General features: G+C 38.9%; 5 protein-coding genes across 16 annotated transcripts in view; 1 reads left to right on the plus strand and 4 right to left on the minus strand.

The window, feature by feature from the left end:
- Positions 1–5,149, minus strand: part of LOC103473848 (inactive phospholipid phosphatase 7) — an 8,408-nt gene extending 3,259 nt beyond the window's left edge. Inside the window, exons 1-2 of the mRNA XM_008424418.3 lie at positions 4,937–5,149; positions 4,083–4,815 (exon numbers count right to left, since the gene is read on the minus strand). Coding sequence (XP_008422640.1) covers positions 4,083–4,563 — 481 coding nt within the window. The 5' untranslated portion in view covers positions 4,564–4,815; positions 4,937–5,149. The remainder of the gene's footprint in view (positions 1–4,082; positions 4,816–4,936) is intronic.
- A 3,141-nt stretch (positions 5,150–8,290) lies between these two features.
- On the plus strand, positions 8,291–19,126 carry fam78ab (family with sequence similarity 78 member Ab). Of its 4 annotated transcripts, none has more exons than XM_008424416.3 (3): positions 8,291–8,515; positions 9,642–9,945; positions 18,367–19,126. In XM_008424416.3, the coding sequence occupies exons 2-3, from the start codon at positions 9,683–9,685 to the stop codon at positions 18,890–18,892; spliced, it is 789 nt and encodes a 262-aa protein (XP_008422638.1). In that variant the 5' UTR covers positions 8,291–8,515; positions 9,642–9,682; the 3' UTR covers positions 18,893–19,126. The 4 variants fall into 4 exon arrangements, with proteins under 4 accessions (XP_008422638.1, XP_008422639.1, XP_008422637.1 ...); XM_008424417.3 differs by lacking the exon at positions 8,291–8,515 and adding an exon at positions 8,536–8,861; XM_008424415.3 differs by lacking the exon at positions 8,291–8,515 and having other exon boundaries at positions 8,875–9,945.
- A 12,967-nt stretch (positions 19,127–32,093) lies between these two features.
- Positions 32,094–66,844, minus strand: nup214 (nucleoporin 214). 5 transcript variants are annotated; one of them, XM_008424410.3, is made up of 37 exons: positions 66,652–66,844; positions 64,825–65,020; positions 64,558–64,712; positions 64,073–64,271; positions 63,903–63,973; positions 63,735–63,798; positions 63,214–63,317; positions 57,894–58,000; positions 57,693–57,759; positions 57,283–57,406; positions 51,597–51,755; positions 50,384–50,816; positions 50,149–50,276; positions 49,932–50,020; positions 48,767–48,850; positions 47,698–47,847; positions 47,129–47,287; positions 46,894–46,997; positions 46,623–46,805; positions 45,697–45,785; positions 45,533–45,619; positions 45,076–45,366; positions 44,757–44,924; positions 43,268–43,379; positions 42,845–42,896; positions 42,149–42,218; positions 41,876–41,960; positions 41,729–41,781; positions 40,116–41,633; positions 39,483–39,550; positions 39,220–39,388; positions 38,694–38,852; positions 37,481–37,652; positions 36,260–36,405; positions 35,521–35,554; positions 32,730–32,798; positions 32,094–32,298 (listed from the first exon to the last, which is right to left on the minus strand). In XM_008424410.3, exons 1-37 carry the CDS (start codon positions 66,691–66,693, stop codon positions 32,262–32,264), a joined length of 5,997 nt encoding a protein of 1,998 aa, XP_008422632.2. In that variant the 5' UTR covers positions 66,694–66,844; the 3' UTR covers positions 32,094–32,261. The 5 variants fall into 5 exon arrangements, with proteins under 5 accessions (XP_008422632.2, XP_008422630.2, XP_008422631.2 ...); XM_008424408.3 differs by having other exon boundaries at positions 40,116–41,636; XM_008424409.3 differs by having other exon boundaries at positions 40,116–41,636; positions 45,533–45,616; positions 66,652–66,843.
- Positions 66,845–68,130: 1,286 nt separating this feature from the next.
- nacc2 (NACC family member 2) lies at positions 68,131–105,527 on the minus strand. 4 transcript variants are annotated; one of them, XM_008424407.3, is made up of 7 exons: positions 105,064–105,527; positions 80,468–80,584; positions 79,544–80,314; positions 76,292–76,468; positions 74,711–74,816; positions 74,375–74,472; positions 68,131–74,281 (listed from the first exon to the last, which is right to left on the minus strand). In XM_008424407.3, exons 2-7 carry the CDS (start codon positions 80,577–80,579, stop codon positions 73,764–73,766), a joined length of 1,782 nt encoding a protein of 593 aa, XP_008422629.1. In that variant the 5' UTR covers positions 80,580–80,584; positions 105,064–105,527; the 3' UTR covers positions 68,131–73,763. The 4 variants fall into 4 exon arrangements, with proteins under 4 accessions (XP_008422629.1, XP_008422625.1, XP_008422624.1 ...); XM_008424403.3 differs by having other exon boundaries at positions 80,468–80,642; XM_008424402.3 differs by lacking the exon at positions 105,064–105,527 and adding an exon at positions 81,734–82,882.
- Positions 105,528–108,518: 2,991 nt separating this feature from the next.
- On the minus strand, positions 108,519–112,534 carry tmem250 (transmembrane protein 250). Of its 2 annotated transcripts, none has more exons than XM_008424400.3 (2): positions 112,316–112,534; positions 108,519–112,056 (listed from the first exon to the last, which is right to left on the minus strand). In XM_008424400.3, the coding sequence occupies exon 2, from the start codon at positions 111,890–111,892 to the stop codon at positions 111,473–111,475; it is 420 nt and encodes a 139-aa protein (XP_008422622.1). In that variant the 5' UTR covers positions 111,893–112,056; positions 112,316–112,534; the 3' UTR covers positions 108,519–111,472. The 2 variants fall into 2 exon arrangements, with proteins under 2 accessions (XP_008422622.1, XP_008422623.1); XM_008424401.3 differs by having other exon boundaries at positions 112,305–112,534.
- Positions 112,535–144,179: the final 31,645 nt, after the last annotated feature.

Below are 144,179 nucleotides of genomic sequence, written 5' to 3' on the forward strand. Positions count from 1 at the left end.
ACTAATCGCTAACCTATTAGCGATTAGGTTATGTATATTCAGCAAGTACTTTTACTTTTAATACTTAAGTATTTTTAAAAGCCAGTACTTTTTTACTTTTACTTAAGTAAAATGTTAATGTGGTACTTTGACTTTTACTTGAGTACATTTTTGACTGTGTATTTGTACTTTTACTTGAGTAAATTTTTTGAGTACTTTCTCCACCACTGGGCAGATCTGACTTTTCCTTTTAGCTTTTCTTGCAAAAGATTTGTGATATGGAATATGCAATGTTAATTACAAAACAAGTGGAAATATATACTGTATTAGAAATATCAAAAACACAGATTTGCTGAAAATAACAGGCAACAAAACAGTCTAATAAATAAATAATAAATGGTTAAAACCGATGACATGCAGTAAGTTGTAACACTTCCCTCTGTGTATCTTATTAGCGTTTCTATTTTTTAATTCCCTTGTTTTTCAGTTGAGGTTAATGTCACTTAGCACTTCTCTCATTTCTTGGAATATTTCAAGTTATCGATCAATGTATTTGTTCAAGCATGCAAGCAGTAATCTGACTGTCAAATGGGCTATGATAAGCTGTACAATGTCCTGCTTTACACCTCCTGATAATAACAGCAAGTGAAATACAGATTTTTCTTTCGTGTGCTTGTTTCACTATTGTAAGGTCTCGCAATCCTGCTGAGTCTGAAAACAACTGGAATAAATGTGAAAACAGATATCTTGGCGACTAAGAATAACCAGTGTGGCATACAATAACACCAAGCAACATTTGCTCCAAGTTCGCATGCCGGAAATTTGTAGAGTCTTTTTATAACTCAGCGACAGTCCCAGAAATATCCATGTTCCCTTTGCTATCTCCAACTTCAAGTCCGCCGTCGTCACACACTTAAAATCAACTGTCTGACAAACTGGGTTTGGTAGCCTGATTCAGCGTTCTCGTAATGCTATTTATTCCAGCTGCAAGACACCGAACATATGCAGCCAGATTTAAACCAAGGGAATGGTATAAATCAAAACATATTAATTTGTTGGAATGGCCCAGTCAAAGTACAAACCTTAATCCAAAACAGAATAGGGCTGAAAAATGTGCCACAATATAAGTGTGTCATATCAGTATATATTGATAATAATTAATTCGTTTTTTTGTTGTTGTTGTTGTTTGTTTGTTTGTTTTAGATATCTGAAATAGTGCCAAACTGGCAGCATGACCTTTCCTGTTTCATCCACAATTTTCACTCCACTCCGCTGTTTTTAATCAGTAATGAGGCACAGTGGGGGAAGCTTAAACTGTTGCTACACATGTTACTCAACAGGTTATTGCTAGGTAACCAAAGAGTGAGTGAGTGAGTTAGCCAATGCCACAAATCTTGCTAAACTGGCCGTGAGAGTTTGAACAACTAAAGTCTTCCCTCTGCTTACATCCCCCAGAATGCCGCGTGGCTTTGGATTGGAGTTAAGTTAAGTATATATATGTATATAATTTATATATATAGATGTTTCTGCAAGGCATTCAAAATGTGGTTTCAGGAGGTTTATATAACTAAATATTCAATTTCATTATAAAAATTCAGATATTAAAATGTTATTTTAAAAAAAATACCAAAACATGAGGAGTAAAAATGCATTGGCTTTCCAACAAACAGATTTTCACTAAAACCTGATTATAATTAGTGCAAACATGTTGTGTTCATTCAGAATTATAAAAAGCTTTTTTTTTTCTAACTCGGAAAATTTAATGCCTTTGCAAATTTAGAGAAATTTTAATAAAACTGAATAAAATATTTATTATGTTTTCCTCTAAGCCTACAGTGATTGATAATAATGCAAAAACCTCTGCATGAAAAGGGAAAGTGATTGTTTCAAAACTACAGAACTGCAAAAAAAAAAATAAAAATAGTGTATCATTTTTAACTGAACTCCGAAATGACAGCGTTATCAAGTAATATATAAAATCGAAAACACTTTCGGTCACCATTAAATATTCTCCGCTACTGTCGCTCCCTCTTTGGATTTCCTCCTGAACAATAATAATAATAATAATAATAATAATAATAATAATAATAATAATAATAATAATAATAATGAACAAGCACAGGAACTCAAATAATACCCCAAACACAATGCAACAGTGTCCCAAATCCAGAGATTTGTTGGCTTCCAATCAGTTCCAGCTTGGCCTCAGTGAGTAGATTTGTAATACTTTCAATGTGATTAATCTGTATTTTGTGCTGAGACCTGCAAACATGTGAATAGAAACACACAGATGTCTGAATGATTCTGAAGAGATCAAGCTTTGTTTGTGGTGCAGGCTAAAAAAACAAAAGACATTTATTAAAGCAAAATTATTTACGAGTCTGAATATGTCACAACCTAAAAATGAAATAATGCAAACAAGCTTTTCACTGCTCAGATCAAAATTAAGCAATTAAAGTTTTTGATTAAGGTTACGTATACAACCTAGCATCAAATAGGAAACATAAATATCTTATCGTAATTGGGAAATTACAATAAGATCTGATTTTTAGTTTGATGTTCATCTTATGTTTCCAAAATAAATGGAACACGGGAATGATGTTGAGAACTCTGAAGTGTAGGATTAGGATGTTTTTTTTTAGGAATGTCAAGATTATTGTTTCTGTCTGAGCTATGTGTTGAGTCCTTTGCAAAAAAATAAAAAATATTTTTGAAAGTCATCTAAGCAGCTTTTAATGTATAAAGTAAGCAACGCAAAAGTTTCAAAGAAAAAAATAGTTTGAGATAAAACTGAATTTTCTAAAAGATAGTAAGTTATCAAACTTCTTGACAATAAACATATTTTTTAAATTGCTAAATACAAGAGTTATTGTTCATCGTGCAAGTACATTTCTCTTGATTCACATTTTCCAAATATTGAATTGATAAACTTTATACAGATTGTTGAAGCCTTTACACATTGGGATCAAAACCGCACAAAAAGAAAGTATTATCCAAGATCTCACTCTGGTTGAATGTTTTTAAGATGTTCTTGCAATATGTCATTTAAGCATAAACTTTCTAAAATAATACTCACATCCCTAAAACATTTCCACATGTTACTTTTACAACAAATGTTAACCTATTTTAGTTGGATTTTTTATGTGACTGACTCACACAAGGAGTATGTCAGAAGCTTTGAAGCTCTCACAGAGCAGCGTTCCATCAATCATTCAGATAAAAAGAGTGAGGAACTGCAAACCTATTTTAACACGACCAACCTGACCAGGCAAGAAGAGCATCAATCACTTAGGCAGTGAAGAGGGCCGTGCAACTCTGGAGGAGCTGCCCTGTACCACAGTTCAGGTTGAATAATGACTTAATTAATTAATGCCTACTATTAAACATGCAATCCGCAAATCTGACCTTTGTCGAAGAAGGGCAAAAACAAACCCGTTGTTGAAAGAAATCCATTTCCAACTGCAGTTTGCCACAAGCCTAACAGAGCAAATGTGTTTCTTATAAGACTTAAAATTGAACTTACATCAGAAAAATCTATGGAACATAAAAGTTACACTGCACATCATCCTGGACACACCATTTCCATGATGTAGTATGGTGGCGACAGCATCATGCTGTGGAATGCTTTTCTTCAGCATAAGAAGCTTTGTGTGGCTATACACTGCGTCCTTTTCTCTCATAAAAATATAGAAAAATATAGAGCCTATAAATACTGTAAATATCCTATCCTGATCCTTGTTTTAACTATGACCTAGTGAAAGTAATGTTTTTTATTTTTTTTGGTGTTATTTAAAAATGCCATTTAATTTAGAATTGTCTGCTCACAGTGGGAGAATCAGTATCACTAATCGTCACTTTTACCCATGTTTCTGTTTTTGTGAAACAATGAAAAATTTCTGATTATAACACTTCACTTATAATAAACCCGTGTATTAAAGCAAAGGTTTTAACTTAAAACATTTTAGTTGATGTGTCAGATTTTATAAGAATTTATGGACGAGACAAAGAAATAAAGCAGCAAAAAGTGCATGTGAATCAGAATCGCCCCCAAATCATGATCTGGCGTGTTGCAACTTGGCGAATGTGATGTGGTATTTATTTACCCAGCAGCAGATTGACCAGGACCTCCTGACCAGCCAGAGTGTTGCTCCGTGTCAGACATACGATAGTGCCAATGATCCACGTGATGCCGTGCCCCGTGAGCGCCAGTAGGGCCACCATGGACCTGCAGCCTCCCCAGGAGGACGACGTGGAAGCGCACACCCCCATTCGTTTGGACAGGCAGATGTCAATGGCGAGGAGGGAGTTCATTGCTATCCCTTTGAAGGAAGGGTTGAGCTGCATGCAGTCCTCCTCTGGCATCTTGGTGGACTCTCTTCTGTCCTTGCTGCCGCCGTCGGTAGGTTCTTCGCTCTTCTGGATCGCTTGGTGCTTGGTTTGAGGCGCGCGTTTAGGACCGCAGCGGTTCTCCGGGGGCCCGGAGCCGCCACGGAGGGGCTGATGATTGAGAGACATGAACTCGGGTCTGCTCAGGACGCTGTTCCTCTCCCGCGCCCTGGATCTCACGTTGTTCGCCGAGGGCATGTTTGGTCAGAATCGAGTTTTCCTTCTGAGGGCCCAATAAAAGATAAATCCCCGGAAGATAGTTCAGGTGGCTTGAGTTCACCACGACGGCCCCCTGTCTCGGAATAACACCAGTTCTCCCCCTCCTGTGGCCTTAATAGCTATATTTAGTGTGTGGGGAATGCGCGATGTCCATGTTGTTTATATCATGCAGACGGGCAGAGCGCAGCTCCTGAATGACATCAGCTTCCAGCCAATCCCGTGAAACCCGACCTACAGCATGGGCACAAAAAAAAAAAAAGAAAAAAAAAAGGGATCAACATGAGCATTTTAGTTAGGCACAACAATACAGCACAGCTCAGCGTAAAATGTGCAAGAAATGTGCAAGTCTCACCTCCGCCATCAGATCCTCCCCGCAGCATCCATCACACCTGTCACATCCTGGGAGCGAGTCGCCATATTCTGGATGTAGCAAAAATCCGAGAGAGCATAAAGAAAAGAAGACAATGCAGCTGTGTTGCTGCTGGGTCTAGTGCTGCTGCGCAGATTTGACGTAGTTCACGCACAACCACGGATTAAGCGGTGCGCCTTGACGTAAAGCGGAGTTCTCCAAGGTGCTTAAAACCCCCCCAAAGCACACAACACAAAGCTCATAGGTTAATTTCTTATTGATCTCCAAATACCACAGTTTTTAGAAAAAAAAAAAAACCTTAAATAATAACAAGGGTACATTATTATTGGAATATGGAACAAATACATAATTTATGTCATGAATACAAATTTTAACACGCTTAAAACACATTTTTATCTTCCAAACCAAATATTCTTTAAATTATTTCACCATTTCTATAATAATTCTCTTAATCGTACGCATCGTAAACAATGGGCGTGACTATATTGTGGTCAACACGAGCATGCAGCTTAACCAATCAAATGTTAGGATCTGGTTGAAAAGGCAGTGACAGTTTTAATTATGTCCTGCTGATCTGCAGTAAAGTAATCAAGAACTAGTTGAATAACAGTTGAAATTATTATTATTATTATTATTATTATTATTATTATTATTATTATTATTATTATTATTATTATTATGCACGTTAAAAACTTTGAATTTTAATTTGTTTGTGATTTAGGTCCTTACTCAATAAATGTGTGGTATTTTAAAATACATAAATATGTCAGGTGACATATTTATGTATATTAAGGTAATAATATTTATATTAGGATATTTGTTACATCTCGGTTTTTTGACAGTAACTAGGTAAGTTAGGAATTTATAACAGCAGGGGTGAAAGTAGTTTAAAATTCTTGGGGGTACTATGACAAATGTGTGTGTGTATATATATATACACACACACACAATTGCTTCTTTGTGTGCTTTGGAGTTTCTGTGCTGATGAATTCTTTTGCAAAGCGAGAAAAGCTGGGCATCTTGCATTGTTACAAAATGGAGTTGTATTTCCCTCAACCCACTGGCTGCAATGTTGACACCTTGAGATGCCATGAGACCTAAATTCTGAACATCTTGGCATGGAGTGCATCCCAGTTCCATGTCTGGCATATAACCATTCATTTTAGCTTTTAAACTGGTTCTATTGATCCTGTGTCCAGACAGAGGGATAATCAGTAGCCTAGCATCATGACCTGTTCTGAAGATCCTGCTGCTTCCACTTCGTCTTCCTAACATGGCGCCTCCTCACCCTGACTCTCACACTGATAGGAGGAACCACAGAGCTCTGTTAAGTTAAAAGCACATTTTCTGGAGTTGGGTTATTTTCCCTCTAACAGGTTCCAGAGGAATCACCTCAAACCAGATGTTGGACTGGATTTTATTTCACTGTTACTTGTGAATGTTAGAGCCTCATTTTCAACAGTGGAGCTATAAAGGTTGAAAAAGGTTATTATTTTGGAGAAAATCTCATCAACATCAATATTTCCACTAAATAAGAAGCAAAAAATTTTTGATAGAGGAATAATGTCTCAGACTCTGAGCTCAAAGCGAGATTCCAGAGAGCAGTAAAACTATTATTTTTTAAATTCGACACTTTAATTTGACATAATTATCACGGTAGAAGTCATTTGTTTGTTAAATACTTAATGAAACATATTTACCGTGTTTGGTGTTTGTTGTGAATGACGTGTAGTCACAGACGAACGAGATAATTAGTCCAAGTTTATTGAACGTTCAGAAACTACAGCGGCTGTGATGCAAAGGTCCACAAAGGTAAAATAACTGAACAGGTGATCAACTCAAAACCACTCGCACCTTTTTACTCTCTCTTTGTCGTTTAAGCACACCCGTTGCCGTGGCAACCGCTCGCTCCTCAAGCTGAGCACAGATTACGTTTAAAACATTTAGTTCGCTATAAGGTTTTAATTTATTTTGCGATCATTAATAAGCCTCTCATGAACACAGCGGAGGTTGATTAGTTAATTTTAAACTCCTGCTCTGCCAGTTATTTTGATAATGGAACCGAAACGCACAGAATTGCGCAACACCTTGTTGAAACCGCCACTGAGATTACTGAGATTATTATTTTTGATGGGTCATTAATTTGAACACGTTTTGTTAACTTTTTTGTTGTTGTTGTTCTTTAATAAAGTTATTAACTTTTTGATAAGCCAGTCAGAGGAGGAAGTGCTGGTCTCATCGTCCTGGCGGCGTTCAGTTTGTCACCTAATTGTTCTTGAAAATCTAGTGAACTCATGGCTGCACAGTGAACCCAATGATTTTTTACAGCAGACAGTAGCTCCCTCTCTTGCAGGTACTGCGTACTCCCGCTAAATCTTTTAGGGGTACGCAGTACCCGACCGTACCCCCTTACTTTCACCCCTGTATAACAGTATTAAACAGAAAATGGAAATTTTAACAAATAGGCCCCACCTAAGTGTAAATAAAATTTAGAACTTATAGTATGCTTTTAGAAACTAAGGTTGAACAAAATAGGCCAGTTATGGTTTCAGCGATCACAGAACTGAAAACTTTTACAAAATATAAAGTTCACCACCATTTCACAATATCTGATATAGTGAAATATCAGATATTGATATCTGATATTATATCAAATATCAATATATCTGATATAATATCAATATATTGATATATTATATCAATATTATATCAATATAATATTGATATTATATATATATATAATATATATATTGATATATATTATATCAATATAATATTGATATAATATATATCAATATATATTATATATTATATATATAATATATATATTATATACATAATATATACATAATAAACAAACAAACCTTTGTTTTACAAAGGTAAAACAAAAAATAATTCGGCATTTCAGAATTGTTTAAAATAGGGCCACATTTTGCTAATAACACAGAACAACAGACAAAAGTATGTGTTAGGGTTAGCTGTTAGGGTTATACAATACCCCAAAAGACAATTCGAGCTGCAATTGTAGAGCAAGGTGACTTTACAAAGTATTGACTCGGGAGGGCTGAATACAAATGCCTGCAGCACTTTTTATATTCTTATTTTCAAAAGATTTAGAAAATCGTTTCCCTTCATGTTGTTCTGTTAACCTCAATCAAATACAATAAAGTTAGTGGGTTTGTAACGTGAAAAAAGGGGGGTGGGGGGGATTTACATTATGCGGTACGTCATGTGGTACTTTTTTTTTGAAAGCGAAAAAGAAAAAAAAATATAGAGAGAGAGCTGTCTATTATGCAGTAATAATGTTGAATCTCATGCTGCCTACGTTTCCCATCGTGCTCACTGCTCAAGGCGGAAGTGTCGTCATGGAGATGCTTATAAAGCTGCCTCTCCGGTGGCTCTGTGAGCAGCGGGGTGAACCTGCCGTTGTTACGATGGGACGGTGACCGAGATCTGACAGCTCGTTCAGGAATTTCACTCCAACAGCTGCACAACAACCCGAAATGCTAGCATACGACCCACTGGCTTCAACAATGTGACAAGACGCATTGTTTGGATTAGGTCTGTCATTTTTTAAATTTATTTATTTCGGACTTTAGTGGGGTTTTTTTATTATTATTATTTTTTAAACATAGTTCTATGTTACCGATGGAACTGGGGGCAAAACGTTGACCCCGCAGTGTCCTTTGGATGTCGCCGATGTAGTCTTAAACTCTGCCGGGGATGGCTCTCCTCTCTCGGCGGGACGGTTACCGCAGCCGCCGCTGTGGAGAAGAATAACGGGAGGGGGATAACGGATTTACCTCTCAGACCGAAGATCTGTGCGAGTCAACGCCTTGCTCCTGTATACTCCAGGAATTTTACACCACTGAAGACACTGGATATATTACACTCTATTGTTTTATAGGTACACCTCTTTTTTGCATGCTGTTTTTTTTTTTTAATCGGCTATAAATAGACAAAACTCCTGCATTCACACTGCACGAACCCTTAATCCGACATACAGCTGTCTTAACTCGTTAAGTCACATTTTCATGCGGAATTGGGACTCTAAATTAAGAATATGTGGACTGTAGCCTATCCACGCTTCAGACAGTCACTTCATTTAGAACTGATCCACGACAGCGGTCTTTGATCATGATTCATGTCACCGGATGGACGTCGTCGTCTTCCTGCGGATTATCTTCTGGTGAATTATACAAACGGAAATCTGACTCCAAGATGTAACATTAGTAGTTCTTTTAATAATTTAGGTCAGAATTACCACCAGCCTCTCAACGATCTTGTCAAAACTGTCTCTAGATCCCCCCCCCACCCCCCACTTTCCATGCAGTTGTTTTGTATTTTGACAGTGTGTGGCCATCAGTGCACTAATCAGAAAAGTTGTGATGCCCAACTTCTGCAAGTGAAGTTGCATTTTCGCACCGGAAAGCATGCGCTCTGCGGCTGTGAAGCCTTTCTATTGGCTTGCCTTCCTCTCCTGTGACAGTACCGGATCAACGCATGGCAACTCTTGATATATAAAGGCGTTTTGGTTTTGTAGACCTTCTTCTTCTTCTTCTTTTTTTTTTTTTTTTTTTTTGGGAGGGTTGGGGAGGGAGAAAGGAGCGTGTAGGTCCAAAACTTATGGTGATTCTTCCTGCTGTTTCCATGCGTCTTTCTTCTTCTCCTCCACCTCCTTCTCCAGAGCTTTGGGCGCTTTTGTGGATTGTGTTACAATACAGTGCAATGGGCTGCATCCAGAGCCTCAAGTGTAAGCCCAAGAGTTTCCGAGACAGCGTTATCGTCCTGGAGCTGAGCACGTCCATCGACTCCAACCCCACCAGCATCGACGAGGCGTCCAGCGTTGTCCTGCGCTACCGGACGCCGCACTTCCGAGCTCATGCGCGTCTCCTGGTGCCGCCTGTAGCGGCCAAAGAGACGTGGACCATCGGGTGGATCCAGGCGTGTAACCACATGATGTTCTACAATACATACGGGGACAAAGGGAAGTGAGTACGCCTGGCTCTTTTGGCACGTTTGAGAAGTGAGTGCTGGTGTTAAAATAAAGTTAAAAAAAAAATAATAATAATATAAAGTAAAATAAACTAAAGCAAAGTAAAATAAATAAAATTGAACTCAACGGAAGAGTTTTAATAAAATCATTCATCTATGTAAATTTACTTTTTAAAATTTTTTATATGACATACTTATACAATAGTAATAATAATAATAATAATAACAATGATAAAATATTATTCAATTTATTATTTAAATGGCAAAATGTAATAAGAAATTGAACTTATAGTTTAGACTTATTTTCTGTGCTTGGATTGACAGAAAGACCACTTGTTTTGCTTTAATATCATTATCCAGGTTTGATTAGAACAGAAAATCACCCAGTTGGAACAGTGTCTCATTCTGTATAAATAAATAAATACATTTTCTGGACATTTTAAACATGAGGATTAAATTATGTATAAGTAATTGAAATTACAGTGGTCTTTTCAGAAAAACAAAAAACAAAAAAACTTGAAGAGTATTTTGAATTTAAAAGATAATTGTTCAGTCTTAAAACACAGAGAGCAGTGAGAGCCCAGCTGCCAAGAGGGAGACTTTTTTTTTTTTCCTGTTTTCTATTTTTTGTTTCATTTCATTGGCTGAAGGTTTGAATTCCTGTTTTCGTGCAACAAGTATTGCTAAAATTACGTGGCAGAGGAAATGTTACTCAGAAGTGAAACTCTTGCAGCATCTGGGTTACACAAGAACACCTGTGGGGTTTTTTGCATTGTCTGAAAAAAAAAAATAAGACCAACACGTTCAAAGCTAAACGTGCAAAAGCTCTCGCCTATGGCTACATAGATGAGAGTATTTAGATGAGAAATAACTGCTGTGACCTTTCATATTCTTTAGTGACAGCTAGCACTACTGTTGTCCTTTCTTCTGTTTCCTATGTGTCAGCAGACATGCAGTCCTTGTCTTATTTACTGTGGGTAACCACACGCTGATCAGAATATACTTTATCTGTAGAGAAGAGGATGTCTGCGTGCTGCGGCACTAAGATTAGAGCCAGACACCCCCACCCATGTGTATGGCCCAACATGTTTCTTTCCCCCTTGAGCCCCCTGTTCCAGTGGCAGTAAAGGTGAATTCTCCCGAGTGTGTGATGGAGAGATGGATAAAGGGAAACATTAACCTTTCAAAGTTTGGCTTTGTTTGTTCACCCAGTCTGCAGGTGCATCTGTCAGAATGTGATCAAAAACTTTATTTCATTTAATTTATTTCAAAAAAGTGGAACTTGTGTGTTATATGGAGTCATTACACATACAAAAAATTTTTTTCAAGTGTTTATTTCTGTTAAATATAATTGCTATAGCTCGCAGTTGATGAAAAAAATCTAATTGTATTTATCAAATAAATAAATAAGAAGATTACATAAGATTATTAAAATAAGGGTTTTCTAAACAGGAGGTCACTAAAGCAGGTGTTGGCGCTTTTGGCAGTGTAGGCACGTCCCAAAAATAAAATCAGCTTCTCCGTAAAGTTTGCATGCAGAAGGAAGTGGGGGATTTCTCTAATATGTCCAGGTAGACAGCTGCTCTGACTTTGAACTTCATACAACATAATGGATCAACACCAGCAGATGGCATGGCTCTCCAGATACACTGGAGTCTCTGCTCCTCTAGTCTTCCCCTGGAAACTTGATTTCCAAATAAGATTCAAAATCGACTTTCTCCAGAAACAAGATGTTGGACCTTTGAGCAACATCTAGTATTCAGGGAAGACTTTGAGCATTTAGTGTTCAGGAACGGCTTAACATAAATATGTCTGTGTGGTGACTCTCAACACTCCGACTCCACAAGCCTTTGGCTTTTGAATCTTCTCCAAACTCTTGAATTGACTTTGCCACACAATCATTTAAAGGCTAAGGTCATTTCTCTTGCTTGTTCAACTTTTTCTTTTTACTCTTTTTTTTTTTCTTCTACTCGTCATTGATTTACTCTGTGAAAGCCTGCTTCCCCTTAACTGTGCAGACCACAACATAGAATGGTTGTATTAAAAGATTCCTTTTTTTCTTTATTGGTCTGATGTAATGTTCACATTTTCTAAGAAATTTGGGGTTTTGTAAGCTGGAAGCCATTTTCACCAAGGTTAGTAAAAATAAATGCTTAAAATACACTCCTGTCTGTGTAAAGAATCTGAATATTAATTATATTTCAGATTCAAATTAATTGAACCACTGAAACAAATTAAGTTATTGGTGGTGGTCTAGGCTACACTCCTGTCTTGCAGCAAGAATATCCCGAGTTTGAATCCCAGTCTGAGGACTGTCTGCTTGGAGTTTGCATGTTCTTACCTTGCATGCTATGCATAAGTCCTCTCTGGAATCTCCAACTTCCTCTCACAATCCAAAAACAGGACTGTTAAGTTAATTGGTTACTCTAAATTGCCCATATGCTTTTTCATGCGTTGGTTGTTTATCCTTTGTGTCTCTCCCTGTGATGGACACCCTGCATCACAGGGTGATGGACACCCATAACCCTGTGATGGACACCCTGCATCACAGGGTGATGGACACCCATCACCCTGTGATGGACACCCTGCATCACAGGGTGATGGACACCCATCACCCTGCATGTTAAGTACAAATACTTAACATGAACCTGTTAAGTATTTGTAGGACTATTTTTGTGGAGATTTAAAAAATTTATTTATTGCCTCATTTGTGCCACTAAGCTGCTTCTGTTCAAGATTTATTGTATGCAAGGGAGAAACAGCTTTTTAGGGATACAGTAGGTGTTGTTGGTAGAAAGAATCAAATACTTTGTCACCACTGTAATACAGGTACTTCTCCAAAAATTAGCATATTGTGATAAAGTTCATTATTTTCCATAATGTAATGATAAAAATTAAACTGTCATATTTTAGATTCATTGCACACCAACTGAAATATTTCAGGTCTTTTATTGTTTTAATATTGATGATTTTGGCATACAGCTCATGAAAACCAAAAATCCCTGTCTCAAAAAATTAGCATATCATGAAAAGGTTCTCTGAACGAGCAATGAACCTGATCATCTGAATCAACAAAGTAACTCTAAACACCTGCAAAAGATTCCTGAGGCTTTTAAAATCTCCCAGCCTGGTTCAATACTCAAAACCGCAATCATGGGTAAGACTGCTGACCTGACTGCTGTCCAGAAGGCCATCATTGACGCTCTCAAGCAAGAGGGTAAGACACAGAAAGACATTTCTGAATGAATAGGCTGTTCCCAGAGTGCTGTATCAAGGCACCTCAGTGGGAATGAAAAAGTGTGGCAGAAAACGCTGCACAACGAGAAGAGGTGACCAGACCTTGGGGGAAACCTGTGGAAGCAGTGGACTGAGTCTGGAGTAGAAACATCCAGAGCCACCATTCACAGGCGTGTACAGGAAATGGGCTACAGGTGCTGCATTCCCCAGGTCAAGCCAATTTTGAACTAGAAACAGCGGCAGAAGCGCCTGACCTGGGCTACAGAGAAGCAGCACTGGACTGTTGCTTAGTGGTCCAAAGTACTTTTTTTGGATGAAAGCAAATTTTGCATGTCATTCGGAAATCAAGGTGCCAGAGTCTGGAGGAAGACTGGAGAGAAGGAAAGGCCAAAATGCCAGAAGTCCAGTGTCAAGTAGCCACAGTCAGTGATGGTCTGGGGAGCCAGACAGAAAATCAATGTTGGTCAGAACAGAGGGACTTAAAATGTTCTTTGTCACCTGCTGTATGTGTCAAAATATTTCATTACTGTATTGTAGTTTTAAGTCAGGAAGAAAACCAGAACTATTAAGCTGTCAGGCTTAGAATGTCAGCTGCTGGTGTTGGTCCACTGTGTTTTATGAAGGGCAGGGTCAATGCAGCAGCTATCAGGAGGTTTTGGAGCACTTCATGCATCCATCTTCTCAAAAGCTTTATGGAGATGAAGATTTAATTTTTCAACACAACCTGGCACCTGCTCACAGTGCCAAAACCACTGGTATTACTGACCATGGTGTTACTGTTGGCCTGCCAACTCTCCTGACCTGAACCCCATAGAGAATCTGTGGGATATTGTGAAGAGAAAGTTGAGAGACCCAAGACCCAACACTCTGAATGAGCTTAAGGCCATCGAAGCATCCTGGGCTCCATAACACCTCAGCAGAGCCACAGGCTGATGGCCTCCATGCCACGCAGTCATTTCTGCAAAAGGATTCCTGACCAAGTATTGAGTGCATAACTGAACATAATTATTTGAAGGTTGACCTTTTTGGTATTAAAACACATTTTTTTCATTGGTCGGATGAAATATGCTAAATTTTTGAGACAGGGATTTTTGGTTTTCATGAGCTGTATGCCAAAATCATCAGTATTAAAACAATAAAAGACCTGAAATATTTCAGTTGGTGAGCAATGAATCTAAAATATGACAGTTTAATTTTTATCATTATATTATGGAAAATAATGAACTTTATCACAATATGCAAATTTTTTGAGAAGGACCTGTATGCCCAGCTTTCACAGCATTAGTAAAAAATGGTTTTGTCATGCCTACATCTAGCTATATGAAGGCGAAGACATTTAAAAAATATATACTAAATAAGTTATTTTAGTGAATGCAAATGCAACAGCTCAAAAGTACCCCACATGCCCTTTTTCTGCAGTTTAAAAGTCATCGTCAAGATGCAGTAGAAGATGAATTCTCGTTGCTTGAATCTCACACCGCATAGTTGCTTTTGGTGGTGATAACGGCCCAGCATGCTGTAATTGCACAGAACAGCTGAGGATGGTAATATTGATAATTTCTCGGCTGGCTTTGGACGGTGCACTCAGGATTCTGTGCACATTCATCATTCCCATGTGCACCGTTGGGATATTGCAAGGTACGGTTTGGTTGGTTTGGACATCCCGTGTGCGTTTGCTAGGAGGCAGGCATATACTTGCATGCACGTAGAAATGAAAAGAAAAAGAAACTGCTGCTTAAAGTTCAGACTTTACACAAAAAGGCTTCTCGGTTTTCTGAATGCAAACACTCTCGTCTGCTCTGTCTCTTGGACACATTTACTTTGTAGGCATCTGTGCTTATCTACAACATTCAAAGTAACAGGAAACGGCAATGAGGTTTCTAGTAGTGGTTGCAGATATGCGTTTTGTCTCCCATGAAGGAAACCTGTCAAGTCCTTAAAATCATGCACAACATTCCAAATTCATTCATTCAATCTGTCTAGTTTTGAAGTAATCACAATACATGCACCGCTTACAAATCTCCAAACTACAAGCTTGAGTTTCTGTCCGGAAAGGCAAACAACAGGAAGTGTACACTAGCGGTGGTTTCCACACTCGCATTGTCGGCTCCGGAGTGGGTAGAGGTATCCACGGTTTACCTGTGTTCACTGCTTGGTGCTTCCTGTCTCCATTAAGTATTTTGATGCTGGGTGCAGTAAATGCTCCATCTGAATGGAAGACGCGAAGACGGCGCTCTCCTGTTTTACTTTTTGTTCCGACTTATGCATGTGGAAATTTTTATATATATTTCTTGATGAATTAAAGTCAAGAGACTTTAAGTAAACAGCACAGTTTCTTGGCTTTTCCATTTTGAAGAGTAGCTAAGAGAAAATGGGCTTTGCGCCACAAGCTTTTGTAATAACTTGGATTAATAGTTTGTGTAATAGAAATTGTAGGAATGCCACTGATTTTGGCACCCACGCTTTTGTTTAAGTCAGCTTTATCTCCATTATTCAGTGTGAGTTCATGCCACAGCAATAAAAGGTGCATTTATTTCATAAAGCTTCTTCCACATAAATGCATGCATGTAAATTTTGGGTGGAGAGGCAGTAAGTTGTGTCATCGCACTGCTTCACCTCTATTCTGCTGATCCTCCAAATCAGGGAACGAAAGGTAATCTATTTTCACACTGCAGACAGAAAATCAATGTTGGTCAGAACAGAGGGACTTAAGATGTTCTTTGTCACCTGCTGTATGTGTCAAAATATTTCATTACTGTATTGTAGTTTTAAGTCAGGAAGAAAACCAGAACTATTAAGCTGTCAGGGTTAGAATCGGCTTAGTGCTTCTTTCTTGTGTGATTAGATAACAATGTTGAAATGAGTTACTATCAATGCCGAAAACAAAGAAAACACATAAAATGTGACTTGGTTTTCAGTTTGTGTCATTTAATCACAGATTTGGTCATTTGTTTAAGTCATGGCCATACGATTATTTATTTATTTTTTTTATGTTGCTATTAACATTTTTGAACTTGTCAGTAATTGAGAATAAAGAATGCAAGCAAGAAAGTAAAGCACACATCTTCCTACATTCACATAAAAGCTTCACAAAACCTTTTGGTATGTTAAAGTGCATCTCCACCATGTTTTTATTCCGTTCTCTCCCCAACAATTCAAGTTCAATAAACCAAAATAAAGTTTCCATTGTTGTCATTTCAATTGACAGCATAATAACCACAATGTTTAAATTATGTGCTCATTTGAATAAAGCCAAGTCTACAAAGAATTACCTTTATGTAGTTGATACATTTCTCCCTGTGATTTTGCCACAGTAGCCAAGCTTTGCCGATCCCTTTTAATTTTTTCAAACTTTTTGTTAAAGACGAGATATATTCTGTACCAAGGTGACCCAGCCAAAAGTTTTCGGATCAATACCTGCTGCAGGAGACGGCTCTTCAGCTCAATCCTCAAACAGCAGACCAGTCAGTGGACTGGATTGTGTGTCTACACACTGCATGTTTAGCAATCAGTTGTGCTGTATTTTCTTTGAGTAATAAATGACCTGAACTGTTGTTTTGCACATTTTGAAAATTCTGCCACCGCACACCAAAACTTTATCTGCTCAATTGTATGAATTCGTTCTGTATTTGTCTTCCTGCCACTTGGCAAAGATAATGTCAAATGAAGGGGCCGATCTTAAGAAGTTCTGATATGGGCAGAGATTTATCAATAAGAGATTGTAGGCTGATTTTTCTTAAAACTTTTGTCATGTCTGCTAAGATTGTGTCTGACCTAGTTTCTTGCTAAAAAAAAAGATACCTGCCTTGAAAGTAGTAGCCGTTAAACAGTGTTTATATGATTGAAAACTGTCAAAATGATTTGAGTTAACACGGGATAACTAATGACTAAGAGATTGGTCGTTTTTTTCAAAAGGTTTCTTGGTTTTGGTGTTTTTGGTGTTTTTCAGCTGTTTCAGATAAATGCTGATTTAATGAGCTAAATTAAAGAGTTAACAGTTTGGATTAGATAGAAAACAGTCATTGAAATGGAGTTTGTACAAATGGCAGCATCATTGCAACAGAGACCTGGAGAACACCTGCGTGCGTTTGCATATCGCTGTTGCAGACCAGGCCTAAAAACTGCAAAGCAGTGCAAAGTTTTCTGCTGTGTCTAATCTGATTTACAGTGAGGGAGGGAGATGTGACTCTGTCTTTTACCCGGAAAAAGTCAATCAGATTCATTTACTTTTCCTGTGCATGACTGAACAATTATCTGTCTGGACAGCTCACGCTAAGATGAAGCAACTTCAAAAAAATGAAGAAATAAAAATAGACTTTGCTGCACCATGTGAGTTGAACTTAACCAATACAGAACAAAACGTAGCAATTACTAGTAGTTACTTTTAGCTTGCCATTGTTTAACTGAGGCTTTATAAACTTGTCAGACTTCAAGGGATGATCAAATTTTTTAGTAAAAAAATAAATGATGAAGCATAAAATATAAGCTTGTTCCCGCCTCTTTTAAAAATGGTGAACTAACTGTATTCATTTGTCTCAATTTGTATTCTGCAGAGATTTGTGAAAGGCTGCCAATAGTTATAAATCCAGTATGATCTATGAAAGACAGCTGTTACAAAATTAAAAGGTTGAAACTTTGCCATTATACATTCTCCCACCATGGACTGAAGTTGGCTGGATTAGTTCTCCTTCATCAATTTGAGAAAATATCTATTGATGTTCTTGGGCTGATGGCTTCTTTTCATACCAGACTTTTTCCATGCATGATATTAATCACAACTACAAAAGTACAAAATAGTGAAGGTCAAATCGAGGTGACCAGTACCAGTTGAAGCAGCCTAAATGAACAACCGACATCTCTTTGAAGGAAATAGTTTTCATTTAAATTGTTTTTTTACATGTATGTTTTTTTCTTTGACTTCATTTTTCACATCACTATAGTCTTGGTCAGGCAAACCGAACATAACCCGATTGTTGTGAGATTTCTAAATATGAGTTGTGTCACCTTGCATTTAAAATAAGACCTCCATAATTTCAAACATTGTAATGGGGGAGCAGATAAATTCAACATGGTGTATTCAGAGTACGGCTTCCATACCTTCACTCTTGATTAAGACAAAAAAAAAAAAAAGCAAAGTTTCTTTTTAAATCCTCATTTGTGTCTCTATTTCTAACATCCAGGTCGAGTTGGGAGCTTCCGGACCTGCGTGACGGCAAGATCCAAGCAATCAGCGACTCGGACGGTGTCAACTACCCGTGGTATGGCAACACCACAGAGACCTGCACTGTGGTAGGGCCCACCAAGAAGGACAGCAAGTTCGCGGTCAGCATGAACGACAATTTTTACCCCAGCGTTACCTGGGGAGTACCGGTCAGCGACAGCAACGTGCCTCTGCTCAGCAGCATCCAACGCGACCAGAGCTTTACCACATGGCTGGTTGCCATCAACCAAGCCACCTCAGAGACAGTCGTTCTCCGGACAATCCGCTGGAGGATGAGGCTTCATATTCAGGTGGATCCAGAGAAGCCTCTGGGTCAAAGGGCTGTTTTAAAGGAGCCTGTGGCCCAGGAACAGCCTCAGATACTGGGCAAGAATGAACCCATCCCCCCCAAAGCCATGGTGAAGCCCAACGCCAATGACGCCCAGGTGCTTATGTGGCGGCCAAAGAAAGGTGATCCCATGGTGGTCATCCCACCTAAATACTGATCTGCTCCTCTGACCAGACTGGCCTTTGATACCCACTCTACTTCATCCCTTAACTCTATGTTTTGTTTACGTTTCGCTCTCCATTTTCGCCAACCTCTGAGTGCTTTAATCCGTTTTCAATGTTGTTTTTTTGCCCCAACCCAATTCTTTGTGTCTCTATAATCTCCCACGTTAGTGAAATAAACACTGACAAGCACGAGAAAGAGGCTAATAAAACCACAACAGACGAAAGGACCAGATGTTCCTTTAGAGGAAGGAATTTACTGCAATTACCTGCAACCATTCTACCTTCAAACATAGGTCGGGTCTCACTGTGCTGAAATGCAAAAAAATGAACAGAAGCAGTGTTTAATTTATAGTTTTACGCTCTGACTGAGCCGGCTGATTAGACCGTGGGCGAGGTTAAGCGAGACATGATTGTGTGTGCAAGGCATGCCGCACAAGCCGTGTACGAATACAAGTGGTATTTTTTTTTTTTACTATTATTATTTATAGGCTGGAAGAGGGTGCATTCATTTGTGTTTTATGCTGTTTGGTTATTTACATGACGAAATGCAATGAGTGACTTAGATTTTAGTCATTTTTAAGGAATTCTAGATCTTCGATCCATGCTGCCTTAAGTTTACATCGCTTTTCACTGCAAACGTTTTCGCCTTAAACTGAAGTGCAATGCAGTCATTTAGTCGCCGGTCCCGATTCTTCCAGAGACGCTCGGTGCTGGGTTTAGGACCGGAGCCAGAGCACAAAAGAAAAATTCCTTTTAGATTGAATCTTTGACGTGTAGAGGAATCCAATGTATTGCACCCGGCGGAATGAGTGGGAAAACAGTTATACAATCAAACTAACTCAGTGTGTTTGGGTTTCAAGTGCATTATGCAACAAACAAGATGCTCTGTGAAGCCATCAGTTGTACTTAGCACAGTAAACTAAGAACATCTGGAGAAAAATCTAGCGAATAGCACAGCTGACCTCATTGTTGTCACTTTATTCTGCCGATATAGGCTGTTGTAGAATTGACTGCATCAATCCATCTCAGGGCCTCCGTTTTACTTCCTCCTTGTCTGTTTTCATCTTCCTGCCACTGTAGCTCACACAGGACATAGAGCAATTTCCCTTTCTATTTACGTGCAACTAAAATCAAGAATCTGTCTTTGAAGAAACTCGTCATGTACAACAGTGTCCTCCACCCACCCTTTCTCACTTTTTTTCCCCTCTCCGCTGTCGGGGCTGACTAGTAGAACAGGAAGCGGGCGAATTAATGCCGACTGCTCGGCTGGCATATAGATGACCCACTTCTCCTCTCTGCCTGTCGTAGCTCTCGCTGCATGCCGGGCCTGTCTCCCTTCATTTTACCGCCAGCGAGAGTTAACGCAGGCACACATGCATGAATAAAGAGCGCCGGTCAGCTAAACATCAGTGCTCAACAACCCAATGCTCATTTATCTAGAAAACTTTGAGAGGAAACCAAAATTAGAGCTGCATTTGACTTCAGAAATGTTCTCCCTCCAAAGACAGGTTTTTTTTTTTTTTTTTCCTTTTTCAATTTTTATCCCACCAGACAAATTGAATACACATAAGGCTCACCTGTTTATATATTTAACTTTCTATTTAAATGCAAACTTTTCTGAAAATTGAATGAGAAGTGCGGCGTTTGTCTCATATCAGTATTCTAGATCTGGAGCGGCATCCAGGAATCGCCCAAAAACAATAATAAAAGTGCGACTGCCACTGCCTTTGAAGCTTACCGGTTAAGCCATTTTATCTCATTTGCATAACATGCAAAAATAGAAGCACAGCTTCTTTTATCTTAAGGCTGGACTAAAGCTAGTATATCCTGACGACAGCTGGGAGAGGCTTCACCCCACCCACGCACCCTGCGACCCAAAACAGGATGAAGCGGATATAAAATAAAAAGTATTTATACATTTATTTATTTATTTTTTTAGATGAATGAACATTTCTGAAAACCAATTGAAATTGTTCTCCTGACTACAGATGTGGGTTAACACTGTTGGAGAATAATCTCCGAAGGCTCAGCAGCAAATGCCCTAGAAGTCAAACAACATGACAAAACTGACAGATCAAATCCATCTGTGGATTTAAAGTCATGGAAAGGCAAAGTTCAGAATTTTTGACGTAAGGTTCTGTAATGTCTTCCCTGCAGTAGATAACAGTCTTGCTGTTTTGGTTCAGTATAAATCCAGATTAGTTTTTTTTTTCCGCTAAGGCTAACGCTAACAGCTAAGAGGGGAAAAAGGGTCGAGACAACAGCAGACGTCTACCATCTTAAAACGACTCCGATCTCAAAACCGCCACAGAGGTTTTGAGATCCATTAAGCTAGCATGTTTACATCAAGCCTTTATTTAAAAAAAAAAAAAAAAAGCTGATGACTATGTGCTCAGAAAATGTAGGTAGGAGGTGTTGCGCTACCAGTGGTCTTCCTGTGTGAAACGTACTCTGAATGGAGAATGCAGAAGTATTTGAAGTCAAAGTTTCTCACAAGTAAATATTACAGCAACTTAATTGAGCACTTTTTGATTTTTTTGCGCTGCCTTACTTATTTTTATTTGGTGATTACGCTGACTGAAAGGGCTTTACTTGTTTCATTCTTAGTATGTGTTTCACAAAGGAAACTAATTGGTGGCGCACTGCCTCCTATCTCCATTTCCTGTGTAAATAATCAGTATTATTTTGTTTTAAATAACCACATTGCGTAAATGTGACAGTGATGTAAAAGTTCGTAAAATACTGTTGACATACAGTAAATCACTATGATTACAGTTGTTTTAAAACTGTAAATGTCAGCTTAAGTTTTGGCCCGTCTTGAACCGGCCATTAGATTTATCCTTCAAGATAGACTAATGCGGATTTCTACTAAACGAAGACACCAAGACAGTTATCTGCTGTGGACAAGACACTCGTCTGCTGATAAATCTTTTAACCAGACTTGACTTTTAAAGATCACAAACTATCCCTTAAATACTTTCTTAATTTCAAACATGGCTAACACCCATGCTTGGCCTGAGACGGCCACAGTCCCAGGCTGAGTCACGGGTGAAGGAAAAGGGAGGCTCAGGCTACTGCGGGACGGCTGTCACATTTAGATATGCAGTGGCACACTTTCTGAAGCCCTCTTTGGGCCCAACAGAGCTGAGCCGGACTAGCTCGAGTCACGGCTCGGGCTTAAGGAGGCCAAATAACAACAGTGAAGGGCTGTCGCAGTCAGAGGAGTGAATGTAAAGGTGAAGACAAACTCAATCCTGTCATAAAACCGACACAGACATGTTTTTGAAAGCAACCTGGATGCAATCCAAACATTATGAAAAGATTATTATTTTGTTTCTAGTTTTATCCCGTCACAGAGTCCGCTGCATGAGGACTCTTTATTTCACAGACTTTGTTCCGAGATCCCAGTCGGACATCCTGTAGCGTAAATACTCCGCTTGTCTGCTGCCATTTTCTCCACACACACACACACACGCACGCACGCACACAAACTCAACTGAGGACATAACTCAGCTGAGGTTATGTCCTTGTCATAAAGCAGGGGTTGAGCTAGCCCACACCAGCATACAGCCTCCCCCTGAGGGGAAGGGAGCAGGCCGGTATCTGATTGTCACTGCGGTGTCGCATTGGCAATGTGTACTCATTTAGAGGGGGGGGTGATGAAGGGGGGGACGGCGGCACGTGGATCATGCGACTACAGGCACGAGCGAACAGAGCCATAAGCACAACACACCTGCTCACTACTAATATTTAGGGAGTGATGTGCAGCTTGTATCTTTAGTTTGTTTTAATATTTTAATTTTAATAATAATAACAACAACAATAATAAAAGGAATTTAAGAGGTCACCGAGTGTGTGTTTGTCCATAATCATCAGTGTTTATATGTCGGATTGAAGCTAACGGGCACTAAGTGTCTTCTCTTTATCTCAACCTGTCATGTATGATGATAACGTGTAAGCTGTGTTCACACCAATGAAAAATGTCAGCAATGCTACATGTGCTTCCTTAAAAAAGAAAAAAAAAAAAAAGCCAGAGAAAAACAAACAAAGCTTCCAGACTTAGCAGAAGAGTTGTCTTGTTGACGGTCTTTAATTTTGTTGTTCAGATGGCGAGATGTGCCAATGTTGGACAAGAGCCAAAACTATGCAGTGTGACGCCGACACCCTCGTGAACTCATAAAACCTCCTGGCACCTGAAGTGACCGCTTGGTTTGAATAAATGTTTTTATATTCCCAGAGAGACATTGTGGATCGAATCATGTCTGTGAGGTTGTGTGCCAAGTAAATAGACGTCTCCTTTCCTAAACCCACACCTTCACAGTTCTTGTGAGGGCGGCTACTTTTCCGTTTTTGAAGAAAGTATCTGCTCTCCCTTGAGCCACTCAGGAATCCCTCGCCTCATTTCCTGGCTTTTGTTTTTGGTTTTGAGAAAAATTCACCTTCCATAGGCCTGTCCATAGGCTCTCTCATTATTTCAGTAAATTCAATTCATCATTTTAAAGGTAACCCTCTCTAATGTAGCACACAAGATGACTAAAGGAAATGAGTTGGTTTGATGTCTTGGAAGCACAGTGCACCACTGGAGTATTTTGGGCAGAATGTGTTCTTTTTTGTGTACCAATACTTGAAAATGGGTTGGTTCTGGCAATTGTTTAAAACTGTGAAAATGCACAACACCAGGGATAAAAAGCCCTTATATATATATATATATATAAATAAAAATAATATATATATATATAAAGAATATATAGAATAAAATAAAATATACAAAACTGAAAATATTGTGCTTTCTTTATTTTACTCTGAGATGTGAATATTTCACCATTTCTCTACTTCTTGGTATCACTTAAATTATTACATTATGATTTATATGTACAGGTGTGCAGGTGATAGCGCAAGAATGAAGATATTTGCATCTTCCATAAAGGCTTTTATGGAAGATGCTATGCTAATGGGAAAAGACAGCTGTCTTTAGCTTGTACACATTAGAAGGAAAACTGCCTCATTAGGTTGTGTTTGTATTACACAATATCAGAGTGGAATAATAATATTAGCGACGATCTTGGGAAAACAATTATTACGACTCATCGATCTGAGACGTCTTGTTAGCCAGCATCGTTCTGCAGTGGTAACCAGTCAAGGTTGAGACAATTAGAAAAACTATAGAAAAACTACGGCTTAAAAGGCCAACAGTAAATGCATTTTCCTTTAAGAGATAATGCAAGATAATGGAAGCAAGCTTTTACCTTGTGCAAAGTTGCATCTGATTATAACGATAACTCTGACAAATAAAATCAAAGTAAAAGTGCCTTTCCGAGAAAGTACAATACCACGTTCAAGTCAAAGTGTAGTTCTCATCCTGACAGAAGTGCTGTAGTGTGTCCTGATGTGAATTATGCAGGAACAAATGCCGGCAAATCTCACTGAATTAAATCAAGCTATAAAGAACAGAGGGCCAAAGTTACTCAACAACTGTGCAGGCCCTAGATAATGTTGTACAGGAAATAACTACTTCAAGCTTTTGCTGCTAATTGAGCATTATCCAAGCTGCTAAATCATGGTGTATAATTAGTGTTTTCATAGAATAGATTTTCAGTGTGCGTCTGCCATTTAGAAATGTGTCATAAAATAACTTTACTTGTTTGGAAAACATTAGGAGAGCCTGTAGTTAGTGAAAAGGGAAACTTTGCAAATGTGCAAGATTATTTTCAGCTGTGGAATAATTGTCATTTGACACGGAAACAAGAACTTACAAAATGCCGATTGACTTGGAGCAGACCACTGCGCTTTGGGTCACGGCAGTGAGGAAATTGCAGCATAAGGCGACTACTGTGTGTTCCTCAAAGAAGACTTTATACTGAGACAACGATCAGGATTTCTGAAACAGAGAAATGAAACACAGAGCTCTGGCAGAGTTAAATCAACACTGTGTTGAATCCGTCTGGTCTTTTCCAGAATTGGTTATTTCATTTTAATATTTGGAACAGTTTTAACCTACTCACATTTTTGTTGATGTGACTCTGTAAGAGTTAATACCAATTCTGAAAAGGACCAAATAGACTCGACACAGTGTTGGCGTAAATCTGCCAAATTGCTGCTTCTGCTGAAACTGAATTTCTGCGTAGATGTCCTCTGCTTGCTCTGTTAATCTTCCCTTCAGATTGGATTATTAAAGAAGTCATCAGAAAATATTAAACTCCCTGCTTTCTGCTGTAACCCATTAGAAATAAGTTCTTAGCTGAAATAAAAGAAAACCTTAGGGGAAAAAAGAAGAAAGATGCAAAATAAGTAGACTTTATCTTTCCTGTGTGCTAAATAATGTTTTACTTGAAGTAAAAAGTGTGAGGTAATTTCTTTGCCAAGGAATTATCTCAAAAGACAATTAAACAATATAAAAGGAGCATCAATCTAAAAACAAACAAACATCTTTATTGGAATAGCATTGCTGCTGCTCAGCTTTTTGTTTTCACAGGAATTTCTATAGTTTTTTTTTTTTTCTTCTTTTTTTGGAGATGAGTTCAAAGTCTTTTGATGAATGAAAAAGCCAGAGGTGAGTGTCGACACTCCTTTGCATGGAAAGTTTACTTGACCTCAGTCAGCTCCAAGCATGCGGTCTCTGCTATCCTGGTCACATTCCTCAACTGCACATTCACGACTATATTTACATCGCGGCTGCAGCTCCCTGCAAACCTCCACCTGTCCCCATTTGTTCTTCCAAATAATAGCCAAAGTATCTATTTAACTAAATTGTACTGTACTACAGAAAGTGTCAGGAGATATTGATTCCTCTGTGTGATATTACCCGTTGAGCAAAGTAAGACGATCCATTTAGAGACATTGAATTTTCATGCTGTGGTTTTGTTTCACGCTGGTGTAAAATTCTAAACTTAAGTTGTTTAGTAACTTGCAAACTGAGCCCAGCGCCGGCAAAGGCAAATTAAAAGAAATTTTATTCAAAGAAAGAAATAAGTCAGATTTTGATTTTCTGTAAAAAATAAATAAATAAATAAGCAAAATGTTTTATGCTTTCTACAACATAAAGGGAGTTGGAACCTCTACCTCTTAGATCATGCTGCTCAGCCAAAGTCAATCATGAGGAATGAAGGATGTTAGTCGGACAGGTAATCAACTTGAGAATGACCCCAGTGTAAGAGTAAAACCACAGCAGCTGAATCTTATTCAGCCTGATTTAAAGGACAAGACAGTCTGCTGGGAGCTTGACAGACGGCACCTGGATGTGCTTTAGTTTTAGGAGTGAAGTCTTTGGATGATTGTCATTTGATGAAACAAAAGGTTGAGCTATTTGATGATGAGGAAATTGGAGACTGGATTTCCTCATCATAACATTCCTGTAGGTAGGAAGATATAAAAAAAAAGTTTATTTTCATTTATTCATGTTCATTTATTTCAATAAAAGTTGAACTTGATTAAGTCTGTCAGATTTGAAATGAAAGAACGTTGAGATCTGGGGGATGGAGAGCCATAAACTTAACCACATATCTTGAACGCTTTGTCTGAAAATTATTTTCAATTAAATAATTCAAAAGATGAATCACATTACTGTACAGATACAGTGCATAGTGCATTAACATTTATATAAAACTATTACAAAAATGTTGTGTATTTTGCTTGATTCTTTTTTTTTTTTTTTTTTGAGACAGGCCTACACAAAGTATGGCATAATTGTGAAATGGATAGAAGATGGTCCATGCTTTTCAATTATTATGATCCCTCTAAATAGAATCAGCTTGCCAGTTCCTTCAGAAGTCATGTAAAGATGACAATCCCAAATTTACAGCCAGGTCTTAAAGTAGTTTATGTTAAAGTATAGTCATATGTGAGAATGGCCCAGTCAAAGTCAGGATTTAAATCCTAATGAGAATCTGTGGCAAAACTTGAAAACGTGTGATTACAGACTCACTCTGCCACCTATCTCTAGATGGGTAAAGATGGCAGGAATATGCTTCAAAAGACCTGCAGCTGCAACCGCAGAGAGGTACAGTTTCAAGGAGACTTACAACAAATGCACACTTGTTGTATTTCCGAACATAACATACTGATCTTATTCCTTCCACTTCATAATTACTGGTGGAGATCAAATCCATCCATGAGTAATTGGATAGACCAGGTTAACACCCACGGCGGATGTGAGCCCCACGGTCTAAAGGTTTACGATACATTTAGATTATCCACGTTTTAGTATTTACCGCAGAATAATGACCAAAGCAGAAATAAATCTATAAAAGTTTTTAAAATTAAACTGACAGAAGGTTGCTATGAGTCTCCTAACTGAAACAGGAGTCTCCAAGGCCGCATTTCCAGGCAGCTTAGCAATATGATATATAACGGTGTTTTATTAGTGACATCAAACCCCCGGGGGCAGACCTCTGCGAGTCAAAATCGAAACTTTTTAAAACCCTCAAAGGCCGTGACGCTGTTCCGCGCTCGCAGGTGCCACCCAGACAACGTTGTGTAACATTTATTGAAATTAAACGCCGCAACAAAGCAGATAAATCACTCCTAAGCTCCGAGCCTGCCATTCCCGCCGCAGTCCCCGCGGTTATGTAAGAGAATGACGTTTGGAGCGGCACATACATCTGGACCGCCAGGCCGAAGCTCGAGGTAGGACAATGGTTGATTAGCGTACACAGCATAATGTGATATTCCATTTAAATTAATGATGGCTATTAAGCGCTGAACATCCCACAAGCCGAGGCAGAACGACTCAGAGGCAACCTTTGGCTGCCATCAGTGTAATTAGAGCAGGTGATGGAGTTGGGAGCCCACACCTCCCACGCGCTGCCAAGGCTTTTTGTAATAAACTCAGACATCACAAGCAGCTCCTGAGGGGAAAGCGTCAACATACTTGGTGCAATTACAAACTCAGCTTTGTGCGAGAGTTAAACTCTCGTCTGACTCGAGTTCGTAATTAACTTGTGTGAGTTTGAAAACTTTAACTGCCAGCATTGAAATAAAGCCAAAGGGTCCTTTAACTTAACTTGCTTTTTTTTTTTATCTTAAAAAGTTATGGATAAAAAAAAAAGACAGATGCAGAAAATGAACTGAAAGCAGGAGAATGTGTGGAAATATGGTGAAACTGGTTATATTTTCTGTCAGCTGATCATACATCCTGCATGTGATTTCACACAATTAAATATGACTTATGTTGCTCAATTGATGGAGTGCAGTGGAATCTGGACTCGACTGATTTTTTTTTTGTCCCATCACGTAAAGCTATGTTTTGCAAAGAGCAAAACATAGCTAGATATTGATTTATCTGATTTAAGTTCACAAATGTTGCAGCCAGAACACATCTGGTGACAATCTGCAGTGTTTAATTTGCATTGATTTGGAAGATGCTTGTTTGGTAAAGGAGGGAGGGAGGCGGGGGGGATCCTTGATTCAGCAGATTGCACCATTACCTACTCTACATATTGACAGGGCGAAAAGCTGAAACCAAAATGTTCTCAAGAGGCTGCTTGCTTAAATAATGAACTCAACAGCCCCATGCGTTGCAAGATGTTAAAACTACTGGTCATCAAACGGGGACGACATGGTGTCTAAATTTAAATCCAGGGGGAAGCAAAGACAGATATCTTCCATTCTGATTAGCACTTCTTTGACCTTTCTCCAAGAATCACCGCAGCTCTGACGATACCGAAATCCTTTCGCCCTGACATCTGTGGTAATGCCCGACATCCATGACCGTGCCTAATAGATAAGACTTTAAGCCCATTCTCGGTAATCCATTCTCACGCAGAGAAGCCAAATGCTTAAATTACTGTAGCATGCACCTGTTTCTTTTTTTTTTTTTTCTTGTTGGGTTACAAGTAAACAGCTTCCCCTGCAAAGGTGAGAGTACTTTGTACTCTTTGAATAGTCAAGAGTTTGACTGAAATTAAAGCTTTTAGTGTAAAGCTCCTTTGAAGTATCAAGATAAGTAACCTGCCTAATCCCTGAGCAAGTTAAAGGCAGAGAGAAAGCGAGCGAAGAAAAGCAGCTGAGGCAGGTAGTGTAATTAAAAGCTGTGAGGTTAAGGATGTTATCGTTCGTGCTTCTCAAAGCTCCTCTTTCAGCCGTTTCAGAATGAGCCGGTGACAGCGCTGCTGCAGTCCGCATTTTAATAGGAAGATGAAAATGCAGAAACGTCCCACAATTCACTGAGCGTGAGACTTAAAGCCTTAGGCTCCATATAAGAATAGTTCTAATCTGTAAAACAGAGACTGTAGGAAAATCATATAATTTTCTCACTTGTTTTAAAAACTTGAACAAGTAGCTAATTTGAAAAAAAAAAAAGCTAAATAATGATTAAACTTTTCAAGACTGTTACAATTTCTTGCATAAATGTCAAGCGAAGAATGAAAATGTGAATTATTTGCTGTCGAAGAGATTAGTAAACGGTCTTAATTTGTGTGTTGCGCAAAGTGTTGTCTGTATGAAGAAATTGATAGCAATTCTTTGACCAAAGCCTGTTAACATTTTAACAGAATAACTACTCCACTTTGTAATATTATTTGCACTTTGTTTTCATTGCTATTGTCCAACTGCCTTGTCCTCTGTGAGATGTTCTGATACCTTCCTTGGCCAGGTCACCTATGTGAAAGAGATCTTGATATTGGTGAAGTTTTTTTTTTATTTATTTTTTTTTATCTGGTTAGACAAATATCTATCAAAAAATATATATGTCTATCTTTACTTTTAAACAAAAAGACAAGGATTAAAATATGGATAATACAATTTCCAAACCTGGAAAGTACTGAAATCAAATTTCACATACTGCATACAAGCCCTTTGTGTGGATTAGAGAAAATCTGCATTATATTGTGTTACCAGTAGCATGTTTTTCATTTAACTCTCAAATTCAGTTCAGCTGAATCGCTGGAAACTCCCCAGCATTGCAGATGGATTTGGATGCATAACGCTGAAGTAAAAAGGATCACAGAGGAACCAAAGCAAGTGGCTCAAACTGAGGATAAATACAATGACATGACACTACTTTAGATTATTTCATGTAAAAAGAGGAGCTCTTCACTACCTTCTCAGTACCCACTACTGTAAATGTTGCCTCAGCAAAGCACTGCTGGGCTTATTTGTTAGAGGATTATTAGATCATCAGAGCACACAAAATTACCCACTAGGGTAAACGGAAGCCTCTGCTCAGCTGAAACCCATGTTCAGCAATGCTGTAAATAAAAAGGAAAAAGCCAGCTCACATTGCTGCGAGAAGACCAGAATGGTTGGTACATGTACAGTAAAGGAGACGCCTGACTGACCACTACTGCTAACATTCACCAGAGAAATGTTCACGGAAATGCCTCATGGCACCAAAGATGCTTAGCGGCGTGAAGTGCAGCCACACATGAGATGATGATGAATATGTCAGCAAAGCGAGGCAGCGAAGAACTGCTAATCATTTCACAGTGGGGGTGGGACAGAACCGGGGTGCAGCTTGGGGAGGGGCGGACGGGCGGGTGTTTGGTTTGGACAAATCTATTTTTATCTGGATTCCGTGAAGACAGCTGCCAACCTCCTGAGCACTTTGTAATCGCGTGGAACAAAGAGAGACGGGGTACAATTACATCTGCATACTTCTGTCAGATGCAAGGTAAGGCGCAATACAGCAAAAGGGACTCTGTTTTCAACGCCGTCATGGGGGGCAGGGGAGGGTGCCCGTTGTGGCGTGGGCGCCGGGAATCTCATAAGCTCATCCGCTTTAGCTGAAAGCATTACAAAGTTTGCGGCTGTGTAACTGCCTGTGTGGCGCTGTAATCTGTCAACGTGTCCGGCTGTAATTCCTTAACCAGAACGTGGAATAAAGAAGTAACCTGATGCTGGAGAAACCTGCTCCGTTCCAGTCAACAACACCAACATCGGCCTCAAGGTCCCATTTATATATACACTCAAACTCCAATGTGGACTTTACCGTTTTAGCAGGTCTCTGTTAGAGGTCACATACTGCGACACTGACATTTCTCAGGCTTCTTTCAGAGCTGCGTAGGAACTCCTGCCACATGTTCTGGCCAAAGACAGAAGGACTGACGAAGTGACACTGACACGATCCACAAGTCATATAACTCTGCTGCCAGAGGCTACATGCAACAATGTCACAGACCACAGACCATACGCCCCTCACAGAGTGGTGCCACGGCAGAGCATAGCTCTGTATGCAAGTGGATGTGCTCCTCGGTGAAGATGGAGGAATGAGCTGCATATAAACAAGGATTTAGCATTAATTACCAAACCGTCTGAAGGAGGCCCAGAGCTTGCTGCTGTGTGTCAATACATTAAAGCATAGTGCGTTATTGGGTTATCTTAGTCCTCCTCTCATAATGTTTGGATGCACCTGAAATTATCAAGCCCTGCTCGTGTTAGAATGTTAGAATGCTACAACACAAATCTAGAATTGGACAAATGTGCAGCGCTTTGAAAAACCTGTTTCTTGAATGAGAAATCCTAGATGGAGCATTTAACACTGCTAGATAAACTTTTATTGTAGAAAAAGACATTTGTCAAAGCCCATAGGTTTACACATGAATCTATAGGATTTTGTAATACAATATTTTAAAATGTCAGAATAAGTTTTGTTTGTGGTAGAAGGTAAATGAAAGGTCCCTGCATATTTTTTATTTTTCAAATTAAAGCTTTCAGTCTACAAAAGTTCAAAACTATAAGCACAAAAGCACATCTATGCAAATCCTATTTATCAGAATCAAGCTTTAAATATCAGCAAAAATTGCATCTGTAATGTAAAAAAAAAAAATCTAATTCAGAAAAAGAATACATTTTTATTTCCATGTAAAAACAAACATTTTTTTCACAAAAACACACCTTTTTCCCCCCTATTTTAATAATAATTAAAAAAACATTTCTTCTCTTTTTCCAATTTAAACATACCCCATCAATGGTTTCACAAAGTGTTGTGGGCTGACTTAAAATACATCAACATTGCAAACAGTTGTACTCATGACTAAAATTTGACATTCAACTGAATCCTTTTGTACCTCTGGATTTTTATTTCTGAGTACAAAATATCTTAAAACTTGCCACAATATTTTGATTAGAAGAATTATTCTGACAAACATCAAGTATAACATTTCTTCTGCTCGTACAAACGGATGCAGGTAAACGACAAACTGAGCTCACAAAGTATGCACTGAGCTGAAATGTAGAACATATAGGTAAACAACAGTGCTCTATAAGCTAACGTTTTATTTTAAGTCTGAGGAAATGAATCATTTGCGTCACTTTATTTGCTCCTTTTACATGTTAGTTTCCCTTTTTCCCCCGCATTGTGCGGTTCCAAAAGCTTGATTGCAGGCAGAACTGAGAATCGGTCAGTTTCTCTTGAAGATATCATGAACATTAACTTCGCCAGCTAGAAAACGTTTGGGAACTTGGCCTAAAAAAAAAAAAAACAATACAAGAAAAATTATTATAAAGAATTTAAAAAGTCTGAACAGACAATAGTAGTGTAATCATTTGTGAAAGTAGTTTTAAATTCATGGGGGTACTATGACAAAAAATAAATAAATAAAATATATATGTGCTTCTTTGTGTGCTTTGGAGTTTCTGTGCAGATAAAATTTTTTTGTGAAGTGATAAAAGCTGGGTAGCCCTTGAATTGCTACAGAATGGAGTTGTATTTCCCTCAACCCAGTGGCTGCAATGTTGACAGCTTGAGATGCCATGAGACCTAAATTCTGAACATCATGGCATGGAGTGCATCCCAGTTTCCCATGTCTGGCATATAACCATTCATGTTAGCTTTTAAACTGGTTATATTGATCCTGTGTCCCGATAGAGGGATAATCAGTAGCCTAGCATCATGACCTGTTCTGAAGATCCTGCTGCTTCCACTTCGTCTTCCTAACATGGCGCCTCCTTGCCCTGACTCTCACACTGATAGGAGGAACCACAGAGCTCTGTTAAGTTAAAAGCACATCTTCTGAAGTTGGGATATTTTTCCTCTAACAGGTTCCAGAGGAATCACCTCAAACCAGATGTTGGACTGGATTTTATTTCACTGTTACTTGTGAATGTTAGAACCTCATTTTCAACAGTGGAGCTATAAAGGTTGAAAAAGGTTATTATTTTGGTAAAGTCTCATCAACATCAATATTTCCACTAAATAAGAAGCAAAAAAAAAAAAAAAAAAAGTTTGATAAAGGAATAGCCTCTCCAGACTCTGAGCCCGACAGCAGACAGCACCAAACTATTTTTTTATATTAGACAATTTAATTTCACATAATTATCACGGTAGAAGTCATTTGTTTGTTAAATACTTAATGAAACATATTTACAGTGTTTGATGTTTGTTGTAAATGACGTATAGTCACAGACAACGAGATAATTAGTCCAAGTTTGTCATTTATTGAACATTCAGAAACTACAACGGCTGTGATGAGCCAAGACAAAGGTAAAACAACCCGAACAGGTGATCAACTCTAAACCAGTCGCACCTTTTTACTCTCCGTCTCTCTTTGTCATTTAAGCACACCCGTTGCCATGGCAACCGCTCGCTCCCCGTGCCGAGCACAGATTGCATTAAAAACATAACATTCAGTCTTACGATATTAGGTTTGCAGGCTTGCGCAACACCTTGTTGAAACAATAATTACTAATTATTGTTATTGGGTCATTAATTTGAGCACGTTTTGTTGATTTTTGTTGTTCTTTAATAAAGTTACGAACGTTTTAAGCGAGTCAGAGGAGGACGTGCTGGTCTCAGCATCCTGGCGGCGTTCAGTTTGTCACCTAATGCCGAGATCGACTCAAAACCTTCCGCAATCAACATATTATTGCACCGCTGTTCTAGTAAAGCATGAAGAGTTCAGAATCAATATGAAATGGGAAAAAAGTTATTAACTGATTAAGTCGTGTTTGAGATTGTTCTTGAAAAACTAATCACTCACGGCTGATTAGTGGGTGAACTCACAGCTGCACAGTGAACCCGTTGATTTTTTACAGCAGACAGCCGCTCCCCTCTCTTGCAGGTACTGCGTACCCCCGCTAAATCTTTTAGGGGTACGCAGTACCCGACCGTACCCCCTTACTTTCACCCCTGAGTGTAATAAATACAAAGAAACTGGAACAACTTTTTTTGGTAATATCTCTATGTTTAGTCTAGTAATAAATAAAGTCCTATTAGTTGAATAGAACCACTTTAACTTTTTATGTCAGTACAAAAATGAGGAAAGGGCCGTAAGGTATTAGGAAATTGGACCAAGAGATAATTATTATATTATATTCCAAAACTCTGCGACCTTTAGCATCTGTACCAGCAGCAACAGCGATGAGACTTTAGCGAAAAGGCTGAATATCGATTGGTATGCAAAGTCTGTATTCATGAAAACTGGAAAAAACAAAAACACGAAACGTTGCATTAAAACAGTCCTTTGCTAGGAAATTTGCTATATTAAAAAATGCACAAGCTTATGGCTCGAACTGACACATTGACTAACTTAAAAACAAAAAAGTTATTAATCTGCATTTTATTTTGAGGAAACACAAGAGGGCTCAGAGGTTTATAGTAGCCACCTTAGGAATTTAAAAAAAATAAAAGTAGAAAATCAAAATTACTGTGAAGAATTAATACTTCATGCTTGTTGAATTTAAATTTTCTGACTGACCACCAACTGAGCGCTTAGGGACGTCTAAAGCGCTGGATGTGGACCAGAGGCTGTAAGATGTCCAGTCCTCCCCTAATAAACTGAATACATAAATTTAAAAGAGATTTCTTATCTCTTAAACTACTGAGATGTTACTTCCAGTGTTACAAAAGCTATTTGCATTAAACAGAAAACATTGACAGATTCCACTGAGAACAGCCAATTAATATTAGCTACATTCAGGCTAAACAGTTTTTCTCTTTTTCTCAATTCTCAATTAAGACAGTGGGTTTAAGTCTGTGTTTTTCTGCCCTTCTCAGAACACACACACACCCACAAAAAATACATGAAAAAAATAGAGTAATTGTAAAATTTATATCAGAACGTGAATGTGTCCAAAAAGCTAGGACACATTCACAGTTCTGTGCACTTTAGCGTGCATTCACTGGAAGAGACTCCAGGGCAACACTGGTTGCCATGTGACACACGGCAACATAAGGCGGCAGAAATGAAGGAAACGGACTAGAAAGGTAGGAGATGCGCTAGCACAAAAAAAAAAAAAAAAAAAAACAAAACTGGAAATCTAACGACTAAAGGCAGCAGAACTGATGAGCTAAACCTCCACAGACTTCAATACGTATTTAGTATGCGCAGCACTAACCAGTACTCTAGCATCTTTAATATGAGCCAATGTTTTATTAATTTGGCTTCATTCATATTCAGTGGTCAAACAGAAAACATTCTCTAGGAGTTCAGTCAAATAACAGAGACCACTTCTAATTTGGGATGAATGGAGGGGAAGAGAAGGGATGAGGTGGGGGGAAGGAACCAAATTAGGCTGGATCAGGAGGTATTAAATCAGAAAGGTTTAACCGAGAGCAGTGTTGTGGAAGAAAAGATGTGAGCTTCTAAACCCCACAGGCGCAGCGCACAGCAAACACGCAGATATGCGGCTTTGTTCGCTCGTCAGCGCTCACAGAAAATATCACTGCAAACACATTCAACACACTTACTGGCTTGCAGACCCGAACGTGTTTCCTGAGAATCCTAGAATAGAAAAAAAGAAAAAAAAGAGGAGGGAGATTTAGCAACATGCATATAAACTCAATCATGGGTGTTTGTTGTCTGCAGACGGAGACATAATGGATAGATGGACTGATAAAAGGACAAACGGATGGGGATGAAAGGACAGACAGATTGATGGATCGACGGTTGGATGAATAGATGGACGTACAGACAAATTGATGGATAAATGGACATTGTATTTAAACGCATAGAAAATAGATTGACAGACTGCCAGAATGATGGATGGATGAACTGATGACAGATTGCCTAGAGGGAAGGATGAATGTGACTTTTAGACAGCAGAATAAGTTATAATGTCTTATTTTAGACAGCATGCAGAAATGTTCTACATGCTCTATTTTCTTCCGACCTGGAAAATACTTAAAATCTAAATCCATACATTTTCCTGACTGTGTAGCAATCCTGCATCATTTTTGGTCAGCAGAAAAAAAAAAAAGGGCCAATTATCCTAATTCTTTATTTCGCTTTGAAAACTACACATTTATTTTAAAAGCAATTAATACAACACTACAAATGAATAACTGTAAAATTTAAGAAAATTAACAAAACACCTGAGACGCTATTAAACAGCTAAGACTGTAAAAATGTTTTCCTGGAATTTAAAAACGGTGAGAGGAAACAACAACAAAAAAAACAACACAAAGTCAAGTGAAATAAATGCCTCACCTCCAGTCTGTGGCTGCTGTCCAAAGCCCGAGAAGCTGCTGGGCTGACTTCCAAATGCAGAGCCCTGCTGGGCCAAGGTCCCGAACGAAGGAGCAGTCTGACTGGCCAGAGCGCCAAACGAAGGGCCACTGGGAGCTGAAGAGAACCTGAAACACAAAGATAGTCTTATAGCAATACATCAAGGTTAAAAATTAACTGGCACTGGCACATACAAGTCACCACTTGAATCAGTAATTTATGTAGACAAGCAGAAAACCACAATTCCCATCCTTTCTTGTAAAATTCCAAGGACACATGTCTGAAAGGCGGAAGAAGTAGAATAAAGTGGCAAAACTAAAGAGGGAAAACTGAGTATAAGCATTCCAGTGGAAGTAGCAGAGAGAGCAGGCCTGCTTAATCTGCAGGCAGCATGACCCCAAAGTGGGATTATCTGAGGGGAATAATCTACTCCTGCGAAGAGATCCATAGTTTTAGGCCCAGAGCCAACCAACCCCGCCACTATCAAAACACACAAACAGGAAGGACAAAACAAGAGCTCAACGCTAACGGCATCATTAGAATAGAAATGTCAAGAGGAGCGACAAAATTACATATTCAATTTCCTGTTAAATTTTAATTGCGTTTTCTTAAGAGGTGCAAAAACACCTGTAATTACAAAGGCGATTCGACAAATCACTGATCCAGAAAGGCTAAATACAAAGTCACCCCACACATTTAGGAGTATCATATACAGCAAAAACTGAATATTTTCTATTTCTGCCAACTGAAGTCTTTATGGATCAGGTGATTACTTTGAATTTGAAGACGCATGTGATTTGAACAGGTAAGTGCTTTTCTACTGTATTTTCTTTCTTCATTTATCGTTCATTTATCGCACCGTTATAGTTTGAAGATGTGTGTGTAAAGGTTTGTGTGTTTTTAACTGAGCACACAAAGATGTTCTGATTTTCAAAAATGCTGGCTTGTGCTGCAGGCTGAATTCTGCTGCTGTTGCTCTTTCAGCTCAGCACAAACAGTCTGTTCACACTGACGTTTTCAAACTGTTTGAAACTGCAGCAATAAAATGACCCAAAAACCAAGGATTGTATCTGAAGCATCAAATAGCTGTTCTCAGCAAAAGTCCGTCGTCGTGCAACTGATAATACAATTTATGCAAAATATTTTGTCTTTTTTTTCTCTCCTGGTATGGAGACGAAGTTAGATGCTAATCAAGATTATTACCCAAATCCTCCCATGTTTGAAGCAGCCGTTCCCTCTCCGAACACTTTACCAGCCGAGGGAATCATGGGATTGGTGAAGGACGGGCTTGTGCCAAATGATGCCGTACCACCAAATGCTGGGGAACCACCAAAAGACGGGGGACTCCCAAACACCGGAGGACTGCCAAAGCACCCTGCATGAAGGAAAACATAAGTAAGCGTTGCAACTGTGCACAGCAGGAAAAATAGAAAAGGTTACACTCGTATATTGGTTACATAAAAAAAAAAGTAGTGTAAGACAAACTCTCACAAGTAAAAAGGTTTAGATAATGCATCTAAAACAAATGCTTGTAAATTAAACTTATGAGTGCTGTGTCATTTATTTGTAGCATTTGTTTTACCAGCTCAAAACAGAGCACTGTGATAACTTACAGACAGAACAAATAATTCACACCTAATTCGATGCTTTTGATCAGCAGTGGAGAAGCGCTGTGCTGAAATTACAGCCAGGCCAGCAGCATGCCCCAGTAAATAATTGATTGAGCTAATGTAACAAGATTACATTCCCCTTACAAAGGCCAGAGAGGTAGGACATTAATGTGCTGAGCTATACCAGTATCCCAGTGGAGCTGATAGCTGGGATCCCAGCAACAGCTAATGAGAAGAAAAATGACAAAAATTATGTTAGGACGAAACAGTTTAAAATTTTTTTATCCCAGATATAGATTTGGAATAAGATTATATTCGATTTTACGGTGATAAAAAAAAGACTTGTGAGATCTCGTTTGATAAAACAAAATGTTACTGCTCTATCCAGCAGATTAGACAGTTTAAGAACTGCAGGTCTAATTCAACCTCATTTGAAAGTTTAGTTAGTAAAAAAAAAAAAAAAAAAAATGCTTCTTTATAATTTTTGAATTGGTATGTTTTCAGTAAGCGCAGAAGCAAAATGTGAATAGAAAATTCGTTAAAATCAACTTGTGATGTTGTAAAGCAAAGATGAATCATGTCAATTTAACATAAATCAATGTCAAACCATTGCAATTATTAATCACTATTAAACTTTAAGAAAAATCTGGAGAACAAAACCGTCTTTTCCCCACACTTAATTTTCTATTTTCCATACCTATGCAGACCTAGAAAATGGTAAATTTCTACAGTTTCTAGACTTTTCAAGACTGTGTAGGATATCTGATATTGTTGTATGATATGATTAACATTTCATTACAACGTACCAGGTTTTGTTGGTGAAGAAAAAGAACCAAACCCCTGAGAAGCAACACTCCCCGCACCAGTGCTGAAAGTCCCACTAGGTTTCTGGTCCCCAAAGGCAGAGAGGGATTGGCCGAACCCGAAGGCCTTTGCCCCGCTATTCCCAAAGAGATTGTTGGAACCTGGAAAGGAAAAGGGAAAACAAAGCCAAGTCACAAGTAAGCCTGTTGTAATAAGCAATCAATCAATATATTGCATGATTAATTAAAACGAGAACGACAATATTATCATACATTGCAGTAACTCCTGGGACAGCAAAATGTGTTTTTCATGACAGGTTTAATACAAGATTAGTTCAATCAGAATCAGAGCCAGTTTGTCTAAATTTGTGCACACAAACATATAATTTTGCTTCGGATCCCCTTTGTTCTCAATGTACAAACATGTAAAAGTAAATATATAAAAATAAAAAATAAAATGTTTTTTGTTTAAATTTATAGTGAATGAAACTCTTATTTTATTTTTTTAAAGAAAAAATAACCAACATACCAGACTGAGCGGGCTGCCCAAACCCTCCAGTTGAAGCAGTGGCACCGAACGGGTTCTTGTTGGCGGCATCCTCACTCGGTTTGCCCCCGAGGCCGCTGAAGAATCCTCCAGAAGACGAACCTGCTGCGTTGGCTGAAGCTGAACCAAACAAACTGCTCCCTGACGACGGCTGCAGACGGGATAAACAAGATTGCGATTTATTTTATATGTTCTACATTCCAAGAAGAGATTTTAAAATTAGCTCTAGTTAAAGTGAATCATACTTGTCCAAATACTCTTCCGGTTACAGTCGGTTGGCCAAATATGGGTGTTTCACCAGAGCAACCAAATCCTGGGACAAAAACTTATTATTTCAACCTTAAATGATTCCATAAACCTTAAATGATTGCAGAGAGGTATAAAAATGTTCTCTAAATTTAATTGGCAGATACTTGAATGCAAATCTCATAGAATCAGAATATTTGAGAAGAAAACTGTGTGCAACACAATAAGATTGACTATTAATAATAAAAAAAGCATCCTCTTGTAAGATTCTGCCATTTAATACCATCAATTCTCACCAAATGAGCAGGGTGGTCAGATAAGTTGACATTTACCACACATCATCCAGCTGCTTATCGCTCTTGGGTACATATCTTTATTCATAAGGTGTCAGATGATGTTAACGTCAACAACGGAAGATACAACAGTGTCATATTACCGCTTTTAGCCATGCAGCTCAGAAAACTTTTTTGTTTTATGGTTCTGAATAACAAGATGGCTTCTGGCTAACTGGTCTAAAATTAAAACCCAGTGAGTTATAAATGGAAAGATCATCAAATGTGTTCTAGGAAATAGTTATTAGAGTTATATACAAACTGTGGTGACAAACAAGACGGTATTTACTGATCACTCACCTGAAGTTTGACCAAAACTGAATCCTGAAGATGAGGATGTGGTGGTGTTACTGCCAAAGCCTGATGGCTGCCCAAACCCAGAGCTCTGACCAAACGCAGGGGCTGCGCTTTGTCCGAACAGCCCTGACCCGGTGCTGCTGGCTGTGTTGGTGCTTCCACTGCCGAAGGAGAACGAATGTGCACTGCCAGCAGTCGAAGCCCCAAAAAGATTCGTTCCCCCAGTTGTTGCACTGCTAGAGCTTGGTCCAAATGCCGACTGGGTAAAAGAAAAGCCGCTAGATGATCCAGCGCTGCTAGCAGGTTGTCCGAAGCCACTCTGCCCAAACATGGATTTGTTAAAACCCGCCCCAGTTGAAGCACCAAACCCAGTCGAGCCAAATCCTGTTGCCGAGGGGGCCGAGGAAGCTGGAGGTGCAGCTGGCTGCCCAAAAACAGTGTTGGCAGTGGTGATTGGTGCAGGGGTAACGGTTGTAGTGGTGATAGTTGTGGCTGCGGGAGCAGCTGTGTTGATAACTGGTGTGGCCCCAATAGAGCTGCTGTCTGTTGTTGCTGGAGCAGGGACAGGAACAGGGACAGGAGCAGCAGCTGGCGCAGGAGCAGGCTGTGTAAAAATGGAACCTGGTTTTTCGGAAATGGGAACCTGGAACCCTGGTGGGGCTCCCTGGGAGACCGGCGCCATGGTGGGAGCAGCAGGAGTGGAAACAGAAGAAGTGGACGGGGGGTATGGGGTTGCTTCTGTTGAGAAAGGCACAAATGATGCTGGTGGAGGAGTTGCTTCAGCTGGTGCAACATTGGCAGAAGGAAGGTCTTGTGTAGTGGCAGTTGTCAGAGCAGGAGGTGCAGGTGTGGATGAGGAATCCACTGCAGGCTCTGGAGCCACAGACTGATTGGCGCTTTCCCCAAAAGGTTCAGTGGTGCTTGGTTCTTTTTCAGGGGGTGGTGTAGGTTCTGAGAGCTGTGGGGGAGCTTTTGGTTCCTCAGAAGAACCTGCAAGAAGGCTACTAAAAGACGTGGGCATGGCTGAAGGTGCGGCGCTAGACGGGGGAAGAGCGAAAGCTGGCTTGGAGTTTGTTTCAGGGGGCTTGAACAAACTGCTTGATGAGGCGCCCTTAGACAAATCTGTAGTTCCAGAATCTTCAGCTGGCTTTTGGAGGCCTGGCACAAAGCTGAATGATTGTACTCCCTTGCCAATGCCAAGTCCAGGTTCCCCAAAGGTAAATGCAGCAGCTGGCTTTGTTACAGTATCCTTGACTTCTTCTCCCGGGCCAACGCGTAGTCCAGAAAAACAGCCGAGAGTTTCTCCTCCAGAGGTCTTCGGTGGTTGTGGCTCCATCCTGAAGGCTGTGGAGAGGGAGCTGTGTTTGGCTGCTTCACCTGATGTGCTTAAAGACAGCGTAGGAGACCCAGTGCCAATACCAGATGCCACAGACTTTGGGGTTAGAGAGAACGGCTCTTCCGCCGTCTGACCAAATACCATCTTGCCATTTCCACCAAAAGAGAATTTACTGACATCTTTAACTGCTGGGAAATAAAAGGAGAAACAACTGAAACTATGTGGACATGTCGAACTATTATTTAACGCTATTGATACCAAGTCACTGAAGGGGCTTTACCTTGTGTCATTCCAGCTCCTTGTGAAATAGAAGGGAAAGGGAACCCTGCTGACCTGCAGAAGCAACAAAGTTGTGACGTAAACTTGTTCAACAAAGACAGTAATAGATAATCTCATGCTGCTCTTTTCATGAGTGGCGTTAACTCACCCCGGTGTGAAGGAAAATGGTTTGCTGATGCTTGGCTCCACAGAACTAGCAGGAACACCAGAAACATCTGTTTTGGATGACTGACCTTCAGGAAAAAGTTAATCAAGTCAGTAAAAAGCTACCAAAGTCGGATAACAAAGAGCCAAAAAGATCACAAGCAGGAGAGGACATATAATGATGAAAAGTTTGGACTGATATGATCGTTTTCGACAGGCAATGAGATTAAATTTCCAACCGTGCTGTACGTCCTCAGAGTAACTAATCGATACTTACCAAAAACAAAGCCTGGCTGTAGACCGTATGTACTTTCATTTGAAATCTTTTGAATCCCTGGGGTGGTAGTCTGCCGAGACACAGTGAATTCATAATGAAAACATGTAACTAACAAATAAAGGCAACTTTGAACACTTCCACATTTGCGTCTTATTCACTAAATTTTATCTTAAGGCAGATGGAGGGGAATCGAAATAGTATGCATGTGCTTGAGTTGTTCTTGTTTAGGTTTAGGTTATTTTGGGAATGTACGAGAACAGCTTTTGTGGGAGGGTCCACTGTGTCAACCAACAGCAATTTGTAGCCTCAACACGAGAGAAACCCGAGACATTTCTCACCTATGCAGTTAAAATTGTCCTCAGTGGAAAAACTGTCAGAAATCAAGAGGATTTTTGCACATTTAATGCAGTATAGAGGTACAAGGACACAGATTCAAATATATTAAACCAGATTTTTTTTTTCCACTAAAGTACCCCTCCTGAAAACTCTAAAACATATACAGAAGTTACTTATTTTTGGCTATGAGTTTGGGTACTGCTATAGTATTTTCAAACCAACTAATTTATTTTCCAGAAAAGTACATTTAAACATTTTGTTGAGTGACTATTATGAGACAGTCTATTAGGGGGGAAAAAAACAGGTGTCATGTGGGTGAAAAAAAAAAAAAGTTGTGTGGACAACACAGCTCACACTCACTCGCTTCACTTGGTTGGCAAAAGCCTGATTTGTGAGATCTGGCACCGAAGAGCTGGGAAAGAAAAACAGAAGAGGGGAGTTAATGTATAAACCAAAATATGTTCCTGGGTTATTTTAAGCGTAATAATCATTTTAATAACAAAACAGTCATTCTCCATATTTTTGTTTTGTCAAAGGCACAACAAAAATAAAATATCAGTAATTTTTAAAGACACAAAACACTGAAAACTGTAATATTAGTTGCTATGCAATGCTGTAAACGTTGCCGCTATTGCCGTCAGTCCACTTAAAGTGATCATCATTGTTTAACATAAATCCAAGATTTTACAATTTTATTAATTTAGATTGCCAGTAATTATCTTGTTTAAATTCATGGAGCTGACACCAGAAGTATATGTGGTCTAAATTATTAGTAGCGTCTACCTAATGATGGAAGGAACCTGAACAGGCAGCCCTTTTTCAATGAGCTCCTGAACGTTGACCACCTGAGGAACAGTCTTTAAGGTGGACTCTGTCAAGGAACTGTTAGCAGGAGCTGGAAGACATAAAACATCAACATCGTACAGGATGAATGTCTATAAGGTGTTTAAACTATCAAAAATGTTCCTGTGATGATTTAAGTTGTTGGAGGAATAACAGTGTCAGATGTTATTGTCTGGGGCTTGAAGAGGTTCAATTTAGAGCGTTTTGTCTTCAAGCCATTGTCTCCCTCTAGTGATTTAAAAAAGGCATTGCAACATGATGTAAAAGATTTCCTATTTCATATATCATAGATCTACTGGAACATATTCAGTGTGCAGAATAAATAAGGATTAATTTTGAATAGAATTCAAACAAATCTAAGTAATATTCTCAGCTTGTGTCATAATAGCTTCTATGTTAATGGTGTTTCTGCTGCTTTAAAGCACTTCCTGGTTATCTGTTAGGGCCTGAAATGTCAGCCCTCAAAACAGATAAAACTAATAATGCTGGCAGATCCTGAAAAACAGACTAAATGGATTATTCACCAATATGAATTAATCAAACAACATTAATCACCAATAAAGCTGTTCTGGCCTTTGTCGAGATAGTTGCACACATGAAGGCTGCTTTTTCTTCAAGAAAGTCAAAAAAAGTTTTTTGAAGAACTTTTTTATTTTCACATTTTTAGGCTGCAATTTGAATATAGATGAGAAAAACAGTAATTGTCATGTATTTGTATATACTATGGGAATTGTATAACCATATCTTATAATTAAGCTGACTAAATACTATAATTTAATTATGGTGTTTTTTTTAAATGATGTCATTTTCATTAAACTATTGTAATAAAGTCAACACAAAGATCTTTAATAGATTAAATGGAGCTTGACATTTACTCCACAGTCAAACAAGAAATTCCTCAAACTTTAGTATTGTTTTAGTACTTGTACTTAAGTGTTCAATATTACTGTACTAAAATATACTGGATGCATGCTCAATAACTGGGTGTCATAGAAGAACTATCTTTTTCAATATAGAACATGTGTAAATATGTAATAAAAAAAATTACCCACGATAATACCCAAGTCATGATTTAGAACAGGAAAAACTTGACACAAACTAAGTAAAATGCAACAAGTTTTGATACACTATGGAGTACAAGCACAAAATCATCGATGTGTAAATCGCATTGGTCATTCATTTTCCTTTCCCTAAGATGTGAAAGCAGTGTCCAAGAAGAGAAAGCAAAAACTTAAAACTAAGGAAGAGTTGTTCCAGTTAGAGAGAAAGAAATCCCAAAGACCTATTGTTTTAAAGTGAACCCAAATAAATTTAAATGTAAAACGAAATGAAATCTCATAAGGAGAACTGCAAACAATTGTTGGTCTCATTAGAAAAAAAGTGCATAGATTAAAGATGGTAAGACATCAATACAAGAAGTTCCACCTACCCGTCTTCTGATTGGCCATTTGTCTGCGCATGGCTGCATTGGCTGCAGCCTGCTGGGCAGACATAGTGACAGGGACAGTTCTCTCTGCCGGAGGAGCGCCATGTTTTACCGTCTTTGTGGCAAGAGCAGTGCTGTCAGCCCCACTGAGATTGATTTTATTGGTTGGAACTAAAACATAGAAACAGCACATATGATGGTAAGCGATTTTACTGTTAAATGTGACAGCCTAGTTTTAAATGAAAGATGGAAAACTCTAAAAGAATCTGGTTTATTGTATTAGCAATTTCAACTCAATAACAAGCAGGCAGTACATAATTACCAGGACTGGGAATAGGGCTCAGTCCAAAACCCAAAGATGGAGCCGAGTGAATCTTTGGTAGCGGGGTGGACTGAATGCCTCCGAAGCCTGGATGGATAGATGGGGTCCTTACAACTGTGGGATGGCGGGGGGTGGATAACGCCATCACAGCTGGGGGCTGTAGTGGTTGTAGTTCTTCCTCTTCCTGGTCCAAGTGAGGCTCCAAGGACTGGGACAGGGAGGACGTTGAGCTTGCATCGTCCAGGTCCTCGTAGTATTTCGGGGAAAGGAACACTGAGCGAGACAAGTTGGCTACAAAGGGGGATAAAAAGTTAAAAAAAAAAGAACAATTACTTTGAAGTCATTTTTTCACTCTGTTTGAAAGTTATTCATTCTTATACACGTCTGGGTGTTTGTTCACACTTTAACATAAAGCAAAGATTTTTAAATCGCATGCAAATATCTAAAATGAAAGTACCTGGTGCAGTTGAGCGTACAGGAGGCATCTGTCCCTTTGAGAGGAAATTGCGAAGTTGGGACTGTTTAACTGGTGATATCTTGACTGCTGATGAAAACACAATGTCAGCGTTTTAAAATATTCAAATATTGTTCATGACTTTATATAAAAAAACTGGGCAATACCTGAAGATTTGGCTTGGACTTTAGGCGGAGTAACATCTAGCCTGGCTTTCAGGAATGCATCCTTTAAACTCTCAAGCTCATTTTCAAAACTATGAAAACAGGGGGAAAAAAAAGATAATTTAGATAGAATTATTTTTAGCCACACCACAACATGTCTCTGATGTAAGAAAGCAAAACACACACACAAACACACACACATCTTTTTAAAAAGTCAGCCTTTAAAACAACTTTACAACAGTGATAAAGTTAAGTTTGAGGAGATTGACATTTTTTTTAACCGAATGCTGAACGATAACATTTTTGGATACATCACTACTTCATAACAAAAACTGAAACTCTCAAATGGTTTTTATTATCTTTAGAGAGAAACTGGTTTCATTTTCTATCGGAAACAAAGTTTTGTTTGTTTCTACATTTAAATGTAAATGTTTACATTTAAATCGGCCAGGGTATTAAGCATTGTTGGTCTTTATGGAAGCTGAAATCATTGGAGAAAAGTAATATATTTTGGGGTCCAAATTTGAGGCTTTCCTCTGACTTGGAGTCAGAGAAGTTTCATCTGAAATTTAGAAACAACATAAAAAGTGCACAACTGAAGCAATGACTTTTTGTTCTAAGTTCAAACAACTTTGTTTATTAAGAGTAAAGTCTGTCCACACAACTTGATAAGTATTTGGACTCCCAAAATAGCAAAACCATTAAAATTAAGAGCCAATTTTAAAGACTGTGTAATATTTCAGGAAAACCTGATAGTGATTGCAGTCTGGAAATAAAAACATTTTCCATTCTTAATCATCTGTTTTTGGACACTTGTATGGATTTGCAAAGTATTCAAATTCTTTATATGTAAATACGGAACCAATAAAATGTTGCAGATAATATATATTAAAAACATGCGTAATTCTCGGCCCAGTCCTTTTATTTACCCAGCAGCTGTAGATCCAGTTGCAATGTTCTGGCTAATGAAAGGAGCAGTGTTTTTACTGTATAGGTGCAATGATGTGAGCTCCTGAACCAGCTGGTTCAGCCGGTTCTTTTGCTGGTTGATGATGTAGATGTTGTTGGACAGTGTAGTGAACAAACCCTCCCGTCCAGGAACAACCATGTGTCTGTAAACAAACAAACAAACACAATATTCTCAGTATTCAGATATTTAAAAATGCTGGTGGGGTCCATCTGTTAGGCTTTTAGACTCACTTCTGCTTCTTCTTCTTCTCCAGGTGTTTTTCCCATTCCACGTCCAAGACGTCATTAACGTCTTCCACAGCACAAGTGACATACTGGTAAAGTCTGCGAATCTCCTGAGTTAGAAAAAAAACAGATCCACAACATTTTTTGGAGGGAAACATGTAGGTCTTTATTTTCCATGACTCATAAATACTTAGTATTACTACAACTGTGACATTAGTTAATATTTTACTGCACATCTCACCTTGAGCTGTTCTTCGCTGCGTGGATCTAGAGACTTTTTGTACAGCAGCTGTCTGTAATTTTTGTCTTTGCTCAACTCGCTCTGCGTTTTGGCTTCCTCTGCCCCGGCAAAACCTTCAATTAAAGTGGTTTTCAGCGTCCCAATGTCCCCATGGAGAGACTTTGAAATCAGAAGAAAGAAAATGATTGATGTCAACTTCCAACAAATTTTCTTGGTCTTCACTTGGTGTTTTTGCAAATCAAGATTATGAAAACAGATCAATACAAAAAGGGATCTTTTAGTTGCTGTGGACCTGCCAGGACGCTGGCAGCGTCTGATTTTGTAATTAATAATAAATGTTACAGTATGCTTTGATGAATAGTACATTCAATGTTTTACAAAATACTTTCAAGGTTAAAAAATGCAAAACAAAACATTCACTTAAAATATTTTCCTCAAAAGGACCCTTTAAAAATAACTATAACCACTATCATTTGTTGTGTGTGTAATAAATTTGTGCTAGAGCTTGTGGCTTTAGGTCGACTCAAGCGGTTTTTGAGCAATAATTTTTTTATTAAACACAGTGTTACCTCAGTGGTTTCTTTTATTTCCAGGGTGAAGATGTGAAGGTCTTCAGATTCTTTTCTCAGGTCCTTCATCTCGTCGTTAGTACCGACCTTAAAGTCGGCTTTCGTGCTGCGCGATTTCAGGTCGTCTAGCTCCTTCTGGAAGTGTGCAATCTGATGTACAAGCCAAAAACATTTCATTGCTACTGTGTACGAGAGCAGTTTATAGATCTACAACATGTATTTATAGAATTCAGCAATGTTATGAATCATTTACAGATTTTCCAAAAACGTTTGAGTATAAACTCCTTTACAAGCTGATAACTATATCCTAAAAGACTTTAAGCACAAAAATGAAAGAAAAAGCATTTTAAGTTTTCGCTACCTAATGTTGCAAAGTTTATTACCAACGTTGTTACTTGATTTTAACTCACATTTTGTAACTGTTCTCAGTGATTTATAATCTCAATAGCATGTTTCCTACACTCATCTTTGGCATAAATGTTACTTTCATTTTAATTTCCATTAGTTCAAAAACAGCACTTTTTAAAGTTGTTTTTTGTTTTATTTTAATTGCAAAAGCTGCTCATATTATGGTTCTTGTTCATTTCTAAAATGCTCCAATAATCCACAGTTAAAATAATTCAGACTGTGCCTTCGGTCTCTTTCCACAAAATTGTGTATTTTGTTTTTAAATGATTGCAATTGGGGATTTAATATGAGGTTCACAATGTTTTCTGACTAATATAGTTAAAATAATCAGTGTTTTGAGTGGAAAGGTACTCATAATTCTACATGGGTCATATTTTTGAAACTTTATCAGCATATAATAATTGTTCACTGACATAATAACAGGCAATTACAAGAGGAATCTATTTAGTCTAGTCATTATTAAAAAGTGAAAGGTAACCCACTGTTATTTTTCACATAAGAGATTAGCTCCACTTAATGATCCTGCCAATAAAATAAAATAAATTTAAAAAAAATCAGACCAGGTTTGAATAGTAGCTTAAATTGTTTGGGCAACAGCAATGTCACCAATAAAGAAGTGAACCCTCGAACATGTCAGCATTAGCAGGAGGATGCATCTTACCTCCTCCAAAATACCAGTCATAATGGGATCAGATTCTTTCTTCTGCTGCAGCTGCTTCTCCAGGCTCTTCATGCCAACTGTTGCCTGAATAATGATAATATCAAGAAATGATTATTTGCAGCCTCTTGCCTCCAAAGCCTCTTGCAGTGTTAAAAAACTGCAGTGTATAAGTAAAAAAAACTAAGTTTTTTACTTATACACTGCAGTTTAAGTAAAAAAAAGAAAACAAAAAAACTATTTGACAAAATCCATTATAGTTTCACTTTTCTTGCCTTTGTGACAGTATTATTTTGTTGCTAGAGGCAACCACTAAAATCAAGGTTTTGTAACAGCTGAATCTTCTGAATTAAGCTTCACTAAAAATCACTTCACTGATCACATCTGGACTGACAAAAGGGATTAAGCACTGTTAGTTTTCAGCCTTCTCCTTTATTCCTTAAAAAAGATGCAACTTCAAACCAGTTTTGTACTTTAATCGAAGGTTTTTTGTGAAACATCTGTATCTAAGCATATTAGTATATCTGCACAGCTGCTCCAATATCTGGTTTACACGGAGCTGTACACCGTTAAATGTAAGACAGAAGTGGGAAAATAAACTGGACACCAAATGGTAATAAAATTAGCCAGCAATTCTACAGCAACAAGGCAGAAAAAACTGCCAAACTTATTTCTGCTTTTACAACATGGCTAATAGGCAACGACTGCAAAAACAGACCACATGAAAGGTTGGCAGTCCCTAGAAGACGGTGTCACGCCTAACAACAGGGGTCAACTACACCTCCTCACTGAGAGAGGAATATCTGAGTCACTCTCAGCAGCTGACTGAATCACTCTTGAGCCAGGACTCGTCGACAAGAATTATAATTTTGCAAGAATCTTCGAGAGTACGGGCTCTGGTGCTTCTTTAGACCATATAACTTACAAAACAACTGATGCCTCCAAAACTTGAGCAAATTCAACGGTTCTGAAGGACTGTTTACATGCTTAAACGGTGATAAAATACTTTAGGTCATTCAAATTTTGCAAAAGCGGTCTCTACATTTTATAGATTTTTTTTTCTATAATTATTTTTATTAAGTATTCAGTCAAAGAGACATGACATAATTTTGGGCAAAGCAAAAAGTCAACCTCTACAAAGCCTGAGCTTTACAACAAAAACAAGTACCTGTGGAGGTTGGGAACGCCCTGGTGTAGTAGGAGCTGGTTTCTGGACAGCTGTGGGAGGTGTGCCCATCTGGACTGGGCGCACTGGGGCTGACAAAACAATTAATAGATTAAAAACAACAACCCATACTAGGAATATTGTAGTTTAAATTTAAGCTTTTATTTATTTTTTTCTTTAAAAAAAAATAAAAAAATCATGTTTGCGAACATCTCCTTACTCAATACAACTGGAGGCTTGGTGGCTGGGAATGAAAGGGTCCTTGCTGCACTGGAAGAGGCGACGGCAGCCTTGGGAAGTGTGGAATTAAAGGAGAAAGCTGGTGCTGGGCTCTCCCCTGATGTAAATCTAAAGAAAAAAAAGAATAACTTTTGCATCTCTATATTCATGCTGAAATGTAAAAAGAAAGCTTCAGTAAAAGGAGAAATAAAACAAATAATAAAAAAGTCGAGTACCTGTCGTTTAGATTTAATTTGACAGAAGGAAGGGAGGCAGCAGGGAGGCTCTGAGGTGTCGATGCTGGAGCTGCTGCTGCGGGTTTTATGGAAGGGGTGCTGAATGAAAATGCTGAAGCAGCAGAGGGAGTTTCAGACGGAGGTTTGGAAGCAAAAGAGAAGTTTGAGGACACTGAGCTGAAAGGTCCAGATCCCCCAAGGGAGAAAGCAGGAGGGACAGTGGAGGTGGCATGGGTGGTTGGAACTGAGAAAGTAAATTCTGATGAAGAGGATGACACGGGAACTGCAGGAACAAAACTAAACGGGACAGCCGAGGAAGACGCAGGAGGAGCAGATGAGGCAGAAGAGACGGACGCAAGAGCAATGTTTGAGAATGCTGTTGGAGCATATCCAGCCGAGGCAGCGGTTTTGGCTGGTTGGGCTGCCGAGGAGCCTGTGCATAGAAAAAAACAAAAAAAACAACAAAAAAAAAAAAAACACTTGTAGTGCATCTCTTCACAAGCTGAATTATCTATATGTAAATGAGAACTTTTAGATTAAATTTGATAATAATTGACCCAAGACACAAACTTTCATTTACAGTTGTACAATAATTGGATGCATTTAATAAAAGATGTGACAAAATCCATAAAGTTTAGAGATGTGGTCAACTTAATCCAACAAAATTATTGGGCCTAATACAGACATCATTCTTGGATTGAACAACAGGCTGAGGCCACCAATCAATCAATTAATCAATCCAAAAAGTGTAGCTATATGTTGCTGTCGTTTTATTGCAGAAATTTAGGAAAAACTTTCAATTCAATTCAGTTTATTTATGTAGTGCTTATATAATACTGTTTAAATCTATGATTGTTAATGTTTAAATCTGTGGAAGATCTAAAATTCTTAATGGAAAGAAACTAATTCAAGAAAATGTGATGAGTGACAATTTAAAACAATGTTTAGTATGTCTAGTGTAAAAAAAAAGTGTTAAGGTTCCAGTAAACATCTGTGTGTAGGAGATTACTTTTTTTTGATTTTATCAAAGGTCATCTTTGAAACAACTCAAAATAATAGCTTGAAAAATGTTTCAGTAACACCCACTTCAAACGTCATGTGGGAAATTGGAAAAAAAAAAAAAAAGAAAAAGAGAAAGAGAGAACCTTCTCATGAGAAATGGAAGAAATAATGAATCCAAGCACAAATAGGGCCAGTTCCCAAAAAGTCTTACCTGGATTTGGCTGCCTCTCTCCTTCCAAGGTGATGGTATTAAATGGTGAGACCAGCTGCTTAACCCCAGGATTCAGATTGAGAAGCGCAAATGGGCAGAGTACTCCCTCTGTGGACAGCATTAGCATTGTCGGAGCTGGAGGCAAAGTCTTCTCGTCAGCTTTGGGAAGACAGAGAATGATATTAATGTTTGTTCTACAAAACGTACGGCCACAAAAGATGTTTTAATTTAACAAAAATAATCAAACGTTTCTTAAACAACACTTTCGGTCTCAGATGTAGAGCCCACTCCGACTCATCGTCATCACTGTATTTAGCATCATTTCACTAATCAAGCAGTCAGGGGGAATCTTTACAGCTCTTTGGCAAGGGAACACTCTGAAGCATCAATAAATTAAAGATCCAATCAAATATGGACATTTATATGGATTTGCAAGAGAAATTATTTGTGCTTTACTCTAATCACTTTTACAAGCGAAAGTGAGAGCTGTTTTTCTTGCTGTGTGCGGAATGAAGACAGACTGCTCTTTGTCACCTTAAGTGTAAAATTCATGAGAACATTTGCTCATATGTTAGCAGCACACTCATCTTACGACCTTGCCTCCTTCCGCCTAGTGTTTAGCTTAAAAAGGCACTCAAGTCGTGCTTAAAAAAACAACAACAAAAAAAAACCTTAAGATGCTTGATTGTGTAAAATACAGCCCACTGTATCTCTCTTCTTGCCAAACCTTCAAACCTTTGCTGCTCCTCACACCCACTTCTCTACACTTACGAAAATCTTGCACGGTGCTGGCTGCAGCCCAAATGTCAGAAATCAAGATTAAAGGATCAAAATTCGGGATTCATATAACACATATTAATATGCTTATGTCAAAATGTATATTAATGCTCACAGATCAGGAAAGAGTGTAAAACTCAGGAGATCACAACATTTACTGCTCTTTTTCAGATTTTTCACATAGTTGCACTTGGATATTCAAAATCATCTTGCATTTTGCATGCAACGTAGACTAAATACTTTAACCACGGTTGAAAGAATTCATACCATTTTGGATTACAAAAGCACATTTTAAGCTATTTGGGAGGCAAAAGGGTGAAATGGAAACAACAAAAACAAGCACAGTAGACCTCATCAGTATTCTGCATTAGGATCGTCTGGGCTTTGTTGTTTGTTTTGGTCCTATAGCTTGTCTGAGCCATTTTAATGAGTACATTTGTTCTCCCCAGATAACTCCGCAGTTACTCCCCTCCCTCTCCTCCTCCCACTCCCTTCTTGCTCTGCCCTACCTAATGCCTCTCTATAGATCAAAGTTTTGATGAGCCTACAATCATGTCATAATGTTGCTCAAATTGCAGTTCTTTTCCTTAACAGGGAGGAAGTTCTTGACGTGAACGAGGAGAGATGTGACTAGACAGCAACAGCAACTCTACGTGCGTGTCTGCCAGACTGGGCCGGCCAGGATGAAACAGTGCACTGAGACGGGTAGCTTATCACTATTCTTTACACACGCTGCAACGGAGCACTGCAGTGGATGCTGCGCACACAAAGCAGCCTGATGGATTTCGGTTTCATCTGATCAATAGAGGTGTGTTCAGCAAAAACATTTCCAAGATGAAACAAAGAGGCGATGGATTGCTGCACGAGAGATGAATCGAGATGAAATGGAATGAAAACAGTTTGCAGTTTCTAAGACGAGAGCAACAGGCGGCGGCTTTTGCAGATTGACTTGTGAAACAAATGGTCGCTTCATTGACACGACCATCGCCTTTAAGAACGGCCTTGAAACTTTCCTTTTTGATCGTTTGATTGTTACGTCTGGCCATGTCACTTCTGAGAGGCCACGAGACAATGGGGAGACGCAACAATAGAGTCTGAGAACCTCTCCTCTTTGTTTTTTTCTGTTAGTAAACGCCATTGTTTCTGTGATTATTTTTTTTTTCCTGTTTGTTTGTGTGCCTTTTCTACACTGTCAACCTCCAGACGATCAAGGCAGATGAACACCCATCGTGAGACGTGATTCTGCTTGTTTAGAGAGTTCTCCACTCTATTGTTGCTTTGTGCAGCCTTTAGACAAATCTGAAATGCAAGCCACTGTCTGTGGAGTTGCCCAAATAAAGATTTTCTTCTTTGTTATCAACACAAATCCACTTTTTAAATAAATCTAATTCTAGAAAAATTCCACCCTAAATTCATTTTTACGTTACAGATTGCCACCTACTCAATAGAGAATGTACAATTCAACACTGCATATTTGACACATCAGTCTTTCTGCAATGCAGTAAACAAAACAGTCTAGAATGCAGGGCTTAAAGTAAAAAAAATCCCGAGCCTGAAACTTATAGTTATGATAGAAATTTACTATAGTGTTGCTATTGCCACAGTTTAATAAAAAGTGTCTTTGAATAGTGCAACAATTGCTTCTAAAAATACAATTAAGAAGCTAAACACTCAAACTTAAATAAGATTTCAGTACATTTCAACTCAAAACAAAATGGATGGATAGAACTGTAACTACATTAATCATAGCTCTTCTTCTCTTCAGTCTTTCTGTTGGTTTCTGGAAGTGCAGCTTTGTGCTGCCTTCAGGAGAATGGGACATCAGAGCATCATCTATAAAATTTCACCCACATGGCATTTACTGTGCTAACCAGAGCTTTCATTGGAAAAATAAAAGTTCCAGGTCCTTTTAATGCCATACAAATATGAGACAGAAACATTGATTATATCTTTATATAGACCTGTCTATTGATTTATAGATTAATAGTTTTACTGGACAGAAATTACAAAAACAAATCTGGTTCTTAATCAAATCTTAATGAGTCAAATTGAAAGTGTCATGGAGTCATCAGCCTCATGACATTAACACTAACATATTTATTTCATATCAAATCTAATTAAAACATAAATAAGTGATCAGTTATTTACTGTTATGGTTTGTAAGATATATTTATTCTCAGTACTAGATATGGTCTTAAACCCATGGCACTTCAACAATATAATTTTACCTTTTATCTGGAAATAGTGTCTGTTTATTCTTGCCATACAGGAATAAACAATTATTGCTCGAAAGGTCTTGCCACACCAGTTTATTCCTCTGTATTTACTTTAGTTTCTTAGTTTATTCTTGCATTTTGTTCTTCATTAATTTCTATTTAGTTTCCTTTGATTAGTTTTATCCTCTCGGTTTATTGCTATGTCCACTTTAGTTTCTTTCCTGTTGCTAGATTTATTTGATCGTTTATTGATGCTCACCATCAAGTAATCTTTACTCATCACCTGCTGCGCTGCATAATCATCATATGTTTTACATCATGTGTTGATTTTTCACTGTTCAGCGTCGGATTCTCTGTTTTTATGCCATAATTCACATCTAGTTCGTCGCTCCGTTTTATGTAACACTTCTCCTGTTTCAGAGTTTTGCCAATGTGCGCTTCGTTTTTTTTTTTACCCCCAAAGGTGCAGGGCGTATCGATGGGGAAAACCAGACTGACATAAACCTTTTAAAACAACGGAAACAATTTCGGTATTTTGATTATTGAAATTTAAAAGTGCTTTGTTGTTCCATCACCCCCGTTTCATTCCGGACCACTTACAGCACCGTGTTAACGCTATACAATGAACGCTCTCTATCGTGGTATCACCCATGGAGGGACTTCTTTATTTAAATGGGTTTATTTTTCTGAGTGATACAAAGTCAGGGTATCGTGATTTTAGCAATTACATGTTTATAAGAGCGATTTTCTGTTGTCCTTCCATGGAAGCGGGCAGCAAACAGACGGACAATAAAACACTTAATATAAGTTGCTCCTTTGACATCACAGAACTGCTAAAACATATGTACAAAAATCCTCAATAAAACATAAAATATTAAAAAATCAGACACCAGACAAAGTGAATCACAGCAACGTCATCAGCCTGTGTAATGCTGACCTGATGGTGAAGCTACTAGCAGGAGAGGAGCTGCGCCAAAAGCTACAAATAGAAGAAGAGCTGCCATCGATACAGTTGCAGCTAGGCATGATTTAATGTTACACAATACAGTTTTACCAAGTTGCTCAAAGTCTAAACTGGCATTGTTGTGCATTTAAGGTGTAAAGTTTACCTTCGACCAAACGTCCCCAAAGGAATCCCAGCGCCCCCCTTTTGTAAAAATGTCCGCCAACTTCTCGTCTTGTCCTCTTCTAGTCATGCCCAGGGCCACTTGTTTTTAATTCCTTTCCCAACTAAACGCGTTTCTTTACCGGGTGAGACAAACTCCATCTTCTTTCATATCGCATTTGATTTAACCGCCGAATCGAACGCATGCACTGCTTTTCTACAAACCGTTTTACAGTCATTGGTCAAGAACACGAGAGCTAGAAATCTGATTGGCAGACATCTTTGTCTATTATCTACAGTTTAGTTGAGGGGGGCCGTTTGGTCCAATGCTCGCTTTGCTTTAAAGTCTGGCCCCCAGACGGAGCTCTTTACGCCTAAGTTTCAAACGTCTGACTAAATAAATCTTCCTTATTTTAATTGAAAGTAGTTCTTTAAATGTCCTGTGAGATGATTTACTTACCCATGTATCCATAACAACCGGAACTTTCAATATCCAGCAAGTTATTTTCGCAATTTACTGTCTATTAAACAAGTGCCCTCCTGCCCTCGGGATTAATTACACTCTCTGCAGCTGCGAAGTTGCCGTATTAACCCGATATTTGCTGGAAAGTGCAATTTCTCCCCTTTCAGCAACCGTTGGAATTTTTCAGATAGCGCTACGTGTGGCGGAATTACGATACTGCAAATTTAGATGTATCGCCGAAGACACATTCCCGTCTAGAAAGGTCCGGGAGACTACAGTTTGGTTGAGGCGGAAGTTTGGTCAAAAGCCGGAAATCCGGCCCCTGGCCGGAGCTCTTTAAGTCCTGAGAATGTGTTTTGATTTAGTTTAATAACACAACTTTTCAATTGTGCTTCATCTGCTTAAAAATAGGGAAATAAAAGTAACAATATCAGCTTCCCCCTTAATGATGCTTTCCTCCAATGATGTAGTCATATTAATGTGCACCTGATTTATTCGTGACAGAAATGTGTAACTGTAACTATAATAGCAGCAAAATGAAAATAAATTTAACAGTGGTTTGGAAATAATGTGTGTCTGTATTAGTGCGGCAATTAGCGCATGCCAATTGCTTTCTACTAAATACCACAGTACATTGACTTCACAGAGATGTGGAGGTGAGGTGTATTCAACACAGTTCAAATCAATCAAGAAAAAAGATCAAACAGCAAAAGTTCATATCTTCAGTGTGACAACATTTAGGAAGTGTGATTATAGGAATAAACAACATCATATGTTGTTTTTAGGTTTAAACTGGACTACATTAGCATGAAGTCAACTGAACTCAAGCATTATCAGCTTCAAATTATATTTAGAATTAGAATTTAATCGTACATTTTACTTTCCTCTGCAAATCTGTGGATTTGTAAGTATTTTCCTACAGGCCCGGTCTTTTGAAAAGTCCTTCTCACCTTGTTAAATAAGTTAGGTTTCTAAAGGATTTCAGATTTGTACTGTGAAAACTGTATTTTTCTTTTATTTATTCAATCTAATTTAAATAAGCAAATTTAATTTCTATAAATTTTAAAGGATAATACTTTTCGCTTAGTCTAGATAAGAACTAATCTAGACGTTTACCACACTTACTGATTTGGATCTCCTGCTGGCTTGTGTAGTCTATAGCTAAGCCAAGAGGCAGCGTGTCGTCATTCGTTTCGGTCACTGGAAGTTCTGCTCTACTAGCATCTTCTAGAAGCCAAACCTCCCACATCTACAACAACAAGCATCAGAACAAAGTACAAATCATTATTAGCAAGTTCTCGCAACTCATCATGCTAAATCCTCATTTCTAATTTAGGAAATCTAGACAGATATTGTAGATGTTAACTCTACTTTATCACATTTATCAAGAAGCCATGTTCAGTACTGTACATGAGATTTTTGTTACTTCAGACAATTAAGGACAGAGTCAAAGAGTGATTCTCTATCTTTCTATATTCAAAACAGAGATTTAACATGTTTGCTTTTTTTATGTTGTTTCTGTTTGTGTTACATACCCTGTCGTCTTGTCTTGCAATTACGCTGACCTCAATAGACGCCGCTGATGCAGCCAACATAAGATCCCTTTAAAAACAACAGTGAGACACAGCAAAACTATCAATTCAACATGACAATGAAATTCTACAAAGGGCAGTTATTTAAGTAAAAAGTGACTTTTTTTTATTGTAGGCATAAAAAAAAAAAATGCTGACACCTACCAGTCTTCTATGTGACTGAGGAAGTAGTGATGCTGTCGCTCTGTACAGCTGCCAAAAACACTCTCACCAAAGTTTAAATACTTTGGCTCCACTTTCTCATCCTTTTTCTGGAGAATTTAAATACAAATTATCAGTGATAAATAAACAAAAAACATCTGACTATGTACTGTGTTCTCAGGGTCTCCCCCAGAAAACTTGCTAAGCCCGGTGGTCGGGGCTCGAGGCGGTCGACGGTGTTTTTATATTAAAATATGTTAAGTTGACAGTAAATGTAAAAATATTACTTTGTAATTATATGTTACGGAAAAAACATCTCCAGTGAAATGCTATTTAAACCCACTGTAGCGTCCCGGTTGAAAAGATGGTATCTTTAACTGATGGTTCACGTTTCTTTATTCAACAACCTTTGTACATGAACACTCTGTAAGAGCTACAAACATACAAATGAAATATCATTAGTAACTCTTAGTGGTTCTAACCTTTTACCTTAACCTATAAACCTTACTTTATGTAATATCATTAAATTTACAATACATGTATTTAATTAACTGTAACATTTCTATATTACAAATGAACTAAAACGTATTCTAACTGTTTCAACTGTTCGACAGTTAATCAAATATTAACACCATTTCATGTCGAAACATAAACATCACGCTCAATAAATACAGTTCACTCATCAAAACACCCACCTTCTTCCCTCATCAACCAAGGGATAGCCAATTGATTGTCTGGACCTTAATTGGACTATTCCTTAGTTATCTCTAATCGATCGTAACTTGTACGCTCGCTCACTCGCTGCACTATGTCCAAAACAGCCAACTGTCAGTTACTGTCAGAAGTTTGTGTAGATCGCCTAGCAACCTTGTCACCCCCAAAATCCCCTCAAATCAAAACATCGGTCAAAAGGCAACAAACAACTCCTGACCAAATGAGGAACAACACCAAAACAAACAGAAAAGAAAACAAATATATATATATATATATATATCAATAAAATTATTTACACCCACAACTAGTCTAAAAACAACAAATCTGCACTTCTGTTTAATCGAAATTAAGTCAGCAGCTCCATCAGGCCCCCAAGGGCTTCAAGGGCCCCATAAACGCTAATATTTTAAAACAGACCACAGATACATGAATGTAACACTTGTTTATTGAAATTATCAATGCTGTTAAATTTGTTTCAATTGTTTAGGCATACATAAATTAAAAGATTTTAAATTGTTTAACATTTAGATGCAAGATTTTAAGGAGCTGGCAAGTACTTTGTAAAACTTCAAAGGACAATATTCATAGTTAGATTGTTTTGTTACCATAGCAACAATCTGTTGCTGTGAGTTTAATCTTTGAATTTACAAATACAAATTAGTAAACTGCGATTATAACTTATTGCTTTTTAGGCTGGCCAATTAAACTACTCCCTTCTCCCATATTTCACTAAATCTAACACAGAAGCTGTTAGAGGTGCTGATGTTTTTAGCAGCAAGAGGGGCCCCCAAATCAAATTCTGCTCAAGGCCTCATACAGCCTTGGACTGGCCCTGCATGATGAGGTAATCTGCTGCACTACGCAGCAATGGGTACGCGCAACAAACGGGAGATTTAATTCAATGCTGCTAATGTGGTTTTAGCAGCTCTTCCATTTCGTGTCTGTTGAGTTTTTAATCGTCACAGAAACTACTTTGGTTGGTCGAGTTAATGGGACGAGTTTCTCAGATCTCCATGCGGCCGCGCGCATTAACTCCAAGTAAACAACGCATTTGATATGGTTTGATGCATTGTGTAACCGGAAAAATAATACTAAAAATAATAATAAAATAATATAAAATCAGCGTGATGTTTGACTCCGTGGAGAGCAGGAAAGCTCCTCACAGAGTTTAATTTACTCTGTAAATAATACAAAAATTTTAATTTAAGAATAAAGTAACAAAATTTAAATGGATAAAGAAATAAAGAAAAAATAGCTCCCACCACTTCTATTCCGTCTTTACTCGCTCTGTATGTCGGCATTACACACGACCCGTTGCCATGGCAACCGACAACAGCTCAACGAGCAGATAGAGCAGAGATTACCGATCAGGGATAACAACACCAAAAAGCAAACATTTCCCACACAAAAAAGTAGCAAAAACACTAAAACAGAACATCCAGTCTGTTACATTATGTTGTCATGGCTTAATGTCTATATTGTGATTATTAAGTTTTCGCCTGACTACCGCGTTGGTTGATTAACTGATTTAAACAGCTGCTCTACTGATGACTTGATGGGCGCGTTGTTTAGTGCTAACGGAACCAAAACACACCGAACTGCGCAGCACATGCCAAGATTATCAAAGTCAATAGCGGGATAGCAACAGTTAGGCTAGTATAACTGACCCACTGCTCACTTGTTCAATGTTTTCTTAAAATTAAAACGTTTTCCTCACCTGTGAAATCTGAAGCCCTTATTACCATTATCTATGGTTGAATTAAAAGCTAAACATTGCGTCCGTTGTTCTGATTATTTGCGTGATTTTAGTAGTTTCCTGACCACCGATATTCCTGACTCAATGGCGCATGTGTGACTTACGATAAATCACGCAATGAATCCATCATTGCTGCTGGCGCTCTGTCCTTCTCTCGCACTTCTTGCTACTTAGCAGTGGGTGTCAGGTTACATTGTGTTGCATTCAATGTCGGAAAAAAGAGTTTCATGCGCTTTATGTTCGATTTGCCATAACTATTTATTGAATTCATTGTCGCTAGCTGGGGTGGCAACAGGGGTGGCGAAGCTCTTGTTTGGGGTGGCAACTGCCACCCCAGTAGATCCGCCCCTGCACAGAGCCACACGCTAGGCAGCGTGTTGAGATGTAAACGCTGCATATAATTGTTCGTTTACAAAGAAAAATCATTCTCACCAATCCACAAAGCGCACCTCTGAATTCGCTATGAGTTATTCCTGCGGTTCACTTTGAGCTGCGCAACCAGAGCTGAGTTCTCCAAAGGATCATAATTCCTCACAGTGAGTTGATGTAAATATCCATACAAGTCAGCTTGTGTCCAGTTTCAGTGAAAGGAGGCGCAAGCGATCCCGCTGAGGTAAAGCAGCGGCAGCGCACGATTCAAAGCGCAAATTGGTGATTGGTCCGCGCGCTGTCAGGTTTAAATGCATAAACTATAAACCTAAATCTGCTCTGCTAGTGAAATGCTAAGAGCAAAAGAGATGTTTGCAGTCCAGCTTTAAAAAAAATAATAATTTTTTTTTTTCCCCCTAGAAACGTAAACAAGCAAAGCTTAGCCTGGCGGCGGGGCTAGTAAAGCATGGCGGGCCGCCAGGCTTATAATACACTGGGGGAAACACTGAGTGTTCTGACACCAATTTGTGGTTTGTTTAAATGTACATTAATAGTTATGGTGTTTATATTACAGGTTTTCATCCATCTATCATTTAGATAATATCTAAATGATATCTTTTGATATCTAAATGATAATGTGGCCAATTCATGGTTGGCCATATTAAATCATCAAGTTCCCCCCCCCCTCCTGTCCCTCCACGACTTTTTAAAGATATTTTATCTAGCATAGGGCAGCCTGTTCTTGCAATTATAAATAACAGTCTGTCCTCAGGCGTGGTCCCTGCTAGTTTTAAACATGCAGTAGTGCAGCCACTGCTTAAAAAAACCTGGCCTTGACCCTACTGTTCTGGCTAATTATCGGCCTATTTCGAAGCTGCCTTTTCTTTCTAAGGTTTTAGAAAAAATTGTGTACTGCCAGCTGACAGTTTTTAGATGGGAATGGCATTCTGGAGGTTTTTCAGTCAGGTTTTAAAACTCTTCATAGCACAGAATCTGCTTTAATAAGAGTTTTTAATGACATCCTTCTTGCATGTGATTCTGGTAACCATGTTGTTCTGATTTTACTTGACCTAACTGCTGCCTTTGATACAGTAGACCATGACATTTTAACATCACGATTAAACCACGTTATAGGTATTGGTGGCACTGTTCTTAAATAGTTACGGTCTTGCCTGGAGGAGAGAACAATTTCAGTGAATATTAGTGACTCTGAATCATCTGCTGCTTCAATGCCTTATGGTGTCCCGCAGGGCTAAATTCTGGGTCCACTGCTTTTCTCTCTTTATTTACTGCCTCTGGGTTCTATACTTAGGAAACATGGGATTTCTTTTCATTGCTACGCTGATGATTGTCAGATTTATTTGCCCCTGAACCAGAAGGATGTCCATTCCATTAAACATCTCCTGGCATGTCTAGGTGATATTAAAGCTTGGTTGGCCTAGAACTTTTTAAATTTTAATGAAACGAAAACAGAGGTGATGGTGTTTGGACCCAGTGGCTCCTGTGACCTGGGACCTTGGAGGTATATTTTAAACCTGTTATTACAGATCTTGGTTTTAAGGTGGACAATGATTTCAAATTGGACAACCAAATCAGAGCCGTGGTTAAGTCCAGTTTTTATCATTTAAGGCGATTGGGATCAGTGAAATCTTTTCTTTCCAGGCAGCATTTTGAAATGGTGATCCACGCTTTTATTTTGACTCAATTGGATTACTGTAACGCACTTTATCTGGGAGTCAGTCGCTGCTCTCACGTCTGCAGCTGGTTCAGAACGCTGCTGCACGACTTTTGACAGGAACTCGACAGAGAGCATGTGACCCCTGTCCTGGCCTCACTTCACTGGCTGCCTGTATATTTTAGGATTCATTTTAAAATTCTTGTTTGTTTTTAAATCACTGCATAATCTTGCCCCGGCTTACCTCTCTAAGCTTCTTCACCCCTATGTGCCCTATCGGTCTCTCAGGTCCATAGATCAGCTGCTCTTGGAGGTACCGAGATCCAGAAGGAAGCTCAGAGGGGACAGGGCTTTCTCTGTCATGGGCCCTAAGTTATGGAACGACTTGCCTTTGCAGGTTAGAGAGGCCCCTTCACTGTCCACTTTTAAAGGTCGTTTTAAAACCCATCTATTTTACTTGGTTTTCAACTCCAGCGGGCTCTAGTTTTAAATTGTGTTTGTTTTTAAACTGTAAAAGTTTTTATTTTTTTATGTTTTTTATTGTTATGTTGTGTTTTAATGTACAGCACTTTGTATCAGCTGTGGTTGTTTTAAAGTGCTTTATAAATAAAGTTGGTTTGGTATGGTATCCTTAAACAGTTTCATAATAACTTATCGAAAATGTCTCATGTTTCATATATGTATAACCTGCTCTTCAGAGTTTTGCTATGGAGTCTGGCACTTGTTTTCTAACATGGGAGGTTTCATATTGAAGTCTATAAATTGAATTAATTGAATCGAATGAGCAACATAGGTTTTGTGGTACTTACAGGGAGGGAGATCAGCACCAGCTCAGGAGGAGTCTCAAGACACCCGTCTGCGTAAGCATATGCCACTGCAAACACAGGTGTTCTAAGCCACAGCACATCCAGAGCTGCACAAGAAAATTAGAAACAAAGACAAAAGTCAAAAAAGGTTTTAGTGCATGATGAATACATGGTTAGAATATCAGAAATTGCAGAATAAAATGGAATCAGTTTATAACATGGAATATTTACAGTGCTAATGCAATAAAGTACAGACTGTATTCGCTGCTGTAGTTTTTTTGTGTTTTTGTTGAACAAACTCAGAGTGTGTCCTACATTTCAGCTAAGACCTGGCATAAGGACAGTGTCAGAGAGACGAAAACCCCCTAGCAGCACAGAACCAAGTAGGTTTATTCAAAGTACCTGCCTTCTACTCAGGGCTTGTTGACCCTGCTTTCCTGAAACGGGGGCCCTGATATATCTCATCAGTATGAAGACGACTACCTGGGCAGAAACAATTTCCTTTTCAATAAATCCATGTATACCTTTGACTGGGTCATCAGAATTATAGAAAGGTGGACACGGGATAACTCTCTTCTCTTCCAAAGCCTTTTGAGCAATAAAAGATAATCAGTTTCACTCCTCAAACAAAAACAAAACAAAACAAAAAACAAAAGAATTTAATCTTATAATTGTAAATAAAATGCACTTACTGGTGTATACTGGCTGACTGTGGCATTCATTTTTCCCACAGCAACCTGCTTTCCTTTTGGACTCCAGCTAACTATACAGAGTAAAGTAAACAAGCCGCAACTGAGTCAAACAACAGGTATAAATGACGTATGAACTGAATTAAATGTATATTTCTATAAGTTAGACTTACGGCAGGTGACACCACTGTTAGCAGGTAGCTGGGCCTGAATCTTGACATCACCTGTAACCTCAAGAATCATCATGCTGCCATCCGACAAGCAGGCGGCCAGCATGGAAGGCTGAGCAGGGTTCCACTTCAGGTCCTGAACCAAAGCATCAGAGGCCACAGCTGGCTGCAGCGACGCAAATGGCAACTTCTGTGGTCTGGCCTGACAAAAGAAAATATGACAAATCAGTAAATAAATGAATGACTCAGTTTTTTTTTTTAATTCTGAAAATAGAAGGCTAAAAAGCATTTTGAATGCATAATTTCCCATTTGAAGGTTATGTTTTACGTACTTCTCACAGCTTTACGTGTGCTTAAATATTTCCAAGAAACAATCTTGGAGATCACACAAATTTTCGTTACAAACTTTTTTTTTTTTTTTTTACTTTGTTTTGTTAATCACAAAATACTAACGGTAGCATTTTTGAAACAAACATTTAAGCAGTTGCCTTGTTTATGAAGGTCCGGACATCATAAAATGCGATGGACAAACCGGTCTCCTCGGATGTCCCACAAACTGACAAAGTGAGTTCATCACAACTCAGAGCCAAGTGGTGCAAAGACATGTCTCCAGTCACTTCCACCATAGCTGGTATGCCTTTGACTAGAAGACAGTAAAAAAAAAAGAAAAATCAGTTTCAGCACCACAATGACATGACATCCAGAACATTCTGTAACAAAAACGTTGAATCAAACTTGCTTGGATATGTCCTTACCTACTTCGTAGGAGTTCCCATCAGCTTTATCAGCAGCAAGAATATTTAGAGTAAGATACACTTTGAATGTTCGGCCAAGGCCAACAAATGTCAAACCATATTTGTTTGAAACAGTTAGTAGACTGGATCTGTCTTTTGGCATATCTTCAACAGCCTCAAAAACTTGTACTTTCTTCATCTGTCGAAACTGAAAATCCTAACAAAAAACAAACAAAAGGTTACGTACATCATGGTCAGACAACACGTCACTGTATCGGCTACAGTACATCCTTCCACTTTGTACCTTTAGACAAATCATTTTGTAACCACAACACGGCTATGTACAAAATTAGTCAGATCCCCAGCAGGTTTAATTTTAAAGTTATTTTCAATCAACCGATTTTCAATTTGACTTGCACAAAAAAAAAGGAATGCCTAAAATTATGTATATCTTTCTCAATAATCCATGGAGCATTTTGCAATCAACCCCATATCAGAGTTGCTGATCAGCTTTCTGTGTGTGTTCTCTGTTGCTTTGTTGATTTATCTTAAGCGTTGAGCTCCAAGTCTTTGAGGTTGAAAGGCCTCCATGTCATCGCCCAAATCTGTAGCTTCCTGCACAGATTCGAATCAGATTCAAGTCACCAGTGTTGCTTCCAGAAATTTGATGGCAGACTTAAAAGATTACTTTCAACTTCAATCTGCCACAGAAATGGATGTTTATGGGATTAACTGTTCACTGAACTGCCCCTCACATCCTTACAGGGTTTGCCCATGCCTATCTCCAATGGTCATTGGGTGATGGACAGGGTTCACTCAGGACAGGTCACCAGGAAATCGCAGGGCGACATGGACAAACAACCATGCATACACACACTCAAACCTGTGAACAATTTAGGGAAACCATTTCACCTAGCAGTCATAAGTTTGGAGCAAAGCCAGGGTAAGAACCCATGAATGAACAGGAAAAACGTGCAAATTTAATGCAAAAGGACCTCCGGTCAGGATTTCCTTCTTGTTGCAAAACACAAGTGCTACCAACTACAACACTGTGAAGATATGAATATTCATTTGGCTATGTTAAGGTTTTTTCTTTCTATGCTTTTAAGTTTACAGACTTTGACTTCATCGAGTTTTAAAGAACTGTTTTTGATGGGGGCTTTTTAAATCAGTTTTTCTTTGAAATAAAAGAGGAAAAAAAACCTTTGTGTTTCTCTCCAGTCTAAGCCAGATTCAATAAAATGCTGTTTCGCTTTCAGATTTGCTGTGGCGATCCCGCACTAGCATTCTAAAAATATAAATAAATAGCTAAATCGTGCTTTATGACATATTTCCGCTCAACATTTAATAATAATAAAAAAAAATGCTTTCATTCTCAGTTTCTGATATTGCGCTAAAAAATTGACCAGTACGAGAAGTTTAAACATAGCCATTTAAATAATGTTATACAACCACAAGATAACACTATCCCAGCACTACGCAGGAGGAAATGGTAACAAGACTTTGATATCACTGAAAATATGTGATATAATAACTGGATAGCTATTTTCCAGAGTTATTTAGTAAACAATATTTTTGCTAATGTTCCAGCACACGTAGCTAGCTAAAAACTTAGAAGACATAAATTATCGTCTACTTTAACTTCGGGAGCATTTAAACTAATACCATATAAAACACATTAAAGTCAATGTTAATATTATAGTTGACTAAATACACGTAGAATGCCAGGGCAAACTAAGCCTAATTTTAAAACTGACCAAGGAGCTCACTGGGTAAGCTAGTCACAAACAGAGAAAATGAACTGACGCAGTAGCTTCCACATGCTAATCTGCCAACACACGACTTTACCTTCATTTCCCTCTCGGGAGGGGTGTCTGCGTCGTCTCCCATTTTCAGTATCAGAAGCTACTGCCTTTTGCGAAAATGTACGGTATGTGTTTATTTCTTGAAAGTCCGTATCTGTGATAAAGTTTAGATGAGCCGCATTAGTACAGCTGTGCACACAGCGCGCAAATTTGCCCTGAAGAAACGATCTCAGGATGGCAAGTCGATGCCAGAACACAGGATCACTGCGGTAGCTCAGGCCACAATGAATTGAGCATTTAGTATTTTTATTTAATATTTAGTAATTTCTTTGTTTATATTTTCAACACTTTTATTTAACATTCTTGTGCATATCCACATTTAATTAATTTGTTTGTTTGTTTGTTTGTTTGTTTATGATCTGAAAATGTCAGCATTACCTCGTTGCTTTATTTTCCCCAGTCAGTAGAAGTGGATAGTTACTTCATGGTAATTGTCTTCCAGCTGGCAACAAGCTATTTAATCCCAGATGATGAATTGAGTGGCTTTCATAAACAACCATGTGGAAAGACATATCATGTGGTTGTGGAAAATATGTTAGTCTGTTTTAAGAAGGGTCAAGTCACTGGCATGCAAAGAAAACATCTAAGGCGACTGACTAAAACTGGAAGGAAAAACTGGAAGGAAAGCAGAGAACTATCTTCTTTGAAAAAGAAATATGGCTGGAAAAAACCTCTGAATGATCATAAATGGTGATCCATTTAACATTAACATTTGACATCAAATAAAAATAAATAAAAAAACCCAGTAGAACTTAAGGCTTATGGCGCAAGGGATTTGGTCTTTAATAATGAATGCAATAACCTTTCTATGCGCAAGGAAGGCATGTGAAGGAATCACAAGGGATTTGGACCGAGTGACCATAAGGAAACGTAAAATACCTCAAATAAATTGATAACTGACGTAATATTAAAATTAATGGTAATTTTTAAAGCTTTATGATATTATTGTTTATAAATAACATTTTTGTGACTTTTGTTCTATTGAAGAGTGATGCTCGATAAAGAAGGCAATGATCATTTGCCGGATTACTTATGCAAAATTAAAAATTCTAATAAGACAAAAAGTGTACATCTCTCTTTCTCTCTCTTTTTATTTTTTAGAAAGGTTTGGATTTTTCACTGGAACAATTTCCTTTATTTCTCCAAAATGGTTCCTTTATCTTCAATAGTAAATTTGGCCAAAAAATAAAAGAAATCAACTTTCGAAGACTCCTTTTCTATCAAATATATTCTAGCAAAACCACAGCATTGGCTATTTTCTTTCTGTTGGCAACCCTTTAATGCCACGTTTGCATTGTACATATCTGAAGTACATCAGAACTTGCAAAACACATTTCTATAAGGCTCCCTCCTGTGTATAGGATTCATGGAGTCAGCACTATGGGCAGATCCCCAAACGCAGCCTTTCAGCTCTTGGAACACAAAGACACAAAGACAAATGAATAAGCCTCTCAGTACTGTACATGGTGAAGTAAGGACTTTTTTTATTAGAAAGCAGACATGTTTTTGTATTGCATTTAAAGAAATAAGGTACTCTTTGAATACACAACTTAAAACCCATAATACAACGATGGGAATGAAAGAGATTCATCTGCAACATCGAAAGTGGCAACTTGCATTTCCAGTATATATTATTGATGCTTGAGAGTCAGAAGGCGCATAAACATTTCAACATTTTGTCTCTTTTATGAAGCAGTATCAACACTAAAATAGCCTCATACCAATTTGCCTGCTGATAGTCAGAACCAACATGATGATCAAAAATGCAGTTGCATGATAACATCTTTCTTTTTTTCTCTCTCTTTTTTTTTTCTTTTGAAACATCTGTGTTGTCGTCCATCATCAGGTCACCAAAAAGCCCAGAGAATGACAGATAAGGTCCATGCCAACTGAGGACAGCTCTGCCCAATGAGCACCAAGGTTTGAGTCAGTCCTTGCTGCAAACACGCACACATACACACACACATAAAACCAAGAAGGCTGCAGTTGACACCATCGACCCTCCATTCTGAAAGTAAGCCAGTACAGAATGAAACGAGCTGAAAGACAAAAGCAAATAGCAAAAGCACAGCAAGTCATTTCACATCCCCCATAGTGCACTGTGGGCCTCATCCCTTTTCTGATTGTCAGCGCTCTGAACACATGGCTTTAAAAGTTGCATCTACTCGTCTGTTGCCTGTAGCCTTGGTCGCCCTTGATGTTTTTATTTTTTTATTTATTTTTATTCTTTTCTTTCGGTTTTCTAAGTAGTTCTAAAGTGCTGGCATCATGTTCGAGGACACAGACATACACGCACAAACTTTTCAGTGCATTTCTTTTCTTAGTCTCTGAAGATTTAGATGCACACTCAAACTGGGTAGTTAGTTCATGTATGCCGCTCTTAATCAGTATTTTGCTGTCGATTATGAAAGAGATTACATTTTATGCAAACATTCAATGAAAGGCCAGGGCGTATGGTTAAAAAAAATAAATACAGCCCCGTCGACTGCAAGACGACTCAAGTCTCTGCTTGCAAACAGTGAAAACAGTTATTCAGCATAAAATACAGGGTGCATAAAGATCAGAGGTTTCATCGGGTCAGGGTGAACATCTGAATGGCATGCATTTTATGATACAAGTGTAATTTTTGCATATCAGTGTATAATTTTCAGGGTTAACCTTTCAGCAGAGCAAAAAAAAATAAAAAACTATTACAGTGCCCATTATTTTTACAGTAAAAGAGGCAGAGAGCCAAAAGAAGAGAAAAAAAGTTTTGAACAAAATAATAAAAAAATGGTTTCTGCCCAGCCACCAACCCCATCCTGTTTCTCATTTGAGTTCACAGTAAACATGACACTGGTTTCCATCGGAGAAACATGTAAAAATCATACACGTTATTTTACCTTTTTTTTTTTCTATTAAGCACCTCAGACGGAGCTCATTCTCTCATAGGTTAGCCATGACATTCTCTGAGAATTTCTCATTTTAAAGTGCAACATCACCCGGTTACCCCCATGCACAAGATGAAAAAAGAAAAAAAAAATCAAAGATCCCAGGAAGCTAAAAAGGAAAGTAAAAAAAAAAAAGTTAAACTGACTGTGAAGGTGAGGTTTTACAGAGGAAGACACATTTGAGCGGATGCACAAATTCAACTACATCTGATTTTATTTACATATATTTGATAGGTTTCCCCGTTTTGCTCAGCATGCAAGGGTGTCCGAGAAGGAACCGGTCTTATTGTAAATAAAAGCTTAAATAAACACAGTGACCCTAATAAAGGGAGCAAAGTTTTTACATTCAAAAATGACATGAAAGAAAGTAAGTCAGCTAAAGTATGTCAACATAGTTAGAGTCATAATTTTAAAGTTTAGAATAACAATTTCAGTAAGAGAAAAGTCTGATCCTTACAGCCTTCTTGGCTTGTTTGTTTCTGAACAACTACTATGGCACAGACCCACATTCACAGTCTAAGGCACTGCTCCACACTTCTTTCATCACTGCAATGGAGTATATCACATTTTCCTAGGTCCTTACAGCTACTGCACTCTTTTAATTAGAACTGCTCTGAAAACTGTTAAATTGAATGCAGAAAAAACGCATTCCGTTTAAAGACATGTCAGAGAAAGCACAGATTTAATTGTGCAGATTCAATATCTTTTTAACTAGGACCACTTTAACCGATTTAATAAGGGATTATGGTGGGTTTTGATTTTAAGGTGGCTTGCCTTTCAACGTAAATGTATTTGTTTTTAACTGTTTATTTAATTTTTACACAGCTAGCTTATTTGACAAAACAAGAGGGGAACCCAATAGACAAAAAAAGTAATATTTATTCCCTCACAAGAGCAACATCAAATAAATTAGACAAGATGATGCTATAATTTAGTCAATCTTTTCATTTCACCACTAGATGAGCATATTTAAAATCATGTGGAGTAACTGAAACAAACCTCAGTTTTACACTTATTAGGATACTGCTGCCTGTGCTTCAACACACTGGAAGACCTGTTTGTATCAATTTTAAAATATTTATGCAAAAACATCACTATCAGTAAAGTTAACTTTAAATTTCATTTTTTTAAGTTTGCAATTTATATCAATAAAAAAAAATGAAGCCACATACTAAACAAAGAGATTCAATAATTTACTATATCATATATTTTAAAAAAAAGACTGTGACCCTCACCATAGCAATGCTACAATTTACATTCAACCATCATCTTGGCCATTCATAACCCTGGCTTATCTGGGGCAGATTACAGTTCTTCCCAAAGGGGGAAAAATAGAAAATAGAAAAAAAAAGAAATCAACTGTAAACGTTATGAACATTACCTATAGTGCAATCCTCACCCTGTTTTTTTTATATGCAGGGCTATCTAAAAGCTTACCCTAAAGATCCAAGATATACTTGTCAAAGACGGAGAAAAATTTGGCCCGACCTCTAAAGTGGCACATCACTGAAAAAGTACATAACAGATCAAACATACTGGGAGCATCTCCTTAAACCTCCTTAACCTCACTTGTGCAATCACCACATTTTTTTTTTTTTAAGAATATTTGTGATAAAAATTTAAATTTACGGTCTACTTTTGTAATTGAATGTTCTTCGACTGCTGACTGAAACAAGCAAAGAACAAGGGGCGACATTCAACAGTGCATCATTTTAAATCAATGCATGAAAGAAAAACTATAAAGAAAGGCTCTTTGGACTGGGTCCTATGCATGGCAATGGCAACAAGCGTGAAAACGGACATCAAAAACAGAAAACAAGCTTGACGAATGCATGGCCTCAATCCCCCCCCCTTCCAACAAAACACAGAAACAGTCATCGTCAATAGAGACCCGTTGTTTCTATCTGAGCCCACAGAGTGCCTGATTGACTATGTAATCAGGGTAATGTGGTGGCGATTTGCAGTCTTTTGCAGGAGCCGCTTTTCCAGAATCCTTGGCTTCCCCCCCACTCGCTCAACTCTCTTGAGTGCAAACGCAGTAAACCGGCGTAATTTGCTCTTAAAAGTTTTCTTTAAATAATTTAACCACCAACTCATTTCCCCATTGGAGAGCGAGAAATCAAACCAACAACAAAAACAGGATGGAAACAGGACAGAATTGACTTGGTACATTTTACAACACCTCATGAAGGTGGAACAGTACTCCTCTCTGGCATTGCTTTTGTTTTTTTCAGTGTAGTGCACTTCATATATTCACTCTTCTCCGTTTAAGTGGACAATACACTCTTCAGAATTCGTACAAATAAAAAAAAAAAAACAACAACAACAAACTCAAACTAATTCGATGTCAGAAACAGTCAAAGCAGAATTACATCAAGATCATTTGTAACGTTTGGCGGCCTTTTTCCAGAAAGAGACGGAAAAAGTGCTTCTAGTTTTTAAACATCACAGCTCCAGGCAAAAGTATCTGTTACCTTATTTCAATACAGAAATGGGACTTTGCCGTTCTCTTTAGCAAATATTTCCAGCCATTGTTTGGATTTATGCATGCAAGTCTTGACATTATCCCGTGTTTTTTTATTTATGTCTCTGCATCTCCAAGAATTTTGTGATTTTTGGAGTTAGAAAGCACTGCAACATATTCTTTTGGACAGTGTGCAATTTGATTACATCAGTACATTAAACACTTGGATTACAGAAGTGTAATGATGAATGAGCGAGTGTTTGTGTGTTTATTTGCATGTACATATGTGCGGCTTGAGAGGTGTGGTCTGGAGCAGACACAGGCATCACATTGACAGTCTTGTCCGATATGTCCGACTAGATATGCACGAGAAAACAACAAATATGTGTGATAGATTTGTTATGTTGCCTTTGTTCTTAGAGTTATGGGGGAAAAAAAATAAAAAAAATCAGTAATTGCGGAAAATAATATTTTTGTAATTTTCATCATAAAAGTGACACAACACAGTGTGTTGTAAAAGTATCAATACCTTTTGAACTTTTCCATGTCGTAATAATATCATGTAATACTGCAAACTTTCAATGTATTTCATAGGGAATTTATGTAACCAATCAGCACAGAGTCGTGTGTGATTGTGAGGTGCAATCACACACAAGAAACCGATGCTCAATTTTAAGCAAAAAAAAGAGAAGAAAATCTAAAATATTCTCAATCCTCTCAATTCAATTTGATAAATTTGGGTCACAAAAATCCCGGTTAGTCATTTCTGCAAATGACTAACTGTAAATGACTTTCTTTTCAAAGGGAAAAAAAAGGACAAGAACTTTCAGTCTTGCTGTGCAAAGCTGCTCAGAACATCTGAAATTACAGTGAAGTTCAGGAAGTACTGACTCAGGTGTGGGGGTGAATAAAAAAATGCATTTGCTTAAAATTAGTAGAAAACCCTAATTCAATTCAATTCAACATTTTCTTCACATGTTGAATTGACTCAAACTCGATTCACATAAATGCACTGCTTTTTGTTGGTCTGTCACAAAAAATCCAAATAAAATTCAATAAAGTTTGTTGCTGTGACAAAATAAAAATGGACAGGTTCAAGGGGTATGATACTGGGGCAAAGCAATACATGGTAAAATAAAGCCAAAGGTTTCTTATTTTCTAGGCAAGCCTTTCACAGTACATTCTATATGAATAGTAATGGGATGCAAAGTGGTCTTGCTGTAGAGCTGTGTTTCTCAAATACAATTTTCCCCAAGTCACTTTATGAAATAATATTACACTGCAAACTACAACCTGCTGCAAACCAGCTGTTGGTGGTGTCGCACTGATATGATGAATCATTACAGCCATCTGTTTTGTTATTTGACCTTTTGGAATAATGCTGCAGACGCCCCAAGTGCTGAATACATACTTGGACCCGAACTGACTAATGCCATGCCTGTGTATGCTTTTAATAGCCGTTTCTTTCTTTTTCTTCTTTTTTCTTTTTATTTCACTGCATGTAAGTTTGCAAATACACAAGCACACACGAGCGCATGCATGTGTGGCCAACTTTTTTTGTCTGATAAAAGTTGCGAGTGCAGCTTTGTGTGTGGAGAACAAAATTTTCCTGCACGGAGGAGAGGAAAGAGTGACGGACGAGACGGCAAGAAGAAGTAAATGTGAGTGTTAGACGCATTTCATGACATGGGGGAGGGACATTCACTGTCCGTTCAACCTCAGATTTTGTCCAAAACTTTCCGCCCCCTGCTCGGGGGGCGTGTCTGCTGATCCGACCACCGACACCAAAATTGGCGCCCCCAGTGATCGGTCTGGTCCCTCCGATCCAGCTTCGTCGTCATCCTCCTCCTGATCCTCCTGGACTGCTGCTTCGCCTTCACCCTCGGCTTCTGCCCCAGCCGACCCTGTGCCGGGGCTGGCCGCATGAGTCCTGAGAGGGTCCTTGCGATCTGGATACAACCGTTGCTCTAGGCTCTTCAAATCATGCTCGAAGGAAAGGGAAACTCCTGACTGAGGGGCGCCCAGGGCTAGGTTCAGACCAACGGCGGCAGCAGCACTCATGCCCATGCCCGCCCGGTACACTTCCATGCCGTCAGGCAGCATGGACTTGATCTTTGGGAGCCATCTCTTGCGGACCCGCCTTGCGTTTGTGCACATGTCAGCAGCGATCACATTCATTTCACTCTCCTTGAAGTTAGGGTTAAAGTTTTGACAGTAGACTGTAAAAAGAGGAGAAAACAGCCATGTCCACTTAGTCAAACGGCTCCTATTAAAACAAGACATGCACAAGATCATTTACACAATAAACCTACGTTTCACAGCATTGAGGACCCTGCTGTCCAGGGGCTTTCTGCTTGGGTCACTTGTAGAAGAGCGGATGCCTGTCCCACAGCTATTAGCCAGAGTGTTTCTACAGAATCGCACAGTAAACACCAGGGGGCAGAGTCAGTAACAAACATATACAGTAAATCACATGGGGACACACAGAAACACACACTCATCTAGCTGCATTGCACAACATGACCACAGATGGAGTGTGAAAGTTGATTTGTGACAACGGCAGCGGCGCTGGAATCAAGCACACATCTAAGAGAAGAAGACACATGTCTGAACAATAACTGCCAACTTGTGCTTTGCTTTGCACTCACCTATCAAAGAACGTGGCTAAGAGGCGACGGAGCAACACTTTGTGTTTGATGCCGGCACACAGATGGCAGTTCATGAGTTGGCCTCGTGTCATGAACACCTGGGTTCCTGAGGTACACGGACAGAAAAGAATTTCCTGAGATCAACGCCTCTATCAGAATCCGTTTCTTTTCACGTTTAGGTTTCTTCTCGTTTTGTTGCAGTTCGTCTTTCAGTTACGTCTGTATTTTGTCTTTAAGGGAGTCATTAAGAAGTTATTGTTCCACAATGGGTTTTTAGATACTCATTGCAAAGTCATTCATATTGATATGTACAATCTCCATTTTACATGTTTCTAAATGTAAAAAACTAAAAAACATAAATAAATTTACATCAAGTTCACAACCATAGACTAATTTGTGTTGTATATCTCAGTAAAATACACTTACGTTTGCTGAAGTAATGTGACAAGTAATATTCCAAGCAATATGAACAAATTTGAGGGACATTATTGCAGACTGCAAGTCAAAATTAAGCATGTTTACTTCATTTAATACTAAAATTAGATATGATTTTTTCCCTCACATTATAATTTTCTGAATTCCTGTGCTTTTGGATACCTAACCCTAACCAAAATTTGCTAATGTTGCTATGATCATCTCTGTCTTTCAGAAAATTGCTCAATTCTTTTGCTTGAAAATATTCAAGAAAAAAGAAATCTATTTTTTACTTTGCTTCCCCGCATGCTGAGTGGTCACTGCCCATTCAGAGCATCTTCTCTGTCGATCGCTAAGAGCAATATCTGGCAGTCAGGCCACATCATTCAGTTTTTGAGTCATCATAACAGCAAGAGAAAAAAAAATCATTTCTCTTCACATTCTCAGAGCTCTGTAAGGGCCATTTGGCAAACACCCGGCAGCCAGTCATATGCTTTTTACTTTAGTCTGACTTCTACTCGGTCACTCTTCCATAAAGCCCTGATTGATGATATCTGCAGAGATGGTTGTCCATCTGCCACAGTCTTAAATCTCCACACAGGAACGCAGCAGCTCTGTTTTACTCCTTTCAGACAGCTCAAATTCACAGCACAAATTAAACCCACCATTCCAAACAAACTGAAATATCTGAGATCTACTGACTAGTCACGCTTCGCGACCCCTTCGTGACTTCTGTGAACATGAGTCAGGCTGTTTTTTTTTTTTTTTTCTTCCCCCAATTAGCTGTTACAATTCAATTTAAAAGGTGTTGACATCTACCTCTAATTTAATCAAAATATAAACGCAAATCCAAAAAAAAAAAAAGTGTCCTTAGCCAGAGAATAACCTTTGACAGATTGCTGGAGGTTAGTTCTCTCATTCATGATCTGTTTGTTCTCTGATTCACGAATAGTGTTTCTATTCCTCAACAAAGCGCCCTTCTGACATCCTGAGTTTATTAGTTTGAGTTAATTCAATCAGTGAAATACACTCTTACAGGTATTGGATTTTAAATTTAAATTAGGTGCAACAGTGTGAATGTTTTCCAGAGAACTAATGTTATCTGTGCATGTTAATGTCTTTTTTTTAAATGTTTTTTTTTATAGAAGCTTGTGTTTGTATGCCTACCAGCGACCAATTCCAGCTTCTCTCCTGGGTCCCCCTCAGTGTAGAGCTTAGGGTGGCAGCGGTAGCCAATCTGGCTTATGAGGCTTGCAGGAAGTGCTACCAGGTCTCTGCGGATGAGCACGCAGTTGCGATTTTCCAAGGCCAATGGCATTGCTGCCAACTCTGGCTTGTCCTGGACTAATAACATAAAAGAAGAGAAATATTTAGAGGAAAATAAATTGGAGACATAAATAAAAACACAACCTTACCAATGATGTAAGCTTACAAGTATTCATACCGACTTCAGTGTATTCATTTGGATTATTTGTTAAAGACTCTCTTGTAGTGCTGCATAATTGTCAAGTGGAAGGAACACCATACAGAATATTTTTACAAGAACAAAAAAAGGTTGGCATGTGGTGTCTACCTCCTTTCTTCAATATCCCTAAAAAAACTTCCAGTGCAACTGATTTGCTTCAGACGACCTGAGTCTACTGTCTTCTAATGTAATCTAAGTACAAGTACGCCTGTTCCCAAGAGATTTGTTAGAAAATGTTAGTCAGTAAGCAGCTTCTAACGTCCAAAGACAATCCTGTACACTTAAAGTCCTGGACACGTTTGGCAATCACTGGAGAAGCAGCCCTCCAGAAGGACAACAACCATTAAGTGTATAATGATGTGTTTGATTGACCCGGGCCAGAACTAAACCCGAATACCATTCTGATACAAAGCCACTGCCCCAAAAGACTTATAGCTGTAATTGCAGTAAAGTAGCTTCCCAAGTGGACTCCGGGAGGCTTAATGTAAGTCCACTCCACATGTTTTTGAATTAATAATAATAATAATAATAATAATAATAATAATAATAATAATAATAATAATAATTGTTTTAAACCATTTTTCATTTTCCTTCCGATCTACAATTATGTGCTACTTTGTGTTGGTTTGTCTTTGTGTCTTTGTGTTCACTCCCCTCCTTTCATATGCATCTCTGATACAACACACCTGAATGGAATGAATGATTCATTGTCAGGCCCATGAAGAACTTTGTGAGACTCTGAGGTGATGATTCAGACATTTAAATTAGGTGTAATTAGAGGAGGGATGTGTTTACAAGTTGCAGGACAGTGGCTCTCCAGGACTGGAGCTAGAAGTCCCAGGCTCACTGCATAAAATCTCAACACCGTAGAAGTTTGAGGTTGTGGGAAAACAAAAAAAAACAAAACAAAACAAAACAAAAAAAGAGGTAGGAATACTTTTGCAAGGCACTATGCATGCTGCAAAAGCAAAAAATAATAATAAAATAAATAACATTCTTACCACCACTTTCTGTTCCCTTATTGACAATAAAGGATTTGAAATTGAGTTTGTGAAGTAGCTTGGGTAATCTGACGCAAGTTTGTTGTGTTTAATAAATGGTTCAGAGCATTGCAGATGTGTCCCAGATAAGTAATGATGCTGCATCAGTAACCTGATGTTTAGAGGGACCCAAATCCCCCCAAAAAAAGAATCGTTGGGTTTTTTCCACCCTAAATGATTTGCTCTAACCTCTGTGATGATTTGGAGACATTCTGTTCCCTTATTGACAATAAAGGATTTGAAATTGAGTTTGTGAAGTGGCTTGGGTAATCTGTTGCAAGTTTGTTGTGTTTAATAAATGGTTCAGAGCATTGCAGATGTGTCCCAGATAAGTAATGATGCTGCATCAGTAACCTGATGTTTGGAGGGACCCAAATCCCCCCCAAAAAAGAACCATTGGGGTTTTCCACCCTAAATGATTTGCTCTAACCTCTGTGATGACTTGGAGACATATGAGCACAGACGCAAAATAGAGAGAACAGCAGGAATTAATGCATTATTTCCAACACACACACACACGCACACACACAATAGATTTTTCCCTGGGTTTAAGTGAAGATACTTCTGCTTGCACACACACACACGCACGCACGCACACAGGAAAGAGGTGCATGGTTCTCAAATATCCAACAATGTCACCCTGCGGTGCTCTGACTGATTGCAGATAGAGTGGATTTCATGAATTACTGAAACTCTAGAGTTTAACAAACCCCATGCCATGCCTTTCAGTTTCAGGGTGAAAAAAGAATGATGGAGAGTGGCCATTTCATAAACATGTGCCATGTTTATGAAACATCTCTCAGAACCGTCAGCTTCCTGGATGTGAACGTAAACAAAGCGGATGCGTTCCAAGAGCAGGGATGTCTGCACTGGTGTGGAATTATGTTGAAAACATCTTTACAAAGTGAAGGAGCTGCTATTGCTGTGATGAGGGCTGTGTTGTTGGTCACGATGCACTCCGATCCTAACTCCATAAGGCTATCTTTAAAATGTGAGAACCCACACAAACTCTGGAGGCACAACGTCCTGCTTTCCTGAGATGTGCAGGATACATCATTTACGAAAGATGAAATAATATAAATGGAATAAAATGGATGTTGATATCTTATTTCTTTTTTTTAAGTCCTACTCATAAAACCTCAGGAGAAACCCTACTAATTTTTTTCTGAAAGTCATGTTGGATTGGTCCCATTTCAAGTGAATATCCCAGATTTGCACTTATGCAGAACATTAGTATAAAACTCATCAAATTTCAATTCCGAGTGATACGGAGTTCTTGCTTTGAGAAATAATCTGGTTGCCTGGAATCAGTTGATATGTCGGACCGGCCCGATTGGTAATCTACCATCGGAAACAAAGTCTAAGAAGAAGCTTCTTGGAAGTAAAATGTGTTTTCTTTGAAGGTATTTCAGCTATTCCTTTAAGTTAGTGCCAACAAAGTAACAAGAACCTCAACATAGCGCAGCAAGGAATAGTTCAAGGGATTGAACTATTCAATCCCTTGAATAGTTCAATTCAAAGAACTCATGGGTGTCTTGGAAATCCCACAGTTAAGATCTTGGAGTTAAATGTAGCAAGCAGAGATTGATGTTGATAGTTACTATTTCTAACCAGCCTTATCTGTTGTATGTGTGTGTATATATATATATATATATATATATATATATATATATATATATATATATATATATATATATATATATATATATATATATATATAGATAGATATAGATATATATATATATGCAGAAATTAGGAAAAAAAGATAGAGTTCTTTAATCAAAAAGGTTTCCCTTTAAACTTAACAAATCGGTGACTGGAAATCAGTCGCACATCTAATTAATGTATAATCTTTTGCTTTGCAAAAGTATTTTTGTAATGACAAGTAGCGTAAGATTGGACTGTTGTACTCACTCCCATAGGGGTTAGTGGGACGTCCATAGATCTGACTGTAGGCGTCCTCTGTGATCCCGTCATAAGGCTCTTCCTCAAACTCCTCGTCATCATTCTGGTAGGATGTGGGGCTGTCTGTGGTGGGAAGGCTCGACTCTCCTGGGCTGGACCTTTCAGCACCTGTTCCTCCGCCCGCCCCGCTCCCGGCTCCGCCTCCAGTGGTTCCTTGAAGGTGGAAGGTAGGCATACCAGGAATGGCAGGCCCTCCAGCTGCTGTGTAGAAGGCCCTGGCCAACCGGCTCCCCAGCTCCGAGGTCGAAATCTTGGTTTGTGTTGAGGGTGTGGAAATCGGTGTTGGGTCACCCACTTCTATTTTAATTTTACGCTGCGGCAAGAGTAGGGACGACGTAGACCAGCTTTGGGTTCCCAGAACGCTGGCTACTGATAGGCCAATACCATTATTGAGAGGACTCTGCGGCTCCGATCCCGTCTCCTCCAAGGACCCTGCAGTTTGCGAGTCACAGTGAGGTGAGCTTGCCTTAAACATTAGGTCCATGCCTCGTTCAACTATATGCTGAATCTGGAGGTAGCCAGCTGTGTACATGACAACCAGCTGTTCGCTCGCTGCCATCGTTAGCTTCCCTGTGTAGCAGAATGTGAGGATCTGCTCAAAGCAAGCAGGTGTGACTGAGGAAGGCAACTCAAACTGGGTCTTGGTTGAGCTGCTGAAGAGGTCACGAAAGTAGAGGCTGCTGGCTGCCAAAACGGCCCGGTGGGCTTTAAAAGCCTGACCTGGTTCAGCCAGAGAAGGACATTAAAAACATCTCTGCAAAATTTACTAATTAATAAATAATAATAATAATAATAATAATAATAATAATAATAATAATAATAATAATAATAATCATAATAATAATAATAATTTAAAAAATCCAGCTTACTCACCTTTTACCAATATGGATACGTCACAGTGATGTCCCAGCAGTCGCTGCTCATTGAGGGAGCCCAGAACCGTGGCTCCAAAATTCGGGATCTCCACATGGAGCAGCTGGGACATGTTGGCTGAAGGGGGAGAGGAAGATGGGCTTTCAGATTTTCACTCTTCCACCAAGAAAGACATCTGTAAAATCAAAACAGGCAAAACAAAAAATGTATGGAGGACATCTTTTAGCAGGAAAAAAACAAAACAAAAGTAAAACAATGTGTGAAATATGAATATATTTGCCAGAGGGAGAGAGAGAGTAAGAGAGAGAGAGAGAGGAGAGAGAGATGCAAGGAGCGACAACTGAAAGGAAGAAGCAAAGACGGAAACTGAGATGGAATTAAGTGAGAAAACGAATACAGTTGAGGGAGAAGTGAGAGGAGTGTGAAAGAAAGATGGATATGCGAAGACAGTGGGTGAGAGATTGAGACAGGAGAGAGGAAGGAGGAGCCAAGTCACTCCACAGGAGAAAAAAAAAAAAATACAACGCCATGCCTACTGTATGAGAAATGTTGTGAAACCTCTTAAGGCTATGTTGTTTGACATGACTTAATTCCTGGAAACCTCAGGCTCATTCCACGTATTGCTTGTCATGCATGAACAGCAGTTTCCCTGCAGCTTGGACTTTGATGGCCTGGAAGATAGCCTTGACAATAACTTTTTTTTTTCTCTCAGCAACAAAATCCACTGAGTACGGACAGTTTTTCATGTCAGAGTTCATAGATTCTCCTTCATTTTGCTGACGCTACATCTTTGTCAGCATTTGCTCCCCTTATAAGCTTCGAATAGACAGATTTTCTATTTACGCATTAACGCCGACAGTTCCTTGAATTCCTTCACAGCCCATTCTCCAGGAAAACTTGCACCTTCGTTACTTCCATGAACCTTGTATCATTGTCTTTGTCTCTCCACCTACCCACACACACACACATACATATACGCAGTAGTTTCATTATTGAGCAATGCTGCAGAGCAGTTTCCAGGAATACAAACTGAAAAAATGTCACCGCCTCTTTAACACACAGACATACACACACAAACACACAAAGCCTCTCTCTCTCTTTCTCCCCCTCCCTTTCTCTCTCTCTCCCACTTCATGAACTCCATACAGACACACATGCACTCTGGCTTACTTACATAAAAGCGTGCATGCATACATAGATACACAGGCGCAGGCAGTGTAGGCTGCATAGGGAAATTACTGTGTAACCTGGCACCTAAGCACTCACCTGGAGGAAACCAGCACATCATAACTTTTCCTCTGCTAACACGCAGAAATACTGCTCACCGTTAGCACAGACAGTTCTGAGTCTTCTGCTTTAAGCAGAGTCGGGAGCAGGACAGATGAGGAGTAGTACAGACAGCAAGAAGAGCACTCTGATGTTTCCCCTCTGTCTGGCCAGCTCCCGCTTTCACCTAAAGTGTCTGCCTTAGAGAAGCTTCTATGACTTTTTTTTTTTTCTCCTCTTCCTGCCTCCTATCTTTGTGTCCTCCAAGACCCCATTCTCTCTGCTCGCGGTCTGCTCCAGCCCCGTCTCAATGCCTCCTTATCATTATCTCTCCTTGCTTTCTACTCTCTGAGGGCTGAATTCAACAAGTGCTGCTGTACAGAGGGAAGAGAGGAGCAAGAGAATATAGAGGAGAGAGAGCGAGAGAAGAGGGAAGAGCAGGGCGAATCAATGATGAAAGGAGTGGGAGGCTGGGTCGGTGAGTGTGTGTGTGCATGTGTCTGCGCGCGTGTGTCTGATCAATGCAGTATCTATACGTCGCAGGGAGTGGGAGGGAGAGAAAAACACAGGCTACAGTTACAGACCGAGACAGCGACTGGGCAGAGAGAACGTCTGAGGGAGGGAGGGGGGAGTTGAGACAGAGAGAAAGTCATTTGAGGACAATACGAGCAGGGAAAGACAATTAGATTGAAGCAACTTCTGCCACATGCCCCTTAACACGGATGTCTATACGGTGCGACAGAGCAGAGGGAGGGGAATGACTCAGACAAAAGAGAAATGAGAGAAGCCTGCAGAGGTCGTGCACGCTGTTAATTAATTAGACACGGAATAGTGAAACTTCTGAATTGCCGCTTTGACGCAAGTCTGTAGAGAATGCATCATTCCTTCACTCAGCCAGCCGTTAAACTGGAAGGTTTGAAAAGTTTGCCGAGAGGTGTTTTCCACTTTTTGAGACAATAGCGGGGGACAAATAAAGAGAGATTTTTTTTTTTTTTTTTTTTTTACTTTTCAGCAAGTGTCGTGTATGTTCTCTGAATCATGCCAGGACGTCTCTTGCCAAAACACCCACACACAACCAGAGCAAAGCACTGTCTCCACACAAGCCCTATTTTGCACATGAATTGATAAATTAAATGATTAATTTACACCTCCGCTTTGGTAGCTCTGCTTATTTAGGTGGCATTTCTCTGCTTCTGCTGTTACTTTTTTTTGCCAGCACAGAAAAAAAAAAGAAAGAAAGAAAAAAAAAAAACGGCCTCCATAGATGTCGCTTGACGTGGATGAGAGGAGACGGATGTTGCAGCCGGTGACAGGACAACGGCAACGAGAAGCTCAGTATCGGAGACGATGAGTACCATGAAGATCTGTGTGGGAGGCTTAAAAAAATGCAAATTGCTTTGATGGATGCGCAACAAATGTATTATTGTATTTGTGTAAACACATACTGCCCGCAAAAGTATTCACACCCTTGCAACTATATCTTTTTTTTTTTTCATAATGCAGCTATAAGGCTCAACTATATTTGGATTTAATGTAAAAGACCAACATAAAGCGGCGCATAATTGTGCACTAGAATGAAAAGGACAAATGCTTTTTAAAACTTTCATTTGCATTCATTGCCACTATGGCAATACTTTGTAGAACCACTTTTCAGTGCAATTACAATGGAATTTTTTTAGGGCAATGTCACTAAACAGGTGTTCTCCAGATCAGATACATCAACTGATTTCCTCAAAGCGGAGGAGCTGTGACTGTACACAAAGTTCCCCCCAAACGGCGAAGTCCTTCACCTTGTCTCTTCTCTTAGATCCAGCCTACAGAGGAAACTCACTTAAATCACTGTATCAGCAATCTCGTTCTTCCGGTAATGAGCCATAGCTTATGACAATAGGTGACTGACTCCTAAATCCCGAGCTTCACTTTGTTGCTCAGCTCTTTCTCCACCCACCATTGCAGGGTGGAGAAATGCTGCAGAAGAGGCACAAATCCATCCATCAATAAATCTCCTGATCCGTCCTGCCATCGCAGAACCATTGATATTTAAGTCTGGAGTTTGATTGGGTCAGTCTTTTATCAAACCATTCCACTGGAAGTCCAGCTGTAGGTTTAGGGTTACCATGCTCAAAGTTTGATCTTACTTCCCACTCTCATTTTTTTTGGTTTTCTGTAACAGGTTTACTTCCACTATTTCAAATATTTAATCCATCCAACTTCTCTTCAACTCTGACCAGCTTTCATGTCCATGCTGAAGGAAGACCTTCCCACAACATGGTGATGCTATCACCTTATTTCCCAGTAGGCTGACACACATGAATTGTGCAACCTTTCTGTGTGATGTGTAGGGTGGCATTTTGCATGTAGGCCAGAAAAGTTTAACTCTGGCCCCCTTATGACCAGAGTATGTTGCTGGACATCTGCTAAACTCCCAACGTGGCTCGGCAAATGTTTAATTTAGGACTTGTTGTTGAATGTCTTTCAACAATGACTTTATCTTGCCAAATTTACATAGTCACCAGATTTCTTGAGTTGGAAGACTAAAAGTTTTCTTGTCAACAGCTCCTCCAGAGTTACCTTGGGTGTCTTGGCTCTCTATGTCTGACCTTTCATCTCAGACGGGTAGTGATGCATCGGTAGACTTGCAGCACTCCAATGCATCCTCCACTTTTTATTTCCTTTCATGTCACATGAACTGCTTTGATGTGATCTATTAAATGGAAACCCAATAAAACACAAAACATAAAAATGGTTGACCGGGTATGAGCATTTCTGCAAGGAAGTAGGTATACTCACAAAAGTTGCTATTCTTGCATGCTAGCTTAAAACTGAGAGGCATGATGGAAACAGCTCCCTCTAAAGAAATTTTAGGAGATGAGAGCAATCACGACCTTCAGAATCTCATTCCATCTTTTTTCCTTTGAATATGGAACGTTAAAATAAATAAATAAAACGCTGACGCAGAGAACTTTTTTTTTTTTTTTTTTTTTTACATCGGAGCGCATTCCCTGAAAGTGTCAAGACACACTCATTTCACTCTCTGCCAAAGTAACCTCAGGTGGAGAAAGTTGCACTTTAAACTGAGCAAACTTTTACTCTCCTCAGTCACAGCGGAAACATGAAAGTGAAGATATCACCGAGGGTTGAATACAGTGAGTCAGTGAGTTTGGTTGGGAGAGCTTAGCCACTGAGTGTGTGGTATCTGCACGCCACATATAGGCACACATGAGTGAGCTCACACAAAAAAAGCTCTGTGAAAACGCCAGAGAAACAAATCCGCAAACATGCTAATGCAAACAGACATAAACTCAGTCCCCTGCGCTTTCTCTCTCACACACACACACGGTCAGGTAATCTCCCCATGCACACTCAGCAATACACATTCTGTTTGTCTGTGTGTCTGTCCCATTGGGATGCTGCCAGACTGCTTGTCCACTCGTCTGTCTATTGGTTATTGTTACTATTGTGTCCTTACATTGCCTCTTGCCCACCCCCCCAGCACCCTCTCCCTTTTCTCCTACCCTTCCCATCCTGCATACCACGTACCCACTGTCTCTCTGCCAATTAATGCACACAGGGCTGCATTGCAGTGAGGTTGGCGCGTGCCACGGCAGCAAGCACAGTACAGAGTCTACAGACATGCATGTACGTGCCAGCCAGGCAGAGCGGGAAGGAGAGGATGGAGGGAGGGATTGGAGGAGGGGGGGTTGAAGCAGAAAGGGAAAAGAGTAAGAGGGAGGGGGAGAGAGAAAGAGCAAAGGAGAGAGAGCAGAGAATATGTTGAGTCAGGCAGACAGGACAGTGGAGTGCCACATAGCACATATACACATAGCTGCATATTTATGCAAATGTATGCCAGAATGAATAAGAAACAGGAACACATGCATTACAGAGGAAAATGTGCAAAAGAAAAATTTAAGGTGCGCATGTGCATTTACACACGTAAATTCCAACGAAATCTGCATGTCAAAACTTTTGCTCTGATTACCCGAGGAAAGTTTGCTTTCCCATTTTCAAACTTTCTAGCAAATTAAGACATGTTTTAATAACCATCATCCTTATATGCCCGACTCTGACTTCTGGCGCTTTGCCTGTGCAGACATTTTGTGATTTTATTTTATTTTTTAAAATTTTGTTTTATAAACTCGACAGAACGCTACCCCGATTGCGTTCTGTCTGTTTTCTTCGAAATGTGTTGCATCCATTTTTAATTAGGGACTCATACCTACGCACAGTGTTATTAAGCGTAGCAGCAGGTCCAGCCTTATCTGAATAATACGAAGACACGAGAGGATCCTCCAGATGGCAAACAAACACATGCACAATCACGCATACACTGGCAGATTTTAATTACCAATTCTACTGTAGCTGCATAAATGACAATAGGGTAAGGGTTAAGCATAAACTAACTCAAGTTACAGCCTTTTTTGGGCTATTTTTGAATAATTCGAGTGAGTTCAATCTTAAAGTAAAGCGGGTCTCACACAATGGAGACGGAGTGAAAACCTACCCACAACTCCAACAATTATCTCCTAAGGACACGCAGAGAAGTAACAGCATTGATTAATGTCTCATTTCAAGTGCAAGAACCAATGCAACGAGCTAACCGCGTGAAAAGTTTCATGTGAGTCTGAACAATATCAGAGCCCTCCGTTCTTGCTTATGTTGCTTCTATACAATCTCAATATGAACAGTCCCCTTGTTATAAATATTCAGATCCTGCAGTTGTTCTCATGTCTAAAGTGTACCAGACAACAGATTCTATCCACGTTGAGAAGGCAACGCTCCCTGGCAACAGTTCTACCAATCGGGACTGAGCAGGCGTCTGCCTGAGTCTGTCTGAGTATCATTATGGGATGTCGGTGAGAGAAAGAGAGAGAGAGACTCTTTGCCTTTGCTTATAGTGTAACTGTCTGTCTATAGACCCTGCTGGATAAAGTTGTCTCCACATAGCTGTGAAAAAAAAAAAAAGGGAAAAAAATCTAAATAAACTGCTATGATTCATACAGTTACGTAATAAAGAGACAACTATGAAATGATTTGTTGTGGGCTGAACATTGTCTGCTATCTCTCCACTTGCATTCACTCAATATGCACCAATTATATGTGCTGACGATGTGGGCTTATCTTGTGTCTGAGGAGAAGAAAAAAAAAAGACACTTTCAGTTTAGACCAATGAAAGAATGTTGTCTGAGACAACAATCGCGCTTTGATAATGCGTTCACTTTTAAAAACCCAAGTCAGCAAGGGTTTTATGTACAATTATCACCTTAATTAACTTATTTTTCTCTTAACTGAATTCATAGCTGAATGAATCTAACCCCTGCTGTGTTTTGTCTGGGTCACAATGCTAGGCTGTAGAGTTTAGACACTTTGTGTTATGGGAACAAGGCGTTCCTCTTTTTCCTGCATCCCAAAAGTAGATAGATTTGACTGGTTTTCAAAGATCTAAATAAAAATATAAAAATAAAAAAAAGAACAAACATGCTTATTTGCCAAATGCCATGAAAAAGTAACCTAAGCAAATCCAAAAAAGTAGTGACCAATGGTGATGTAATTTATTAAAAGTAAAAAAAATAAAATAAAACCCTTGTCTGAAAGTATAGTTGACTCCCTTAGTAAATCACATATCTAGAGTGATTAGAGAATATTTTCTTTGGTTCACATTTACCTGACACACCATCAACTGATTATTACCTTTCCCCTAAAACTATGAAATCACTAAAATACAGCCTGCCTGACAGCATTGAAGCAGGGTAAAAAAATCTCCAAAAAGCAACACTTCATACCATGATCTTAAGAAATTCAAGAACAGATAAGAAACAAAATCCTTATAAAGGGTTACATTGTCATTTTCAAAGCTTTGGGACTCCAGCAGACCACAGCAAAAGCCATTACCCACAAATGTAGAAAGTATGGAACAGTGGTGAATCTTTCCAGCCTTGCAACAACTTGACAATTGAACAAGGAGATCACAAAGGAACCTATAGCAACATCTGCAACGACAGCATGAATGATTTGACAGGAAGAGAGTCTGGTCAAAAACTGCATCCATGGGAGATCCGAGCTGCGAACCTCCTGTCAAAAAAACATAAAGGCCTGTTTCCATTTTACAGAAAAACATCCCAATGATCCTCAAAACTTTTAGGAAGCTAATTTGTTGACAGATGAGCCAAAAATGCAGAGTTTTTGGAAGGAGTTCTTTCCATTACATCTGGCCGAACATCTGACTCCATTTTAGTAAATGAATACATATCTTCCATGGTTGTGGTAGATTGAAGCTGATTCGCATCTTCAAATTTAGTGAGTTATACTCACTGCATTTTGTGAGTAAACCTAATCAAGGATCAAGATTTAAACCTGTTTTGCAGACTTCTGTGGTTTCCAAATGAAGTAGGTCAGTCAAACACCAGTGCTGAGCCACTGCACCCATTTCTTTTAAAGACACCTTGGTGACTTTTGAAAGCACAGAAATTTAGACAGATTCAAAGCTTAATTCTTATAATTCAAAGTGCATAAATGGAAGGTCTAACGACAGATTTGCTCAAGAGACAAGAGTTTTGACATATTTTGAAAAAACTAAGCCTGCCCAACTTTACTTTCCACAAATGAACAGTTTTACTGATCACAATCCACCATCATCACAGGACATTTTGATTTATTTTTCATACTCATCATTTTAAATGCTCACTTTCTGTGTTTTTCTTTTACAACTAAAATAAGTTTTTGTCAGTCTCAAGCTGCATTTAAATAATAATGTATAAGCATCCGGTTCAGATTTGATCAGTTCAAGCATACTAGATTTTTTTCTTTTTAACAAAACAGTATTACTAGGACTGTTTAAACTCAACCCTGACAAACAAAAACTTGTGTGGTCAAAATAATTGAACTTTTCAATGGATCAATATTAAGAAAAACTTTTTTTTTCTTTTTTTAATGTAATCTGAGCTGTTTCCATCCCCTCACATTGGCAAGGGTGTGGACAAACAGATGCTCAGGCCTTTCCTTTCCCAGTAGCAGCTTGATGACTGATCATAAAAAAAACCTAAGCGTTGTTAGGCGTTAACAATTTGCAAGTCAGTATTCTCATCACTTAGATCATTAGTAATTCATATTTTCTCCCTGTCTCCTTCTTCTACTGCACACCAAAAATTCTTCTACATAATTAAAAATGGTGTGGACTACTTCAATGTTTTGTAGTCAAGTGTTGTTGGCCAGTCAGGGGAATTATGACTTCCTTCTTCCCACAAGATAAATGTCTCAAAGACATTTATGCTGGGTGAAAGCATAAAGCGTTCCCCTTGTTAAGAAAATAAATTTAAAATATGCTAGTTTTAAATCTTAGCAACATGTCTTGATTGAAATAGCATAATTATAGTTTTCAGATTAATAACTTATTCTGCCCTATTGACCTTTATGTTACCTGTAGTTACAGCAGATTGTTTGCTAAGATCTTTTGTATTCTCCCTTTGTCTGTGTGGGAAACAATCAGGAGAAGTTCAAGCTTTCGCACTGATCTGTGAAAAGCCATAAAACAGCAGGAGTTCAGGCCAGTGGAGGAGAAGCTCCGCTTCCACTTTGTTTAGATAAAGGAGACAACTGATGTTAGATCTTGAAAACAAATTGCAGGGAGTTTCTAACTTTAAATAGGGTCCGAGACAGCTCCTGGTTGGATGAGCAAAGATACGCCTTATTTGAATATATTAAAGACAAGAATACGCCTTTATATAAAAGTTTGTACACAGGAGTAACAAATCAGATTTTGCTCTCTGCAATTTCTCCAAAGACATCTTTGCTTTTCTTTCTTTCTTTCCTTCCTCTTCTTTTCTATTTGTCTCAGGTAAATGAATGTGTGTTTTAGTGTGTTTTGAAATGTCTGTGTTGTCAATGTGATTTTATACTTTTAAATGTTAAACTCTGAAAATGTATGATGTGGAGCATTGACTATCATCTCCGTGTGGCTTTTGTTTCCACGCATGGAATCATTGAATCCGGGAGCACAAGAGAATATAATGAGCCAGAAGTTGATGATTTTATTCTCTTAACACCCTTTACACCCAATGATCATAATAATAGCTTAGCATGTCATACGCAGCTGGAGGTGGATCCAGTTGAAAATAAGACTACAGGAGTTGAAGGATAAGGTTCTTAATTAAATAATAAGGTTCAGAACTTACACAAATACCTGAAACATGAAGTATCGCTTAAGAGAACCAGAAACCACAAATGAACAGCAGAGGGTACAGCAAGGAACGGAAGAAATACGCAGGCCTGAAATGTCCAGAAGAGGTGATTGGTTGAAACCAGGACCAGGTGAGTTGAATCAACAGTTAAAAAGTCGCTGGAGACGAGTCAGCTCAAAAGGCTGAGTGCCACAAGACGTATGATACAGATAAATGAGAAAGTCACAGAAGAACATGTCATAAACATGGGCTAAACCAGAATGTCAAGTGAAACACAAATGAACAAAGCAAAAAAATTTATAAAAAATAAATAAATAAAAATTACTGAATCCAAGAACCAGAATGCAGACCAGAACAACTTGGTCAAAATATGCCTTTTATCAGGTTGTTTTTATAGCAGATGGCGAGATGAGGACAGATTCAAGCTGTTACTATTTTTTTTTTTCAATAATTCCCTCATAGTATCATGTGTTGCCCAAGGAAAGCAGTTGTTTTTAGTTGATAGGAAAAAAAAAGTTGCCTTGGAAAGCCATTAAAATCTACAAACCACATGAAAGCAGGACAACGTTCCACTCAAGATATTTTTATGGAGCAATTTTTAAAAGCCAAAAAATATCAAAAGCTAAGAGTTTGCAACAAACTAGGTTGTGGCTGATAATTTCTGGAATTAAGAAGTATTTTGTCACAGTTTAAAGCAGATAAAAATAAAAAATAAAAAAAAACTCAAAGAGACCATTTACAATTTGAGTGGCTCTCTTAGAGGCAAAGACATTCTTAATCCCTGGTTCTTGGCATTTATTAGGATAAAATCAATTTAGTGGTTACTACCCCAGACCGAACTGGAGTGCATGCTCAGTTGAACATTGGCAGACATTTGGATGTCACTCCAAATGCACTTGAACATACATGACAGACTACGGGCACACAAGGGAAAGTTAGACAAAGTGATGATGAAGAGCGAGACGGATTAAAAGGCACATGAGAGCAGTAGTCTTAAATGAGAGCGGAGACAAGGTGACTCTGAGAGCGGGCAAAGTAAGAATTCAAGGAGATGGGAAGAAAGAGGTAGTGGGAGTGGAGGATGTTAACAGAAAACAAGAAAAGAGAAGCTGACATAGCACAGTCACAGTGAAAACAGGGTTAGAAAAGAACAGGGAAATGAGGCAGAATCACACAATTGGAAAAATGTTAAAAGAGTTGAGAAACTCATCTGATGGGAAGAGACAAGCATGAAAACACGGTAAGTTTTATTTGTCACCAACTTCTGGAGAAACAGGCGAAGCTCATTAAGTTGCACAACGAGGCCAAACCAACGAACATCTACACGGGACCCATTTTTAGGTGGAGCGACATTTTGCACATGACAAATAATAAGAAAGCAAAAAGAGGATGGCATGAGAAGAACAGGTAGGTTGTGTGCAGATTTTTGTAATATCGAGCACAAGTTGCAGCACCACGGGGGCCTGAGGGTCATTCCAGTTTGCAGCAACACGTCCTAAAAAAGACATTTTGAATCACCACTGACACAAGACCAAAAACTCCCTAAAGTTACGGCTTTAAGGGAAGCCATACGTCAGCAGCATAAGAAGAAAAGTAAGGAAGAGAAAGCCCTCCAGTCGTTGAATAAATGAGTGAAGTTTCAGTATAAATCAAGTCATGACTGCCACATGACATGTCTTCTTTTAAGGAGGATTTTAATTAAAAAGTATACATATGTACATGCTGGCAGTCTCACGGCTGCCATGTGATGGTTAGGAGTCAAATATATACTGCATGAATATTTTGAATCAGCCTCAGGGACTTCATTTCATGCTGGCACATAGAAAATGATGAAACTATGCTTCGCTTTTGCCAGCACATGGAATGATGTGCTGCTGTTGCCGACAAAGTATAATTTTTAAGTGGCTCAGGAAGTTTTTTTTTCTTCTTCTTCTACCTTTGCCAATTTTATAACTTGTTTTTTTCTCTATCAACTGTCTGTGGAGATAGTTATCAAATGAATAAATATGGTACTTGTAAGTGTGACAGGCATGTAAGAGTTTAGACTTGGGCTCAAGAGCATTTGTTGTCCCCCAAAATCTCTTTTTTTCTTTTTTTTATTCAACAAATTGATGCTTTGCAAAACCTGTATTTTAATGGCTAAAAAATGTTTTAATTAGATTCTTGCAGGTTGTTTTCATTTTTTAATCTTCTTATAAGTAACACATACTTCAGCTGATTGAAAACATTTATGCCATAGCCGAGCTTCTAACCTCACTTTCAATTTTCAAACAGCAAGCTATCATTCTTCTTAGTGTCTTCTAGATAACATGTTACAGCCTTTGTATAAATATTTTGGATATTTTTTCTTTCTGTATGGATGTAGATCATTGTAGAAATAACATGTTGAACAGGAACCTTTTAGAAATAAAGAACATATACGTAGATTTCGTCTTTAATCTGCGAAAACTGCATTTCTGCAGATCCCTTCGAGATGTCCCGACCCACTAGCAGAGTCAAAATAACCTTATTATTCCATAAGCTTTTTAATCAGTTTAGAAAATGTCTTGAATGTTAGAGTGCGCTTCATAAACCTTCCTTTCAGTCTGTTATTGGGAAGCAGAATTAGCAAAGTTCAACTTATGCTATCTGTCCATTATATAGAAAGCATGCTACGCTAACAACTAAACCTTAAATTTGCCTGAAAAATCCCAATAAAGCCGAAACGAAACTTCAACAACCGATAAAGACAATATTTAGTGGTTTGAAATGATAGCACTAATTTGCATTTGAATTAACTAAGTTGCACAGTTCTATTTTCTGGAAAAAAATAAATAAAAAAGCTGGGAATTTATGTAGTTTTGTTTGCCTGCGAAGCTATGTGCATGACAGCCGATAAGTCTAAAACAAAGTGAACTAAACATGACACATGCTTCGCCCTTGGCCCCACAGTTAGGATATTGCAGCTCTGCCTTGTGACTCCACTTTGACAACGACGTCGGTTTTACTCTTTGGGGGGGGGGAGCTTTGGTGTGCATCTCCGAGGTGCTCATTTCCAAACAGCCATTACGCCACTGCAGGGAGTCTGTTGGCTTACGAAAGAGATAATTGGCTGTACAGTTTTTTGGATGTTTGCTATTTAGAAGCTTGATAATTTATTTCAGCGAGTACAGTTATGAAAGCAGGTGTGCCGTTGTTCTTAGCATGCTTTAGCACAAGGCAGCTGATCACAGAGAACGCTGAAAAACACTGAATTTGTTTACACATTTAATTAGTTAAAACAGGATCCAAAGACATATACATATATCCAATTGTTGTGAATGAGAGCTTCATTGTTTCCTTAAACAACTAAAGACTATTTAATATCGAACAGTAATTCTTTGTATAAGTGCTCTTCTTAAGGAAAGACATGTAAAAAGAAATCTCTGGTGTGAAACATTTGCTTGTTTTTTCCTTTTTGACACTATGAGATACAGACAATTAAGGATAAGATATTCAGCACCCTTTAAAAACCTTAAAATAAATTTAATGTTTTTAATGCACAAACATAATCTTAGATAAAGTTTTTCTTTTTATTTGAGCTTTGGAGATTTTTTCTTTTTACTATCTTCCTTTGTGTGGATAATGGCAAAATAAACTTGGGTCCTTATCCAAACTTGTCTGTCATGGATCCAGCTATAATTATTACTCTGACTGAAGATATGGGCATATTTTGATGATTAATAATATTTTGTAGCCACTTTCTGATTCCCTCTTTCCCATTTTGAAAAGTAAAAAAAACAAACATGTTTGACAATCTCACAATTATATCCCAAAAACCAGGAAGTTGTGGATTACTAGTTAAATATTTCCAAGAAACTTCTAAAAAGTAAGATACGCAATAAAAATGCTTCAATTACATTCATTCTGTGGAAGGTTTCCAATGGACCTAAGTAAATATTTCAATCAAATCAGTAAATGTCACAGCAGTGACAAGTATTTGTTAGCATAGGATGTTTTTTCCTACATAACAAACATAACTAAAATCAAGGCAGTTTTTTTTCCTTTTACTGTGAGATAAACCTCTATACACTTTAAGACTTTTTACACATCGTTACCAGAAGTGATAAAATTGTATTTAGTGAGCTCTGTTGACTTGGAAAATGTCAATCACATTCTTCACGTTAACAGCCCTCTGAACCTAGTTGCAATATGACATCTATCAGCTCAAATCGCAACCAACAAAAAGCCCCTAACTCCCTGCTTATCGTAAGAAACACAAAGGCAAGTGGCAGTGGTTGTTTCCCCCCACCTGTTCAACGTGAATTCTTTATTTATAATATTGGATAAAATCTGACTTAAAAAAAAAAAAGGTTTTCCTGTCAGTTGTGTTGCACTTTGCTAGGTGGGTAATCAAATGGTGCATATCCTTTAGAAAAAGCAAGAAAGAAAGAAAAGAAAAAAAGAATTTGGAGACAAAGTGACCCAGAGCTGGTCTGCTGACTGTCACTGAATGTCTCCTAGGGACCACAATTGGGTTAGATGTCACAGGATGTCTGTAGATGTCTGTATGTTTTTCATTGTCTTTGCATCAGCTAGTGGTGCATGATGCAGCATTACACACAAAAGCTACAAAGAAAGACCCTTTGAAGGGGTGAATCAATCAGCGTTAAAGGCATAAGGTGCTTTTTAAATATGTCAGCGGGTCTAAGTGAGTTGTAATTTTTGGAGTATGGCATTCTTTGACTGGTCTTGACTCAAAACTTGCAAATGGTAGTTTGGTAGTCTAGCTCTAGTCTTTCCAGGCTTTTGCAGCTTTCATGTCTGACCTGATCTAAGCTGGTTTACAGGACAAACCCGTCATTAAAATACCCTTTCTGTGTTTTCACAAACAGATAAAAACATGTCAAAATCACAAAATGTGTTTAAAAGCATTTCCAATCAATTTATAATAATCCAATTTCCGTATCTTACTTCATTTCAATTTTGTTGACTATCTTATGATAATGTGCATGCCACACGGTACAGTTTGCAGATGTACGTATCTGTGGGATGTAGTAGTACTGTAGTGCAGTACTAGTACACGTGTAGTAGTACAGAGAAAAGAATGTGTGGCCACATTAAGCAGTGATGGGGATTTAAATAGTTGTTGGCTAACCAAATATTCAGACAGGTACTGACAGATTAGTCATCTATTTAAATAAGTAGCAGTTGCTGTCAGTCTGGTGTCAAGGATTACTGATCAAACCATTGCCGGTGTTTTTCTTTTAAACATTTTGTTGACAGCAATACTTTGAAAGCAACTCGTTGCCTTTGTCACTTTCTGCATCTGCATTTTTACTCTAACAAGGTTATATTGATCATTTTATGTTAGATTTATTCTAACTTCATGAGAACTAGAAAAATTTTTTTGGCATGCCCTGCTATGTTAAATTGTAGCGCTATGACTATCAGTATGTTATAATTAAAACATAATCATTATTTTCAAACTGAGAGTGTCATATTTAAACTATATTTTGAAAACAGGTTTGAAATAATTTATTTAATGGGAAAAAAAACATGACAATGAAGGGTTTAAATATTAATTTTACCTTAAAAGATTACCTGGGATTTATTAAAGTGAGATAAAAACGAAATCATATGTGAATCTTTTAAACTCTTTGTAAATAATAAATATGGATTCTTAATATAGCTGAAAAAACTTCAAATAATAATAATAAAAAAAATATATATTTTTTACAGGATATTATTTCTACCTCCCTAGGCCAGACTGAAAGTCTTTCTTTTCGACTGAAAGGCCTCCAGACTCACGAATGACGGCTTAAAAGTTATTAGGACATATAAGACCAGCAGTGACTAAAGGAGCGAACAGCAGGAGAGTGACACAGAGAGAAGAGGGAGATCTGGAGTGAATAAACGAGTCATCTCGATGGCCTCACGTCGTTGTTTAGGAGCTGACTGCAAAAACAGTGACACACGTGTGACATCAGGCAAGCCAACATGGCTGCCATGAGAAGTCCGGTGCGACATGAAAAATGAGGACACATCTTTCAGCATCACTGCTCCACTGTCTACAAACAGGGATGCACAAACACACACCCACACAAAGAGACAAAGACATAGTGAGAGTTGTGGCCACAATGACTGAATGCCCCATGTACATCATTCAATTAGGGCAAAGAGAATGCATTCAGTCCACAGCATTAAAAAACACAAAGTTTTGTTTAAAAAATAGAAACAAGACAGGGGTGAAATAGTCTTCTGCTTTATAATTAGGGAAAGTGAATCAAAGATACTTTCAAATGACACACAAGAAAAAGATGACTAGCACAAAGATGTGTTATGAAAGATGGTTTTCCCCATTGCCCAGAGATGCATGCATATTTATTTTAAGTGCATTGCCCCCCACCTCACCCACCCACACATAAACTGTGACCTAAGAATCTTCCCGTCAGCGCCTCACTAAGCCAGCATACATGTACTCAAATAACATGTCACCCTGGATAACCATGTCAACTGTAATGGGCTGCGGCTAATGTCTTGTGTATCTCTGACTGTAGTCAGATGAGTAAAGAAATATTAAGAAAGTGGTTGTTGCTCTCGAACCACAAAAATGAGAAAAGAAAATAATAATAATAAATCCCTTGTCATCTTTAAAGTGGGAAATAAGAGTGTGCTTGTTTGGGTATGAGTAAAGTCTGGAGGTTTCCTAAAGCAAAAACAAACCAATGAGCTAAAGGTGGGCCAGACGTTCCTCAAGTGCTTCCAGGAAGTAATTAATTTAAATCCTTATGTTGTTAAGAACATGTTCCTACATGCTCTGTACATTTCTAGTGCAGAAATATCCCAGCGCTAATGCTCATTCTTAGAAATGAAAACTCTGCAAGTATAATTCACATCAATCTCAACTGAAAAATTTGTATGCATTTTATGTCGAATCATCTGGGTTTCATTTAGTTGGCCAAGAGTTTAATTCAACACACATCTTTGTATTAAAGTTAAAATGCAGTACTTTGTTCTATGCATGGAAAGGTTGAGAAAAGGTAACACGGAGTAGATATGTAATTGGGGCTGGGGGAGAACTATGCGTGGTGTCTGTCTGTGCTGCAAGAAATGTGAGAATTACTAAAAATGTCACAACATGGCCTGAGCCATATACTAATGTGACACAAACTGTTAAAACAGCAGTGAAAAGATGTGACAAAAACAACCTGACAACACCGGTTTATCTAGTTCTTTAGATTCATTAGACGGCTGTTCTCCCTTTTCAAAGACAAGTATGTATCTTTGTTCAATCTGTGTGGATAACTTCTGCTTTAAGCTAACCGGTGATCTGTGGAATAATTCACACTTGTGTCAATGAACTCATCAGCAAATCGCACGTTCTTCTGATTCGCTTCTTGTTTTAGCATAGTGGAAAAAAAATACAATTCATTCCTAACATTTATGTATATTCTGTATAATCTGCATAATCTGTATATGTGCATATAGTTCCCATCTTTTTTATTTATATTATATTATATTTATACTGAACATTTCATTTTTATAACCACCTTTGTACACCTGTAAATACATATTTATACCCTGTATAGCACTTCTGGATAGATGCAAACTACATTTTGTTGCTTTGTACTTGTGACGGTGCAATGACAATAAAGTTGGATTCTATTCTATCCTATTCTAAAAACTAAAATCTGATCCAGTATATGCATTGATCCATAAATAAGGATTATCCTACTTTGCTTTAGACTACATCGAGATGTTAAACGTTTACATTTTTGTCAAGATTATTGCACCGTACTGGAGCGCAGATATTCAAAACATCGTTAGATGTAGATTTTATTTTATTTTTTGTGCAAATATTGAAGAAAAAGATATCTTTACACAAATATCAACATAAGTGTGGCTGGGGCCTTACAATAATAACACAGAACTGTGGGAAAGACTCACAACGTTCACAGAACTATCATCTGTGTTAGAAATCCCAAACAAGTCAGCAAATCTCTCACGCTTATTGGATGTAAGGGTGTGTGCAGTATTGATTTTGGCTTTGGTAATGAAAGTAAGAAGAGTAGCAGTAACAATGACTACTTACCTCACATTTCTGTCTCTTTCCGCTGGCCCTGTCAGGCATTCTGTCAAGCCGTTAGGACGTGAAGAACACACGCAACATAGGTCATCATCACATAGGAAGGGTCTGCCTATCTGCTTTCCTCAGCTATTATCTTATATACTGATTAGCAGGTTTTGTTTACTGGTAGCAGCCTTGAGAGAGGCTTGGAGTTTGCAGCAATTTAATTATGTATGGTACGAAGCAAACGAGCATGGAAAATTAAGGTGGGCTACAGAATAAAGGTCAAGCAGAGTGCTCTTTCTGCGCTGACTACTTTTGCATAAGTCTGTGTTGGTGTGTGGCTCTATTTAGGTCCTTCTGAAAGTGTGCAGGTGCATTTCCTCATGTTTGCCTCCGTTATCTCCTAAATTAATAGTTTAACTTCAAACAAAGTCAGGAGAGCCTTCTATGAAACGTAAAGATCTGTAAATAGGAATGACCCCATTTAAAAAGCGGTCTTTAATTTCAGAAGAAGAAAAAAAAAAAACATTTGGAGCCAGAAGGTCCAAATATGCAAATTGCAACTTTTCATAGCTCTTAAGGCATTACATTACAAGATCAATGAAACAACTTGTCTATAAGACTATTTAGGCTAAATTAAATTTTAATGGACTGATACCACAAAAGCCATTAAATGAAGCAAAACACTATTGACTATGAAGTATCATTAAGTAAAGAAATCTAATTTTCCGTCCTTTTGGAGAATTCAATCTCATGACTGTTTCAGCAACACGTCTTTGTCATACTTCTTAGTACTTTGCAATTCACTGCCATGGGTACGTGCTTCTATTCATGCTGAAAATATTTGGAGCAATCACATGTGCATATGCTGCCTTTCATTTCACATTCTTTTCTTTTTAATAATCTTTTTCCATCCATGCACAACTGCACGGACATGCACGATCACACCACTGAACTTATACTCCCACACAACACAGGCACGACATTCATGACATGTGATCTTCCTAGGAATTCTGCCAACAGCCAAACATGCCACTTAGCTGAAATCTCTGAGACAAAGTGAAAGAGAGAAAGAGGCCCGCATGCACACACACACGTACACACACCCATAAAGTGTGCACTATAGCACTGTTGTCAGTTTGCGCCAGTTCCTTGTCAAGTGTAACTGCAGTGCGTACACAAGGAACATGAGACTTTGCTGCTAGTTATCTGCTATGGAGTGTGGTGTGGGGGCAGTCCGTTCTGAGAAAAAAAAAGGGACAGAGAGGGAGAGAGAGCCACGTGATCCCTAAGATCTAATGTGGAATTGTTCTAGGAACATGCCATGTTTACTGTTCATTGTCTAAATTCTTGGAAGGCTTCCTGAAAAGCACGTAGAGCCAAAGCCAGCCAAATACATTTGAAGATTCCTACAGGCTTTTACCGACTCGCTGTGCCTCACACTTTTCACCTCAGTTTATAATATTTTTCTCACAGTTTTCAGCAAGAACTGTATCTTTGTGCTCAGCAAACGACAACGATACAGATAAGTGTTTTAAAGTGCTTTGCAAACTTGGATTTCTGGCTGCAAAATCCTCTCTCTGCGTGTGTGTTCTTCAAGCCAATAGCAGATTATATTTAGAAAAGAAGTGAAATAATAATATATTAAAAAAAATAAGAACATCATGCAAACACAGTGTTCCACCACAGCTGACAGTTGAAATGTCTCACTTTTTTTTTTTTTTGATACATTAGATGATTTGTTACAAATGTTTCTGTGAAAAATCACATCGGAACATTGGCACGCTGGCGAACAATGAAAAATGCAAATCTCGGGAGAAGGAAAAAGGATAAAAAGACTTTTGTTATATTTCTTTAGGAAGGGTTTAACTGTTGTAACTTAAATAGCAGCAGGACCCCGTAAGGGAATCAGAGTTAAGTGGTAGTCACAAAAAATAGCTCTTAAATGGAAGTAAATAAAGAATAAGATAGGCATGCAGTGTCTCTTGCTACATGCGAATTATACCGAATTTCAAACTATTAAAATTATTAGTAAGTACGTCTGCATTGACCAGAAAACATAAGGAAAACAGCACCAGTAGAGATTCATGTAGTGTCAATCATACATCACTATTAGCTAATCTATTCTGTAATATGTGTCAGTGTGGTGTAGGTGTGAAATAATAATATTTTGGAATGTAAGCAAAGTTAAATCCAATTTAATTTCCTCTTGAATCTATTTTTCTCGAATAGCGTCAAATAGGACGAGTTCCGACAACCTGTTCTTTCATCACAGGTATTTTAGCTCCAAATCAGGCCCGGTGAACGAAACAGTTCCTTACTGGTTCTATGAATGAACTAGTTGGAGTTGGAGTTCCCTCTAACAGAGAGCTAACTCTGTACTGCGTGGCAACATCCCTAAAAACATTGAAAATAAATATTTTAACTTCCGTCTGTTTCACCCGGTGAAGGGACATTTGAACTACAAAAAATTAGATTTATTCCAAGCCTCCACGCAAACAGGTGAATTAATATTGCCTGTTTAATTTATTGCTGTTTGTACAGGCTTTATCGGTGGCGGCTGTAATTCACGATATCTCTAATATCAGTTTTTCGCAGCGTTGTCCACTTTAAGCTATGTGACATGAGATATTGTAATCAGTGCAAAAATAGGCAGAAAGTTAATTTTATAGCCTTGCTAATTCAACTTTTTGTGACAGTCAAAGCTCTGGGTTTTTGTTTGTTTGTTTTAGATTCAGCAAATCTGCCGTTTAAACGTAGCACACACAATGTTTGATGATTAGTTGTTGGTCTCCAAGAGTTTGCCCTCAGGTTCCAACAGCCACGTCTCTGTAATCTTGACACATCTGCTATCCTAATAGCGACTGGCAGCACTAATTTATTCTTGCAAGAGAGCACCTGCAAAATCTGTAATTTCACTCAAAAACCAGTGATTGGCATTTGCTAGTAAAAGCCTAGTAAGTGCATTTTTAGCCTCCAGCAAGGACCTCTGGTGATGTAACAAGGTGTGTCCATTCTGAAAATCTTTATGTTACCAAGATGAAATAAAAACGTCTTTAAAAAGTTAACTTTTTTTTAGAACTAACAACCAATTCTGTCTGCCTTTAAATGTCATATACTGACATGAACTGGTTTATATTAATGCACCAGGGTTATCCTTTCCAAACATTAAAACAAAACAAAAAAAACTTATATAACGAGTTTTAACATGTCATCAGGTTGTTTCAATCAAACATGTGTGGCTGAAACTCTGTGAGCAGGTAAGTGAAAAGAAGACATAATTTAATTTCATAATTAATTTCTAGGACATAAAACAACCTGTAACATTTCATAAATAAAATATGTTAAAGTAAAGATTGTCAAGTTAGAAACATTTGGCTTTTTCTTGAAAACACTCTTGGGCTAGATAATAAAAATGAATACAAAAAAACCCCCCTGCAAATTTTGGAGTTCAGTTTGTACCAACTCCTTTGCTTGTTCTTTGAGTAAATGTGTGGTGTTTATCACTTTGAGTTTGCACCGTATTTGATAATGCAGATTAAAACTATAAAACAAAGACTCGGCTGTCGAGGTTTCCAGCATTTGTTCCTGTAATTCATCTATTTACATTAACCTTTAAATTGAAGTTCCTGTCACAACTTAACTTCTCTTGTTGTGTTAGTGTCGGTCTTTTTAGGAATTGTCTGAAGTTACACTGAGAACAAGGACATGTTTTCACAGTTACTCTTAACTGTTTGAATTCTCTTTTCCACGAATGGCAACATGCCTGAACAAAACAGGCCAAGCAGGTTTTTATCCTTCAGGGTTTTCCTCGAACCAGCCCGGCAATACCTAGAAAGCGCTTCACTATTGTTTGTGAATATGATGTATGACTGGTGCTCCGTATCGCAACCCATCAAGAGTGAGTCATTCCAGTCCAAAGAAAATTATGGGCATCTAAACACACCCTTCACACATGTTTACATGGGTAAACAGAGGGCGGGATAAGCACCACGCATTAACTTTCATAGAAAAAAAGACGGATTCACGTGTACACACGCACTTACACACACAATGACAAAAGTATTTGTGGGGTAGTTTAAAGGTAAGACAGTAGAAAGGATATTATCGTTTATTTTTATGTATATCCTCGTCAACCCACTGTCATAAAGCTCTTTCTGAGCTCTGCCAATCAAACAACATTCCTGTCTGGGGTTTTTTTTATGCTAAAGAAGTTATTTAAAATGAACCAATGGAAGCTTTCAAAAACTCAACCTTCCTCTTGCATGAACAAGACTTATAGATTTTACCAAAACCACTCATGAAAAGGCGAGATTCATAAAATTATATTACCAACAGAACTGAGCCTTTTACACTAACTGTGATTGAACAAATTAGCAAAAAGCAAAGTCAGTCATCTCCACCATGAAAACAATCCAATGGTTCATCGGGTCTCATTTCTTTCTTTTTTACTTTAACTTTTTACACAGATTTTATTTCCTTTAATGGTATATATCTACAATGATGATTAAATCATTTCTCCATCTGAATATTAGCTAAACATTATATCAAACTTTGGTTCAGACATGATCAAAGTACATATTACACCCTTTAGGATTCACACCTGCTAGTTGTTGGCATGAAAAGTTGTACCAAAAACTAAAGAGCTGGGATGTTGCAAGTAAAACGCATTTTACTGCGTTTTTTTTTTTTTTAGCCCGAAGGAGCTCCAGGGCTGTTCTGAACTTGTGTAGATGTCAGGGTGCCATCATATCGAATTAGAAAAAGATATTTTAAAGGTTGACACATTTTTAAAGTTGTTTTGATTTTTCAAAAAAGCCTTACTACTCAAAATGCTGGACGCTACAACTATTCAGTCCTTTCGTCCTTAAAATATATGCAAATCACTGTACTGATGTAAAGGGTAAAATTAAAATCATAGATCTATAACTGAGACAGTTTAGACTGTTTCTAGAAACAGGTTGGTGCGCTTCATGTATTTTGTTACTTTTATAATTAATAGGAAAGAGATGTTGGCTATAGAACCCCCTCCAAACACTGTCTTTGTGTGTTCTAGGTGGGTCAGCCTCTCTCACCTTTTAGTTCAGAAAAACATGTCAAATATTTGCTCTTTCAGCATCTTAAACTTTTAATCTACATTTAGACATCAATAGACATCTTCATGTTTATTTATGTGACAAACAGATAAAGGAAATGGCCATTAAGTAAATAGTTTTTAGCTGTTCTTTCCCCAACCGCTTAACAGGTTTATCAAGTCATGACCTACACTACCTAGAATCTCTTTCCAGGAAATCAATACATTCCAGTGTACACTTCTTTTTAAACATTCAAATAATATAGTCTCTGCTTGGAGTCCAAACATTTATTTTATTCTTATCGTTAATACCCTTTTTAAATGTAAAAAAAAATAAATAAATAAATAAATTTAAAAAAGTTTTTCTCTCTTCTTGACACCCCCACCCTTGCATCCAGCTCTGGGCCTCCTCGTTGGAATGCCATAAACTCAGAGGCCTATAGAACTAGGGCATCCTGGGACATGCTAATGCACCACCAACTCGCACAGATGCACACAGCCACAAACAGACAAATACAGCTGCTGTGAGCAATCACAAACTCTATGGCAGCCATCCAACTCAATGCTGGACGACTGTTGGAAGCAGTCCGTCCAGGAGAACAATAAATTCCCTCATTTTCCACGTATGTTGTGATAAAGTCAGACGAGCGAAAATAAAACTTTGCAGCACACGCCTACATCCCCAGAAATGATTTCCTCGTATTTGAGCGTGGGTATGATAAAACCGGCTTGAAGGAAAAACAAACCTGTGTTTGTCTTGCCTCGGGGTAGCTAGGTGCACCTATACATATATATTGATTTTAATGTTCTCTTACAAGTAAATAAAAATGCTCTTATTCACTGTGATCTTTTAACTCTGGAGGAAAAAAAAAGCCAGCTATTTGGAGACATAACTGAAATGGGATTTGGGACAAGGATGCTGAAAAAAAATAGAATAAAAACACTTTTTCAACAATATTATTAAATTACAAAGCTCAGATTAATAAGATTAGGATCCAAATAACCTCTGGATATACACAAAATGCAGCCGTTTAGACAACATTAATGACAACATGGTGATAGAGAGAAAGTGTTTGCTGAGGAAAGAACACTAACAGGAAATGAAGAAAAACTGCCACAAACTACTTGCTGGCTAGCCACACATTGCACTCTTCTACACACAATAAAAAGAAAAAGTGTGTGTGTGCGTGTGTGTGGAGGGGGGAGCGAGGCCTTGAATGTATATGGTCTGATGTGTCTCACAAAGTTCAGGTGAGTTAAACAGCACCACAAATCAGACTTACCTCTGAGTAATTTACACCAACATTTCCGTTGTTTTTTTTATGTTTATAATCCTATTTAAGATTGATTATTTTTGCTCTATTTTGTGATTGCTTTACTTTATTTTTTTTTTGTCTAGCTGTTTTTTTTGTTTTGTTTTGTTTTTTTTTAATACAAGTTTCATATTTAATGTATTAATAGAGATGAGAAGACATTTGACAATCCCTCCCACCCACCTCCCTCTTTTACCACCTTACCTGCAAGACTTACATGCCACTTCGCAATTTACTGCGTTACCGTCCTGGCTGGTGATTTATTTATTTATATATTTATTTGTGGCAAAATTATGACGTAAGCCCCATCATAGCATCATGTCAATTCTACCACTTGTACAGTTGACACTCATGACAACACTGGTTCCTGAGGTTAAAGCGCTGTCCAACATCCAACACCGGATTTTTACGAGTTTCAAAAAATTCTTCGACAGTCGCGCATTACGCATTCAAGTGGAGGGGAGGAGGGGGGTCGTTTGCTCCTCCACGTAACAGCTCCTATTACTTCTTATTAAAGTTGCAGAGCGTTAACTTTTATTTAAGGATGAGCTGCGAATTTGCAGATGATTTCAATGTAGAGCCAGGCGAGTGTCGGGATATGCAGCCGCTCGCAGAGTGAGAAATAAAGGTAGAGAATCAAGAGAGTAACGCGTGGTAAAAACCTATGCGTCATACAAATCAGGCACTGTATATCACGCCAAGAGAAGGGTGGTGGTGGTGGGGGACATATTTACCCGATTTGTCGCTATTCCATAGACTGAAGCTGTCAGCTGGCGCAGATGTGGCAGGCTGGATAACCGCTAAACTTTGTAGGATTCTCTTCTCTTCTTCTTCAAAAAAAAAAAAAGAAAGAAAAAAAAAGGAAAAAAAAAAAGGAGAGACAAGCAGGCCCCGGGTTTCCTCCTTCGTCTCGTCCGCTGGCTCACTCTATCACTTTTAGTCCTGTCTCGGCCGCTCGACCCCCCATCTCGCTATCCCCCTCTCTCTTTCTCTGCCCGCTCCTGTCCCTGTGCAGGAAGTAAAATGCGGCTCTCACACGAGCAGCGCACGGACCGAGAGCAGGCTGACATCATGCAGCAGTCCGTATAGAGTTCTGCTTAAAGACGCAGACATAGTCGGTCGCTCACTTTACTGTACACGCGCTGTCCAACAGTGGTCTGCGCGGTAAATGAACTGTCATATCATGCGCCTCTCTCTTTTCTTTCTTTCTTTTCTTTCACACACGAATACACGAACTCGGTGCACTCTGGGGGCTTAAAGGTGTACTCTTCTTTACTGTTTATTAGTTAGAGAGCTCTAAAGGACGTCTTAAGTTTGTTCTCACTGTGTTTGGTGCCGCACTTAAGCACAAAAGCGTTGTAAATAGGACGTCGGAGTACGACGGAGATCCTGAATTACATTTACATGTGTGGGTATCTCACGTGTCACTGTATGAAGACAGCCCAGGATACATGATGCGCATGTGTGTTGTTCTCCTAAATTACAGGCGCCAACTGCTGGCGGAGTGACCTAAAATCAACATTGTTTTATGTATGTATGTATGTATGTATGTATGTATGTATGTATGTATGTATGTATGTATGTATGTATGTATGTATGTATGTATGTATGTATGTATGTATGTATGTATGTATGTATGTATGTATGTATGTATGTATGTATGTATGTATGTATGTATGTATGTATGTATGTATGTATGTATGTATGTATGTATGTATGTATTCAATGAATATATGTAATGAATAAATATATGAATCTTATCCATACATATTCATATATGCATAGTCTATCTAGTATGTCTGTCTGTATGTAGGCTTTTTACAGATTAGACCCAAACCAATTTAAATCTAAAATTATTTTCATTTAACCAAAAAAAAAATATCCATTGTACTAAATAATGGGACATTGAATATAATTCATGCCTTTCTCTTTAATTAAATGAAAAAAATATTTTTTTGGCATCGCATTGCAACTGTCAAACAAGTCAAACAGTTCTTGTAACAGTAACAGCTTTTAACATATTTCTGTGGCTGTTTTGGTAATTTATCATTATTGATATGCTCGTACATTTTCATAATTAGAAGGTCTCCTTTCCATCACCTCAATCTTTAGCTGCCTTTGCAGATTCCTTATTAGATGCAACTCTGGGCTCTGTTTGGAATACTCTGAAACAGTAATATAACTAAGTAGGTAAGTAACAAAGTAAAGTCACTTACCTACACCTTTGACAGATAAAAAAATCGTACCATGCTTAAGAACAACAAAACAGGATTAACATTTCATCTTACTTCATGTTGGATTAGTTTAAACCTAAATCTACCTGCAGCATTAATAACATGGGTCCTAATTGAATACACATACTCTTATTTCACTTTTTAATGATTAGGCTGGGGGAGTTGAGAGGCCCACCCAGATATCCCAGTATGTATCTATGAACATCTGAATGAACAGATATAGGTAAAGGTATGCATGCCTGCAATTGTGTATGTAAACAGAATGTCATAGACCGTCTAATTAGTAATCCATGAGATTTTAACTCTCTGGGGTATAAACATGATGTGAGATAGAGGTCCATTTCCTTTACCCACTGGCATTTAGACTTGATAATGATCTGTATTTATTTTACTACCCACCATAGTAAGAAGGGTGATCATGCGGATGATTAAAATCTGAAAATATTACTTTTAGCAAACAGCAGCTAAATGTGGCATCTTTATAATTTGTTGTTTGTTCAGTTTGTCTTCCTTTACTATTAAAAAAATAAAAATAGTACTTTTCTTACCAATTAGCACTAAACATTGTTTTTTAAACACATATTAAAGGTTATGACATTGGAAAATGTCAGAGACCACATTTATTTTGACATGTCATAATAGTTAGCAATGTTTTCTTACAGTTTACTCACTGAGCAAAGTAAAAGTAAGCTTGAGGAAATATGAGAAGCATTGCCGTTATTATTTTTTGATAACATCTGGAACAGATGCTGGCAAGGGTTCACCAGGACAGTAGCACATGACTCAGGGCCCAGAGAATTTGTTACCCCAGTTAGTCTTTCATTTTAAATAAATAAATGGTTTATGATTTTGGTAGGGCTGTTAATACATAACACTGACCTCTGAGGAAATCAGGCATAATAGCTCTACGGGTGCAAGCCCTTTTGCTGTATTTCAGTGACTGCGCTACAGTCTGGCAAGAAGATATTTCTAAAAATGTGTACATTTTTTCTTGTAAAACTGAATGACATCTACTCTTAGTCTACATTAATGCCATTTTAAAGTGAGTTATAAATCGATTTTTTTTTTCACCCGCAAAAGACCATTATTTAAATTTTTTATGATCCTGTGTGGTTTCTAGCCAACTTGTATTTGTAAAAACTGTTACAAAATCTTGATGGAAAATATGCTAAACAAGGTGAGAAGTTCATGGTTTTTGCAGAAACAAATTCAACAAGTGATTAAGTATGGCAAGTCATTCAGACTAAGCAAACAACTTCCAGCTTTTAAAGCAAAAAAGAAGAACTGAAAGGGGCTGATGACTTGTCAAAACTACTTCTTTGTGTTTCATGCGAGCAGTTAGATCGACCCTGACTCAGAATATGAGGCATATGATGTGTTTATCCTGTACACAAAAGCTTATTGTTGCCCTGATTATCCATGTACAGCCAGAGGCCAAATGGGTCTCAAGCATTTCTCAGTCGGCCCACCAGCTAGCGTCAAAAGTTCAGATCCAAGGCTGGCATTTAAACAATTTCCAGCCTATTTTTTACCCCTTGATTTAATTAGGAAAATAAAATCAAAATCTATAATAAATAAAATGTTGAATTCCTTAGAATTAAGTACTAAAATGCATATTTCAGCTCAGCCAGAGGTCTCAGCGGTTCCCGTTAGCTTCCTTTATGCCAAGTGTAAATGAGGCTATATAAGGCTGTTGGGAGCCAGCCATCTCCATTGTTATGCTTGGCAGAAACAGAGGGGTCCAGTTGTGGTTGTGTGCCAGAGGAAGCTAAACAGAGAAGTCTGTCAGAGCGACTCTGAGACCATGTGAAGAGCGACTGATGGAACACTTGACCCAGAGGCGTTCTCAAGTTGAACTGTCACACACTCTTATGACACAGCTCGAGGCATGATACCATGGGTGCAGGACTGCATGGTAAACACATTCCCTTGGCTTTGCATTTTAAATAACAATGCAACAGAGAAGAATATTTATTAAATAACTTAAAAAAAAACAAACATGTTAAATCCATTCTTTTGTCACACTAACCACAAAAATCAAACATCGGTGCTCCTTTTTTGCTTCCATGGGTTGACATATTAAAACTACACAGTTACTTAATCTGTAATATAGATGTATATTTAAAAGATAATGTTTGCACATGGCCTATTATAGCCAAACTTATCTGTGGCTTTTAGAGAAAACCTCAAGATATGTCGAAACAAAAAGACAAACTTGCATCATACAGTCATACGTCAGCATTTCATGCAACTGTGACATTCACATTTCCTGTTATAGTAAGTCGTAGCTTTATAAAACAAACACTTATTTTGATGAAATGGTTTACAAATGGATGAAACACAAGTTGCTGGTCCCCTTGTTGTAAGTTTGAGTGTGTTGTTTTTTCATATTGAATGTACAGGTCTTTCTCAAAAAATTAGCATATTGTGATAAAGTTCATTATTTTCCAAAATGTAATGATAAAAATTAAACTGTCATATATTTTAGATTCATTGCACACCAACTTAAATATTTCAGGTCTTTTATTGTTTTAGTACTGATGATTTTGGCATACAGCTCATGAAAACCCAAAACCCCTGTCTCAAAAAAATAACCTTTTTCATTCGACCAATAAAAGAAATGTGTTTTAATACCAAAAAAGTCAACCTTGAAATAATTATGTTCAGTTATGCACTCAATACTTGGTCAGGAATTATTTTGCAGCCTTCAATGCAGCGTGGCATGGAAGCAATCAGCCTGTGGCTCTGCTGAGGTGTTATGGAGCCCAGGATGCTTCGATGGCCTTAAGCTCATTCAGAGTGTTGGGTCTTGCGTCTCTCAACTTTCTCTTCACAATATCCCACATATTCTCTATGGGGTTCAGGTCAGGAGAGTTGGCTGGCCAACAGTAACACCATGGTCAGTAATACCAGTGGTTTTGGCACTGTGAGCAGGTGCCAGGTTGTGTTGAAAAATGAAATCTTCATCTCCATAAAGCTTTTCAGCAGATGGAAGCATGAAGTGCTCCAAAACCTCCTGATAGCTGCTGCATTGACCCTGCCCTTCATAAAACACAGTGGACCAACACCAGCAGCTGACATGGCTCCCCAGACCATCACTGACTGTGGGTACTTGACACTGGACTTCTGGCATTTTGGCCTTTCCTTCTCCCTAGTCTTCCTCCAGACTCTGGCACCTTAATTTCCGAATGACATGCTTGCTTTTATCCGAAAAAGTACTTTGGACCACTAAGCAACAGTCCAGTGCTGCTTCTCTGTAGCCCAGGTCAGGCGCTTCTGCCGCTGTTTCTGGTTCAAAAGTGGCTTGACCTGGGGAATGCAGCACCTGTAGCCCATTTCCTGCACACGCCTGTGCGCGGTGGCTCTGGATGTTTCTACTCCAGATTCAGTTCACTGCTTCCCAAGGTCTGGAATAGGCCCTTCTCCACCATCTTCCTCAGGGTCCGGTCACCTCTTCTCATTGTGCAGCGTTTTCTGCCACACTTTTTTCTTCCCACTGAGGTGGCTTGAAACAGCACTCTGTGAACAGCCTATTCGTTCAGAAATGTCTTTCTGTGTCTTACCCTCTTGCTTGAGAGCGTCAATGATGGCCTTCTGGACAGCAGTCAGGTCCGCAGTCTTACCCATGATTGCGGTTTTGAGTAATGAACCAGGCTGGGAGTTTTTAAAAGCCTCAGGAATCTTTTGCAGGTGTTTAGAGTTACTTCGTTGATTAGGATGATCAGGTTAACTGCTCGTTCAGAGAACCTTGACATAATATGCTAATTTTTTGAGACAGGGATTTTGGGTTTTCATGAGCTGTATGCTTCGTTTAAATAGTTTAAGTCATATTAGTTAGTCTGTATCTTAACGTGAGCAGACAACAAAGTGATTTTAGTTTGGAACTGAAAAGAAACAATGTAGAAATGTTTTAACAGCTGTTCAGTACATTTTTAAAATGGACTTTCGTTTGAAGTCACAAATCACCTTGTGGGGCGTAATGAGATCTTCTTTAGGAATTAAAACTGAATAAGGATTATGGTAAAACGCATTAATTATTAAAGGTTTAAAAAACTGCACTTAAGAGTGAATTATGGCAATTCCTTTGAAATTATATAAGTAAGCTGTTATCCAATATTTATTTTATCTCTGTTTAATTGAATTTGATTAAAAAGTATAAGCTCAATCAAGAGTTGGGGTCATAAGTTTCCTTCATTGCTATTTTGTGGGTCAAAAGCTAAAGGTTTTTGGAACTACTGCCGGTCAGGTGGACGGATGTCAGTCCGCTCCTCTGCCACGTTGTACTTTTGCAGTTTCATACTTGTTTTCTCAGCCGTCTTACAGTTTAGTGAAAATGTCTAAATTTTTATCGGCCTTGACAACTGAAGGTCTAAAGCAATTGTCCGTAAGCAAATGAGGTTTCTTGACCATCATTTAAAATATCTATCAGTCAACGCTGCGGTTGGTTTAATCAGATTCTATAATTTATTATTTATATGAGTCAATATGAGTGTATGAGTCAACCACAATCAATAGGAACAAGACGGAATATGATTTTTTTTTCTTGAACGTAATAAGGTTTTAAGAAGCTTCTATGTGCTATTTCAGCATCTTTATGGTAATTTATTTCCACAATTTTTCAAAACATTTAACAAGCAACAGAAATAAACCGGTAGGCAATGATCACGTACACAGAAACATGATGGTTTGTGTATGAAGACGAAATAATGATGTGACTTGGTGTTGCATGGATCTTAGAAGTCTAGCAAGACAGAATGTCTTTTTTTAAAGGATGACAAATTTTAGAGCGCTGAGCAACAGCTACATCTCGCAAAAAAAAGTCCCGTCTTGCGCTACATGATGCTCAAGTTGCCGTGTGATGCCTCCTCATTACGCCCTTTCAGTCTTTCTGACATTCTCAGCAGTTCAGCTACATGTCCACAAACACCATAAAGCACCAGCCGAGTCCCCCCACCAGAAACATGGTGATGTGCATGCTGTAGATAATCAGATCGTTGAGCACGCCAAAGTCCAGGCGCCGGTGTCCGAGCAGAAGTAGGATGACGGAAAGCTTGTACTGCAGCCTGAGGAGGACGCGCACGCTGACGTACTGCAGGAAGAAGAGGGCAGAGAGGAGCACCCAAAGAAGGGAGGTCAGCAGACTGCAGCCAAAGTACAGCAAGAAGCGCAGGAAGCTGTACATGCACCGGGAGCGCAGGTAAAGGTCAAAGTTGTTGTACTTGGTGCGCACCAGCTTGGTGGTGTGCGCCGAGCCGCAGGCAGAGTGCATGCAGGTGGTGTGGGGGCCATGGAAGCTGCGCACCCTGCGTGGGATGGGGATCACAGGCATGGAGGGGCTACAAGAGCCCAGTGAGGTGCACAGGAGTGACAAGTGGGGGGAGCAGGGGGGGATACACAATGGGACCTGCTTCCAGCCCCCAGACCGGATTTAGTGAAGGAGCTCAGGAATGCTCATGGAATTTCCAGATTCCGTCTTTAGTATGCAACAAAGCTCTGCAAAAAGAAAAAAAAGAAAGCATAAATAATCACAGACTGTTTATTAGGGGAACCGTAAGTGCTTTTGTAGTAAATGCAAAATGTGTTAGAAACTCTACACAAAATGCAGACTTGTGTAAACGGTGCATTCTCAGGTGTGATAAGACAGCTACGAATGACTTTAGCTCATATTCAAGTAAATCACAGCAACAACACAGAGCAGCATGCAGGAAAAAAAAATGCAAGAACGCCTGCAGGACCCATACATGAAACAGACCGTGTTGATCCAAAGCAAACTGGGGATGTTGTTTTCCGAGGCGTCTGGTGGCTGAATTACATTTTGAAGCGATGAGCGGAAGATTCCCCAAAAAGCATCACTTCTGGTATTTTTTCACACTACGATTTATATTTTTCTGTTTACGGATGTAGCTTTAGCCAGAGAAAATTTGAGCCGGTGCTGTCGCAAAATAAACGAGTCATCGTGCTGTGACGTCAGCGTTAGAATTAAAGGGACAGTGTTCATCGTCAACGAACGATGAACACGATCTATCTATCTATCTATCTATCTATCTATCTATCTATCTATCTATCTATCTATCTATCTATCTATCTATCTATCTATCTATCTATCTATCTATCTATCTATCTATCTATCTATCTATCTATCTATCTATCTATCTATCTATCTATCTATCTATCTATCATCTATTGGGCATGCTGATTAACTTGTTTTCTTGTAAAAACAGGTTTATCACTTTTTTATTTTTATCTGATATTTATATGTATCAAATATTTTCACATCAAATATTTTCACATGATTACCAATATCATGTGAATGAATCATTCACATGATATTGGTAATCATTCACATGATTACCAATATGTGATATTGTACACCATGTTTACATGTACACCATGTGTTTACACGGTGTACATGTAAACACATGTGTACATGTAAACACATGTACACCATGAGTGTACATGTAAACACATGTACACTCATGGTGTACATGTGTTGTTTACACTCATGGTGTACATGTGTTTATTACATGTTTAGATTTAAATCACATCATTTGGGACACATGAGTCACATATTGGTATCAGTCCATTCTTTTCAAACTTCCAACTCCTATTCCTGCCCTATTATTGAATGTTTTAAGAAATTCAAGATATTTGCATAATGTGTATCAGCATAATGTCTGACGATCTATGCTGGTGAGACTGAGTGAAACCCACTTTGTCTTGGTTTGCATTGCACCATGGTGGAGGTGTTAGAAGACAGCTTTAGGACAGAATAAATACACAAAATAGAACATACACTTATATCTTTGTGCAGAAATGCCTTTACCTAACTCCATCTCTCCAACACCTCTCCTACAATAAACAGATAAAAAAGGAACAAAAGGTTAAACTGAAAAAAAATTGGGAACAGACGAACAGTCTTATAATAACCCAAGACTCGTAATGTGTCTTTGAGCAACTCACTATGGGTCGCTGCAGTATATAATTACAGTATACTGCTGGATTCTTAAATATACTATTCATGCCTGGGTTTGCAGTTTGCATGGTATCAGATGCTCCACATACTTTCACTTTTGAACACATGACAAGGGTATGACACTGAGCACAAGCACATGATCTGCACATGGAAAGAATCTGATCACATGTGGTGCACATGTGGTATTCTTGTGACCACAAGTTTACCACATGTAGAACACATGAATAAAATACTTGATAACATGTTGAAAATATGAGCTAAATGTGGCAAGTGGCCACATGTAGCCTACATGGATAATGTTTTCAGGAAAAGGCTTTTCATTTGATTCAAAAAATGTTGCTTCCTCCTTTCTCAATCTTAGCAAAAACATTGTAAGCTTTATGCCTGCAGACATCCATCCATTATCTAGAGCTACTTCTCAATGCAGGGTCACAGGGGTGCTGCTGCCTTGACCTATTTTTTCATGCACTGCCCCAAATAAATAAATACGTGAAGATTAACAAGTTAGAAACATTTTAATTGGTTGGTTTGAAAGTGGGGCTGCACAGTGGCGCAGTTGGTAGAGCTGTTGCCTTGCAGCAAGAAGGTTCTGGGTTCAATTCCCAGCCTGGGGTCTTTCTGCATGGAGTTTGCATGTTCTCCCTGTGCGTGCGTGGGTTTTCTCCGGGTACTCCGGTTTCCTCCCACAGTCCAAAAACATGACTGTCAGGTTAATTGGCCTCTCCAAATTGCCCCTAGGTGTGAGTGTGTGTGTGCATGGTTGTGTGTCCTGTGTGTCTCTGTGTTGCCCTGCGACAGACTGGCGACCTGTCCAGGGTGTACCCCGCCTCTCGCCCGAAACATTGGCTGGAGATGGGCAACAGCACCCCTCCCGACCCCACTGAGGGAAAAAGGGTGCAAGAAAATGGATGGATGGTTTGAAAGTGCAAACTTCACTTGAGCTTCAGTTTGGAGTGGCCACGTCACTTTGAATCAGCATCTTTTCAGTCAGTGGAGATGTGGAACTTACTTTGCTGTGGACACGATGCTAGTTTTTCAAAGAAAGTCTTAGCATCTCTTCACTCTTTCTGACCATTCTCCTACATCTGAAAACCTACGCGCAATCAGGTGCTTCATCAGAAGGATCAAGAATTTCAAAAGTGCACACCTCCAGTGCACCATTAAACGTCTGATTATCCTTACACATGAGTCTTGAGGTGTGAGAAAAACAAATACCAGTTCCTTGTAAAGATAGGGGTTCACACGTTGTGAAGATTATATTACTCCATTTACGTACATCTTTAGACTTCATGTGTTGTAAAACATCATCCAAAGTGGTAGATATACTCAGATCATATGCTCAGGTCATTTCAAAAGTGGTGCATCAAGTAATTCTTAACTATGTTACATGAGATAGCGTCTCCTTCCTTTTTTAATCTGCTTCAACTGAAAATAAATAGGGGTGGCAAAATAAAACGCCCTAACTCAATAAAAGGATTCATTGCAGCTCTGCATTGATTTAAGTGAGCTAGTAAAGTGGAGTCTTGTGACTATGCTGGCAGCCATTTGCAAAAAAAAAGGCATTGCAAAGGGCATGTGTGAATCTGAATTCATGTTTCTGTAAAGCCGACACAAGGTTGCACAGTGTGTGGACTTGTGCATGTCCTCATGTGAGTGTGCTTCACTCTGTGGATCACGTAACCTCCACTGGACCGATTTATGAGCTAGAAGAAGGATTACATCTCCGCTGGCTGTCAGCAAGCCAGATGGCAGCAGGTGACCATAAGTCAAAGTAAATGCACACACTAAAAAAAAAAGTTTATTATGGTTGTTAATAGAGTGCTGGGTCACATTGGCGAGAATTTAAAGGTGTATTATGCAAAATGAGAAAAAACAAACCTCAGAATGTTTAATCAAACACACATAAAGGTGTCACCGAGGCTGGATACATTAATCCATGTTTACTTCATTAATGTAATTTGTTCCATGAAAATTTGAGTCAGCTCAGATCATTCAATCTCAGTGGCTGTATTTATTAAAACTGGATATTTATCATGTGTTTTTACACAACTCAAGTCCAGGAGTTGCCCCTGATATTTCATGTATTAAACACACAAAATGAACAGACTTGGATTCTCTTAAATTGCACAGTAATAAAAAAAGGGACTACACACAGTCACAGTTGTCTGGGTTGAATTATAGAAGGAGATAGAGGGCTCACAGTTTTATAAGGACAAAGTAAGTGTTTTCATGCATCCGTCAGTCTTGAAACGAAACATTAACCACCTTGGAATTTTATTGTCTGCTCATCTTACAATGTGTACTTTGGATTCTGTTTAAAGGAGGATGTATGTTTGCATAAAACACGTGTAGTAAATATACTTCAGACATGTCTTGACAATAACGTAGCACAGTATTGTATTTCGTTGTGATGTATAGTATTGTATCCTATCTTAGCGCATCTCATGTTCCATAAGAAAATATTTTGCAAACATGTTTTTTATATTTTTAAGCTTGTTAAAGCAAAGTTTTTTTTAATTTTTTTATATTAATATGGAGAATTAATACGTTGTGACCAAAAAGGGTCGAACAGGATAATCAGCAAAACACAGGTAGGTTGTGGCATTCAAGTGACGCTCAGGTAAGGGTTCAAAGTATGCCAGAAAAAATATTCCCCATGCCATTACACCACCAGCAGCCCTAACTGTTACTTACAAGCAAGGATGGATTCATACTTTTGTGTTGTTTACACTTCATCCTTACCCTTTGATCCGAACACAGAAAACATTTTTGTTCAAAATTGTCCAATTTTGGTCAGCCTTCATGAATCCTTGTTTCAGATTCTGTTCTGAAAGACACTGACACTCGTCTTCTGCAGCTGTGGCCAATATGCTTCGATGTATGATGTGGTTTATCTTCTCAAACCAGTTTGTCCATTTCTCCATTGATTTCTGATTTATCCACACGTCTGCTGCCCTCTGGGGAATACTTTCTGTAAACTCAATGGATGGTAGTGTGTGAATATTTCAGTAGATCAGCAGGTACTGAAAAGCTCAAACCAGCCTGTTTGATACCAACAGGCCCTCCGTCACATTCTCCTATTCACCATATTTAGATGTCTAAATGCATTGAGTTGCTTCTGCATCGGTAATTTCATGGTATAGGAACCAAACAAATAGGACAAAAAAAAAAAAAAAAAGCAGCTTAATTATTCTGTGGTAATCTTGAAGCAGAACATTTTTAAACAGTTTGAGTTTGATCTGAAAGTCTATGTAGTTGAACTTGATTAGAAATGCATCCACAGCTAACATGCTTTAAATACGCGATCTAAAGTTATTTTTTAGCTTTAGTAGTTTAATCGTTACTGAATGCTTTTTGGAGGACCAGGTCATGTTACACTTTTTGTAATAATTTCTATGAAAATCTGTTAAGAATATATACCTAAAACATTGTTTTTTATTAACATTTTTTTAAATGTGTTTTTTGTTATGATGAAAGTTATTCTTGTGCGTCTCTCTTAGACGTGAGCGAGAATGAAAATTGCGTTATTCACCACTAGAGAGAGCTGTTTGTTTAAGTTTAGCTACCGTCAGCGGCACGTTTTAATTCAGTGAAGAGTGACTCATCCTACAGCATGGAATCGAGCCTTCTAGGGACCTTTGAACAAACTCCAGCTTCTAAATTATTACTCATTTTGAAATATTAATACATTCAACACCATTACTGCTGCAAATGGCCTTAAATGGTGCCAAAATCTGAACGCAGCATCCTCACCCTGCATCTGGGTAATAACCGCTTCCAAGCTGAAGAAGCTCGTTTTGTCTGCTGCCATTACTGAGAAAAACGATGTCAATAAAGCAGGCGCTGGTGATTTAGGCTTGATTTAGACCTTATAAAAGACGTATACAGGCTATAATCATGCATCATGGCCAGAGGATTTCACTATATTTCTCCTCTAACTAGAAAAAAAAATATAAAAAAAGCACTTCTTTAAGGTTTTAAATATAAATTATGTTCTTCCTTGTCAAGTTTTATTTTTTTTTTCTGCCATCATAGCCCAATTAGTTTTCTAGGGTGAGCAAGATTAAACAGTCAACAAGTCAAAATGCTCTTTCACTCCTTCAGATATACTTGGGCTAAATCAATTTATTCATTAACTAAGTAGAGGTCACAGCCAATAGTTGAGCTGAAACAAATTAAATCAATTAGTCGAGCTAATAAGATGAGGAAGGTTTTAATTAGTGAAAGTTTAATCAAAGCTGTGTGTTACGAAGTAGCTCAGTGGAGCTCCAAAACAAAAATCTGTCTCAGACTATACTTTGGACACAAACATAATTTTGTACATGTAAATAAGTTTGATATGCTATATTACATTTATTCTTGAAAAATGAATATTTGTTTCTGGAAAACGTACTTAGCATATGGATGTCAGTCTCCCTGGCGAGTGTTTTTTGCAGATTGAAGGATTGATTGAATGTTGAAATTATAAAATGTACGTTTTCTACAGATTAAAGTCAATTATAAAAAAAATATATATCTCATATAACTAATTGGATTTAACTTTTGCTCTCTAATTATATTGTCAACCTATTTGGGAAAGAGCCACAGATCTGTTCAAGCACTGTCAACCTTCTGCAGTGCTTTTTTTCCCCTCTTGCTTTCATCATCTCTTGTGCTTGTGCGTCTCTTGAGCGCACACATCTGTGTGCATGCGTTTGTGTGTGTGTGTGGGGGTGTGTGTGTGCGTGTGTGTGTGTGTGTGCGTGCGTGCGTGTGTGTGTGTGTGTATGTTTCCTAATCCCGTCAGCCATCTGCTGTCATTAAAAACCAGCTCCTGTTGCACTGCAGATTTATCTGTCCAGATGTTGCTTTGTATTGTATCTCAAAGTTTTGGTCAGATGTTTTGTGAGGCTGTGACAATATGCCAAACATGTTAAACCCGACCTGGAAAACAAGATGGGTTTTAGAGGTTGTTTCCATAAAGAAATATATATAAAAAATGCAACATTTGGGAAATTTGATATAATTTTAGCATAGTTCACACTGATTTTTATGTTCAACTTAATAAACAAGCAATAATTTTGATCGTATAAAGCTTTCCTTTTGACTTGGGTGGGTGCGTGCGTGTGGGTGGGGGTGTGCGTGTGTGTGTGTGTGTGTGGGGGGGGGGGGGGGGGGGTAAGGGGGGGTCTGCGTATGCGTGCGTGTGCGCGTGTGCATGAGTGTGTAGGTTCTGTTCTCCTCAGTACTCAATTGGGCCTGGCCACTGTTAATTCCTGGCATGAGGACCTGAGGCTGGATTATGGATTTATAGGGAAACATCTGTATAGGAAAGTGAGAGTTGTGAAGCTTGGACCTATAGGAATGGACAAAGGCTTATTGGAGACTAGCAGCAGAGGTAATGCTTCTGATAAACAGGTAGAGTATTTATTTATTTTATTACATTTAAGAAACATCAGAAAGTAAGTAAGATTAAATCCATGATACCATTTGTAAACTCCAATTGTAAACTCCCGAAATGGTGTAGTATCTTTAAGGCCATCACGATTATGATTATTGGTTTCTCTTTACTGTTTATCTAACAAAATACAAACAACTTGTGATCTATGAAAACAGTTGTTTGCTCAACTTCACTGAAATGTTTCTGTTATCAGGATTTCCACAACCACGATAAGGCCTTGTTTCTATGTTGTGCATATTGATCTGTTTCTGGCTGGCAGTGAAGCATAGGATATTAATATGCACAGATGATTTAGAGGGCAGGGGAGTTGGGGTGTGCAGGGAGGAGGCGGCCGGGGGTGGGGGGATTAGGTTTGCTCCAGGAAGGAGGTTTACATCAACAAGCTCTGATTTATGTTGGTGAACAGATGGCAGGGAAATTGCTCTGTTTGAAAAAGATGCACAGCTTATTTCAGTTTATTTTTTATTTTTTATGAAAATGAGAGAAAGAAACGATTAATGGCTGCTGCAGGATGAATGACTGGGATGATGTTGCCATGGAGTTGAGGGTAAGGTGGACAACAACACTGCAGAGTGAAAATGGAAATGGCTGGGATCTATGTATTGTAACATTGCCATGAGATGCGGGAAGTAGGAGTTGACAGATGGTTCAATAATACAGTACAGTAGTAAATATTTGTGATCTTTAATCTCTTTTGGCAGAATTGCAAAAAAAAAAAAGGCGTGATTATGTGTTAAAAATCTCTTTATTGGCTCAGGACATTTTCTGAAATCTACTACATTACAAACAATGATGGTACATAATTAAATAAAAATGAAACATTCTTTACTATCCAGAGAAGATAAAAAGAAAAAATTGTTTCCACCTTCCCTTCTTTCGTCCAAAAGCAATTAGATTTCTCAGTTTCAAAAATCTTAGCAAAAGTCAATTCTTTTCATCCATTGATCCTCATTCTTAGCCTTCGTTCCTCATTCTTAGCCTTCGTTATATGGTGATCAAAGTGGTTCAGTGAAGTCAGGGAAAAGCAAAGAAACCAGTATTCCCATCCCTTAAAAATTTAGTTTTTCAATGAACACTCTTTAAAAAGTGGATAAAATGAATAGCTCTTGGTCTTGATTGTAGGTTACATTCACAAACTTTATTATTATTTTTTCTCAGTAGTAGTACTCTGTTTCATGCCGTAATGTTATTTATTATAAAATCATTTAACTCAATGTGATTCATCATAATTAAATTGTGTAATGATTCTTAGCATTCCTTGCACATTTGTTGAAGCTCTTCTGGCTTCATAGTATTAATTCATCTTTTTTTTGCAGACATTTGGGAGCATCCCATTATACACCTTGCAGTAATAAGAATGAGTTTAGTGCTAAGCTATGCATATCAGTTCAGTTATTTTCTCTTATTGTTAGTAATGAGATAATACTTTACATGTTTCAAAAGAAACACTGAACTGCTCTGCCCTGTCCATTCTGTTGACCTCTCATTTGGACACATTTCAGATGTAATAACAACATTAACAGAGCAGAAAAACCCGAATGTGTGGAACAGCAGCCCTTATGTAAACTCATGTCAATCAGAAATCCATACATTATCATTATATTGAACAATTGAAAACATGATACAGTGACCACTCACTGGATCAGATCAATGTAGCTGTCGCTTCCAGTATATGCTCATAGCCACACCCATTTCAACATTTTTACTATACGATTGATTTATGGAGATTCAGTCTGCACAGACATATCGATTCAAATCGGACAGCTTGGACGAAATATGGCGATTCTGCATTTTAGTGGACCTGAATGCACGCAGTGCATTTTATACAAACTCGGGAGTTGTAAATGGGGACAAATACACACAAAACACCTTTTTAAAGGAAAAGAGTTAAAGGTCAAGGCTAATGAGAGTTTCAGCAGCTGTGAAGCTGCCAGTATAGAGAAATTTACATGGTTAGAAACCTGGGAAGTGTCCGCTTGTGAGTGTGCTTCTGAACACAGAGTGGTGCAATTGAAAGGATCCTAGCAAAATAAAACTCAGACCACTGGCAGCCATTAGCCTGATTGGCCTGAGAGGTCAGGAGAGGTGAATTGATGGGTTAGTCATGTTGTCGATTTGATGACCTAACCCTGCTGGCTCGGCCAACAGGGGGCTGGATGCTGGGCACACTCATTCTCCCTACCTTCATTTGAGTTATTGCACACATGCCAAGAATACTATACATTAACACATAAAAATCTATCAGATCACTAATGCTGATTTATGTCCGGACCGAACCACACTGTCAAACCTCTGGACCAACTCATGAAGATTTTCATACAGAAATATTTATGCTGCAACTCATTTCTGTGTGGTAAAATATGACTGACTGCTGGATGGTTCATTTCTTCTAAATCAAATCAGTCTCTAGTTTTACCTCTGACTTTACCTGCTTATTTCTTTAAGACAGGTGGTTCTTGCTTCTTCCTGTTGTGTTTCACTGGCCCTACTTGTGAGACCTACTTGTGAGCTGAACCAAAACGTGGCCTAGATTGAAAGCCCGAGATAAACGCATTGGTTTTCTGGACCGGTCTTCTAATTCTGTAACAAAGAGCCAGACGAGCTGTGTATTCCTACCTGTGCCCCATTAATGATAAATAAAGTACAAGAGTACCCCCGCTCACATAGCATCCATCTAACAACCTCCTCAGCCACCAAAGAGAGATGCCGTCACTATTTTACCCAACAATCCTTAGATAAAAAGTGGAAGAGGTCAGGGTTCGTCATGTACAGTCAGAAGGACGAGACAAGAAGCAAAACAATGTCCAAAACTGTCTGGAGGAAAGACTTACAATTTTGGATGACCAGATCTCCATAACATTCATTCTGTGGGTTTGTTTCTCTTCCAAAGACCTTGAAAACCATGTTAAGATATGTTAAATAAAATGTAAGGTTACAGGACATAAACCCTGAGAGTTTGAGATCTACAGAGTGAGCCAAAGAAAAAAAAGCATATTATTCAGTGTTCAAACTTAAAATCTGTAAGTGAATCGTAATAAGATGTCATTATTAATATATAGATAGTTTGCAACATATTAGTTGTCTAGTGGCAAAAGGTACTGCATACTCAGCCTGTTTCCTGTTACACCTTGAAACAGGGAAGCATTGAATCTAATAATAAAACTCTTAGAAGATTACAATATAGGACCGTGGTCTATAATATTTTATTATCAAACAAAACGTGTTGCATTCGTATCTCAGTTCTACACAAACTGTACAGATTGGAGCCACCTGATTAGCTGTATTTTTCTAAGCAGTTTGTTTCTTCTTCACTTCTGCCTTTAGCTCCAGTTGGGGTCTCTAAACATCTGATTGATCCTCGCTGTGCCTCATACTTCCTTACGCTGCTTGACAGGAGATTACTGCTGTCAATTAATGTTTATGGGATTCCTACAAATCCACTTTACAGTCTGGCTCTCATCAGCCTTAAAGGCATAGATAGGTTTTATTTGTATTCAACTTCCCTTTGCAGTATTTCACATTTTCCCTCTAACTCCTTTCTGAGACAAACAAACAGTGATGCTCGCTGCCAACCTGGAAAACAAGCAAACAAAATGAACTGGTGAAACAAAAATCAGGTTGAGGATATCAGCCTTCTAGGTTTTTACAATAGGTGTCCAGATCAAATGTCCAGCTTCACACTAAGTGACCGCCCACCCCCTTAGGCATGTAGGTTTGCGGTTACCTCCAACTCCTCCAATATTAAACACAGACATCTTTTATTTGCGACTTGTTCCTATCTTACATGCAAGCAAACACTTGTGTTTACTGGTGTGATGTGAATGCGTGGGTGTGTGTGTGTGAGGTAAAGACAGTTACCACTGCAAACATTACGAAGTGTAAATGTTAATACTGCACACAAGAAAAAGAAAGGAAGCTACAAAGGGATGAATGATGACAGGCTTAACAAGGAAATGCATTAAACGGTGCATTAAAAAGTTTTGATGGTCCAACTTTGCCACAGCGTTACTTTGTGTAACCTTTAATGTGTTTTACAGGGGTTTTATGTGAAAAAAGAACAAAACAAAGGAGCGCACGGTGAATAAATGGCAATGTGTTTCTAATTCTTTGTAGAAAGCACATTTACTTGCATTACAGCTGCAAGTCTGTTGGGATATGCCTCTACCAATATTTGTCCATTCTTTTTTGCAAAACATTTCAAGCTCAGAGTGGAGTGTCAGTAAACAGCAGACTCAAAGGGATTCAGATTTGGATTTTGACTGGGTCACTTGAATATGTTTTGGCCAAACCCTCCCGTTGTACTTTTGGTTGCATGTTTGGACTTGTTGCTCTGCTGGAAAGTGAATGTCACTGGCCTCAAAGTCATTTGCAGCCCTGTTTCCTTCCAGGATCGTCCGTCTGTGTACTGTGTCCAATTTGTCTCATGAGTCACAGCTTGCGACCGAGAATGATGCCACACCTCGTGTCAGATGTTGGGATTGCTAATAAATAGCTTATGCCAAATCACTAACGGTATTTATTAGCACTGAATTCTATATTCTCGGTAGTCATAATAGAGACAAAACTTTGGGCTGTTAGGTGCTTCAGTTCTTCTTATTGGGATGACAACTTCATGGAGCATTCTTGCTCTTTTTACAACCAGGAACTGTAAAAAGTCCTTCATTCAAGCAGAAGTAAAATGAACCATTTATCCAAAGTGGATATGTTTTGTTTAGGGTGATTTGTTGTGAGCATTGGTGCTCTGCCATCAGTGTCTTGCATGTTGGCCAAAAAGTCAAATTTTTTGTCTAATCTCAACAGAGCACCTTCTATATGTTTTCTGTGTCCCTTATATAAATGGTCACAAACTGCAATTGGGAGTTCTTATGTATTTTTTTATTTTTTTACAACAGTTACTTTTTTCTTTATGAATTCTTTGTTTATGGTTATGCTGTTTATTTATTGCTCTCTTACACACAGTTGGATTTTATTTACTTATATTAGGTGAGTATATTTGTTCCACTAACCTTTAAATTGGATTTACATAGTCTAAAAAATACCTTTGACATTATTCAGGATTTTATTTGCAATAAAACAGGTGTTTTTAAAAAAAATCATTTATTATTATGTTTTTTTTTTCTATGTCACAATTGTGTTTTATCATATTCAGTGAAAACCACAATTTCAAATGGCTCAAACGGTTTCTCTTGATGGACATGTGATTGTTACCAACATGACAATGGCTACAATTCCATGCAAGCAAAATTATTTAATATGAGTGAGCTGCTGCGCAGTTTGTGGCGGCTTTTCCTCCCCAGGTGGGGTTTTGTCTCAGTCAGCTCGGTACAAAGAGCGTTTAGCCTCCTCCTGAATAATCCAGTGAGAGCTGTCCGAGCAGATGGGGACCCAGGGTTCGAAACCTGAGAGTGACATTTGACACAGCCACACACAGAGAGGACTTTAGGACTGGGTGATTTCAGCTACTTGGTGGAGGCAATGTGGCTTCTGGACATGTCATTTAACCCCCAGCTTTCTTTACTCTCATCTCGTGTTCTTTTCTTAATGCTTAAATACGTCAGTGTGGTTAATGGTTGGACTGGACATTCGCCCTCACTTGCTTTAAAAAGGAGCTCAAGAATTTGTGTTTTTTTTTTTTATTGTTTATTTGGATTCATCCCCCATTGATGTGCTATTTTTAGGTTTGATGTGATAGACTTCCACCTCATAAAACTGTGGTTTTCAAAATATTTTGCAAATGAACTTCTTAACACAGGCCACCCTGACTGAAAGAAAATTGGTTAATGCTGCAAGACCCTAGGAATATGGCCAGAGTGACAACTGAATGATTTTTGATCAATGCAAATTCCCACTTTTGAATGGCCCAGTCAAAGTCCAGGACAAAATTCTGTCTGTTACAAAACTTAACATTTGCTGTTCAGAGACTCTACAGCCAATCAGACTGAGATTGAGCTATATTGAAAATAATTTGGCAAAAATTTTAGGGCATATTCATAGCTTGTAGGATTGTAGAGGTTCTAAAATAGTAGCAGATGTTATAACATTGAAAGGTGGCTCTAGAAAGTAATGATTTAGAGTGTTTTAATCAATACGGATGACACAGTTTTCATATTATTTCATACATATAAAAAAACTCAAAAGAACATCTTTTTTCCATCCCTCACTAGATGTCGTCTTTTCAAAATCTATTAAAACTTGTGGTTTTAACATTAGGAACACAGAACACCTTAGGAAAAGTTTCCATATCCCCTGAATTGTTTCACATTTTTTCATGTTAAAATTAGTTATGCAAAATTTTCAGCAGAACTTTAATATAATAAAGTGATAAAAGAAGCCCTCGTAGTTTATCAAACTTAGACCCATCAGAAGTAGACTGTACATTTTTTCACATCCCAGCAGTCAAGCATTTGCTGTCACTGTACAGTATATTTCCCAGTAACCTCTGCGAGTCGCCCCGAATGTGGTGCTCAGTAACTTATTGCCCTGTCCCTAACCTTTCTGGGCAGAGAGAGCATCCATCATGGTAAAGTGCGATCCATTGCGGCCCACCTTCAGGGCTGAGCCAGCATGTGTGTTTGTGTGTGAGTGCCGGTAGAACTTATGAGCTGTCAACACTAAGTGCAGAGCCTTGCTGGAAGCCGACTACTGCTGGATGACTGACAGTGACATTGCACCGTAATGCTCCCTGTATGTGTGTCCACGTGTTTGTGTCCTCCCTGTGTGTAATTGTGCATTATACTTTCCCTCAGTATTCCTGTGATTGCAGCGATGGAATCATTTTCATGGTTTTGGCTGCTACGCCTCAAGTGGACATGACTTGCGCAGAGGCACTATTTGTCATTGTGATGATGATCACTGTCACAGAGCCCTGTGACTTTTGCATATTAAAGGGGCCATTATTAAAGCGCTCGTCATTTTGCAACACTGCTCTTTACGTCTTAATAGACTCTGCACAGTCTCATATTTTATACCCCTAAGGGCATTAATATTCTCCTTGGCGAGATCAAAAGCCATAAAGAAATCCAACTTTGTTGTTAAAAATCCCCTCAGTGATGTCCCTGTTTACCAAGGATCCTCCTCCTTTACCTACCACATTTTCCTCAGTTTTTCCTCACTTTCAGATATTCTCGTCTCTTGTCTGGCCCCCAAAGCGCTTCGGTTCCATCCCCAACCCTTTCCGTCCCTGCCACCCCTCCTTTTTCCCATCAGCACCCGGGAACTGATGAATGCGTGGCCTCCTATTGATCGCGATGGGTGATGGATGATGGCTGGGAGATGAGTGATGGGGTGCAGGCAAAGGTGCCAATAAGGGGGCAGCCGAAGGGTGGGGTCTCCCCTACTGGTGCTAATGGGAGAAGACTTGGAGAGACGGCCGCCGTGGCAGCCGCCAGGCCCCGCCTTCTCAACCCCAGCCATTTCAGGCGTAGTGTTTTCAGCTCTGCTTTGCATTTTCTTGCCATTCACATGCACACACTGATCCCACAGGTCACACTTTTCTGTTTTTATTTTATTTATTTATTTTTTTGTGTGGGGGTGCGGGGGAGCCATGGATTTCATCTGTCAGTGTTTCGTACAACTTTAAGAGGTTGCGGAGGGTGTTGTGAGAGTGGAAAAAGAAAAAGGAAAAGGGAAGGCCTCAGCTTGTATGTGTGTGGGTGGGAGGAAGGCGGGGTGGAGGGCGCAAGTGGTGGTTAGCACGAAAAGATGATGGATGATGGGGCAGGAGGGGAAGACTGCTTCTTAGCTCCAAATTGATATCCCAGCAAATGTTTTTGTCTGCTGTGAAAAATGGTGCCGCAAAACTCTCATCTCGGCTGCGCCCCGGTCCTCCCCTCCGCCTTCCCCTTCTCTCATCCCCTCTACCAGCTCCTCTCTCTGCCATGAATAACGCCTCGCAATCCATTTCCTGCAGCACAACCGTTTTCTCGTCACACTCCAGTTCTCTGACAGCGGCCTGATCACGGCTTCATCCTCCCGGCTTTCTGCTCTCTTTGAACGGGCTACCTGACTTTCACAGTTGCCATGGAAACCTGGTCTGGATTACTGCTCAGCATTGCTCATCCCTCATCGCGTTCTTTGCCTTCTCCGCTCCTGGCAAAGCATTTAGAGAAAACCACCCATCAGACCCAGGCTATCAATTGCAGGTTGTTGTTGTTGCAACTTGGGGAGGAATGAATGAAAAAGTGAAAGTCCTCCAGGGAGTGGGAGGCCGGGCCTCTAATTGAGTGGGATGATGTGGAAGTTGGTAAAAAAAAAAAAGAAAAAGAAAAGGGGCAAGATTTAGAAAAACTGCATCTTCATTTAAAGATCCATATGTTTAAATAAAAACACATTTTGGAACCAACTTTTAGAACTAAATGAAGAAAGAAAAAGAGTTAAAAGCAGAACATCATATTGTGAAACTGTGTTCATCCTTTCTATACAGTTGATGAAGGTTCTTACCATCAATTATTTTGTGCCTTCAGCCCGTCACAGCGGGCTGGAGTGTAACTGCAGCAACAAGAGTTGGGCTGTCCCAGTTTACCAAATAAAATAGAGACACATGCCACAGAGAAAACCAGAGTGTGCACGTTTCACCTAAAGAGATATTAAGATTGGACTATTGTAATAGCATGCATATTTTTCAGGTGGATTCGTGGAAGTGGACAGTGAGAACGTACAACCTTCACACGGAAAAGACCTGTCCAGGATTGAAATCCAGGACCTTCCTCCAGCTAACAACTGTGCCACCATGAGACCCATGAATTCATTTTGCAAAAGTTATTTGAACATGAAAAACAAAATGACATAAAAAATATCTTCTGGGAAATTCTTTCAGGAATAACGTATGCATTCCTTAAGCAACTCTCTCAAAAGAAAACTATAAATTTGAATGTTTAGCAGAGGAAAATTTGCAGAAGAAAACCCGAAATCTCCACAAAAAACCTCTCTTTTTTTCACACTATATGTTAAAAGTGAGCACCCTTCTGATGTTTGGTTTTTACTTTATTTTGCGCAATAGTTCCTTTTCTCTCATTTATGGATTATTGGATTTATAATCAGCACAACTTCTCTTTTCTGTTGTCCAGAACATGGTCTTGGATTTCCCTTTTAATTGTTTAATCCTTTTTTTCCTTTTTTTAACACATTCTGTTCATTTTCAATTTACCTGTTTTTTTTTTCAAATAATATCCTCATCTTCTCTCTTCCCCCAGTATTTGTACCTGCTTTAGGTTTACCGTTTGGTGTTTGTTTCTTATGGCACTATGTTATAATGATTTCTTGATGTTATATTTAGTTTAGAGTAAGTCTTTCTTTTGAAAAGCAATGCAAAATAACCACGTTTCATCACTTGAAAGCTTCTGCAATTCTGTTTTCTAAGTGAGCCCGAGCTCCATGCTTCGTTCACTTAAACGAATGTGTAAGTTCTTAATAAGGCGCTCACTGGAGGATACTTTAGCATCCCATCGGATATAATCTGTCTCTATTAGCGCAGGTAATTTGCTCCTTTTTATATTTAGCATGGGATATTTGCATTCAGTTTACTTTGTTGTTACTATCCTGTTGCTTATTAGTACTAATGCACTGAAAAAACAAATATTTCTGTCTGGTTTCTTGCACTATGAATGACACCATGTTCTCATTCATATTTAAAGTTCACAAATGAACTAAACAACTATTAAAGGTATTCCAGATCAGGTGTTCTCTCCTCTGCAGAGCAGCAAACTTGTTTTTGCTAAAATATATTGAAAGAATTAGTTTGCGAGGAAAACAAAAATTAGGTGGTGCAGTCAGGAATTAAAGACAAAGCCATTTCTTTTGTTTTTCCTGGTCTATTTTAATTAAGTTCAACATTTCTAACACCACCAATAATTTATGTCTGAAATTCATAATTACTGGTGGCGTTCAAATCACTTAGATCACACATTTAGATACACATTCTGGCAAAGTACAGTACAATCTGGATCTCAGGGTAAATACATTATTGGAAGGACTGGCTGTTATAAGAAAACTATGAGAATGTTAAGAGACAACAGGGAGAATACCAAGAGAGAGAGAGAGAGGGGCGAGGTCTTAAGGAGAGAATCTTCTGCAGGAGAAATTGTGTCTCAGATTAAGAGTGAGGCGATGCTCCAGTGGAGAGGATTAGGACTGCAAAACAGAAGCAACTCTTGCAGAGGACAATTCGGCGACATGAAAAACGCACTGCCACACGCCCACCCAGAAATTCACATATAGCAAAATGCAAGAAAGGGGAGAAAAAAAAAAGACACAAATGTAAAGCAACAAGAGAGTTCAATACATAAACCCTTCAAGGTAAATTGGAAACTCTGGAGCAAAACCACATCCTGCTTCTGGAAGTATTTAATTAAGTTATTGCAATCATACAGACAAAAAAAAAAACAACAGAAAAATTGCTAAATGCAGAAATGTTTCTTATAAATTGTCATGAAATGTAGAATAAATAAAGAACAGGATAAGATGTCTTAACAAAACTTAAATTTGAGGTTGACATCCTGCTATCCTTGGCTCTATAATCCCCATTCTCTGACTGGGCTGCTCAGTATACGCACCAAGAGCCTTACTCCCATAAGACCAATCTCTCTGACATCTGGGCCACTGCCTTTCTCTGGGCTCTAGACAGATGTTTGGATGATTGTTAAGCTCCCAGGGTTCTTAAGAGAGAGGAAGTGAGAGTTGCTCTTGGTTTGACAGCACTCTCAGAACAGCTCGGTGGCAATCACTCATGTAATCACGATGTAGGGTTTGTACAGATGGGGTTCTTTACAGTAGTTTCAAATCCAAAGGCACTCGAGTCACCCAGTCCACTGGTATCACTCTGTTTCCAACAGTTAATTTTCTTTGTATTCAAACTGAGAGAGTCGATTCATTTCCATCTTTCACGTTACACTTTTGAGACTAAAACCCTGACCACTGTTCATCTTATAGGCTAGGCAGCTGGTGACAGGCCAGGCAGCCAGGCTAGGCAAAGTTAGTAAAAGTTACTTTTACTAACTTTTCATTTTGTCTGGTTCAGCTTATCAGTTCTGTTTACACAAACACATTATCCAAAACTGATCACCTAAATCTGATTTTTATTTAAGTCCAGCCCTAAGTAGAACAGCCTATAACAAGAGCTGTGAGAACATATTTGCCTCCTGATAGATTTTTATTTTTTATTTTTCATGCAGAATGCTTTTTCCAAATGATGACTCAGTGTATCAAGGGAGAAATCTCTCCAAACAACTCTGACCCTATGAAAAACGAATTGCCCCCAAACCTAGAGACTATTTGTGTCACCCTCAGCAACAACATTAAGCTTTTATGCTAACTAGCAACATGTCTTTTCCATTCTCGTTGGAGTGCTTTTTGCCAATGACTGTTTGCACAGATGCTTAAATACATTGGAGAGTTTGGACTGGCTACAGCAACCCAATGAGATTTAATTCCAGATATTGACTATGTCACTTCAAAGCCTTTATTTTGATTCGTTTGTTTAAACATTCAGAGATTGCTGATGTTGGTGTGTGTCAGATATTTATCCTGCTGCACACTCCAGCTCAAATTACCACTGCTTCCATTTTCGGTCCAGCAATCCACAAAAAAGTGGACACAAAAAACACCACTCAGATTTTGTCTGTGTAATACTTAACCTGTTATAATTTGCATTTTGCAGGCCAATGTTTTCTAGATCACATATTCTCCATTTTATACACACCAGTATATGTGTTTTCCATTTTTGTTGAATACATTTTCTCCAGTTTTTTTTAATTTTTTTTAGTTTGTTCAAAAGAAAAGTGTTATCTACAGACCGACAATCCTCACCTCATTCATAGATCGAACATCCACAATTCAATTTAATCATGTTCTTTGGACCTAATTCTTCTCGGATAACTTGTTCCAGCACCACACTTTTTAAATGCTTTGTCAATGCCTGCCACGCAGGTAGCAGTCTTATATTAAGGTGAAATGTTGGTGTCCTGAGCCCACCTTTTTTACCCAATAATGTCCAGTTGTCTCCATATAATGATTATGATGTAGTTTGATTGGTGGATTAAACACTTATCCCTCCCCTCTACCCACCTTATTGATTTTTTCCCCCCCCAGCATGCCTCAGCTACCTCCCCACCCCTCTTAAAGGTGAGGTGGATTCATGGCCTGATAAATAGCAGAGGATTGATTCGTATTTAATTAACAATTTGTAGGAGACTCTCTCTCTCTTTCACCTCTCTACTCCCTATTCCACCCCTCTCTTCCTCCCTCTATAAGGTCTCGGACGGCTTGTGAGACAAGCAATGAGCGGAGGAAAGGTGATGCATGGATAATTTATTGTCTGATCAATAAGTCCTGGCCTAACATCTGCAATGCCTGAATATGGGGGCCGGAAGGAGTGTCAGGGTCCACAAATGGGGAAGAGGGTGAACGGCAAAGAAGACAACAGTGTCAAAAACTGGAAAGACTGATCAAGTGTCGCAGTGAGTGAAAAGGCAGAATAGTGCAGACAAAAACACCCCGCCCCTGAAATTTAAAGGAAACAATGGGTTGCATCCTGTTTGTAAAAACTTTCCTCCTACAGGGCAACATTGCTACCAACTGTACCACCATGCAGCCTGCAGGCCGCATGCTGTCGTAAAACCGGGACACTGTCTATGACAAACTGGTACAAGATGTCTTTGAAAGTGAGGAGAGAGTAGAGAGTCAACTTTTAAAATGTTTTAAAAATATTCAAAGTAAGTAAAGTAATAATATAAAATATGTAAAATGTGTTTTTTTTTTCCAAAAATGATTTACAAAAAAATTAACTGCTGATTGACATTTAATTATGAAATCTGTGTCATTAATTTTAACTTTGAAATGCAAGCCTCGGATATTTAAGCTGTGTAGTGATCTCAAAAGCCGTCTGCATTCTGAAATAATATTGTGGCAACTTATGAGTGTGGTGAGGGATTTAAAACAGCCTCAAATTTGAAATGAGCCACGTGTTCTGCTTGCAGATGGAAAACAGACTTCTCAAGTTGAGAACGAAATTAAAGCATACTAGTAGAAAAAGATCATCACAATTTGTTCATCTTTCTTTACATAATTAACTGCACTTACTGTCTTATTCTCGTGATATTCCTAACTGAATTACACATTTACTCTTCTGACAGCTCGAGGTGTAAGTATTGTTTTTCTGCAACACATCCATTAGAGGGCAGTGCTGAGTCCACTGCCATGGAAAGTCAAAAGACAAACGTGGCATGTCTTCCATTAAGCCTGCTGATAAACACTCATCGTAATGTAAAAGCCTTCGATGTGATCAAATGCCTCGACAGAAAACAGACTCATAAAACAGATCTTCTTTGAACAGAAAAGGAAAATCTACATAACTTATTTCTCAGCTCTTTCCAATGATGTGAAATAGGACAAAAAAAAAATCACCAAAGGCAAAGCAGCACCAAGGTGAAAACAAAGACAATTAGTAGGAGCTGCTGCCCCGCAACTTAGGATCAGTGGACTCCAACCTCTCCTCAATCACATGCACACACACAGATGAAATGGGCTGCTGTGCTGAGGGGGCACCATGTGTGATGAGACTCCGGCGTTAACAGCCTTCCTCATAAAAGTGTTTTATCACGTATCTTGTAATGCAACACATTAAGGGTTGCTGTTGTTATTTCCAGCAAGGTCATTTTTTTCCCCCACTCTTTCCCATCGCTGCAATGCTTGCGTTCTCTACCTGTGCATCACCATCTCCCTCGGTTCTCCGACTGCTGGCTGCCTGCAGCTGTTGTGACACGGTTGCGTTATCACACCAGTAAAAGTGTGGGTACTGTGGAAACCTAGCCAAATTTAACAAAAGGCTTTCAGAATCTGACCTACTTTTATAAACACTGGTTGCTCTTCATGTCTGGGTTTGCATGTTAAATCCATTTTTACCCCTTTAGCCTCTGTGCACATTTTTTATTTCTTTTTTTTTATTTAGGGCTTACAAGTTCTGCACTGTGTGTAATAAACTGTGTTTATGTTCCCCTAGTCTGTACTGTCTGTCGGTGAACTGCTTTTGAGCTTATCTCAGATTTATAATCGTGCTGAACCTACTTTTATCTGTATTTCAAACCCATCTTTGAGTCCATTCAGTCATCATCTTAATGAACACGTATATGTATTTTTTTTTTGTTATTCCTCTCTTCATATTTAAGTCCCCAGGCTTTTCCAGTAATCTCATCAGTTAGGCCTTACCCCCCACCCCCTCCCGCTAACCCTGCGACCCTCAGGCAGCTTCAGCAGTAATAAAAGAAAAGCATAATCCAGCATTTAGAAATATGAGGTTTGCTCGTGAGAAGCGGACGAGCCCTGCTGGATTAGAAATGGCCTTGACTGGTCCAGAAGTGGTAGCTCTGTGCCCCGTGGGAGTCTGAATGGAAATAAGAATTTATATATAAATTATATATATATATATATATATTTGTCCCATATTTGTCCCATTTCCGGTACAAGTTGCTGGCTATGTGTTAAGCGGGTTTGGTGAGTGTGTTGGAGGTGGTGGTTGGGGATTCTGTCTCTAAAGGGGCTTTGATAGAGAGCAAGAGGGCGTGCATTCTTGTTATTTATGGCAACCAGTATTTGAGACGATAGAGCACAAAATTGGGCTGCTTTTTCATCTTTTTTCTCTCTATCCCGTTTCACCTCACCCCACTCATTTATTTAATAACCTCTAAAATGCAAATCCGTATGCACGCATGCATCCCAGACAATGCTGCCGATGCGGATTTTATGTAAAACGTGCCCATAACTCTAGTGTACGGGGTAACATATGAGTTTATGTGGTTTCATTACTTAAAAGGATTTTTTTGTTTGTTTGGGAGTCGTATGCATATGTGTAGCTTTGTGCGTGTGCGTGCGTGTGTGTGTGTGTGTGTGTGTGTGTGTGTGTGCGTGTGTGCGTGTGTGTGTGTGTACGTGTGTGTGCGTGGTAATGTCAGTGTTTGCACATGAGCATATGCATGTGGGTGGGGGTTAAGTAGATGGAAGGAATGGTTTCTGGTGAAGCCGTATGTTTGTTTGTGCCATGCCTGCATGGGGCTCACTGCACGGTTGCAGGAAGTGCTAAGTGGAAAGAGACATTAAATAATAAGAGTGCTTTCATTGACATTAAAATAACCTAAACATTTTTCTTTGATACTTGCTTGTTGGTTTTATTTTTAGGATGATCATTGAATATCTATAAGACCAAATCACAGGTTAAATGATTTCTAATATTACGAGTAAAATAAAAGGTTTTATATGACCGCTACCTCAATACACCTAATGAGAAATATGTTGATAAATTACAGTGGCGCACTATTTTTTATATTATGGTGATATTCACATATTTTAAAACACCCCTAGAACATTTAATTATTTTGATATCATATGTTTAAAATTGTCATTTTTGTTTCAATTAAGGTCATGTTTACCTTCGTATTAATTTTAATCATGCATGTTTTTATGTCAATCTTTTATTTTTATTTTTTAAGATATTACATGTTTATTGTGTGTGAGCAGAAATATACCACTAACTCCAAACAGACAACAACAACAACATATACAGAGAATAACAATACAAATGCATGCCTGCTAGGTTTCTGCATCAGACAGACCCAAATTAATGTTGATCATCAAAAAGTTTAAACCTCAACTGCATCTTTTCTAAATTGTTGTCAGGATGATTTAGTGCAGAATTTTGTTATTAAGGCTACAATACATAATGTGCATTACAAATCCATTCCTCTTAATGTACATGGGCATGCACAGATCTTTTTTACACATGCAATGCCACTCATACGTGTCCACTAATGAGAGAAACAGATTAATAATTAGGTCCACTTTTATCCTTTATATGCTGAACAGAAAAGCTTGAGCCAGTATCTCTGTAGTTTGAGCTTTTTGTGATGTGTTTTTAAAAATTATTTGGTGGAGGAAATATGTGGTTTGCACAGTATGCAGGATATGAAACTGTTACTTTTTTTTTCTTCTGATTTTACTTACACACCCTTGTTCAAGGATACAAACAACATGGATCATACACAAGCAAAATGTCTTGCAAACCTTTTGTGTAATAATGCGGAAATGATAATTATACCAATTTGATGTGAAATCTACTGTATTTGCATGCCTTCATGCTTCTCTGCTGTTCTAGTGTGTCTCAGACACTTTAGTCCATTGGATTGAGATTCATTTGCTATTTAAGGGTCAGGGTTCGGGCCACATGTCGGTTGCATGCTTCGCTGATCAATACCTTCATCACACATTCTGCTTGACCCCGGTGTTTTGTCACCGTAAATTCCCAAGCCACCTTTTTTCCCCTTCCCTGCTTTCCGCCCCATTCTCATCATTCTTCTTCCTCTTCTTTCCCTTCTGAAGTCATTTAAAGAAGTGGTGGAGTCAGGGGGGAGCACTTTGTTAGATCTAAATACATTTAATGCAGCCAGGGATGGGGGTTTGATAGGGAGGGATGGGTTTCATCTCGGGAGGGATGTGCCACGGCTAAAGAAGATATTTTAAGTCCTTCTTTTTGGGACCAGATTTGTTTGAGGTGCTGATCAAAGGGAATAACTTAGATGTAAGAATCAGGGCTGAAGTAAGCCTTGTATTCACTTGAAATGTCTGACATTTTTTTTCCTCCTTGCCACCACAATTGTCATTTTACAGTTAAAATCTAGAAAGTATGATGTGAATTTGTATGGAATCGATTGCAAATGATTATAATCAGAAGTAATTTAATAAGTAATTAATATCCATTTGTGTGCGTTCTAGAGCAAAAGTGAATACAGCTTTTAGTAGAACATTTACTGGAGAACATTGGTGAGTAAACGTCATGAAACTCGGGAACAATTCAGATAAATCAGAGATTAAGTTGCTCAAAAACTTTAAGTAAAGAGAGCTTTAATCAGAAACAGCAAAGAGCCGCACGGTAACTTTAGAGGAGCTGCACTGATCCACCTCTCAGGTTGAAGTGACTGTGGATAGAATAATCGCGAGTCATGAACTTTAATCTACAAAAATGTATTTTGAAGAAGAGTGGCAAGAGGAAACCTTGTGTTAAAAGAAAGTCATAAGAAGTTTTTTTTTTTTTGCTGTTTGCCACAAACCAAGCAGGGGGGCGTGGCAGCCATGAAGATAAAGATGATAATGAGAGGTCAGACTAAAATTATTTTCTATCTGCAAAATGCTATATGTGGCAGCAGCAACGTGGTGTGGGTATAATCTTTTTTTCCTGGAACAGGGGAGATGATCAGAATTAATCGGAAGACAACTGGATTAAATGCAGGGCAATTAGGAAAAAAAACTAACTGTTAGAGGCTGCAAAAGACTGAAAGCAGAGCAGAGAGCCATCTTTCAGCAGAATTGCAACCCTAAACACAAAACTACAATAGATCAGAGCATATTCATGTGTTTGAGCTGCGTAGTCAAAGTCCAAACCAAAATCTAATTGGGAATCTGTAGAAAGTCTTACCGAATACAAATGTACACCACACTTTTCAGATTGATGCTTGTGGAAAAAAAATCCTAAAAACGTATTTTATTTTATGCTGGCTTGCCTAGCAAATAAAATCCAAATGAAACGCAGCAAATTAAAACTTTTGCAATAACTTTTTTTTTTTTGTGTGCAAAATGTCAAAATCCAAACACAGTACTTACATAGTCAATTTAGTCCAAACCAGGATTCCAATACAACCAGTGCATTTGCATGTCCTTTCTGCCTTTCCCATACCCTTCATCATCTTCTTCCTCCCATGAAAATTGCAGACCAGCTACTCCTTCATCCCATAACATGTCTTCTCCACGTCCTGCCCTCCATCCTCACCTCCATCTTTCTTTTTCTACCATCTTGAGGCTTCCTGCGCTGGATGTCACGCTGCTCAGACATCTGTCTGCCTGCCTGCTTTGATATAGTAGCACAAGGTGTGTCTGATGACAAAGGTCAGGGACAAACAGTCTATTCAATCCACTCATCATTATTAGGGGTATCAATAAATTTGGTTGGAAGACTACACCTCGAACTCTGCGCCTTTAACCTCCCTTTGAATGTATCTCTTTTTATCCGTTTTCCACACCCTGTTGCTCGGTGACAAAAGGTGTCTCTTCCTCAGCGTCTTCATCTGCCTTGTCCCTGTGAGCCCAACGGATCCATTAGCTGAATGAGGTTAATGCTTCCACTCTACATATGCAAGACTTGGAAACGCAGAGGATTCAGCGAATACCAACACAACTGTGGTATTGAGTTGTGGCGTGTTTTTCGGGAAAGCGGACGGCTGTGCCGTTTCGGTTTACAAAATGCTTCACTTTTTCAGGAAAAAGATCAAAAAGAAGAAATCCAAAACGACAATCTGTGCTTGGCCACATACTTGAACTACTTGAACTCAACTGATAAGTTCAAGTAAAGACTTTCCAGCAGGCAAAAGATATGTAAATATTTGCTTGATTTTAAAAAAAATTTTTTATTTGTGCATCTTTCCAAAACTCACCACTCTTGCTCTGTGCTCCTGCATTAACAATAGTTCTGCTTCTCCCTCTTGTCTTTGTCCCTGATCTCTCTCCCCGCCCTCCCCACCCTCAGAAACCAAATTATAAAATCATCGAGAGCATGATGAGATTGCTGCTCCGTTATTAATCTTCAATAAATACATCTTGACCCAGGGATTAAGTGTATGCCCTCTCCACCCCCTTGTCCTCTCCATGCGCAGTCACCCCCTCCCATCCCAACGCACACACAGCACCACTTGTCTCTCCAAAAATCCTGTGACATCAATTATGAAAAAAAAAAAAAAAATGGGGAAAGAAAACAACAGACAAGTGTCGCAGGAGAGAAAGAGAGAGAGAAAGAGGGCGAGCGGCTTGAACAGACGTACCAATCCAGATCGAGTGCTGCTGAATGACGACACCGGCCTCGGTGATGCTGGTTAGGCCTTTTGGCCGAACAGATAGAGATGTCCGTTTCTCTCCGTGAAAGACAAATAGGACAGTGAAAACAAGATTGAATTAAAAACTAAGTACTCATATTCACAATTCCCATGCAGAATGGGCACAAAGATTATTAAAATGTAATTTCACGTAGCTGAATTTGTAGGATTCTCCTCAATGTTCATTTGCCTTCCCAAAATGATTACCTGTTAGAAGACAAATTCCAAATGACAGCTCTGAATTAGAATAACGTCATTGTTCATAAAATATGAATAATGACATTGAAATGCAATAACGATTAGATGTAAAAGAAGCTATTTCAAAAACACTAACCTGATTCACTTCACCGACACATTCATATGTTTTTGAACGTTTTTGAAGTCTTATCAAATGAGATTTTCAGTTTAACTTTGGCATGAATGCAATGAAAATGCTACATATTATCTACCCAAAAGAATCATGTAGTAATCATGTTGCAAATTAGCAATGTTTTTCCTATTTATTTTAATTTCAAACACATTTTAGAATACATTTTGGATTGTTATGCACGGCATCAATTTATTTTTTACAAAATTGTTTTCACCCTGCATTTTGTGTTTCTTGGTTAATATTTTTCTGCTTTAAAACATCTGTCCCTAAAAAAGATAAAGAATAAATCGAGTTCCGTGGGGCTTTTGCTCAAAGGAAGGAGCAAAATGTTAAAATACAGGAGCAGAAATGAACAAAGTTAAGTCTGGTGGCAATTTCTAAGCTGAATATTTTTTACAAATATATATATATATTTTAATAGAAACACTCATTTCTTTTCCCCCCTTTCTCCAACAAAAGCCTCTCTTCAGACTGACACTTGAAAACCTGCCTTTAATAACAACAAATATACAAAGTGATTTATCACCTCCTTCAGCTAAAGATCAGAGGCGTCTGCAGCAGGCGGACCCTCTTTGATGACAGCGTCCATGGAGGCTGCGCTGCTGCTCTTGTTGCTGCATCCAGGAATGTTTTTTTTTTCCCCCTCCAACATCCCTCTCCTCTTCCCCTATTTGCCACGTCGTTGAGAGGTGACAGTTGAGCAATGGCTGCAGCAATAATTGAAAAGTGTGGTGGCTGTGCTGCTGGTGCAGAGACCATCTGTGAGTCTGAGTGGTTTGGTGAGTGCGTTGCGTTTCGTGGGCGGGGGAGGTCGAGGGTTATGAGAGAGCCAGACAGCCTTCCCCGGGGAGCTGTTAACACCTCATAGATGCCAAAAAGCCCCAAGACGACCCTTTGCTTGGCCAAACCTGCTAATGAGAAGGAGGGTGATTATCCCTGTGTGAGGCATATATAAACATGTGTTGCTACGAATCCCAGCGGTAAAGGTGGTAAGTATGTGAAAGCTAAGTAGAAATATGATTTTTTTTAAATTAAATATTGAAATAAAATTTAAAAAAAAAACCCAACTTCTTATGTAATCACTGCTTACCTTTCAGACTTTGACTGTAGCAGCAGAAACTAAGAAGAGACTTTATCACAGCAGAGAGCCGGACCAAAACACAAGCAACCTAAGCAGCTGGTTAGGCTCTCCGAGCCACCAGCATGACTTGGCATGAGTCTAAATGTCACATATTTTTCCATAAGTCACTCACAATGTGTCATCCAAGCCTTTTTCCTTTGTGCTGGGAAAGTTGCACAATCATACAGGTCATACAATGACAACTCCTTTATTAACCTTTCACCTTTTAGATCAAAGTTAGGTTAGAAGTGGTGAGTTTATTTTGTCTGTCGCATGTGTTTGTTTTAAGTATGACATCCCATTTTGACAATAGCGACACTGACTCCCCCACAAGTTACCTTGTTTGATACCAGGTTGATTTTAGTTCATTCTGATTCTGATTTGATTTCGCTAAATTATGATTACTGAAAAATATGAAGAAATCTCCTTATGCTTTCTTTTAGTTTCCTTGTAAGGAAACTTGCTTAATGCCTTAACGTCAGAGTGGATGGAAAAATGTTTTGCGCGTAAAACCAAATAGTGTGGAGCTGAAAACTCACATCTGGTCAACTGAAAACGAATTAAATCTGCATAAAGTTAATAAATGCAACGTATTTTTCTGTTTGTTTGTTTTTCACTTCAAAAAATCTCAAAGTAAGCAAAATGTTATTATTGACTGTAAAGTTCTTTTCGTAGTTATAAGTCCTAAGTTGAGTGAAAATAGAATTTTATCATACTGCAAATTTCACAAGATAATCAAAGCGATAGGTCATAATTATTGCTCAAATAAAGTTGCTGTTTCTTTAACAGACATGCAACATGAAAATCAGTGTTTTGATGCTTCATGGTTAATGACCATAGTCATAAAAAAAAAAAAAAATGAACTCAATGCAGGGCAATATGAGGAAGAGCTGTGTGATCCATTAGCCAATACATTTCTAATATGAAAGTTCCCGAATGAATTTCAGTCAACCATTGCAGACATATTACTGAATATTGCATTCCTGTCTGAGGACGAAATGAAGAAATAATTATGCAGCTTGTGGGAAGCAATAAGAAGGTGGGGCTGTGATGGATTTGATTAAAGTTGTCAGTGAAAACACGCGCTAATGACCATGTTGATTAGTTACATTGCTCTAATGCAGCTGCAGATGCCATTAATCTGCAACATAAACAAAACTCCTGTGTTGGTGGTCAGTGCTGTGCTTTACACGGCGACTTTGAACAAGAATCGTGTTTTTTAAACTTTCTTGCTGCATACATGTGAGAATGTGGGGAGTTGGTGCCTTTCTCTTAAATTGTACAAAATTGACTTTCTTAAAGATGCTCAAGTTAACAACTCTGTGTGTGTGTGTGTTTTTTTGACATTCCCTTGAACAATTAATTGATAGAATGTCGTTCAGTTTAACAAATTCCTGACTGAATTCTGCACCACAGTCCTCTTCCTCCTCTCATCTGTCCCGTCCTTCAGGGATTCCAAAATCAAAATAAGTTCACTCCCTCTTCCATTCATACATTTGCACAGACTAGAATGCCCAAAAAACACACAAGCTAAGCAGTCCCCTCCCCAGCCTCCTTTGCTGCTCCATTAGGTCTGAATTGTAGCTGTGATGTGTAGGACCCATGGGAGGTGTTATTGTCAGAGCTGATTTACTCAGCACCAGCTGACATGACGCTGGGGAGTGAGTGCATATGCGTGTGGTTGCGTGTGTGTGTGTGCGTGTGTGTTTGTGTGTGAGCCCTCCATTTGAGAGACAGCAGGCGTCCTGCCAGTCTTAGAGTCCTTTACGGAAAGGACAGTTAAAAGCAACAGTTTACTCGACGCTGCTGAGCATAAGGCAACTTCAACTGCCTTAGCATCCAGTAAAATTAGAATTTACATGTGTAATGTACGACAAATATTCTTGGAAATTTTCAAAGTAATTTAAATATTTTTCAATTCCTAGGTTATTTTCTTGTTTTTCTTTACTCTTCTTTTGAAAAGCTTGATTTAACCTAATTTTTTGTCAAATAATATGTTGAATTTAAAGATTGAAGGACAAACACTCAATGATGAGCAAATATTTAACCAAAAATTAGGTTGACAAAGTTAGCTATTATTGTTTAGCTGCTAAATCTGTGGCTTAAATGAATGGATACGTTGTATCTGCAGACAACTCCTATGAATGTTTGTTGATTCTTGTGTAATCCTACCAAAAGTGCACAGTGTTTCATTTTTGGCCTCTGTGGTGGACATGTCTAAAAAAAAAAGAAAACCATCATTAATTCAATTAGTATTTGTCATAATGTGAAGTACCAGGACTCGAAGGCAAGCAACAACTACTGACACCAAACTCAGTTTAACAGATTTATTGTATAATGGGGAGGGAAGGATGGAGAGGTGTAGACCAGCGGCAGCAGGGGGGAACCAGGCCAGAGGAGGAACTGAGGAATGGGTGAGTGGTTAGACAGAGGAATAATGACAGGAGTGAAGGCGTGACCTGGTGAAGGCTTACGGTTGAAGGGTTCAGATGAGCGGAGGAGGGTACAGCAGTTGGGGCAGTGAGGGGGTTTCCAGGTGGAGGAGTTCCAGCAGGTAACTCAGGGTGGACAGGCAGCAGGGTGGTGGTTGTGGAGGAATCCAGGAGCTAGGCCGAGCAAAACAGCGAGGATCAGGTGGTCCAGGTGGATCAGACTCTCAGAGAGAGGTCAGAGCTGGTTCTAGGAGGAAGGAAGAGATGGAAGAGGCGTCAGGAACAAGTAAAACACTTGAGACACAGCACTAAGAGCTAGAGTGTACCACTGTAGAAGCGGAACCATCTGGCATCTTCTTCTGGGAAGCCACTCCTATTTAAGGCCCTTGCTGATTGGAGATGATGAGCACCAGCTGGATCCCATCAGCCTGCCACCCTGAGAAAGTAGAGAAAACACTCCCCTGCAGAACCCAACAGTACCCCCCCCTCAACGGACGCCTCCTGGCGGCCGACCTGAAGAAGACGCAGCGGAATGTTCAAAAGAAGATATAAGGGATCGGTCCAGTATAAAGGACCGTGGGACCCAGGACCGCTCCTCTGGGCCATATCCCTCCCAGTCAACCAGATATTGCCTACCCCGCCCACGAGGACGCACATCCACAATGCGACGGACGGAGTAGGCCGGGTGACCATCAATGACCCGGGCGGGTGGAGGGGGCTTGGAAGGAGGGCACAAAGGACTTGAGAGGTAGGGCTTGATCTGGGACACATGAAACACTGGATGGACACGGAGATGAGAAGGCAACTTAAGACGGACTGCAGATGGGCTAATGATGGATTCAACAATGAATGGACCCAGAAACCTGGGAGATAACTTGCGGGAACATGATTTCAGTGGAAAATTTTTAGATGATAGCCAAACTCTTTGGCCAGGTGAGAAAATGGGGGCAGGAACTCTTTTCCTATCTGCGAGACGCTTATTTTGGGCAGACGTTCTTTGAAGTGCAGACTTAGTCTGGTTCCAAATACGCTGACAGTTCTGTATGTGATGCCTGACTGACGGGATGACCATGTCTGGGAAGGACTCAGGTAGAAGGGATGGCTGAAACCCTTGCGAGGCCTCAAATGGTGATAAACCAGATGCGGAAGAGATGTGCGCGTTATGGGCGTACTCCACCCATGGTAAATAGACACTCCATGAGGTGGGATTGGAAGCACATAAACAGCGCAGGGTGTTCTCTAGTTCTTGGTTAAGGCGCTCGCACTGTCCATTGGTTTGTGGATGGAACCCTGAAGACAAGCAAGGCCGAGCACCGAGCACAGAACAGAAGTCCCGCCAGACTTGAGAAGTAAATTGGGGCCCCCTATCAGAGACAATCTCTGTGGGAATGCCATGAAGGCGAAAAACATGGCGAAAAAGAAGTTTGGCGGTCTCGGCGGCTGATGGGAGTTTGGTGAGGGCAACCAGATGACAAGCCTTAGAAAAACGATCGATAATAGTGAGGATGACACTCTTCTGTTTGGATGTGGGGAGACCAGTGACAAAATCTAGAGAAATGTGGGACCAGGGACGGCTAGGAATGGACAGTGGTTGTAGGAGACCAGAAGGTGGGCGGTGTGAGGTCTTGTTTCTAGCACAAGTGGAGCAGGCAGACACATATTCAATGACATCTTTATTAAGGGAAGGCCACCAAAAGTATCGACGAAGAAAGCCGATAGTACGGCTTATACCAGGATGGCCAGAGAAACCTGATGAGTGTGCCCACTGGATGGCACGAGCTCGGATGGGGGTCGGGACATACTGGCGGTTAGGGGGACCCTTACCTGGGTCTGGATCACTGGTTAAGGCCTCCTGGATGGCCCTTTCCAAATCCCAGGTGAGAGACCCAATGGTGCAGGTGGCTGGGAGGATGGCTCCAGAGGCCTCGGAAGGGTCATCTGCGGAGTGGAGTCTGGAGAGGGAATCTGGCTTAGTGTTCTTAGAACCAGGGCGGTAGGTGATGTTGAAGTTGAAGCGGGAGAAAAAGAGGGACCAACGATACTGCCGTGGGTTCAGGCGTTTAGCAGACTGCAGATACAACAGATTCTTATGGTCCGTCCAGATGATGACCGGGAGCTCTGTACCCTCAAGCCAGTGTCTCCACTCCTCAAGGGCCAGCTTTATGGCCAGAAGCTCTCGGTCACCAATGTCATACCTGCTCTCTGTGGTGGTAAACTTCTTTGAGAAAAAGGCACACGGATGGAGCTTGCTGTCTCTGGAGGAACGCTGGGACAGGATGGCCCCCACACCAGTCTCAGATGCATCAACTTCAACTGTGAATTGAGCAGAAGGGTCAGGGTGAATAAGGATTGGAGCATCCACAAACCTTCTTTTTAGCT

Source organism: Poecilia reticulata, chromosome 12 (assembly GCF_904066995.2).
Source record: "Poecilia reticulata chromosome 12, P_reticulata-male-v2, whole genome shotgun sequence".
Taxonomy (NCBI): Eukaryota; Metazoa; Chordata; class Actinopteri; order Cyprinodontiformes; family Poeciliidae; genus Poecilia; species Poecilia reticulata.

Bases quoted from the DNA above. Each gene is read 5' to 3' on its own strand.
- fam78ab (XM_008424415.3), top strand. From the start codon at position 9,581: ATGGTGATTCTTCCTGCTGTTTCCATGCGTCTTTCTTCTTCTCCTCCA. The intron at 9,946-18,366 runs GTGAGTACGCCT...TCTAACATCCAG, and splicing joins ACATACGGGGACAAAGGGAA to GTCGAGTTGGGAGCTTCCGG.
- nacc2 (XM_008424402.3), bottom strand. From the start codon at position 81,755: ATGATGTGCTGGTTTCCTCCAG. The intron at 80,585-81,733 runs GTGAGTGCTTAG...CTCCCCCTTCAG, and splicing joins GATGTGCTGGTTTCCTCCAG to CCAACATGTCCCAGCTGCTC. The intron at 74,282-74,374 runs GTAGGTTTATTG...CTCTTTTTACAG, and splicing joins GGTCCTCAATGCTGTGAAAC to TCTACTGTCAAAACTTTAAC.
- tmem250 (XM_008424400.3), bottom strand. From the start codon at position 111,892: ATGCCTGTGATCCCCATCCCACGCAGGGTGCGCAGCTTCCATGGCCCC.
- nup214 (XM_008424408.3), bottom strand. From the start codon at position 66,693: ATGGGAGACGACGCAGACACCCCTCCCGAGAGGGAAATGAAG. The intron at 38,853-39,219 runs GTATGTTGGTTA...TTTCCTTTCCAG, and splicing joins TGGGCAGCCCGCTCAGTCTG to GTTCCAACAATCTCTTTGGG. The intron at 32,299-32,729 runs GTCATGATGCTA...TTTTTTTTTTAG, and splicing joins CAGCAGGATCTTCAGAACAG to GCCAAGTTCCCAAACGTTTT.